The sequence below is a fragment of the Cololabis saira genome, chromosome 16 (genome assembly GCF_033807715.1).
Source record: "Cololabis saira isolate AMF1-May2022 chromosome 16, fColSai1.1, whole genome shotgun sequence".
NCBI lineage: Eukaryota > Metazoa > Chordata > Actinopteri > Beloniformes > Belonidae > Cololabis > Cololabis saira.
Genome location: NC_084602.1, coordinates 23,270,387 through 23,414,565, shown reverse-complemented (window position 1 = coordinate 23,414,565; position 144,179 = coordinate 23,270,387). Strand labels below are relative to the sequence as shown.

The 144,179-nt window shown below is 43.0% G+C and overlaps 2 protein-coding genes across 6 annotated transcripts; both read left to right on the top strand.

The window, feature by feature from the left end:
- The first annotated feature begins 42,428 nt into the window (after window positions 1–42,428).
- aspg (asparaginase homolog (S. cerevisiae)) lies at window positions 42,429–58,665 on the top strand. Of its 2 annotated transcripts, XM_061743852.1 has the most exons (17): window positions 42,429–42,867; window positions 45,083–45,209; window positions 48,208–48,319; window positions 48,501–48,626; window positions 48,706–48,789; window positions 49,646–49,772; window positions 49,868–49,980; window positions 51,858–52,043; window positions 52,129–52,242; window positions 52,386–52,502; window positions 52,776–52,871; window positions 53,973–54,136; window positions 56,160–56,246; window positions 56,710–56,809; window positions 56,890–56,955; window positions 57,061–57,105; window positions 57,624–58,665. In XM_061743852.1, exons 1-17 carry the CDS (start codon window positions 42,630–42,632, stop codon window positions 57,666–57,668), a joined length of 1,947 nt encoding a protein of 648 aa, XP_061599836.1. In that variant the 5' UTR covers window positions 42,429–42,629; the 3' UTR covers window positions 57,669–58,665. The 2 variants fall into 2 exon arrangements, with proteins under 2 accessions (XP_061599836.1, XP_061599837.1); XM_061743853.1 differs by lacking the exon at window positions 57,061–57,105 and having other exon boundaries at window positions 42,430–42,867.
- Window positions 58,666–66,184: 7,519 nt separating this feature from the next.
- Window positions 66,185–138,368, top strand: kif26ab (kinesin family member 26Ab). Of its 4 annotated transcripts, none has more exons than XM_061742820.1 (16): window positions 66,185–66,406; window positions 66,644–66,862; window positions 90,950–91,420; window positions 100,801–101,009; window positions 122,375–122,558; window positions 125,205–125,417; window positions 127,305–127,398; window positions 127,954–128,216; window positions 129,024–129,195; window positions 129,947–130,106; window positions 130,447–130,609; window positions 131,499–134,751; window positions 134,830–135,023; window positions 135,851–135,871; window positions 136,067–136,217; window positions 136,322–138,368. In XM_061742820.1, exons 1-16 carry the CDS (start codon window positions 66,344–66,346, stop codon window positions 136,498–136,500), a joined length of 6,009 nt encoding a protein of 2,002 aa, XP_061598804.1. In that variant the 5' UTR covers window positions 66,185–66,343; the 3' UTR covers window positions 136,501–138,368. The 4 variants fall into 4 exon arrangements, with proteins under 4 accessions (XP_061598804.1, XP_061598803.1, XP_061598805.1 ...); XM_061742819.1 differs by having other exon boundaries at window positions 129,024–129,207; XM_061742821.1 differs by lacking the exons at window positions 66,185–66,406; window positions 66,644–66,862; window positions 90,950–91,420; window positions 100,801–101,009 and adding an exon at window positions 106,561–106,655 and having other exon boundaries at window positions 129,024–129,207.
- The last annotated feature ends 5,811 nt before the right edge of the window (window positions 138,369–144,179 follow it).

The window sequence follows — 144,179 nt, the reverse complement described above, 5'->3', positions numbered from 1 at the left end:
GTGGGTAAAGATTTCGGGGTTGTGTTTTCTATGTTTGTTGGAGTGTGATTGTCGCCTGTGCCTCTCGTGTCCAAGACAAATTTCTCCTAAGGGAGACAATAAAGATTTATCTCATCTTATCTTAATACATAATGGCTGTTTGATCCATCCTAACAGTTAAAAGAGGGCTAAATATTAAAGGGCCCATGTTTAATTAAAAATATGTTACAATTACAGTGCTGTTAAAAGAGCATACATAGATTTAATGTGTTAAAGATATAAATAGTGAGTTTAAATATATTATATTATTTCATTTGCATGTTGAAGTGAATGTTTTGATTTGGTGTACATGATTTGCAGCTAATTGACACTGGAATATCTTGTGTGATGTGATGTAATTCTATTCATTTTTGCAATGAATAGACTACTACTCCGCTATAATCACTGCCAATAAAGGAAACTCCAAGTCACTCTTCTCCCTACTCAACAATATGACCCAACCCCAGGACTCTCTCCCCTCCCACCTCCACACAACCTCCTTCTGCAACTCCATCATGTCATTTTTCAATGAAAAAATCAAGATCATCCACGAGCACCTCGGATCAATCTCCCACCCCAGCCCTTCAGCCAACTTTCATCCGTCCACACACCCATTCTCCTCCTTCCATCTCCCCACTCTCTCAGAAATCACAGAACTCATACAGAAATCCAAGCCATCCACCTGCCAACTGGACCCCCTGCCCACACATCTTGTTAAAGCCTGCTCCCCCTCTTTGGTTCCCTTCATCTCTGCCATCATCCACTCCTCTCTCACCACTGGAACTGTCCCCGCATCCTTTAAAACTGCTGCCATTACTCCAATCCTTAAAAAACCTGGTGCCGACACCTCCAACTTCAACAACTTCCGTCCAATATCCAACCTACCTTTCATCTCCAAAATTCTCGAAAAAACAGTTGCTTCCCAACTCCATTCTCACCTGTCCCATAACAACCTGTATGAACAGTTCCAGTCCGGTTTCCGCCCACTTCACAGCACCGAAACAGCACTCATCAAAATCACCAACGACCTTCTCATGGCAGCTGATTCTGGACTCCTCACCATCTTCATCCTCCTTGACCTGAGTGCGGCCTTCGACACCATCCGTCACACCACCCTCCTCAACAGGTTATCCTCCATCGGCATCACCCACACTCCACTGGACTGGTTTACATCGTACCTCTCTGGCCGCACTCAGTTCATCCAACTCAAGTCCCTGAAATCCACCCCCTCCTCCGTTACTTCTGGTGTGCCCCAGGGCTCTGTCCTGGGGCCCCTACTCTTCATCATCTACCTCCTTCCCCTCGGCAATATCTTCCGTAAATTCAACGTCCACTTCCGTTGCTATGCTGATGACACCCAGCTCTACCTCACCACCAAACCCTCATCCTCTCTCCCGCCCACCTCCCTTACTGACTGCATTTCTGAAATAAAAACCTGGTTCACCCAAAACTTCCTTAAATTAAACAGCAATAAAACAGAGGTTCTCCTCATTGGCACCAAATCCACCTTATCAAAAACCGACAGTTTTTCTCTCACTATAGACAACTCCACTGTTTCACCCTCCCCCCAAGCTAAGAGCCTGGGTGTCATCCTGGACAGCACACTATCTTTTCAATCTCACATCAATAACATTACCCGGTCTGCCTATTTCCATCTACGTAACATCAATCGCCTCCGCCCCTCCCTTACCCCCCACACTGCCGCCATCCTTGTTCACAGCCTCGTCACTTCCCGCTTGGACTACTGCAACTCTCTCCTCTTCGGCCTCCCTCACAAATCCCTCCATAAACTCCAACTGGTCCAGAATTCAGCTGCCCGCATCATAACCCGGACCCCCTCCATCCATCACATCACTCCTGTCCTCCAACAGCTCCACTGGCTCCCGGTTCAGTTCCGTATCCAGTTCAAGGTCCTCCTGTTTGCATTCAAGGCCATCCACAACCTCGCCCCCCCATATCTGTCTGATCTCCTCCACGTCCACACTCCCTCCCGAGCTCTAAGATCCTCTTCCTCCCTACAACTGTCTGCCCCCTCCGCCCGTCTCACCACCATGGGGAGCAGAGCATTCAGCCGCTCTGCTCCTCGTCTCTGGAACTCTCTACCACCCCAACTCAGGAACCTTGACTCATTCATTGACTTCAAATTACAACTAAAAACTAATCTGTTCAAGACTGCCTATCCCATCTAACAATTCATCTCTTTTAATGTTCTTACCTCTGCTCTTTTTAATGCTTTGATGTTTGTTTTTAAATGTATTTTGCTATTATTTTAACATGTTGTGTAAGGCGACCTTGAGTGCCCAGAAAGGCGCCTTAGAAATAAAATGTATTATTATTATTATTAATGTTGACATTGTGCAATAGTTTCAGTCGGGCTATGCAATAATATGTAGGTTCTCTTGCGTTGGTCATTTGTGCAATAATGTGGACATCTGTGCAATAAGTTCAGTCGGGCTCTGTGCAATGTTTTTTTTTTTTTTTCTACTCAGGGGTATTGTGTAGTGGGTTTTCTGGGAACTGGGAGTGGGAACTGATGTGGGTTAACTATAGTGTGGTTTGATTGTATGTGTGGGTAAAGATTTCGGGGTTGTGTTTTCTATGTTTGTTGGAGTGTGATTGTCGCCTGTGCCTCTCGTGTCCAAGACAAATTTCTCCTAAGGGAGACAATAAAGATTTATCTCATCTTATCTTAATATATAATGGCTGTTTGATCCATCCTAACAGTTAAAAGAGGGCTAAATATTAAAGGGCCCATGTTTAATTAAAAATATGTTACAATTACAGTGCTGTTAAAAGAGCATACATAGATTAAATGTGTTAAAGATATAAATAGTGAGTTTAAATATATTATATTATTTCATTTGCATGTTGAAGTGAATGTTGTGATTTGGTGTACATGATTTGCAGCTAATTGACACTGGAATATCTTGTGTGATGTGATGTAATTCTATTCATTTTTGCAATGAATAGACAGTGTGTATCTTTCATGATTGATATACTAAGAGAGGAAATGTTAATGATAGTGATGATTTAAGGAGATCGATAGAGAGAAAATTATATTATAACATGCATTCTTCGCTGTTTGCATAGTCGATCGGGATCTGAACTTAATGTTCAGTGGCGAGCCAGTTTAAATGGAAGATTGACTGTGGAGGAACCAGCAACGCGGTGTGGCCAGCCGCAGGATCCATCTGCAGAGCACAGCATCGTCCATTCCCTTTTCATTAACAGACAGATAAGACTAACACTCAAAATCTACCTGGGTAGTTCGAACACAGACATTAAAGAACACACACTCATACACAAGAAGACCTTTGCTTCTTTCCTTAAAGGAGCAGTACACATTGGACATTGAACTCTTTATTTTGAAGAAACCTCCATTTTATTTTATTTATTTTTATGGGCCCATTTATTGTGCATTTGCGCACACTAGGAAGCCGGCTTAGGTAGGCAGGGTTTGTAAACTCATGTTTATTATTTTGTAACAATACGTTTGAATTCAAACCATTCCGTTGTGTGTGTGTGTGTGGTATTTCTGCTGACACAGGTTTTCAGGCTCTACAGTCGTTCCTAGACCTTACTGATACTGGTTTAATAAACATCATCTATATACTTACCTTCGGTAACCGTTACATGTTGTTAAAGGGGAAACAAACTTGAACTCTGTACCATGCCCTTACAGTATGTTTGGGCAGCTGTTGCTGTCCAGGGTTGCTGCCCTGCTTCACCCACATGTAATTCAAATATAATGTGCAGTTAATCCACCTGTGGAGATGCTGTTGATCCGTTCATTTGAATCCAGTCTGTTGATGCAGGAAACCATTATTCAGTTTCGATGAGAGTTCATCCTCTGTCAGAAACTGTGAATCACTGTTGCTCAATCAAGGTTCTCAGAAAGGCTTGTTTCAGATTTTTCCTTCTAAAATTGATTAACATATCGCTGATGGAGCAATTGCGTAATTTAACTTTAAACGCCAACTTAGTTTCAGATTTAACAAAAGTTCTTTAATTGTTAGATTTTTTTTTATTCAGCCTTGCTAAATGTCTGATTTTGGGGCTGCCATTTTTTCTTCCAGTTGCCAGCTTTCATTTTGACCCAGATTCACTAATACTGATTATAAATGGAGGTAAAAATTATAGATGAGCATTATATGATGTAAATCTAAAGCTTGTGCATGTAAAAACTGGTGAATTTACACACTTATCAGATATTTAGTTCAGCGGAGACAGGCACAGAGCAGGAGAACCCCCTAACAAGGAGCCACCCAGATAAGCCCAACAGCAAGGAGTCCCAAACCCAGGCTAAACAACGGACACCCATTCACACAGACACCAACATGCACTCACTGACAAAGACATGGACAAACATTCTCTCACCACTCCCATCTCCCCCTGTAGGCCCTGCACAACCTAGCAGCCTAAGACATGTCTAAGATGTTATTAAAAACTGAGGAGCAATTCAATTCAATTTTTCAATTCAATTTTATTTATATAGTGTCTAATCCAACAAAAGTTGTCCCAGACGCTTTCCAGAGACCCAGAACATGACCCCTGAGCAATTATTACATAAACAATGGCAGGTAAAAACTCCACTAGTGGGAGAAAATCCTTAAGCCAAACAGTGGCAAGGAAAAACATCTAACACATAACCCTGGTTATGTGTTAGCAGTGAACCACATTACAAGTGTGTGAAGCAATTTTGAGTGTGTAAAAGTATTTTGAGTGAGTGAAAATTTTTCAAGTGTGTAAATTCTTTGTCTGTGTATACATTTCTGATTGTTAAAAATGGAGTTCATTATGAGCTCAGGTATCAAAGTCCCCAATGCAGTAATTATCAGTGGTTTACATGAATCACCAGAAGATAAGGACATCATAGACTTCCTTAAGAAGTATGGCTCCATGAGACTTGTCCCAGTCATTGACGTTAAGTCAGAGTTTTATAGAAACCTGATTATTGAGTACCAAGATGGTACTGCTCTTGAAGCCTTATCCCCTCTTCTTCCCTACACACATGAACTTAAAGACAATCCAGATGTAAAATACTACGTTCAAGCTCTGACAGTGTGTACACAAACAAAGTTGGCTGTAGTGTTACCAAAACTTACCTTGATGAAATAAAGAAGCTAGCCAAACTGAGTGGAAGAGACTTCGAAGAGGTTCTGAAAGACATGATGTCAGAGATCAGTGAGACAATAGAGACTGATGGCAGTGGTGATAATGAGTCTGGAGCCAAACAGCTCGATGCATTCCCGGACACATCTGAACCCCCTCAACCCCAGCTGCTCCCAGGTTCTCCTCGGGTAAGGTTAATTCAGAGTGGTGCTGAGCCATGTCCACCAGCTGATGTGAAGAGAAGTATGTCCAGTGTGGATAGTGTTCTGAATCCACCTGAAATTCAAAAGGTCATTTTTGAGCACATTGTAAGGAGAGATGAATTAAACACACATTCGCACTTTCCCATTAAGCTCCGGTCATTCTCTGGTAAGATCCCCAGACCCAACAGTGAGACAGATTACGACACATGGCTTTCACATGTTGAACTTCTCAGGAAAGACCCCACCATGTCTAATCTTCAGAAGTCACGGAAAATCTTTGAAAGTTTGCTCTCTCCTGCAGCAGATTGTCAAGAGACTGAGCCCTGAAGCTACTCCTGAAACCTACCTTCAACTGCTGGACGCAGCCTTTGGAACCGTGGAGGACGGTGAAGAGCTTTTCGCCCAGTTCATAAATACTCTTCAGGATCCTGGTGAAAAGGCCTCTACTTATCTCTGTCGTCTTCAAGCTGCCCTGAACCTTGCTGTTAGAAGAGGAGCTGCTGCTGGAGAAGCGGACAGGCACATTCTCAAGCAGTTTTGCCACGGGTGTTGGGACAACACTTTGCTCTCTGATCTCAACCTGGAGGAAAAGAAAAGTCGCCAGTGACTGATCCGGAAAAGGTTGCAGCGCTGAAGACCTGGCCAGTTCCTCAGCATTTAAGGGAGTTGAAAGCCTTCCTCGGATTCTATGAATATTACAGGAAGTTCATTAAAGGCTATTCTATCATAATGAAGCCCCTGAACGACTTAACATTGGGCTACCCACCTCCTGGGAAGCACTCCAAGTCGAAGGAGAAGAGTGGCCAGTACTACTGTCATAACCTGGCCCATAGGCCATGACAAAAATGGACAACAACACAGTGCAAATAAAAATATGCTATTTATTTTAAAGGAAAAATACGGCAACGCAAAATAAACCAACTTGTGAGGTGTTGAGGTCAGCATCGGTAGTGTCAGTGTGTGTGAATGTGGAAAATGTGTGGTGCGTGTTGTTAAGAAAAATAGAATCAAAACCAAACAAATGAATGGGGCTGGCAGGGAAGAGCGAGCCACACTGAAGGCAGGGAGGTTTTATAGCCTGGAACACTGGGCCCAGGTGCTCCAAATCAGCCCAATCAGCTCATCTCACACCAGACTCCTCAATGACAAAACAGAGAGAAAGTCAGGCATGCCCACAATTAGACAGGGTCGTCACACTACCACCCCCCCCATAAAGTCGGGGTCCCAAAGGGATCACCGGCACTCCAACACCTGTTCCTAAAATACAAAATATAAACAATTTAAATTTTTCAATATAAAGAATTTAAATTACTCAAAAGATCAAAATGAAAAAAAAAAAAGTACACTTAACTTCCCCCTGCACCCCCAACCTGCTACTCCCCCCACCCATCATCAGCAACCTCGGTACCTGAGGAAGCAATTTAAGACAATAGGCAGAGCAATAACAAGTCTAGCATGCAGTATGAAGCAGTATACACTAGCTCAAGAATTCAGCTGACGTCAAGATCATAGGCCTGCAAACACAGGCACCACCTCATTAGCCTTTTATCCGGGCATCTTAGGGATTGTAAGAAGGTCAGCCTATTCCTATAGCAGGAATAGGCTGCAGTGGAGCAAGTTTGATACTCTGGTTTGGTTTTCCCATTACCTGACACGCATGACAGGTTTTTATGTAACCAGCGACATCCGTTTTAACGCGCGGCCAAAAAAAATGCGTCAAGATGTTCAGATAAGTCTTTCTCTCACCAAAGTGTCCACTCTCATCATGGGCCATTTTTAAAACCAAGGGACGAAATTTTGCCGGCACAACCAACTGGTAAAAAGCATCACCCACAGCGTCATCACCCAGATCGACCCATCTTCTGAACAACAGTCCATTTTGCAAGAAGCAGCCACTTGCCTCACTACTTATCACAGAAACAGACGAAGTACGATCACAAATTTCTTTTAAGGATGAATCACCCTGCTGCTCCTGCAGCAGTTCGCTGTGTAACACAGACAGTGGAAAATTAGACAGAGGGGGAACCGCCAAATCCACGTCACCACACGTCCCGTCAGGTAACACCTCTTGCTCAGATTTAGCCACGGCGCGTGTGACAACACAAGCAGAAGAGACCTCATGTGAAGAAACTTCACTGGAGCCATCAGGAACAGGGTCAATCGGACAAAGTGTAACTAGTGGTGATGGGGGAGTGTCAGCCCAAACACGGCTACCAGCCGAGCCATTTCCCAATATAACATGCACCCCTTCAATGGGCAGCCCCGGCCGCAGCCCTACAGCCACCTCACCCTGCACCAGCTCACAGTCAAGGATAATTTTGTGCAAGGGAATAGGCAGAATGGTTAAACCCATCCCCCGACTGAGGATGCGGTCACCGGTGTCAGTTTCTCCTGAAAAAGGCAACACAGAGTCCACTATGTACGAGTCATAAGCACCTGTATCCCTCAAGATTTTTACGGGAACTTTTGCCTCGCTTCCAACTAGTGACACAAAACCATCTCTTATAAAAGGATGATAGGTAGCTAGAACCTCAGGTTCACAACTAAAGAGAAGCGCATCAGAGACACCGCCTGTAGCAACAGGTGCAGCAGCCGCAGCTGGTTTAATGTTAGGCTTCACCCCCTCTTTCCTAGTCTGTAACACAGGACACTCAACTTTCCAATGGCCTGTCTTGTGGCAATAGTTACAGCTTGTACCCTTATTGACATTACCGCGTGGTTTAGGGTCAAACTTAAAGGAGCCAGCTTTCCCTGGCCGTATCTGGTCAGATGAAACAGCGCCAAACTGATTTCCTCTCCACGTGTTATCACGCACAGCCGTGCACTCTCTAAAACTCCCCTTGTGGAGCAGCATATAATCGTCTGCTGACACAGCAGCGTCCGCAGCAGTGGTGACCTTTTTTTCATGAATGTATGTTGCCATTTGGCCAGGGAGCACATTTTTGAACTGCTCTAAAATAACCAAATCACACAAGTCATCAAAAGTGGTTACCTCAAGTGCAGTTATCCAGCGTTTAAAATGACTAGCCAAGTCCCTAGCAAATTCAATATACGTCTGGCCATTTCTCCTCTCCCACGACCTGAATCGCTGACTTTATGCCTCTGGCACAAGCAGAGCCGCCTTAACCTAATGTTAGGCCCTGGGGCTAAGAGGGTTTGTAGGCCCCCCAGCCCCTCGACTTACATAGTCTTATTATAAAAAAAAAAATCATATTTTGATTAACGTATCACTGAGCCCACTTTAGTATAAACACAAAATACACTTTTTATAACAACCACACACAGCAAACCAAGATGTGTGAAAGTTTACATATAATATAATTAACACACAGTAAAGCTGTATGGGATCACTTCCACTTTTTATCAGAACTGTAAAATACAGACTGCTGCTGAATTGACAGCTGGACTGGACACAGAAATAATGTTGAACTAAACCTGCATAGTAAGGTCTGTGATGCAAATAAAGTTCCATGTTCAGGTTTAACCATAGACTGTAAAGAAAGATATAACATATATATAACAACATATATATTAACATATAACAGCCCCCACCCCCCTCTCTGGCCTCGGCGGGCCTTGTGAACCAATCAATTGCACCTGCACAGACACACACATGCACACTCCATTCAGCACCATGGACAGCAACATGGCTTAATGCCAGCCAGGTACCAAAAGATGAAACATCATGGAAGATTTTGAGTATAATGACAAACATCTAAGCAAATACGGTATGCATTTCACTGCACAACCACAACAATTTAAAACCTGCACCAACTAGCAATTAATACAGCACTTTCCTACCTTTTTAGAAGTGCTTTCGCCTGGTCTTTGAAGAAAAGGCAGTGTGAGATGACTGATTCAAGTCTATTTTTCACCAAGCCCAGTTTGGAGAAGTTACTGAGTTTGCGTTTGAAATGAGAAAAATCTTCTCTGCTGCTTATATTGGCGTTCCGATGCCGATATGTCAGCATCTTTATTTTGACAGGACTCCGGCCCCATTGTCACCCAGTAGGCGCGCACATTCACGTAAACGCTGTTTCCCCAGCGGCCCGGGTCGCTGTTATAAGGGTCATCATCTGACTCGGGCCCCGCCTGGTCTGCAGCCTGGTCCTCTCTCTGGGGTTCGTGTGACCCGGGACCCCCCTCCTCTTCATCCTCCCCTCCACTGCGGGCGGGAGACCGCTCCTCTCCCGCTACATCCATCGGTGCCGCCGGCGCCTTCTCCGCTTCCTCCGGACGGTGGGTGGGTTGAGTTTCCCCCGGTTGGTCCATCACCAGCAGCAAGTTTAAAAAATCCTGTTAGCTTCGGAATGCTTTTAAGCAACTCTTTTTCACGAATCTCTTTTTCTACAGTCTTTTTTATTTTCTGGGCTCTGCTTTCACACTTCTTCCCTGAAATTTTGCAACTGTCAATCAATCATAGCGGGACGCACCCCAACACACTCTGATTGGTCACCCATGGCCTAAGGCCCACCCACAGGCTGCGGGGCCCACGTGGGTCAATCGTAATTTTGATCAATCAGCAGCCCGTAACGTGTGTATAGAGTGATTGACAGGAAACCTGACAAGTTACATAACAATATGACTTTTTCATCTCATCATGACCCAAAAATGATAGGCCCCTGAAGTTGGCGGGCCCCTGGGCTTCAGCCAAGGTAAGCCCGTGCATTAAGGCGGCCTTGGGCACAAGCTCATAAATCCTGAGCACAGCAGACGTTATCTTCTGATAGCTAGCGCTTTCTTCAGAGCTCAAAGTAGAATATGCTTCCTGTGCCTTTCCTGTTAGAACACACTGGAGCATTAACGCACAGTCCGCATCAGACCAGCTCCTCGCCTTGGCAACACGTTCAAACAACGTAAAAAAAACATCTGGGTCCCTCTCACTGAATTGTGGCACCAATCGCAGATTACTAATATCAAAAGGACGCACTTGTCTGCCCTGATCTTCAGACCCCTCACTATCTTTACCCAGAGACAGACGCTGTACCTCCAGATCTAATTTGATCTTTTCTGTTTGTTGGCGGATCACCTCCACCTCAATCTGCTTTTTCACCTCCAACGCATGTTTACACTCATCAAATTGCAGTTGCAGCAAAAGAAGCTCTTTTTGTTGTTCAAAAGTTAGCCCGTGCGTCTGGATAGGCATAGTAGTGGAAACTGGAGGAAATGCCCCAGGATCAAAAGTCATCCTATCTCAACTAACTTCGCCTTCACAGCTGCTTTAATATTCTCCTTGAGATATTTATCCCCAACAACAACCACTGAATCATGCTCAGCAATCTTAAGCAACTGCTCCTTTGTGCATTTTTCTAAGGCGTCCTGAGACGGAGCAGCAAAAAACGCCTCAATTTCAGCCACTTCAACGCTGAATTCACACAACTACGACCAGTCCACCAAACAACTTTATACGTAACAGGTGCAGCAAGCCAGTAAAATTATCTGTGCGCGCCGAGCAATTACATCCCCAGCTGGGTTTGGAGCTTCCCCGCTATTTTTTCAAAAACAAAGGGAAAAGGTTAACCCAAAAGTAATGAAACAAAAGGATATGGAGATCCCGGCCAAAAAGAACAAAAGAGGGGTAAGCACAGGGCCAGCCACGCAATGGGCCGTCGGACCACGCACTTTCCCCACTAAATAAGAAAACCCAGGTAAACCTATAACCAAACAAAACCGATAACAGGACTACCGGCAATCTCCAACTCAAACTAAAATAAGAAAACTTCCCATGTTATGAGGATGCACACGAGAAACAACACCTGCCGTCTGGGCACCTGTTACGAACATAACTAAGACTGGCCCTAGGACTAGAACTCTCCTCTACCGAGCCCAAAGTAACAAAACAAACTAAACTTATGCAAACCAATACAATGCACAACACCTCGGCACAAATCTTCCAACTTATCACACTCAGACAGCCAAAATGCACTGTGTCCTTTGCCTCAACACATGCTCAATACGAGCAAACAAATGTTTTCTTTCAAACCAAACAAAGTAACAACCCGACAGCAGTGTGCCAGCAGCGAACCCAAAGCAACTTTAAGCACCAGATCACAAACCTGAACTGCAGGCCCCAAAACAAGGCAAACATGTAACTAGTCAACAGATGTTCAAAAGCTACCAAAATACAACTAAACTTTAACAGTTCCAACTAAATTACGCAGCATAACCAGGAACAAAACCGACGAGCCCCCATTTTGTCATAACCTGGCCCATATGCCATGACAAAAATGGACAACAACACAGTGCAAATAAAAATATGCTATTTATTTTAAAGGAAAAATACGGCAACGCAAAATAAACCAACTTGTGAGATGTGGAGGTCAGCATCAGTAGTGTCAGTGTGTGTGAATGTGGAAAATGTGTGGTGCGTGTTGTTAAGAAAAATAGAATCAAAACCAAACAAATGAATGGGGCTGGCAGGGAAGAGTGAGCCACACTGAAAGCAGGGAGGTTTTATAGCCTGGAACACTGGGCCCAGGTGCTCCAAATCAGCCCAATCAGCTCATCTCACACCAGACTCCTCAAAGACAAAACAGAGAGAAAGTCAGGCATGCCCACAATTAGACAGGGTCGTCACACTACCACCCCAAAGAGCCTTTTCTGAGCCGTTGGACCCCCGCCTGCCAACATGCATTTCAGGTGATCATAGACAAGTTGACAACGTCTCCAGTCCTGGCGTTTGCAAATCCTGCATTGCCTTACCTCCTCCACACGGATGCAAGTTCCACCGGCCTCGGAGCGGCCTTATATCAGGAGCAGGAGGGCCAGCTGCGTGTCATCGCCTACGCAAGCAGAGGGTTATCCCGTAGTGAGTCCCGCTATCCAGCTCACAAGCTCGAGTTTTTAGCACTGAAATGGTCTGTAACAGAGAAGTTCAGTGATTACCTGTATGGCAACCAGTTCACAGTAGTCACCGACAGCAATCCTCTAACCTACATACTTACCTCAGCCAAACTCGATGCAACCAGCTACCGTTGGTTAGCGGCCCTCTCTACCTTCTCCTTTAAGCTCCAGTACCGCCCTGGGAAACAGAATGGAGATGCACTATCACGACGTCCCCACGGCAACCTGCGTGACGACCCCGCATCTCAGAAAGAGTGGGATAGGATCCGCCAGTTCACACAACGCCATTTGTCGGATCCAGGTAACCTTGAGGCTGTGGACCAGGGGGTCGTTAGCGCCATCTGTGAGAGGCAACTTATCTATTGTGCCAATGATGGAGTGAGCAGTGATGGAAGTATCTCCCTCGTCGAAAGCCTTGCCATCTCTGGAGATGCTGTACCTGACAGCTTTGAGCAGGAAGATGAGTTTGGAGGGCTTCCCATCATCCCACACCTATCAGAGTCGGATCTCAGAGACAAACAGCGAGCTGACCGGTGCATCAAACATGTCGTTTCCCAGATCGAGCATGGCGAGAAACCACCGCCCACTGTGAGGACTGAGCTCCCAGACCTACCTCTGCTGTTGAGAGAATTGAACAGGCTTGAACTGAGGAACGGCATTCTCTACAGAACACGTCAAGAAGAAGGCAACACACAGTACCAGCTAGTCTTACCTGAGGAACTTCGTGAGACAGTCTTAACAAGCCTGCATGACAACATATGGGAAGAGACCGCACGTTGGACTTGGTCAGAGCCAGATTCTACTGGCCGAGGATGGCCTCTGATATTGAGAAGAAAGTCAAGACATGTCACAGGTGTGTGCGCCGGAAAACCTTACCTGAAAGGGCCGCACCTTTAGTAAACATCATGACAACGAGACGGCTTGCAATGGTCTGCATGGACTTCTTGTCCATTGAACCGGACAGAAGTAACACGAAGGACATTCTTGTGATCACAGACCACTTCACAAAATACGCAGTGGCCAGCCCAACACCAAACCAAAAGGCTCGAACGGTTGCAAAGTGCTTATGGGACAATTTCATCGTCCACTATGGTATTACAGAGAAACTGCACAGCGACCAAGGTCCTGATTTTGAGGTTAATCAAAGATCTGTGTGAAGTTGCAGGCATACAGAAAATTCGAACAACCCCATACCACCCAAGGGGCAACCCGGTGGAACGCTTTAATCGCACTCTGTTAGACATGCTTGGCATTCTGGAAGACCAGGATAAGTCACACTGGAAGGACTTCGTGAAGCCTTTGGTCCACGCGTACAATTGTACCAGAAGTGAAGTGACACACCATATGAGCTAATGTTTGGACGCCAGCCACATCTCCCAGTCGACCTTGCATTCGGCTTACCTGTCAAGGAAAGGCAACAGAGGTCACACTCCCAGTACATAAAGCACCTCAAATCCCACCTGGAGGAGAGCTAAAAAATTGCTACAAGGGGTGCTGCTAAAGTAGCTGAAAAGAATAAGACAAGGTTCGACAAGCGTGTGACTCCTTCTGCTCTGGACATTGGCGACAGAGTACTTGTCCGGAACGTACGTATTCGTGGAAAGCACAAGCTGGCTGATAAATGGGAGTCCATTGTCCATGCGGTAGTGAGGAAAGCTGGAGACCTCCCCGTCTATACAGTCAAACCAGAAACCGGAGTGGGCCCCTGGCGCACACTGCATCGAGACCTCTTGCTCCCCTGTGGGTTCCTCCCTGTAACAACAGAAGAGTTGGCACAACCCAAACCACTTGAGCACCGCCGGACACGCCAGAACACTCGCAGTGACACAAGAGCAGTTGACCAGTCCTCAGATGAAGACGATACCTTTCCTGTTACCTGGTCCCGAAAAGAATCAGTTCCAGAAGTAACCAGATATACCTCGCAAGATGTTCCAAGACACCATGGTCCAGGCCATTTTAAAAAGAATCTGTCTACAAACCTCAACAAGACGACTGATGATGTTCCAGCTAGCGCAAGTAGCCTACCTGATATTACTCCAGTCAATCAACAGACACTGAACCTGAACTTACCTGAGAATTAACTTGTGGAAAACAACGACCTACCCGAAAGTGAACCTGTGGAAGAGAAAGACCTACCTGAAAGTGAACCTGTGGAAAAAACAAACTTACCTGACAACGATGACCCTGTAAAAGACTTGTCGGATGAGGACTACCCTGAACAACTTCCAGTCCTCTCTGACATGCCAGAATGTGATGAGACACATATCCTTGAAAACGAAAGAGAAGAGGTGATTAAGGAGACGGAGGAACAAGCAGACACTGATGACGTGATAAGAAGGCCGGAGAGGAATCGTCAGCCACCTAGGCGACTCGAATATGTCGAACTGGGAAACCCCTTAGTCACCGTGGTCAAATCACTCTTCTAAGGATTGACTACTGTCTGGAACGACATCATAAGTGAGAGTGAAGTCCCAGCTCGTCCTCCTGTCCTTTCCCCTCGGGTGATAACCATCTGAACCTTGCCATGCACAGGGACGTGCATGAGTTTGGAGGGGAGAGTGTAACCCACCTGGGTTTCAGAACTTAATGTTGTGGAACGGTGCAGTTCCATGGCCGACCAGAGGGTGGCGCATCCGCTATGAGTTAACCGCGCAGCCTGTGTTCACTCTCTTTTCGGCAGAAGTCAATGCCAAGAGCACACAGCTTACCAACTGAGAACTCCCGGTAACAAATAAACACTCCTCACACCAGAAATTCACCATAATTCGCCTGGTACAGACTGTTAACAAGTTATTCGTTCGCCAGGGTGTTACATTGTGTGAGGATTCAGCTGGAATGGAGAGCCTATGTTAGCAGGCCTTAGCTCCGATAAGAAATGCTAATGCTAATCCGCCATCTTGGCTATCAGGACTCCTTGTGACTGTGTTACTCTTGATCCATGAATAAAAACCAATTGGAGCTGTGATACTGTCGCCGAAAGTACGAGAGACTACACTACAGATACAGATAATTTTAGCTGTGATGAATGAGTGTAAAAAGATCGCTAATTACGTTAGCACCGAGCTAATCCCGCTAGTCGCGAGCTAATAGCATTAGCCGCGAGCTAATTGTGCACTGTCATGCTAAGGTTTACAGATGCAGCTGTGATACTGTAGCAGAGCAGTAACAGTGTTTTACACCATTAAAGGTGTCTTGTATTTAATTGTTTGAGGTTAAAGTTATGTTACTGAAGGAGTATTGATTGATTACCTGTATTGTTAAGGTAATTTAATGGTTTAAATATGCTTAAGTGAATACATAACGGTTGTTTGATCCATCCTAGGGTTGCCACCTTTCAGAAATAGAAATACGGGACACCCTGATTTCAGCAGCGCAGGAGCCAAAAAAAAAGCCCCAAAACTTCTAAACTGCATAAAAATGTGTTATTTTATATGAAAAAACAAAATGCTTTGATTCAAAGTTTAAAGTGCTTTAATAGCATTGAACTTTCATGACTGTAGAGACAGACAACCATACAACTGAAATATCCTCCTATGCTATGTATGTCCACATCAGCCAAGATGTATAATATATATATATATATATATATTATATAGTATATAGCCTACAGGTGAAGAATATGGTGTAAAAGTTAACTTATTTCAATAATTCAACTAGAATATGGTGTAAAGGTTAATTTATTTCAATAATTCAACTAGAATATGGTGTAAAAGTTAACTTATTTCAATAATTCAACTAGAATATGGTGTAGAGGTTATTTTATTTCAATAATTCAACTAGAATATGGTCTAAAAGTTAACTTATTTCAATAATTCAACTAGAATATGGTGTAAAAGTTAATTTATTTCAATAATTCAACTAGAATATGGTGTAAAAGTTAACTTATTTCAATAATTCAACTAGAATATTGTGTAAAGGTGAATTTATTTCAATAATTCTACTAGAATATGGTGTAAAAGTTAATTTATTTCAATATGTCAACTAGAATATGGTGTAAAAGTTAATTTATTTCAATAATTCAACTAGAATATGGTGTAAAAGTTAATTTATTTCAATAATTCAACTAGAATATGGTGTAAAAGTTAACGTATTTCAATAATTCAACTAGAATATGGTGTAAAGGTTAATAAAAGTTAATTTATTTCAATAATTCAACTAGAATATGGTGTAAAAGTGAATTTATTTCAATAATTCAACTAGAATATGGTGTAAAAGTTAATTTATTTCAATAATTCAACTAGAATATGGTGTAAAAGTTAATTTATTTCAATAATTCAACTAGAATATGGTTCAATAATTCAACTTAAAAGGTGAAACTAATATATTACCTAGTCTTATTACATGCAAAGCAAGATATGTTAAACCTTTATTTGTTATAATTTTGATGATGGAATTGTCTATTGATTTCATAAAATATTCTCTAATTTATTTTTTATTTGGGGTTTTTATAAACTGTGAGCCATAATCACCAAAATGATAACAAATAAAGGCTTGAAATATTTCACTTTGAATATAGTGGGGAAATAATATATTTGTTTCACCTTTAGTTAAATTTACTACGAATGACGTTTTGCAATATATTCAAATTTTCCGACCTTCACCTGTATATTATGACATCAATAAATAAGAGCATAATATATGTCCGTATTGCAGGGCCGGTTCTAGAAAATGATGACTAGGGCTGCATCTCAGATCAGAGGGGGTGGACATGCCTGGCACGTTATTCAACACTAAATTATGCATTTTCCCATAATTTCAAGCGGAATGATACTAGCAAAACAAGAATATTTAAAGTGTATTTCAAATGCTTTCTTGCAGCAATATTGCTGCCGAACAAAGAAAATGCTACATTTAGTCTGGGCTACCTCACCCATCAGACAATCTAGCAGATAAAACATAGAAATTCAAACTAATTTTATCTATACAGCTCAAAACCATCACTAAACATGACAGTCATTTCAAGTGGAATGATACCAGTCAAACAATAATATTTAAAGTGTCTTTCAAGTGCATTTTCGCTGCAGAACAAAGAAAATGCTACATTTAGTCTGGGCTACCTCACCCATCAGACAATCTAGCAACAGAAAATAGAACATAGCAACAAAAATAAATATAACCATAAATATACAGGACTGTGTCAGAAAATTAAAATATTGTGATAATGTCCTTTATTTTCTGTAATGCAAAAATGTCATACATTTTGGATTCATTAAAAATCAACTGAAATATTGCAAGCCTTTTATTATTTTAATATTGCTGATCATGGTTTACAGCTTAAGAAAATTCAAATATCCTATCTCAAAAAATTAGAATATTCTGGGAATCTTAATCTTAAACTGTAAGCCATAATCAGCAATATTAAAATAATAAAAGGCTTGCAATATCACAGTTGATTTGTAATGAATCCAGAATGTATGACATTTTTTTTTTTTTTTTAATTGGAATACAGAAAAATAAAGGACTTTATCACCATATTCTAATTTTCTGAGACAGTCCTGTAAACTTGCTTGCGTGGTTGTGCTTGAACCACTTCCGAATATCCATCGTTACTTTGTGTTAACGGAGCAGCAGAGAGCAGCGTCTTGCTGGTGCAGGAAACTGCTGGAAGCAGATGAGTGATGGACACTGGCTGATTTATGGTTCCGCGTTGCACCAACGCAGAGCTTACGGCGTGCACTACACCGTAGCCTACGCCGTCGATTTAACGCGGACCATAAATCAGGCTTGACGCGCGGACATTTGTCAGTTTTCTTTTCATCTTTTCAACTGAGCATGCAAACACATAACTGAGGGTGCAATGCATGCTTATGCACCCTTGTAGAACCGGGCCTGCCGGAACGCAACTTTTAATTCCCAATTCCCAAGCCCTACCTGGAGGTGAAGCCTGAGTCCTCCCCGCTGTCTGGCACACACATATAAAGATCTGGGCATAGACGCAGCAGGTCCTGTTGTCCCGCCACAAAGATTTTGCTGGCCTTAATGTTTTCTGTGTTTTATTTTGTTCATAATTGATACATTTAGTGTTGATGTGTGCGTGACAGACGTGTGTATGGGGCGTTAATGAAAATACGGGACAAATCGCGTCCCGTATTCAGGGACGGACTGGGACTAAAAAAACCCCTGGACTTTGACTAGGCCCGGCCCAAAGCAATCGGCGCGTGGAAACTCAACAACAATAACGCCTGGCATGAGTGTCACAATAATTAATTGTGGCTCATGATACTATACCATCCAAGATAGAAATTAGGGTCTCACTGCAGTCCCTCTGGTTGAACCAATACAAAACAGGTAACTGAAATACACAACACTGTATGAGTTATGATAAATCACAATGTAAAGAGGTTGTAAATATACAGTTTAACTTGAATACTCACAGTCACATAGAATGAAGGTTGAATGTTAACCTAAAAAAACAAACCAGCAATGCCATTTTTCTCAATGTTCGGGGATAAGGAGTTTCTTCAACAGGTCACTTTTTCCTGCAACTCTGTCATTGTCAAGGGACATGAGGATGTCTTTCTCTGTGGTCATAAGCATGGTGTTCTTGTGACTGTGTGCTCCCCCTCACAAAAGAAAAACAGAGAAACATATTTTCTAATGAACAAATTTAATTGTCTGAAAGATGGTTCAAATGTTATTTCATTGCCCGAAAAATATGTTATTTTGTTACTTGGAAAATTTTAAATATGTTTTGTTGGTGAGAAAATATGTTTCTCTATTTTTCTTATTTTTGTGAGGGGGACTATAGGCTATATTGTTTTTTGGCACTACCTTGTTCTCTATAGCTGATATAACATGAATTACTCCTATGTGGGATCAATAAAGTTCTTATTTTTGCCATCTGAGAAAATAATAATAATATATTATATTTGGTGCCTAACTGTTTCCAACAATCTTTTTCATGTGGGAAGTCAGGATGACATTCCCTTTATCCAAATGCACTTTTGCTCTTATTCTACCAAAGTCTATGTTGTGCACCTTTCCAAAAAGACACATGTTTACAGCACCAATAATTTCTGTATTAATTCAGATTTTTGATCGATTTCTTTTTATGTTTTGAAGATAATTTTAAAAATAAAACCGGGTTAAACTTTAGCCAAAACGAGGCGTAGTTTAATAGAAAAACACAGAAAAACTCCCACAGGGAACTCAGAACTTCTTCACAAACAACTTAAAAATCACAGAGAGCAGAAAAAAACACCAGCAAACTAAAAAACAAAGCAACAAAGCTCAGAGTTAACAAAACGAACCAGCAATGAACAACTCGCTGCCCTGTTCTTTAACTTCTCCTGATGAGCTGACGGGCTGCAGGTGGTTTAAGGATGATTTATGGTTCCGCGTTAAATCGACGCAGAGACTACGGCGTAGGTTACGGGGAGAATGCGCGCCGTACGTTGCGCGTCGCCGCGTAACCTATGGCGTAGGCTCTGCGTCGATTTAACGCGGACCATAAATCAGGCTTCACAGCGCGACTCACTGTCCGCCGCGCAGCTCCTCGCCACGCCGACTCCGCGCTCATATATTTAATAAATGTATAAAGCCCATTTATTTATAAAGCCCTGCCTGGCCGAGCCCTAACACTATGGCCGGCCGCCGGTGTTGTGCCAAAAAGTGATTGCCTGCCAGAATCTGATTTCTGGCCGCGGGAGCGCGCCAAGCAGCCCGTTGGGCGATAGCGCTAAAACGTCAGATTTTCAGATTATCAAGAATGAGATCAAGTCATATTCAGGCAGAAACAACTTTTCATTAACTGTATTTGGCCTTCAATCAATTTTTGGCAGGTGAAAATGCCTATTTTGTGTTGTAATGGTCCTTTAAAAGAGTTAAAAACAATCATGTGAGCTCTAGTGTTTATATTATGAAGCTCAAGAATGAGATCAAATCATATTTAGGTAGAAACAACCTTTCATCATTGTATTTGGCCTTCAATCAATTTTTGGCAGGTAAAAAGACCCATTTTCAGGGGAGAAATAAGATTCTGGCAGGCAATCACTTTTTGGCACGATACCGGCCGTTCTGTGATTCTCCAGATCACACAGATGGCCAGTCCGCCCCTGCCCGTATTAGTTCAATACGGGACGCAACATTTTCTTCACAAATAAAGGACAATTCCGTATCTTACGGGACGGGTGGCAACCCTAATCCATCCTAACAGTTAAAAGAGGGCTGAATATTAAAAGGCCCATGTTTAATTAAAAATATGTTACAATTACAGTGCTGTTAAAAGAGCATACATAGATTTAATGTGTTAAAGATATAAATAGTGAGTTTAAATATATTATATTGACTGTGGAGGAACCAGCAACGCGGTGTGGCCAGCCGCAGGATCCATCTGCAGAGCACAGCATCGTCGATTCCCTTTTCATTAACAGACAGATAAGACACTCAAAATCTACCCGGGTAGTTCGAACACAGACATTAAAGAACACACACTCATACACAAGAAGACCTTTGCTTCTTTCCTTAAAGCAGCACAACGTAACTTTCAGCTTTTCTGAGTTTGGCGGCATCTTTTGGACAAAAGCTGTAGTGCTTTACCAGAAAGAACACTACGTTTCCCATGAGCACCAGCGCGTACTGCCGGAAAACACCTGTCCCGTCGCGTGCATTTGTTTTGAGAGAAGACGGGACACTTTTCTGTTTCACCAAGTGAACAGACGGAACGCAAAAAAAAAGATGTTAAACTGCTGGAAAGGAACTGGAATTTATCGGGATACCTTAAACAAGGAAGCCAGGGAGCGGTATATGGAGAAAATAATGATTATTAACGGTCTGGATCCATATGAAATCCCTACTGAAGAATGGAGCTCCTCGTCGGAGCTGCACTCTTTAGAAAGGATTTACTGCCGCAGTTCTGCAGAACCACCGTCTCCGGCTACCTTGTTTAGGAGTGTTTGGCAGCTGCTTTGGTAAATGTTTGACTCGCCATGTGTTTCAATAAAATAATACATTTTGCTTTTTTTTTTACTGCTATATTATGTTGAAGAGGCTCCGAGGCGTGAGCAATATTTTTGTTTTCCTCGTGAGATTATTTTTTTCCTCTGCAGCTACAAATAAGAGTTAATATTTTTTCCTCAACAAACTAGTTTTATCTGAAGATTGGGGTTAATTGCACCGCAGAGAGCTGGCCAGCAACTGCGTTTAGCTGGAGAAGTGGGGAATAAAACCCGTGTTCTATTTCGTCCCTACTGACCGCCAGGCGGTGCTGTAAGCACTGGATATCTCCCCTCGCGCATGCGCATGTCGAGTACAATACCAACAATGTCACGTCACCCGTGACCCCTGCATGACCCCGGGAAGGGGTATATCTTCCGGGGTCAAGCATGGGATCGGCTCCTCATTCTTCTCGCATCGCGCTGAAGTACAGGACGGAAATAGAAGGCTGGTTGAAAGCTTCTTCCTTTCCTCCCTAAAACCGCCGGCCTCTGTGCAGCTTCGTGCCGTAAGGTAGGAGTAACGATCTCTGTCGTCCTCCGAGAGGCTGTGGCCACGCGGTATTTATTGGTGTTCGTTGCGGCGGCGGCGGCGTCTCCCCGCCCCGCCCCCCTGGGCCAGCTGGCAGAAGGTAAGCTGTTGGCTGCGCCCGACACCTGAATATTCTGTGCAGTTATTTTTTCTGCAAAAAAAAAAAAAAAAAGACAGAAAGGGATTATTTTTTTTTTTTTCTAAAAAAAAAAAAACAACACCTTTTTTTTGTCCTTCTTACAGCCGTGGTGAAGGCCACGCCCCTCTCCCACCGGCACACTTGTGGTGACGGCAGCGTTTCGCTCCCTCTCCCACTTTATTAAAGTGACAACATTATTTTTTTTTTCCTTGCAGATTATTTTTTCTTTAAAAAAAATAATATAAGAAAGGAAAAGAACAGCGCCTTTTTGCCTGTTTTGCGGCCGTGGTGACGGCAGCGTTTCCGCTCCCTCTCCCACCGGCTCGTTCAGGGTGACGGCAGCATTTGCTCCCTCTCCCACTTACTGATGTGATATTGTTATTTTTCCTTGCAGTTATTTTTTATTTTTTTCTTGAAAAAAAAAAAGGAAAAGAAACAAGAGAGGATTGTTCTCTTCTTTTTGAGTAAAGACGCCTTTTTTGCCTTTTCTCATAGCCGTGTTGACGGTAGCGTGGCTGCTCCCCTCTCCCACCTGCATATCGGTGGTGACGGCAGCGTGCTCGCTGTGGTGACGGCAGCGTTTCCGCTCCCCTCTCCCACTGACACACCCGTATTGACGGTAGCGTGGCTGCTCCCCTCTCCCACCTGCATATCGGTGGTGACGGCAGCGTGCTCGCTGTGGTGACGGCAGCGTTTCCGCTCCCCTCTCCCACTGACACATCCGTGCTGACGGTAGCGTGGCCCTCCCCTCTCCCGCCTTCATATTGGTGGTGACGGCAGCGTGCTCGCTGTGGTGACGGCAGCGTTTCCGCTCCCCTCTCCCACCGACACCTACGTGGTGACTGCAGCGCGTCCGCTCCCCTCTCCCACCGGCACATCCGTGGTGACGGCAGCGTGACCGCTCCCACCGACACATTCGTGTGGACGGCAGCGTGTCCGCTCCTCTCTCCTGCCAGCACATCCGTGGTGACGGCAGCGTGTCCGCTCCCTCTCCCACCGGTCCCTGTGATGGAGCGTTCATGCCCAGGGTGCATGGCCTCCCTGGATCCTGCGGTTGACCAGGACCTCTGCGTGTCATGCCTGGGCCCTGAGCAGCCGGGGCCGTCGGCCAGCCTCCCCTCATCCCAGCCGGGGTCTTCGCTGAAGCGATCGGCAAAGAGAGTGGTGGGGGCCCCCAAACGACGGCGGATGACGAGCCAGCTCTCCTCGAAGGTAGATCGCTTGGCTGCCGACATGGAGCAGATGAAGGCGCTCCTCCTCAATCTGCAACCTGGTACTGGCCAGGTGGAACCTGCCGTGCCAGAGTTTGCTCTGGGGTCGCCACCGCCGCTGCCAGAGGACGCAATCTCCATTGCAGCCTCGGCGAGCCACTTCAACGTGTCATCAGGGGACCCGGCCTCACAGCGCTCGGGGTTCTCCTCGCACTCATCTGCCCAGAGCTCTCGGGAGGGGACGGTTTGTTCCTCCGTGCAGAGCATTATCCGCACTGCCCTGGCACACTTGCAGCTGGATGCACCGCGTGCGGAGGTGGCCTCTAGCGCCTTCCACAGGCGCAATCCTTCTCCGGTGGAATTCACCATTCCGCCTTCGTCGGATTTTTTGAGGGAGCTGCACTCATGCTGGAGAGATGTCACAGCCCTCTCCAGGCTAACAGCTGATGACCGTGCTCTGACGGCGATGGAGGACGCTGCAGTGGCTGGTCTCCACCACATGCCCCCCATTGAGCCCTCCATTGCAGCACTGATAGTGGCTCCTGATGAGGCTCTGAAGCCAGATCCCAAGTGCCCCTCTACCCAGTGTAGGGTTACTGATGGGCATATTTGTAGGGCTTATGAAACAGCGGCGCGCATCGGCCGGCTGGGGAACACCCTTTCTCATCTGCTACTGGCCCTCTCCACCTCCCTGCAGGATGCACAGGTGGATGATTCCACACGGGACTTGTGTGATGTGTCCCTACAGGCTTTTGCCTCCCAGACGAGGGAACTGGGGCGGCTGATGTCCACCCTGGTGCACACGCGCCGTCATGTCTGGCTGGCGCAGTCACCCCTGACAGAGACTGCTCGTAGGGTTCTTCGTCAGGCACCGGCAGAACCGGGGGAGCTGTTTGGGGCAACTGCCCTGGAAGCTCTGAACCGCACCGCCCTGGCCGATGAGACCAGGCAGCGACTGGTGCACCTTCACAGGAGGGCGCCCGCTTCCAGTACACCGAGGGGCCCTTCGTCCGCCCCTGGACGTCGCCCCCAGCCTCCTGCCCGCAGGAGCCAGCGCAGCTCCCAACGGCCCGTTGGACAGCCTGCCGGGGGGTTTCGCCCCCCTGTGCGCGGACCGCCCCAGCAGCGTCGGGGTGTTGGCCTCGACCATCGCCCCCCTGGCACGTCCAGAGGCCGGGGGAGACGGCGCTAGGGCCACGGGGCCGGTCGTCGGCTGCTTTTCCCGGCAGCAGCTCAGTCACTGGGCTGCCTGCTCGTCGGACCCCTGGGTAATTTCCACCTTAACCCACGGGTACGTACTGCAGTTCCGACACCGGCCCCCCTTCCTCCGGCCGGGTCAAGATGACCGTCATCAGAGACCCGGCGAACATTCTGGCTCTGACTCAGGAGTTGTCCGTCCTGCTGGCCAAGGGCGCCATTGTGCCGGTAGACCCCCTGCTGCAGCCCCAGGGGTTCTACTCAACCTACTTTCTCGTCAGCAAGAAAGACGGCGGCCTTCGTCCCATCTTGGACCTGAGAGGCCTCAACGGGTACATGAAGGCCCTGCCCTTCCGGATGCTGACCACAGCAGATGTTCTGCGTGCGGTCGGTCAGGGGGAGTGGTTTACGACGGTAGATCTACAGGACGCTTACTTTCACGTGCCGATTGCGGCACAGCACCAGCAGTTCCTGAGGTTCGCCTATCAGGACCGCCATTACCAGTTCAGGGTGCTCCCGTTCGGGCTCTCCCTGTCCCCAAGAGTTTTCACCAGGTGCGTGGCGGCAGCCCTCGCTCCCCTGCAGGCACAGGGTATGAAGGTTCTGCCGTACCTGGACGACTGGCTGATATGCGCGCCGTCCCGAGAACAAGTGGTGGCAGACACGGCCCTCCTTTTGTCGCATGTGGCCAAACTAGGGCTCACAGTGAACAGAGGGAAGAGCTGTCTGGCTCCCTCCCAGCGAGTCGCCTACTTAGGATTGGTACTCGACTCGGTGACCATGAGGGCCTGTCTCTCACCGCGGCGTGTGAGCGACATCCTGCGGCTCCTCCCCCGATTCAGGAGGGGCAGACGGCTGCCTTACCTCCAGTTCCTGCAGCTTTTGGGCAGATTAACAGCCGCCTCGGCTGTTGTGCCTTTGGGCCTGCTGAGGCTATGCCCCCTGCAGATGTGGCTGAACAGCCTTCGCCTGGATGCCGAAAGGCACAGGCACAGGCTAGTCAGGGTGTCGCGGGTGTGTGTCCATGCCCTGGCACCCTGGAAAGACGGGGCATTCCTGCTGGGGGGTGTGCCCTTGGGCACTATCACCTCCTTCCGGGAGACTGTCACCGCAGATGCCTCCCTCTCGGGGTGGGGTGCTGTTTGGCGCGGCAGGCCTGCCCAAGGGCAGTGGTCTGCGCGGGACCGCACACGCCACATCAATGTGCTGGAGCTCCGTGCTGTACACCGAGCACTCGAGTACTTTTTACCTCACCTATGGGGGAGGCACGTACTGGTTCGGTCGGACAATGTGTCCACTGTCTCCCAGATCAATCACCAGGGGGGCACCGGGTCTGCACGGCTGCTGCGGGTGTCTCGGGGCCTTCTGACGTGGGCCGCTCCTCGCCTCCTCAGCCTGCGGGCGATATACCTGCCAGGGGTCAGGAATCAGGTGGCAGACTTCCTGTCCCGACACAAGCCTCCCCCAGGAGAGTGGCGGCTTCATCCGGAGGTAGTGGGGATGATTTGGGTCCTCTTCGGCAGAGCGGTGGTGGACCTCTTCGCCTCGGGCGTCTCGGCTCACTGCCCCCTCTGGTTCTCCTGGACAGAGGAGACCAGTCCTCTGGGTCAGGATGCCCTAGGGCACAAGTGGCCCGACGGGCTCCTGTACGCGTTCCCCCCACTACCTTTAATCCTGCCGACGTTGCAGAGGGTCCTCCAGAGAGGTCACAGGCTCCTCTTGGTGGCCCCCTTCTGGCCGGGGAGACCGTGGTTCCCACTACTCCGGAGGCTCTGCTGCGGCACGCCATGGCGCCTACCCGACCGGAGGGACCTTCTGTCCCAGCTGGGGGGTCGGATTTGGCATCCCGACCCCCGTCGCCTTCAACTCTGGGTCTGGCCTCTGCAGGGCCCGACCCGTTAGTGTCAAGCTGTACTGAGCCCGTCAGGGCTACCATCTTGAACGCTCGTGCGCCCTCCACCCGCCTCCAGTATGAGTGCAAGTGGAGGAGATTCTCTGCCTGGTGTGCGGACAGGGCAGAGGACCCTATGCTTTGCCCTGTGGCCACGATCCTGGAGTTCCTTCAGTCCCTCCTGGATGATGGCCGTGCTCAGTCCACCTTACGGGTGTACGTGGCGGCCATTTCATCACGACATGCCCTGGTCGAGAATGCCACCGTGGGGTGCCACCGGCTGGTTTCTCTCTTTCTTAGGGGGGCTCTGAGGCTGCGCCCCCCGAGGACCCCAAGGGCCCCGGTGTGGGACCTGTCTATGGTACTAGGTGCCCTCTCTTCTCCACCTTTTGAGCCCTTGGCCCAGGTGGACCTGAAGTGTCTTTCTATGAAGACGGCTTTTCTCCTCGCTATGACGTCAGCAAAGCGAGTCAGTGAGTTACATGCCCTGTCAGTCAGCGGGTACTGCCTGAGGTGGAACCCGGATGGCTCAGGGGTTACGTTGTGGCCGAACGTGGCGTTCCTGCCCAAGGTCCTGCCACGCGATCATGCTAATCGGCCTATCCAGCTTGCCCGGTTCGACCCCGAGCCTGCGGAGGGTGGGCCAAGCCCTTTGTGCCCCGTACGGGCCCTTACTGCTTATGTTGCTGCCACCGCGCCTGTGCGACGGTCGGAGCAGCTTTTTATCTGTCATGGTGGCCCTAACAGGGGGCGCGCTATTTCTAGACAGCGCCTGTCCCACTGGGTGGTGGACACCATCGAGCACGCCTACAGGGCCAGTGGCCGCCCCTTACCAGTGGGGGTGAGGTGCCACTCGACCAGAAGCGTCGCAGCTTCTTGGGCTGCCCTGAAGGGGGTGCCTCTGGAGGACATCTGCGCAGCAGCTTCGTGGACGTCGCCGGACACGTTCTCCAGGTTTTACCGGATCAATGTCGCCACTCCCCAACCATTGGGCGTGGTTCTACTCCCGGGTCCTTCTGCCCCTGATCAGTGAGGTATGTGACCGGGATTCTATGTGACATTGTTGGTATTCGTCATCCAGTGCTTACAGCACCGCCTGGCGGTCAGTAGGGACGAAATAGAACGAAAGTTACGCCTGTAACTACGGTTCTATGAGTCCCGGATGACCGCCAGGCCTGCCGGTCACTCCGAATCCTCGTGCTCTCGCGAGAAGATTCTAGGAGCCGATCCCATGCTTGACCCCGGAAGATATACCCCTTCCGGGGGTCATGCAGGGGTCACGGGTGACGTGACATTGTTGGTATTGTACTCGACATGCGCATGCGCGAGGGGAGATATCCAGTGCTTACAGCACCGCCTGGCGGTCATCCGGGACTCATAGAACCGTAGTTACAGGCGTAACTTTCGTTTTGATCCGACCCGTCTGTGTGAGTGTTTGTGGTTTAAGGCTGTTTATGGTTCTGCGTTAAATCGACGCAGAGCCTACGGCGTAAGGTACGCAGCGACACGCACCGTACGTTGCGCGTCGCCACGTACCCTACGCCGTAGGTCTGCGTCGATTTAACGCAGAACCATAATTCAGGCTTCACTGTGTGGAAGGTTTGGTCGTTACAGCCGCGATCCAAGCGAGCCGACGACTCTTTCACTCTTTTACTCTGTTATATCAGATATCAGATACTTGGCCTGCGTGGTTCTGCCTCCGAGCAGGAAACCGGTGAAAAGTTAAACCATTAACGATCTTTTCCCCACGTCTGTTGTGTGGAGCTGCTGCAGCCATAACGCAGAAACGGGTTACCAGCTTCTGCGGAGCTGCGCTCCACGCCCCGCCCATTTTCGTCTGGAAGGAGGGGGAAGTGACGTATGCCGTAAAGCAGTCAAAGCCGTAAAGATTTGTAGTTTTTTAGTGTGGCAGGGTTCCTACCATGCTCCTCAAAGTTACATAGTGACAGTGAAGGCGATACAGACCCCCCCAGAACATGACAGAGGTGTCATTAAACCTGTTGGAAGTTGATCTACCATCACAATGACTCTGGAAATATGATATTAAGGTGGAAAAGTTACGTAGTGTCGCTTTAAAGGAGCAGTACGCATTGGACATTGAACTCTTTATTTTGAAGAAACCTCCATTTTATTTTATTTATTTTTATGGGCCCATTTATTGTGCATTTGTGCACACTAGGAAGCCGGCTTAGGTAGACAGGGTTTGTAAACTCATGTTTATTATTTTCTAACAATACATTTGAATTCAAACCATTCCGGTGTGTGGTATTTCTGCTGACACAGGTTTTCAGGCTCTACAGTCGTTCCTAGACCTTACTGATACTGGTTCAATAAACATCATCTATATACTTACCTTCAGTAACCGTTACATGTTGTTAAAGGGGAAACAAACTTGAACTCTGTACCATGCCCTTACAGTAGGTTTGGGCAGCTGTTGCTGTCCAGGGTTGCTGCCCTGCTTCACCCACATGTAATTCAAATATAATGTGCAGTTAACCCACCTGTGGAGATCCGTTCATTTGAATCCAGTCTGTTGATGCAGGAAAACATTATTCAGTTTCGATGAGTTCATCCTCTGTCAGAAACTGAATCACTGTTGCTCAATCAAGGTTCTCAGAAAGGTTTGTTTCAGATTTTTCCTTCTAAAATTGATTAACATATCGCTGACTGAGCAATTGCGTAATTTAACTTTAAACGACAACTTAGTTTCAGATTTAACAAAAGTTCTTTAATTGTTAGATTTTTTTTTATTCAGCCTTGCTAAATGTCGGATTTTGGGGCTGCCATTTTTTCTTCCAGTTGCCAGCTTTCATTTTGACCCAGATTCACTAATACTGATTATAAATGGAGGTAAAAATTATAGATGAGCATTATATGATGTAAATCTAAAGCTTGCTCCATGTAAAAGCTGTGAATTTACACGCTTATCAGATATTTAGTTCAGCGGAGACAGGCACAGAGCACGGGAACCCCCCAACAAGGAGCCACACATACCCCTTTTACACCAAGCTGGTTCCAGGGCTGGTTCTGGGCTAGAGCCAGACTTAGCACCAGTTCTTTGGTTTTACACAGCCTAAGCACCGGCTCCTGGCTCTCAAAACTGGTGCTACGCCAGCCCTCTTTGGTTGCTGGGCCAGGCGTAAGAACCGCTTTACGTCGGGGGCTGGGGGCGGTGTTACTGAACAACCAAAGCAGAATAAACACGGAAGAGCGCCGTTTTTAAACAACGTAGCGTTGAAGACGGCGGTTAAGTTAGCAGACTCTTTTATTATTACATCCATTTATTTAATAATGGATGTAAAACAGAAGCAGCAGTGGTCTACGGTACAATCCACCAACAGTAACGTCAGCGGGCTCCGTGCCCGCCGATGCAGCGGCAGCCTCGCGTCCGAGGCCGCAGGGAAGCGTTACAGCCCTGGGACGCTTGGATGCGAGGCTGCCGCTGCTGTCCCCCGGGGCTGCCGGGGCTGCCGGCTCTCAAGTCAAATTTCTTACAGGCGTTATTTGGATAAACTGAGCCCAGGTTGGGGATCTTAAAGGGTTAGTTTACCTGAAAAAAATATTTAAACTTAATAAAGTGCCATATTAACAGCGCTACAGCAGGAATTAAAACAGCTTTTAACTGTCGGCTTCCTCATATGGTGTGACCATCGACGCAGAGCCTACGGCGTAGGTTACGCGGCGATGGGCGCCGTACGCGACAAACATTCTCTCACCACTCCCATCTCCCCCTGTAGGCCCTGCACAACCTAGCAGCCTAAGACATGTCTAAGATGTTATTAAAAACTGAGGAGCAATTCAATTCAATTTTTCAATTCAATTTTATTTATATAGTGTCTAATACAACAAAAGTTGTCCCAGACGCTTTCCAGAGACCCAGAACATGACCCCTGAGCAATTATTACATAAACAATGGCAGGTAAAAACTCCACTAGTGGGAGAAAAGCCTTAAGCCAAACAGTGGCAAGGAAAAACTCCCCTTTCCTAGACCTTACTGATACTGGTTCAATAAACATCATCTATATACTTACCTTCGGTAACCATTACACATGGCGAGCCAGCCAGGAGCCTGGTTATGTGTTAGCAGTGAACCACATTACAAGTGTGTGAAGCAATTTTGAGTGTGTAAAAGTATTTTGAGTGAGTGAAAAATTTTCAAGTGTGTAAATTCTTTGTCTGTGTATACATTTCTGATTGTTAAAAATGGAGTTCATTATGAGCTCAGGTATCAAAGTCCCCAAAGCAGTAATTATCAGTGGTTTACATGAATCACCAGAAGATGAGGAGATCATAGACTTCCTTAAGAAGTATGGCTCCATGAGACTTGTCCCAGTCATTGACGTTAAGTCAGAGTTTTATAGAAACCTGATTATTGAGTACCAAGATGGTGCTGCTCTTGAAGCCTTATCCCCTCTTCTTCCCTACACACATGAACTTAAAGACAATCCAGATGTAAAATACTACGTTCAAGCTCTGGCAGTGTGTACACAAACAAAGTTGGCTGTAGTGTTACCAAAACTTACCTTGATGAAATAAAGAAGCTAGCCAAACTGAGTGGAAGAGACTTCGAAGAGGTTCTGAAAGACATGATGTCAGAGATCAGTGAGACAATAGAGACTGATGGCAGTGGTGATAATGAGTCTGGAGCCAAACAGCTCGATGCATTCCCGGACACATCTGAACCCCCTCAACCCCAGCTGCTCCCAGGTTCTCCTCGGGTAAGGTTAATTCAGAGTGGTGCTGAGCCATGTCCACCAGCTGATGTGAAGAGAAGTCTGTCCAGTGTGGATAGTGACCTGAATCCACCTGAAATTCAAAAGGTCATTTTTGAGCACATTGTAAGGAGAGATGAATTAAACACACATTCGCACTTTCCCATTAAGCTCCGGTCATTCTCTGGTAAGATCCCCAGACCCAACAGTGAGACAGATTACGACACATGGCTTTCACATGTTGAACTTCTCAGGAAAGACCCCACCATGTCTAATCTTCAGAAGTCACGGAAAATCTTTGAAAGTTTGCTCTCTCCTGCAGCAGATATTGGCCCGGTTTCCCAGATCAGTTAAGTAGCTCTTAACAGCAAAAGACTTCTTTCAAACATTCTTAAGGAGCCTGTGAAAGAAAAACGCGTTTCCCAGAGTCGCTCTTAGCTTAAGAATCTCTTTCATTTAGAAGGAAAAGAAAGATGCTGCTGACCCAGTCTTTACAATCATCTTAGTGAACAAAGACTCACGGATCCAGGCGCGTCAGGCAAATCAATATCACACCAAGCAATGAGATATTAAAACAATGCACCCCACACAAATTTTGATCTATTTTGTAAGATAAGATAAGATAATCTTTATTGTCTCCCTTGAGAGAAATTTGTCTTGGACAAAACTAGAGACTCCAGGCGCCACATACATAACAAAACATAAAATCACAATAAACAAATAACACATCGTCACATCCCCCCACTCTTTGCATGCCCCCCCGCAATGTCCTGAAAACACCTCTACACAAAAAAAAACCCCTTGCTACAGCAACATTATTGCACTTCCCTCTATACATACAGCAGCACACGTTATTGCACATTCCACCCTTCCCACACACACACACACACACACACACACACACACACACACACACACACACACACACACACACACACACACACACACACACACACACACACACACACACACACACACACACAGCTCATTCCTGTTATTGAGTAACTTAATTGATAATGGAATAAATGAGAATTTATATCTACTGAGCTTACAGCTTGGCAACCTATACCTTCTGCCTGATTGCCAACTTAGTTTCAGATTTAACAAAAGTTCTTTAATTGTTATTGTTCTTGTTATTGTTATGTGAATCACTGTTGCTCAATCAAGGTTCTCAGAAAGGTTTGTTTCAGATTTTTCCTTCTAAAATTGATTAACATATCGCTGACTGAGCAATTGCGTAATTTAACTTTAAACGACAACTTAGTTTCAGATTTAACAAAAGTTTTTTAATTGTTAGATTTTTTTTTATTCAGCCTTGCTAAATGTCTGATTTTGGGGCTGCCATTTTTTCTTCCAGTTGCCAGCTTTCATTTTGACCCAGATTCACTAATACTGATCATAAATGGAGGTAAAAGTTATAGATGAGCATTATATGATGTAAATGTAAAGCTTGTGTTCCATGTAAAAGCTGGTGAATTTACACGCTTATCAGATATTTAGTTCAGCATAAGGAGGACATCTAAAGACATCTCAGCATAGGTAATAATTGACAAAATACGCCTCATACTTTACTATCAGCTTATATTATAAGTGGCATTTATGCCTAATATAAACATATTTTTAATTTAACTTTTGTTCAAGCGGGATTTTAGATTTATGAGAGATTTAGAATTGATTTTGTAGACAGGCAGCAACTTATCAGACAAAAGCTGCACATGAAAACATTTATATTATGCATAAAGCATAAAGCAATGCTGAATAACTACATCAAATAGGAATGACTTAATGAATTTTCAGAATCAAACACATGAGCTCAAACATGAACCATAATCTCAAATCTCAGGATAATAACTTGTCATGACCGGGAAAATTATTAAAATTGGTGGAAAAATAGTTAAATGTGACATTTGAAGCTACACATGTCTAAGTCTCCAAAAGTTTGCTGTCCGATGCTGAAAATGGGGAACAGTACATGAAACATTTTATCTTACTTTATTTTTTTTCATAAATGATGTAGGGTTAGGGTTTTGGTAACAATGACACATGTGTGTGTGTGTGTGTGTGTGTGTGTGTGTGTGTGTGTGTGTGTGTGTGTGTGTGTGTGTGTGTGTGTGTGTGTGTGTGTGCTTTTCTGCAGGTAATAACAACATTTATAAATATGGTGATTCATTCTCTGCAGGACAAAACAGACAGTCCGACTCTGGTTCAGATTTAAAGTTTGTCATGAATCTTATTCGGACATGATATCCAATGAATCATTGCAAAAATCTGTGCATGTAACATAATTAGATTAGATTAGAGTTATTATACACTATGGTGACTTTATTATCTTGTTGATAGCTCAAAGTTCTGTACAATATGAGCCCTATTTACTCATGCACATGTTCACAGTCATGCAACATTCTCTTATTTCATAAAAATCTATAGATTAAGATATTAGATTTTTTACATATTGAGACTAGGCGGTCCTGTTTCTTTCATACCCAGAATCACAATGTTTCAACATATGGACAGCAAAACCATAAATCAAATCAGTAGCTTCTGTTTAGCCCAAATGTATGATTATGCCGCTCTGATCCAAGCATTTGCAATCAAGTGGCTGTATTTTCACCTTGTCTCCATTGTTAACAAAGCCAGAAGAAAAAAAGGGGCCATAAGAAAGTCATTCGTGATTCGAACCAGTGCATATTTTATTATTGCTGAGTTGGAGAAAAAAAGAACAAGCATCATTTCATCACTGAAACCTGATGACTGCTTACGGTAAGTAAAGTGACCTTACACTGAAACTATTCCTCGAACCAGTCTTAGTCTTCCTCTTTAACTTAATAGTTAAAGAGGAAGCAATTTTACTTTTAACTTTGTTAGTTTCGTAGTTTTAAAGCTGCTTAATTCCTCGAACTCTTTTTTTTTCAGCCGTATATATTACAGCTGTCACTTACAGTAACAGTGATTGCAAATAGAAGCAAAAGGTTCTGATTCATTCAATCCTACTAACCACCTCGGAATATAACTCTTTACCACCACTTAAATCTGAATGCAAATCATATATGCAGTTTATACAGACAAGAGTGGCGTCTGGTGGTCTTTTGCTCCTGTATCCCATCTGCTTCAAGGTTCGACATGTTATGCGCTCTTGTGCAAACCATGGTTTTAACGATTTTGAGTTACTGTTGCCTCTTGATCATGTCGAATCCGTCCGCTTATTCTCCTCGGACCTCTGACATCTACAAGCCATTTTCATCCGGACACCAGCCGTTTACTATTTCCTCTTTTTCGGACCATAGTCTGTAAACCCCAGAGATGGTTTGCAAGAAGCCCAGAAAATCAGCTATTTCTGAAATATTTATGCCCATCTGGCACCAATAACCATGCAGCTTCCAAAACCCCCCCTTTTTTCCCCCCATTCTAATGCTGGATTTGAATTTCGGCAAGTCATCAGCTCCTAGGACTAATGTTGTGACTGGTATTCATAACTATTCTTTGATTTAACCATCCAGATGCTAGATTCAAAAGAGAGTTAAAATTGATCGTGTAAACAGGCAGGAAGTCATCAGAAATAGCTACACGTGAAAACAGTTACACTATACATTACACATAAAGCAGAACAGCTTAGCGATACACGTTGGGCATGTAGGCATATAGCATGTCGCAATGTTATGGACAGGTTGCCTGCAATAGTACAGGTGCTTGAAGAGATTGCGTCTGAGAACCATCCACAAAGAGCTGTTGAAGCAAGAGGGATATTGGCTCAGATTGATCTTAATTTTGCTCGCTCTCTTGTTCTGTTCAGAAAGGTCCTGAGTGACTCCAAATTTTTATCAGACATGCTCCAGTCTAAAACAGTAGACTATGCTAAGGCTGTCGAGCTTATTGAAGCACTTAAAGAGACACTAGCCCAGTATCGTAGCCAAACCTCTTTTGAGGAAATGTGGAGTGAAACACTTGATTTATGCCAACGAAGTAACATTGATACAACTCAGTGAAAACCAAAGAGGCCAAGACAGACAACAAAGGTGCTTCAGGATACTGTCATCAACTCCACCTTGGGACAGCATGTAGTTTCAGATAGCACATGCACTTTTTGTTGTTTCTGTGTATTATCCAGTTCTGGATAACATGATTGGAGAAATAGGAAGAAGATTTTCTAACACAAATTGTAACATTATGCAGGGTGTCCAGGCTCTAAATCCGTCCAGTCCAACTTTTTTGAGAGAAGAGGCTGTTCTGTTATTGGCTGAGGCTTATGATTCAAATATTGAGGATCTCAAACATGAGTTACACCAGAAAAAGAGAGTACTAGACAGAAAAAAGGGGGAAAAGTAGAGTCCTACAACTCTAATGGAGTTAACTCAGTTTTTCGACCCATACCAGGATGTTTTTTATGAGTTGTTCAGGTTAATAGCGGTTGTTTGACCTGTGAGCAGTGCATCTTGTGAACGAAATTTCTCATCTCTGAGGCTCATAAAGACTTATTTGCGGTCCACTATGACAGAAAAGAGACTATCGAGTTTGGCTGTACTCAGCATTGAATCAAAATGCACAAAAGCATTAGATCTAGATACATTTGTAAAGCGTTTTGCTGAGCAACATGGAAATCGCCACATTCAGCGGTTATAGGCATGACAACTTCATATGCTCACTGGTATCATATAGATTCATTTGAACACTATGGGCAGCTCTGAGATGTTTTATATGAATATATATCAGCTGTTAACGTCTGGTGACAGTGTTATTTCTCCTCTTAACGGTGAACACTGACTGTTTTGAGTATGTTGCTGTATGTCAAATCTATGTATATCTGTTGTATGTTTTAATTGCCTTTTGCTGATTGCCTTTATTTCTAGCATGCATTGCATAAATTGATGGCTAATCTATGCAATGTATACTGTTCTGTTGTAATCAAATTGTTTTTATTTTTTGAACTGCCTTAAACAATAAAAGCGATGTCCAGTACCTTGTTTGAGTGCCATGACCCATTTATTTCCATTGGGTATCTATGCTGACCTTAGTACTGCTCAGTCCATAGATCTTCATGGGTAAGTTTTTCTTTGGATAGTTTCTTCTTGTACAAATGCTGCCTGCAATGCTGCCACTCTTACACACATCTGCCACTCATCACCTGTGTCCTTCTTCCTTTAATGCCTTGTGATGTGATGTGATAATGCCCCACCTACAGCAGTGTTACCATACTTCTATCTCCTATTAATAGGAGCTAGAAGTATGGTATCATCTCAATTAAGTGAGATCACATTGTATGATCACTTATTCCTAATATGAACTGTTTCACATGAAATTTGTTATCTCAAATACAAGACATTGATTGCATGAGATTAAGTTTGTCTGTATGAGTTTGTAAATAGCAGCCCGTGCCCTTATGTAGTGTACATACAGGACTGTCTCAGAAAATTATAATATTGTGATAAAGTTCTTTATTTTCTGTAATGCAATTAAAAAAACAAAAATGTCATACATTCTGGATTCATTACAAATCAAATGAATATTGCAAGCCTTTTATTATTTTAATATTGCTGATTATGGCTTACATTTTAAGATTAAGATTCCCAGAATATTCCATTTTTTTTTAGATAGGATATTTGAGTTTTCTTAAGCTGTAAACCATGATCAGCAATCCAGAATGTATGACATTTTTGTTTTTGTAATTACATTACAGAAAATCACAATATTCTAATTTTCTGAGACAGTCCTGTATATCTACATGTGGGATTCATATTCTAAGTTATGTATAAAGTCCTGCAAGCAGAAATACTTGAGTGTAAATTATATTGTCTACTATTTCTCATCAAACTGCGATAACTGCCTCAGTATATATACGTCTGCCCTATGTTGCCACCGCACAATATTCCTGCCCCCCTCTCGCCACCCCATAAATATTTTTCTAGATCCGCCCCTGACTGAGACCGAGATGATATCAGGTCTCAATCTTGACTGGGTGATGTGTGAGATTAAGTTTAAGTGTGTGTGATTAAGTTGCAGTAGTAATGCTATTCATAACACTACACTGTCCATTGGCCAAAATGACACTATAGACCTAATACCCCAATAATAATAATAATAATAACAATAATAATAATAATAATAATAATAATAATAATAATAATAATAATAATAATAATAATAATAATAATAAATAAGGCTAAGGACAGGAAGGACCTGCAGCGTGTGGTGAGGACGGAAGATCATTGGGACCACACTGCCCCTCCTCAGAGACATCTACACTGGTCGACTTCTAAAGAAGGCCAGAAACATCAGCACTAACCCCACACACTCCGGATGTGCCCTGTTCTCCCCACTCCCCTCTGGAAAAAGATATCGGACACTCAAATCCGGAACCACAAGTCTGAGTAACACCTTTTTCCATCAGGCTGTCCAAGCCATCAACTCCCCCCTAACCTTTTTTTAACCGTGCAATACTTCTCCCGGACTCAATATTCCAGGTGCAATATTCCACTACATGTGTATACTATCATCTGTAAATAGAATCTCAGGTCTTCACTATTCAAATGCACCTTAACCTCTTTTATATTTTTTATATTTCTTATTGTTTGCACTATTGTTCTTATTTGTCTTACACTGGAGAGGTGATGCTGCTTCCAATCTCACTGTACCCAGGTACACTGACAATAAAATATTCTATTCTCTATTCTATTCTAACCCAGCCCACCTGACATGGACTGACACCAATCCCCCATCCCTCCCACACACACTCATACACACAACCAAGTGCAATAATGCCCCAGAAAGTATTTATCTCTCGCCCTGCACTACATGTACAGTTAATTTTATATTTTATATTACAATTTTGTATAAGTGATTTTATTTATTATTCTTGTTGTTTCTGTGTGTGTTGATTCTTGCTGTGCGTTATGCTGTCATGTGGAGCTGCTAAACAGATTTTCACAGCGATGTTGGAAACAATGTTTACAGTGACAATAAAGGATTCTATTCTATTCTAAATTTTATTTGTAAAGCACTTTTCATAAAATAATCTCAAAGTGCTACAGATACAAAATAAACAAAAAGGAATACAATCAAGACACATAAAAAACAGAAGTAAAAGCATAAAAGCACAGAGACAATAAAAACATCTATAAAAGACAAGGGAAAGACTTCCTGAACAGAAAAGTCTTCAGCCCCTTTTTAAAAGTGTCCACAGACTATTATATATATATATATATCTTTATTTAACCTTCATTTAAGCCCTCATTTACAATGACGTTGAGCAATACAAAAGTAAAAACAAAAAAACAAAGACAAAAATAGAACAACAAAAGAGCAGTCAATTAAACAAATAGGAAGTTACAATTAATAAATAATGTAACAATAAAATCAATTAAAACAGATACAAGTAGTGTTTAAAAGATTTAAGATCAGGGATTTAAAATGACCAAAAGACACTAGTGAATTAATTTTTGGGGGGTTTTGTAATGAGTTCCAGGTGGAAGGTGCAGAAAAGCTAAACACAGGTCTTACCAAGCTCAGTAAAGACTCGGGGGACTTGTAGTCTAAGCCAGTCAGTGGAACGAGTGTCGCGTAAACTAGCAGGCCAAGCAAGGAGGGAGGAAACATAAGTCGGCAGCAAGCCAATAATAGCCTTATAGATAAATAAATACAAGTGAAAATCTCGCCTCTCAGAGAGGGAGGACCATCCAACCTTACTGTACTGTTATATAAGTCACCAGTAATAAACCTACGGTAAGTTCAGAGTGATAAACAGAATCAAGGGGCTTTAGCGTTGTAGCCGAGGCATGTCTGTACAGTATGTCACCATAATCTTTTTTTTTTTTTTTTTTTTTTCCCTTGTCTGCACACATATTAATGATTGATACCATGACGGTAGAAACCAAAAGCATACACACGTGCATTATTACTATATTTAATATATATACATATATATACGCATACATATGCAAATATACAAACCCAGTGATTTTTAAAAAAAAAATGTTTTGGGGGGGGGGGGGGGGGGGGGGGGGGGTGGGGGTGACGACATCCACTGCCAATCCAGGAAACAGGAACACATGGAAACACGCACTGGAAATCTGCAACAAAAAACCACAAACAAAAAAAAAAAAACGAAACCGGCTCGGAGCCAACCAAAACAACAACAGCAATCGACCTAAATCTTGAGATCTGATCGCAGTCTGAGCTAAGCTACCGCTACCGCTACCTAACCCCAAAAACTAGAGAGCCAGCATGCAGGTGAACAAGCCAGTGTGTATGTCTATGTGTGTGTGTGTGTGTGTATGTATATGATCATGCGTGTGTGTGTGTGTGTGTGTGTGTGTGTATATGCATGTGACTAAGTGGCTATATGTGTGTGTGTGTGTGTGTGTGTGTGTGTGTGTGTGTGTGTGTGTGTGTGTGTGTGTGTGTGTGTGTGTGTGTGTGTGTGTGTGTGTAATAAACCAAACAAAGCTCTACCTGAAGTGTATCTATAGTGGGGGAGGGGGGGGAGCAACCCCGCCACCCGTGAGACCAGAGGCCGACACGGAAGAGCCCGGAACCCAGGCCACCGGCGACCCCACAGAGGGGAGAAGCAGGAGGGAGGCAACCCACCGCCTGCGAGCCCCCCCCCCCCCCCGGCAGCGGCCGAGGGGGTCCGCAGGCGGGGCCCCCACGGCGCGGGAAGAAGCAGCCAGGGATCCCGCGGCAGCGGACCGCGACCCAGGCAATCCCAGGCCACCCGGTCCGGGCCGGACACGCGGCCAGGAGGCCCTCACCCTTCAGGCCAACGACCCCCACCCGGCAGGGGGCCAGCCTGCCCGGAGAGACAGAGCCAGAGAGGCAGGCGCACCCGCCCCCCCACGAAAAGTGGCCCTCCAAGACCACAGGGGCGCCCCGCTGCAGAGGCAGCGGGGGGGACCGGAGACGGGCCCGGAGAGAGTGAACCCCCCAACAAGGCGACACACGTGCAGGCCCGACAACGGAGGGCCCCAGACCCAGGCATCCCATTCATTCATCCATTCACCTATCCGATATCTATACTAATAATAATATGATATACTATACATAATAATAATACTAATAATAATAATAATAATAATAACCATCTTTGTATAATATAATATTGATAAATTATTAAGTTTTGATGTCCTGCCATGGAGGCTCAAATCCTCCATGGCAGGACCCTTCCATACCGCATTCTCACCGACACAGACACACAATCACAATCACGCAATTATGTCACCATAATCTAAAACTGATAAAAAAGTTGCCTCAATAAGGGTTTTTCTGCAATGCAAGGGGAAGCAAGATATATTCCTGTAGAAAAAGCCAATCTTTTGCCTCAGTTTACTTGCCAGATTTGAAATATGATATTTAAAAGATACATTTTCATCAATATAAATACCAAGGTATTTATAATCAATAACTCTTTCAATAAAACTGCCATTTTTAGTAGTAATGGTGCAATTACTCAAATCTTATGAGTGCAACTTCAAGATCAGAAAAAGACTCTTTTTGACTTTACCAATGCCAGTGGGGAGCGATCATTTTCAAAATTTGGACTTGTAAAGAATAAACTGAGATCCACAATGGGCCAAAACAGACTCAATCTCCTGTCTTTGATGAGCATTGAGAGTGATATTCTTAGAAAACTGGATTTTACCAGCCTCATCAAAGACCTCCCACACACACACACACACACACACACACACACACACACACACACACACACACACACACACACACACACACACACACACACACACACACACACACACAGAGCTTGCAGATTTACTTTAAATGGCTTTCCGTAGTATTTTTGTTACAACTAAAGGCTGTTATAGTAAATGAGTGCTACTGCCATGTGCACTGTTACACGTGGCACAAAATTATTTTTTTATGGGAGAACGTGATGCATAAGGGGGACCCCAGAGAAAAAATAGCTTAGGGGCCCATGACTACCTTAATCCTCCTCTGGTCGTGGCGCTATGAGTCTCATTTCTTAAAGGATGCTCCTTAAGGGATTTGTATGTAGTGATGTAGAGCTCATTCTCATTTAAGTTTTGGTCTTGACTTGTCAGCTGTGACTGGTATGGGGTTCAGGGCTGAATTTTTCAGGCAGGAAGATTTTAAGTTTATTTTTTGATGGGATGAACATGAATACCTCATACTACTGTTTGTGCAGAATCTCTCTCTCTCTCTCTCTCTCTCTCTCTCTCTCTCTCTCTCTCTCTCTCTCTCTCTCTCTCTCTCTCTCTCTCTCTCTCTCTCTCTCTCTCTCTCTCTGTCTCTCGCTGTCTCTCGCTGTCTCTCGCTGTCTCTCGCTGTCTCTCGCTGTCCTCGCTGTCTCTAGTGAAAATGTTGAAACTTAGTTGTTGTTTTTCCAACCTGGGCCCGGTTTTGAATACAATAAAATTTGAGAAAGAACATGCTCCTTGAGTGACTTTGTCTTTGACAGTAATGGGTTAATGATTGTGTTGTATCTTGGGCCACTTGTAGAACTAATCAGTGTTTAAATTCAGCTTTCAATTCATATAGTGGCCGCTGGCTGTTTTTTTTCAAAAGTTACTTTATACTTTTATACTTTAAGTAGTTTTTGGAGCAGATACTTTTTACTTTTACTTGAGTAAAGAGGTCAAGTTGATACTTCAACTTTTACCAGAGTATTTTTAAACTGCAGTATCTATACTTCTACTTAAGTAACAACTGTGTGTACTTTTGACACCACTGTATGTTTCACCGTGGAATGTGGGAAACGTCCTCTCGATTTCTTGTATGTCTTGATATATCAAGAATCGACAATAAAGCTACTTTGTCTTTGACTTTAATAAACTTAATAAACCAATATAAGGAATGTCCCAGCATACTTCAGGTAACGCCTTGCGTACAGCAATTTTGTGTGAAAAATAGTGTGTGAATATATAATTACACACTGTTCTCTTCAAAGTATTAAGCTCTGCAGTAATTAAACCAGGAATATTCAATTGGCGGCCCGCGGGCCACATGCGGCCCGCCATGACCTTTTATGTGGCCCCTGGTCATATTTTAAAAAAAAGGGGGTGTTTGTTGAAAAAAAAAAAAAATGTTTTATAATATTTTTATAACTGGCTACTATGGACTAAAATGGTTGTGCTCAATGCTTAATATAATATTCAAATAAGGAAATCTTGGTGGAAAGTGGTGTTTTGTCATTATGGCGTGTTTCATTAAAAGTAGGTCAATATCAATTTCATTAAGTTTGCACAATGCATGGTTTCAAAATGAACTTCAAAATTCAAAAGCATTCAAAATAATATTTCTTTATCTGAATATTATATTTAACATTCACAATTACTAAATCTGGAGACAATTAATACATAATTCATATGTAAACTAGATATATTCAAATGTATAATACAAATGTATTATATTTACATAAGTATTCGTCTTTGAGTGCAAAATACATTTTGAAAATACCCACATTTTCAAATTGTGCGGCTCCTCTCCATACAGTCCTTTTGCAGATGTGGCCCCCGGCCGAATCTAGTTGAATACCCCTGAATTAAACCACTCAGGAGGACGGCAGCTCGGTGATCTGTGGCCTCAGCAGCAGCTACTGTACTCCAGGCCCCGCCCACATGACTGACGTCAGAGAGGACACTGCCCATCAGAATGTCAAGGGCAAACATGTTCACTTAAAATGGGCAAAACAACACGAATTAAAAAATAATTGTCCCGCCCATGACATGATCACGATGTAAGCAGTTTTTTCTGTATATAAAGCCAGATGTGCGGCAGGTGCCGAAACCACAGCACTTGGAAGACCACCGTGTTTTCATCATCACTTCCAACAAGTGGCTTTAAATAGGCAGCGGCGGGGGACTCCAAGACAGCATGGCGGACACCGACAGTAATAAGAGTTCGGCATCCCTTTCTCGGGCTCTGTCAAACCCTAATTTGGGTTCAAAAGAAACGCAAGTACCCCCAAACTCTCAGCTGCACTCCACCCGAAGGAGAACGCTGTCGAGATGCGCCTCGGAGAACCGCGAGGCGGCTGCAGCCTGCGCCGCAGAGTCGCGGGTCCTGGTCATCAACACCGGAGGAACCATCGGGATGACACTTCAAGATGGAGGTAACTACACCAAACTAAACTCATTTAATCCTGAATTTGATTACTGCAGGGATGCACAGAAATAAATTGCGTTTAGGAGTTGAGTTGCTTGTTTGCTGCATGCCTCTTAAACACGAGACGTGAATTTAACCCTGCGTGACATCACTGAAGCCTGGATTATGGTACTGCGTTAAATCGACGCAGAGCTTACGCCGTAGGTTACGCGTCGCCGCGCGCCGTACGGTGCGCCCCCGCGTACCCTACGCCATAGGCTCTGCGTTGGTGTAACGCGGAACCATAAATCAGCCTTGACACGTGGATCCGGAAATAAACGGTTCTCTGTTGCACACAGATGAATCCAGGACAGCTGTTAGTTTATGTTGACCTACACTTGATAAAACTGCTTTAGCGTTCTCTATCAAATTAAAAAACTACTTTAGTAATGCACAAAACCAGCACAGTATGATTTAATAAGACAATCAAAAGTAATTTCCTTAAAAGTAATTACCTGTAAATGAAATAGCCTTTTAAAATCAAAATACTTTTGTATTGTTAGTTTACTATACTTCAAACTGTACCTCTCATAATCCACATCATCTTTCAATAAGTAACTACATGTTTGCATGCGGAGTATTGTGCAACGCCATGAGCATAGTGATCCAAAATAACATTCAAAGGTCCTGGTTGAAGGAGGTCTCTTCAACCGCACTTAACCATTTCTGTGTTTCACATCTTCTATTAAAAGACCTTCTGTTTCATATTGTTTAAACTTACTGGTAAAGTGGGTCAATCAGCCATCGGTACAGGAATAAATGTTTGTAATGTTGCAAAATAAAGTTATGATTCATGGACATGTGTCCCTTTTAGAACAATTAAAAAAGAAAACTTGGATTATGGAAATGTATATGGGAAAAATCAGTTTGAATTCAATTACTTTATACCTCTACTCCACTTAATTTCAGAAGCAAATATTGAACTTTAGTTACTTTGAGGTTAATATTTCCCCGATATTAGTTATTAACAGGGCTAAACATTAAATTAAAATAAAACACAGTGGGTGTGTGGGGTCGTATTCCACTTTGGTCCAACCTGACAGTCATTCCCATCAAGGTACTGAGTGGCCTTGGAACAGACACTGAACGCCACTTTGCCTCCACTGCTCCAGACATTGGAAGGGCTGGTCCCAAGCCCGAGTAATCTGATCATTTTAAATCATTTCTGGAGTCATCACAGTTAGTTTGAAATGTTTGTGTGTGTGTTAACAGCTCCACCACAGACAGATTTTTCCTCTCAGTTAATTCACATACCTTTATTTCAGTAAACCAAATAATCCAACATCCATCCATCCATTTTCTATACTCGCTGTATCCTTTGCAGGGTCACAGGGGTCTGCTGGAGTCTATCCCAGCTCATTACAAGCGAGAGGCAGGGGTTCACCTGGACAGGTTGCCAGTCTATTGCAGGGCCACATATACACAAACAACCAGACATACTCACACTCACCTACGGGCAATTTAAAATCATCAATTAACCTACTACGCATGTGCTAACCACCAAGCCACCGTGCTGCATGAACCAACATCTCACCGAAAAATATTCAAACTGAAAACAGAATTGCGTACGAGGATTTTGTTTTTGTCTTAGATTATAATGCTAATGTATTTATTTTAAAGAAAACCTTTAGAAATATAGATGTTAATTTGGTGTTTATAGCCAAAATACTTGTCCTGCATTTGTTGTTTTAACAGTGTATAGGATCATTAGCCAGAAAAGACCCCATTTAATTAGACATTAAGAGACAGAAAAATAATTAGAACATAAAATGTAATTAAGAACTTTAATTACTATAATTAAAGGCTTATTCTTCCTCTTCAAAGTCTTTGAATATTTCTTTACGAGTCTCCTCTTACGCTTTCTTATTAGAGGTTTCATGATGTCTTCATAATTTATGATGATCATATATCATATATTTAAGTTAATTAAAAGTATGGGCATGCCAGCTCTCTTATTTTAAATTAATAGGCGTGTTCAGCCTGGTGTGCAGTGTTTATAAGAATACTGGTCTGAAGTGATTTTCAGGATTGGTAACATTGTAGTTCCTCACATTTACCTCTAGGGTTCAGTATGAGACTGATGAAGCTGTGTTGTTGAGACTATAGTAAATGCCTTTCAATGATGATCAGTAACCCAGCAATGGTTATACTATGACACTGTACTCTGCTGTTGTTATCCACAGTGCTCAACACAGAACCCAATCGTCTTGTGCGGAGCCTGCGCAAGCTGCCCATCTGCCACGATGAGGTCTATGCCCAGCAGACTGGCCTGTATGACTACTATGACGCCAACGACACTCTGGTCCTGCCGTAAGTGCGCCCGGCTCAGTCAGTTTCACTTTTATTTTAAACCTTCCTGTGCTCTTGTCCTATAAAATATAAACGTAAGGTCTCATTTTTCACTGTATGTGTAGTACATATAGTGGCCTTTATAAGTCATAAAGTCGCATTTGCGAGCAGAAAAAACAATATTAAGCAGTGTCCCTATCTATCACAAGGAAATAAAAAGCATTTGAATTAGAACAGTAACGTTTTACTAATCTGGGAACAACAAGATCATCAAGTAGGCATCATATAAGCATTGTTGGTAGTGTATACATTTTTAATGTTCATCACTTATTTTGAACTTAATTTATCTTTATTTATTTCCTTTCAGCCCTATCCAAATTAAATTTTCCATGGCGTCACTATAAAATATGCTCACAAGCAAGTTACATCATTCTTGTGGAGAAATCCATCACATTCAGTTGCAGTATTAAGTAACCAAAGAGCAATAAAACGCCATTGAACAGAGAGATCCAACGCTTCATTAGAGACAACACACACACACACACACACACACACACACACACACACACACACACACACAGGACATCTTCACACACGTGACAGTTTCTGTTTTGGGATGGAGACCAATAAGGGGAGTGCCCATCTTATGATCTGCTTTCATTATCACATTGCTTCAACTTTCCTGTTATGTTATCTGAAATTAAAGTCCAGGTGAACGGTTGCGTGGGAGCGATCACGCTTAAAAAAAAAAAAGTAACTAATAACCTCTTGTGTCTGTATGGCCATTTTCTCTTCTTTGGCTGCTTAATTTTCCGAGTGAGGAGCATGTGATGTATTAGTCTGTGAGGATAACGTGACTCGATCACAAGAAGGTTTAACATCTGACATTAAAGTGATGGATGGGACGCTGTGTGTGACAAATAACGACACGAGTGAAAACAGCAAATCAAGCAGACTTATTGTTTCAGTTCGAATTAAATCTAGCGTAATTACATTTTCTCCCCCGCAAAAATGCAACTTTAACAGGAAATCAGTGGCTCCTTGTGCCCTGCTATCACACACGTGCTGTAAAACTGGTTGCATGGTATGTGTCCTCACTGTTCTTATGTGCACGATGTCCTTGACGACAAACGTTTGGGTGTGCTCGTCCGATAGAAAAGATAGAAAACACAACAAATATTTCCCATAGTTTTTTTATTTTCAGTTCTTAATTAGCTGACGTTTGATAATCAATCGGGCTGCTTTTAAAGTGTGAAAGACAAACACTCAGACCCAGGAATAAGCTTCTGTTCAGTATGTTTGATTTTACTCTGTCGTGTTGTTTCCTGCGTGTGTGGTGGAGCAACGAGAGAAGGCCATGTTCCTAGCTGATGAACTGCTCCTCGCTGTTGTAACTCATACTGAAACTAGGCACGCTCCTTTCTCGCAGACCGTAACAGACTGCTGAGTAGCAGAGCGGGGTGGCATGGAAAGTAAAACTAAACCATCCAGTTATAGGTTCTAGAAAGCACTTTGTGAAGAGTTGAACTTCATTTTATATTACCGTATTATCTACTCTACAAATCATAAAACAGTAATTTTGTGTCTTTTTTTGGTGTTCTGCAGGTTATATTTGCTAATCACTGACTTAATACATTGTTAATCGTATGCACACACTCATATGCAATTTTAAAAGGGCATATTGTTGATGATATGACATTACACAGCATATGTCTAATACTTATTTCTGAAGAAAGATTAAGTTTATTGATTTATTGAAAAGGTTTACTCGCATTATGATGTGGCAATGCCACAAGGCAGTTTGCTCCCTACCCCCAATCTTGTCCACACAAACCATAATACAACAAAAGCATAGATATATGCATAATAAATATATATATGTGAGCAATTATTAGTCTTTCTTGGACTATGAGGCATCTTACGGAGAGTATGCTAATGTGTAGCTTTGTTGCAGTGCAGGGCCCACAGCCAGATAGATGAATAATTGGTGATTTGAATAGTGTTTTCTCGAAGCACTCTGGCTTTAAGATTATCAGCAACATATGTTTTAGAGCTCTGTGTGGACTCGGGGCTAATTAGAGGGGTGTCTGTAGGACCCCTGGTCGGATTGGGTTGGGGCTCGCCTGCTCTTCCCCCTGCTGTTCCATTCAGCTTCTATCTCCGTGTTACCAGGATGCCCCATGGTAATGTGTGGGGGTGTCTGACTGTGTTTCTTTAACTGAGAGATTAGAAAGAAGTGGAACCAGTCGCGCTGGCTTCCATGTAGTATCGCAGGTGGGGCTGTGGGGTGCCTGTGTTTAACTCCACTTAAAGACAACATGATATGTATATTTACCACTGTTGAATTTTCAGTTTAAAAAGGTCAAACAGGATTTTTGCTTTAAGTTAAAATGAGTTGCTACAATTCACGGGACGTATCAAATAAGCCACTTTAGTGTCTGATGGCTTTGCCTGTAATTTACAGAACATAGTAGTGGAGTCGCTCAGACCAGTCGCACTTTACTGTGGTAAACAATTGGTCTTATTTTAAATTCTTGATCACCGTGTCCGCATGACAAAACCTCCCGCTTTTCCACTGGCAGAATTCTTTGTGAGTGTGTGTGAAACAGGTTCTGGCAGCCTGGGGCTGAGACAGCCGGCCTGCTAAATAGACTCTTGTCTCACTTCATAAAGTCAACATTAAACTCACTACCCCTCTTTGATCAGAACTTGATCCAACCCGTTTTAAATGAGCTTAATGGACAGAATAATTTGTTTAACTGTGTGTGCTTTATGTTCTTTGGAGTGACTGCACTTGGAAAGAGTGAATCTTTGGAGTTTCATGAGTTTCATCATCGGTTATCTTCTTTTTGGGGTATTTGATTGAGGGAGCACACTGACTGGAACACGGGCATAAAGAAATGTATAGTTTGTTAATATTTTGTCCCAATTTTGATAATTTGTCCTTGCTGATGTAACAGGGTAATTTCCCATATATAGGCTGAATAAAAGTCTTATCTTTCAATGTTTTCTCTTTCAGACTGAGTAAGTTAAAGAAAAGGATCATTTACACGATCCTGGAGTACGAAACTTTGCTGGACTCCTCCAATATGACCACAGAGGAGTGGGCCAAAATTGGAAAGAACATTGAGGTACTTGTGGATTCATTTCAGTTTGTTTTTGCTTTTCTAAAGCAAGACCTTAATTAATCACACAAAAGTCATATAGCCCCTAAAATGCAGAACATAATGCAGGGGGGAAAAATTATATGGCATGAATGTTACCATACACAACAATCCCCATCATGCTCTCTGTTTTCTTGTCTCACTCCAGGAAAACTATGAAAGCTACGATGGGTTTGTGGTCCTTCACGGCACAGACACGATGGCATACACGTGCTCTGCCTTGTCCTTCATGTGTGAGAATTTGGGGAAGCCAGTCATTCTCACCGGTTCCCAGGTAAGACCATTTGGCTTCTTAACCACCAAATTCGTGAAATGTGCCTGCAGAATTTTAATAACTTGCTTGGTGCGTTCAGGTGCCCATCTACGAGTTGAGGAATGACGGCAGAGACAACCTGCTGGGCGCATTGATAATTGCTGGCCAGTTTGTCATCCCTGAGGTGAGGAAAAGGAGATGTGGAAAGGAGTCATTTGGTGGCTGCTTTGTTCATCAGCCCTAAGTCGGCATCCATGAAAGTTTTCTTTATATTACTACAGTTTTAGAGGATGGAGATCTAAACAAAGTAAAATATTTAATAGAATTAAAAAAAAAACAACAAACATATTCGGTATATCAGTTCATGTTTTTAGAAGATGCTGTCTTTTTCAAAGAGCAAACGATAGCACGTAAAAAGTAACAAATGGTCACTTTTGTGTCGTGTTTCCAGAATGTTTTCTAATGCCTGCGAGTTGTTTCGCAACTCTGAACAAAAGTTACAGAACAAGAAGAACAATGTACTCTTCCTGTTCTGTATGTGCTGCTAAAAGAGCGGTTAAAACAGCTTCTGCGTGGCAGCTGAAGCTCGTTCCGTCTCAGATTAGTCATTTTGGCCATTTAAACACAAAGTTAATGTGCATTTGCAATGCCAAAAGCGTTACTATTCAGTAGTTGAAGGGTGCATTTTGAACATATTGACAGTTCTTAATACGACCACTGAGTAGATGTTTGAGTCTTTTTATATAATAAAAATTCAGGATTATTTTTTTTTTGAACTACAACACTTATTTAGCGAATAAAGTGATACGAATAAAACTGACTCAACCGTCTATGAAGGTAGATTCAACTAGAAGACTATATCTCTCTTATATTTGGGATTTCAATATCACACACAGACGTCACATGGTAATAAGTGAACAAAAAAGCATGTGAAGGAAAAAGCTTGGAACAAACTAACTTGCTGTGATACTTTTGAAACCAGTTTGGATACATTGAGATTATCTTATAATCATTTTCTGCATCTTTGTCTTTTTTTCTAGGTGTGCTTGTACTTCTACAACAAACTCTACCGAGCGAACCGCGTCACAAAGGTGGACACTGGGAGTTTCAATGCATTCTCCTCTCCTAACCTGGCTCCCCTGGCCACTGCTGAAGTGGACATTTCAAGTGAGCCACAGATAAAACACTCACCTGCATGCTGCAAACAAATCCAGACATGCATGTCATATTCTTTACCCTGTCTTCCTCATCTTTCCTTTTAGTTAACTGGGACACCGTTTGGAGGGAACGCACCATTGCGAAGTTTCAAGTCAGCACTGAGCTGAACCGCAACGTTGGTCTGCTCAGACTGTTTCCGGGAATCACGTCTGCTTCTGTGAGTCTCCCTCAGAAGTGACGTTTGTGTAGCCTGCAGCTGTCACTGCTCGGCTGCTGCCTTGAAAAGGCTTTCCTTGGAGTAGTTTCTGATCAACAAGCTTTCAGTACCCAACAGTGATTTTTTTTTTTATTTAATTTTTTTTATTTTTTTTATTTATTTTTTATTTAATTTGCACAACATGAATGTATACATAAACATGACATGATAATTCATTTCCAGAGGAAAGATAACAGGTAGTGGTTGTGCACGTGAGGACAGAAACCCTAGGGGGGCTTATGCAAGGACCTCGCCGTTTACAGGACATTACATGACTTGTTTATTATTAGAAAGTAAAACTAGAACAGAAACAAAAACAAAATAAACAGCAAAAGAAGACAAACAAGAAAAAAACAATCAACAAGCAGTGAATAAAAATAACTGCAGAATGTTAAAATACTAATACAATAAAAGTGAATACTAAAACGGAGAGAACGAGACAAAAGATTTGGCAAAGCAACACAGGTAAGGCATAATCATCATATAAATGGTATATCTCTTTCCTTTAGTTTCTTACTTGGGTAATTAATTTATTAATTACACTTCTTTTGTAGGTGGACAGAGAGGATGAGTTGGTCATTAGATGGGAATGGGCATTCCATAGGGAGACACCTTTTGTATTTTAAGGAGAACTGACCCCTGGTGGTACTATATAGTGGGACATGCAGCTGGTTGGATTGTCTAGTCTGGTATGAATGAAAACTAGAGTTAGACTGGAAGTATTGCTGGAAATGTTCAGGTAGTTCAGAATTGTGGTATTTTGTTTTATAGATGAAAATACAAGTTTGAAGGATGTTTATATTGAGAATGGTTAGTATATTGAGGGTTAGTACAGTGATGCCACTTAAGTAAATAAAACTGATAGATGTCCATCACCAAATGCTCACTTTCCATGATAGTCCTTTCCAGTCGTTATACGGTAAAGATGAACCGGACTTTAACCTCAGTCCGCAGTGCAAGAACGGGGTGTTTCCCACTTAAACAGATCAGCTTTTTCATTTTCCGAGTACCAATATATAAAAGTAGTTTAAACAGCACCCAGCATGCTCCAGTCTTTTAAAGAGTTGGGCTGTTGTTTTTGTTGAGCTGCAACAAAATAAAGTAAAGTTTGATTTAATTACCCATCTTCTGTGGCTTTTTCCCATTCATGTAAACTGCCATTTAAAACTCAGGCCAGAGAAAGATGAGATGACGTTATGGGCCATGTCCAATCACCCTGTAAAAATGGGGAATTGGCACAGGAACTGTACCATTTAGCTGCACCTCCCCCCGCCGAGGCTGCTGGGAGAGTTATTTTACGGTCTCAATCTGCTCTCGCTGCCCAGCTCCGCCATGAAGGCTTTCTTACAGCATTTACGAGGCACTGTTTTCACTTAGACACCAGGCTCTTGCCTTTCCGCCATCTTCGATATTCAACGTTTGATTGGAAACCTTCATCAGAGCTTTCTTGTCAAAGTGGTCATTACATCAAAAAGTACCGATTGATTTCATCACTTTTAATGTCAGCATCTTCTCAGTGTAACCGACTCTTTCTGCCTCTCCATTCGAATCGCTCTCCTTTCTGCCGTTTAACTCATCTGCTGTTCTGGTCAGATGCAATGGCTAATGATGTGGTACAGGGCCTCCCAGTGCCAGCCATCCAACCAGTGACAGAGATACTGGTTGCAGAGATGACACCAGATGGGCCTTTAGGAGAGTGATCGGTCTCGTGCATTGGAGTGAAATGCACTGCAGGAAAAATAACATGGAATACTAATTTTTCAATTTGATTCAGCACACTTTAGGCAGCCATAAATCTGGGGTGTTTATAATCTGAAAAAGCTCACATCTGTGTCCAGGTGAAGGCTTTCCTGCAGGCGCCCATGCAGGGTGTTGTCCTGGAGACATACGGAAGTGGAAATGCCCCCAGCAACCGTCCTGACCTGCTGGCTGAGCTGAAGGCGGCCACCGATGCTGGCGTCATCATTATCAACTGCACACAGTGTCTGAGAGGTGCCGTGTCGGCATCCTATGCTACCGGCAAGGTAGGCATATCATTTGGTGGTCAATCATGACCTTTCATCACACAGCATGTTCATTGCAGTTCAACTTAGAAAGATTTTTTTGCAGGTTTTGATGGATGCAGGCCTCATACCTGGAGGCGATATGACTCCAGAGGCCAGCCTGTCAAAGCTGTCCTACGTATTGGCCAAGAAAGAGCTCGATCTGGGTGCAAGGAAAGCGGTCAGTGCCTTCATTCATTCTTGAGATCAATTTCAAGACTTTCTTTTTTTTGTTGATGGAGCTGAGATTTTGAAATCCGGACAGCCTTGTGAGAAATCATGCAATAGTTAGAGTGCAAATGTTTTCTTTGTCTCCCTGCTCAGATGATGGCTCAGAACCTGCGAGGTGAAATGACCTCGCTGGAAGGAAGCAAGCTGTGTCTGGCTGACAGCCATTTCATCCAGATCATCGCCAAGTCGCTGAGCGTCAGCTGCAAGGAGGTGAGGACAGCCGCAGCTCCACGCAGGCTTCACCTCTGTACAGCTCACTTTCACTCAATTCTCCCTTGTAAAACTTGTAACATTCGTACTTAAGAGTCTCTCAGATGAGCATCAACTCTTTTACAGGCTTGACCTGGGTGATTTATTAAGAAAAACAAATGGTTGAAGAATAGAGTTAAAGTTATGTGCTGTTTAAGTGTTAAAACACTGTACAAAGGTGTTATTTTTATATTCAAACATATTTCATGTGAGCTAATTTTTTGGTGTCCACAGGAACTGGAAGCCATCCGTAACGCTTTGACTCCTCCTCTGGCATGTTCTGCTGCCAAGATTGGTGACATCGGGGCGTTAGAAGCCCTAAAAGACATGGTGAGTAACCCCTGTGCATCTGTAAAGCTGATCGTGTCCATACATTCAATAACCCAGTAACACACAGTCTCCTGATTGGATGGTAGTTGGGAGAGTTTGTACGCCAGCATGGAAGTATTTGACCTGTCTCATCATGTTTGGTTGTAGGGTCAGTACTCTCAAATTTATTGCGCAAAACCTTCAGGGTCATTCTTTCTGCGTTGCGGCGTTATAGCAGGTACAAAAACAAACCCCAATGACAGGCAGGGCAGCCCAAAGAAGGCCCAGCTGTCACATCGAAATATTTTTATGTGCCTTGGCTTGTGTGAAGCCGGTGCTTAGATTAATCACCCGCTTCCGAAGACAAATGGGGATCTCCTTATCTTTTAATATCTACCAAAAGTCCAATATTCACCTTCCTATCAGGGCTGGAAATCATTTTCTTTATTACCCCATGTACCGCAGTGGCAAGTAGATTTCAAAATCACTCAATTCCTTTAACCAGCTGCTTTTACTGGCATCATGTAACTTAAAAATGATGCAAAAAATACTTTAAATAATTTAATTGGTTTTTCTAAATGAGATTGTTTTAGTTTTTTTCTTTTAAAGCTGAAAAAACAGTCTAATATAAACTACCTTCAAGGCAAACATTTAAAATTGTCCTGAAAGGTTAAATATAATATAAATTCTTAAAATAGTATTTTGTGCTGCTCGTGCACGTGGTAAACTGGTGTAAGATTAGAATAAGGAAGACAAAAGCATCCTTCCATCCCTAATGACCGTCACTGAATAAAAATCAAATTTTTTTTTGCAGCTTCTTTTTTTCAACACGATGGGACAGCAAGACAAATGTCCATCTCCTCCGTTTGTGCAGGCTGTTAACTGCCTTCATGGCAGTCGTTTCCTCGGGCGTTGCCTTTTCCTCAATGTTTTTCTTTGTGTGCATGTGGTACTTGGATGACTCGCTGTCTTTAATTCTTTCCCTTTTTTTTTGGTCCCAATAATAGAGCTGTTCACTATATTATGATACTGGTGATGCAGAATATAGTTTTTAAAGCATTCGTAATCATGGTATTTTCATTAGATTTGACAACCTCTAGTGATCGCTTTTGATTGTCACAGGGTAGCAACTTGTGTCTGGGAGACTACGATGGACGTACACCTCTACATGTTGCTGCTTGTGAGGGACACATGGAAGTCGTGCAGTACCTGCTCAGTCACGGAGCCTCGGTCCATGCTAAAGATCGCTACGAAGACACTCCCCTATCCAACGCTGTGCGCTTCAGGTAAAAGAAAAAATGTGGGCCGGTGTGTTTGTTTGTGTCTGGACCATTAAAATAATGTCTTTGTTTATGAAGTATCAGACATTTTAAATCCCCATGTTGGCTATTTAGCAACAGTTCTTATTCCTCAAGGACTTCCGAGTGTATACTGAAAATAATTTAATAGCTGCTATAGAGCAGATTTCATTAAATGAGCTGCTGCAAGGCAGGAAATCTGGCTCTGCTTAAATGACGAGGAGGGCGCAGCGGCTGTTGCAGAGGAGCTGAAACCAAGGGAACAACTCGCACTGGAGTTTAGAGGACAGCCAATAATTATAAACGAATTAGGTTAATTGTCATCTGACAGTTTAGATGATGTTTATTTTTTACCAAAACTTTGTCATTCACTGACATTGCTCTAAATGTACGACTGGAAATACTCACACTTAATGTTTCTGTGCTGGTGCTGTATCGGGCCTCGGGGGGGAAACCGAATGTGACACAGCTCTACCAAAAGGCCGTTGTCTCACTTTAACGGTTGACACTGCAAGTGTGGACTTGTTTCTTTTGTAATGACAGAAGGATGCACTGGGGTAAGTCCACCTGCCGTTACGGAGCGCTTCTTACAGTATGTGGCAGAGCCTGGCTGGCTCCGCCCTTTCTTCATTCATTCAGCGAAGTGACACTTGGTAGCCTCTCAGAACAGGCGAACTGGTGATTCTTGAGTTGAAGGTTTGACGCAGCTTATCACCAACATTTCAAGCTATGCTCCAGCCTGTTGCCCATATATGGAAAGGGAACGAGGATAAAGAAAACAGATATGGGGAGTGTCATCAGAACCAGTCCTACCAGTCAGCTCCCAGTTTCACAGATTTCAGATACTTGCTCCTTAGTCTTTAGGAAGTCTTCTGTGTCTTTACCGTACTTTCTCAACTGTAGATCGACATGCATCGCAAAAAAATTAAGCATCTTATGTAAAATCTCCTTTGCAAATTGCTCTATTATCAAAATACCAAAATATATTATATACCCATCAATCAATTGTGTTGCTCAGTTTTTTTCCTTCCTTTTAAACTTGTTATATCCTGTCACGCTGATTGTCACTGGGGCTCATTGCGAGGGCTGAAACTTGTCTTAACTTGTTCAACGACATGTAGTTCCTTACTAAATCTGTCACTGAATATAAGATTTAAAAAATAACAACAAACCTGAATCAAAGGGAGTCCGTCACTGCGTAGTACCTCTTAAGTGCTAAGCATTTGCATCGCAACTTACGGTTGTTGTTTTATTTCAAAGTTCACATGCCAAGTCTTTTCTTTCATGAACAATTCCAAGCGGCTTTCATAATGCCGTAAAAACATGCACACCTCATACGTTCTTCAGACCAAACATGCAGATGTTCTAAGAGCTTTGAAAAGTGGTGACTGAACTGAACTCAAGTCCAAAAACTAATTCTGAATTTCTCATAAGAGTCAATGTGTGTAGGTGTGATTGTTAGTCTGGGTTTGTAATGGCCTGGTGACGTGTACCCCACCTACTGCCTGATGTCAGCTGGACAGGTTGAAGCTGGTGTAAAAAGAAATGAATGAGTGCATGGATAATTGTGGGTGCTACATGTAACAGTCATGTGGTGGGGAAAGAGAAGTTAACAGAGGTTTGGAGATTATTTTTATTCTCGGGCATCGGTCGATTCAGTTCTCTTTACACTAGCCAAGTTAAGAACTTCCTGCCTTATTGTCTCCTCTTAAATAAAGTTGCATGAGCATATTCAAACACTTCCCATTGATCAGTTACAGATAAAGCTTCTTCAACTTCTATGCTTTCAATTTTTCTGAGACATGAACTATAAACAGTTTTCATTTTCTTCAGTGTTCGATGAGCTTCACCTTTGTTGTCGCCCCAGATTATTTGTCTGTTGCCTCCTCGCTGAACAGTGACACGCAATCATTGTTAATATTTTAGTTGATTTGAACTGAGTTACACAATGATTCTATGTTAAATATACGTGATTTTTCACACTCTTTTATTGCACGTCCTCTGAATTTAGGCGTAAGGAAGTTGTGAAGCTGCTGAGAAAGACGGGAGCCCACTTCTCCAGAGACCACCTGGAGGAAGCAGGAACTGAACTGTGCAGGTAAGAAAGTAAAAAAGGAAATGTGTGTTCAAACAACTATACAAGACACGCAGCCAAATGTCTCATCTGCTTAGCCCTCCTTGTTGACCCATCCTACATAGCTGACACAGGAACAACCAGTTGCCCCGCTGTTACACAAACTGTAGGAATGCTCCCCGGCAGCATAGCTTTGAACCCTAACTGCATCGCCTGTGCCGACAGGTATAAGACACAGTGACTGCCCCCTCGCTTATCAACACGAGACTCACAACAGGTTCGGCCAAAAAGGCTCCATTTTAGAGTTTCAGGAGCACACCTTTTTGTAAAGTAAGCTGAATTGTACCGTAGATCAGTAAATCAGGAGGCCCAGTGCTGCTGTGGTTTGTTCTGCTGATGTGCTGGCTCAGACTCTGATAAATCACTTTACACAAGGTTTTTCTTGACTGGTTGAGCTGAAATAAACGTGTTTCTTTGTGTGCGTCAGCCTGGCAGCCATCGGCGACCTGGAGGGCCTGGATATCTGGGTTCTTGCTGGAGCAGATCCAAATACACCGGGCTATGATGGAAGGACGGCCATCCAAGTGGTGGGTGGCTGGCAGACACCTCGGGCCTTAACAACTGTTCAGTTCACAAAATAAAATCTCTCATTTGTCATCCGTCACAGGTCCAAGCGATTGGAAAAACCGATGTGGTGAAGTTTTTAGCGCAGCTCATAAGCAAGAAATCCAGGGTAATGTCCATTTATCTTTTACATCTGTAGATTCCTCCTTCAAACCCCAACAATTAGAAGTGCCATTCTAATGACCCCTTAAACAATTATCTTGTTCAATTTCAGAGTGTCTCTGGTGAATTTAGTGGGTATGATGAATATGATGATGAGGTAAACGAACTATAGATAATTATGTTTGATTCCTCGTTTCCACTTCTCCTATCCTTAGCATGGGATCCCGCCTAGCATGCGTCCTTTCATCCCCGCCGTCAGTTTGTGGGTTCATCAGTGGTTGTTCATCATCCATCCCTTCCTTCTGTCATTTCATAAGCTTATCCTGTTAGCGTATTCCACTTTGGGAAATTATGACAGGCAAGATTTGGAGACTAATATCGTATAAAAGAAAGGAATCAGCAGTTTAATGGCTAATTAAATGCATTTTCTTCGAGGAAGCTGTTGCAGTAGAATGTGTCTCCGAGCTCTTTTCCTATAAAACATGATTGGCTAAAATCTGATCATGTTTTGAATGGTTGCTTTCGGATGCCTGTGGACTCTGAACAAAACAAGTCGGCTCACTGAGCTGGTGTGTGTGTGTGTGTGCGTGTGCGTGTGTGCGCCTGTGAGTGTTGAAACAAGTGTGACCTTTCTCTGCTCTACATTAATCCATTCTCCATTTGTTGCTATGGCAGACCGGCGGAGTGATCGAATTCACGGCCACCCAGACAGGACACTGAGCTGATGGCACCTCAGCCGGCAGGGGTCCATGTCCGTCCATTTCCTACCAAGCCGTCCTCCCAAACACCTTCCAGCCTTGTTTTTTATTTTACCTTCTTTTTTAAGAAAATATCCACATGGATTTTAATGCTATAACTGCTTAAGTCTTTTCAAATCATTTCAAATGTATTAACATCTCAAGGAGTAACCACTTTTTTTGAATATACACTGTTTATGGATGTGATTTGGTCGTTGTCTTCTGTACCTTTGAGGAAACATCTTACTGGTCTGAAAATCTTCATCAAATGTTCATTTTTTTGTATCAACAACAGAAACCTCAACCACGGAAGTGTTGATAAACTTCCGTCTTTTTTTTAAATTGAATACTGTGACATGACTTCATTAAGCAGAATTTTCTTTTTCCAAAGTAATATATTCCTGATATATAGGATTACAGGGTATATTCACAGATTTTATTTGTATGACTACTTTTGTACTGAGAAACTGGGAAGCGTATTAACTTGTGAAATTATGGTTGTGTTTTATCATCTTGGATGTTATCCAACTGCAACCCTTGTCCACCTCAGTCAAGGAACACATCAGTCCCTGAAGCTGAGTTTTTCACTTCCTGCTGCTCAACAGGTATCACCAAAACCTGAAGTTACCTTCAAGACTCATCCAGCCTGTTTCTTGTGCTGATTGTCGAGCTGGAAGCGTCACATATCTCACACTTTGACTCAGAAAGGGGAAGTCCAGACTCTTGTGTGATACAGATTGTGTAACAAGTAAATTGTATTAAACACATCTACTCTTAGTATTAATCAGCTTTTATGAATCTGTATTTTATAGTCAATGCGTAATTGCATCATGTATACCTCCATTTTCAATGCTGCTGCTGCTATTATTTTCACAACCCTCCCCCTCCCCAAAACATTTAAGAAAAGGCGAGAGCGTGACGATAAGTGGTTCAGTTATGTGTTTCTTCTGTGGAAAAAGCAAGAGAAATAAATCTATTGATTCACAAAAAAGTGTCTCCTGTGTTTGTTAATGTGATAACACATGAAACTATGTGCACTGACAAAAGATGGCAAAAGATGTTTTTTTTTCTTTGTGGTATGAATTAGCGCATTTGCACTCAAATGTTCCAGGTCCATGTCTTATGATGGACTGGTGACGCGTCCAGGAAGTAACCTGCTTCTGGCCCAATTATATGTCCAAGAGACCCCTGTGACTGAATACGTTATTAAGAAAATGAAAGAATAGAGTCATAGTTGTGTGTGTGTGTATGTATATATATACAGTACTTGAATTGTAAAAAAAAATCAGGGGGATGGTGGATTTTATCATATGGGGACAGATAATTTGTGCTGATTACAAATAATATAATATATTACAAATAATAGCACTGACCAAAACACCTGCAGAAATACTGCAGGAATGACACAGCAGCAGTTAAATGCAGCCTTCTGTAAGCTTTAAATATCCACTGGGCTTACATCAACTACATCGAAACACAAAAATAAAAAACAGTTTTCTGAACTTATCAATATGACTCTGTCCTTCACAGGATAAGTAAAATGGATCACTGCAAAAACTCAAAATCTTAACAAGAATATTTGTCTTATTTCTAGTTAAAATGTCTCATTTTAGTAAAAAAATCTCATTACACTTAAAACAAGACTCATCACTGGAAAAAAACAACAATTTTCACCTGTTTCAAGTAGATTTTCACTTGAAATAAGTAGAAAAATCTGCCAGTGGAACAAGATTTTTTTGCTTGTAATAAGAAGATCTGGCAGATTTTTCTACTTATTTTAAGTGAAAATGTACTTTAAACAGTACTTGAAACAACAATAAGTTATTTTTCTGGTGTTATTTTTCTGGTGATGACTCTAAATGTTGAAATAGCAGTAATACCACATTCATTGATGAGTTTTTATTTCAGGGGGGGATGCCATCTCCCCTCATCCCCCCTCAACTCGAGTACTGTATATATATATATATATATATATATATATATATATATATATATATATATATATATATATATATATATATATATAATTGAATAATAGTCATGTTTTCTGCAAATGAGTTAAGTTTCCTGAAGTTCTCTCTAGTTGTGATCTGAATACTAAATCAATCACTGTGAGACTGCAATAAACCATCAAATGCAGGTATAATGATTGTTGAACAGAATCCAGCCTCAGCATTTACTGACCATGAGTGAATTATATATATATATATTATATATATATAATTGAATAATAGTCATGTTTTCTGCAAGTGAGTTAAGTTTCCTGAAGTTCTCTCTAGTTGTGAACTGAATACTAAATCAATCACTGTGAGACTGCAATAAACCATCAAATGCAGGTATAATGATTGTTGAACAGAATCCAGCCTCAGCATTTACTGACCATGAGTGAAATCACATTTTAATCAAACTTCTAAGGCACGAATGGCATACAATTCTATGCATTAATTTGACTTCAGTCTGCATTTACTGGTATTTGCAATCTTTGTCTTGAGGGTGGCTGCCCCGTCCTGCTCCTTGCATGATGGAACCCAGCTCATCCGGTTGGACTAGCATGGGTTCATTCTTGCCTGAATGAGAGGCTTGTGTGAACCTAGCCCTAAAACGGTATATAAGGCACTGCTACCTCTGTAGGTACTCAGTCTGGGCTGGAATGACATCAAGAAACACCACTGAGTGGAAGGAAGATACTCTCTCCAGGTAATCCTTCAGAAGCTCTTGCCGGAAAACTGTTTTTGTCTTAATTATTATTATATCTCTAAATAGCTAATATATTGTTTTGTGTGGATTTGTTCTGGTGAAAGCTCTGCGACTGAAATTTGCTGCAGTATTGCGTTTACTTGTGCTGTAACTGAAAGATTTTCTCAGAATCTAACTCCAAGTGCTGTTTTTCTTTTACTAGTGAGATCAACGGTTGCAGACGTTAAAGAGGACAGACCTCCCAGTGAAGACATATGTAGTCATACTGATTAAGTGGTTCTCAACAGTTCAACAGTTCTTTGAGAAAATTGTGAAATGTTTAGGACCACTTGACCAGTCAGACAAATGCTGCCAAATTGGGAAAGCTCTTCATCTGCCGACTGCTGGCTCCTACGGATGGCAAACATCTCAGAAGGTCTGACTTTGGACAATCTTGGAACATGATTGTGATTTATTCACGCTGTCCTGCCTCCTTGGTGTCTCCTTCTGTCATTGTGCCCCCTTGTGTTACAAACACACCTGCAGTCTAGGAACTGTGGGTGGCTGTAAAATCATCAGGGTTCAATAACTTCCTTCTGCTGGTGCAAATGCAAAATTGTAACAGCTCTGTTGCTGCAGTAGCACTCGCATTTTCACTGCTTTACTGTTACGACTGTTCAGAGGTACTGATTAAAGCAAGTCCATGAAGAACCATTTGTCTCTGATGAGTGTTTGGGGGATCATAGACTTTGAGTCTATGGGGATGATCGCTGTCCAAAGTACTGAAAATTGCTGCTGTGATATTGTAAAAATGCAATTTCACTCACATATGGTGTAATTTTCTTTATAATCTGCTAAAATCAGGGAAACAGCATAACTGAGGTTTTTTTTTAACAAGCAGAGAATGAAAGGAGGGTAATCTTTTTCTGCTTTTAAATGGTTTTGAGACATTGAAATGCCACTTATCAGTGCGAAAATCTGAAACTGATCCATCAAAGCATTCCCATCCGGCTAGCTTTCAAATACCTTAATCAAATTCTACACACATTAACTTAAATTCAAAAGTTTATTGAGAAGTTTTATGGGAAAACCAAAAGTTGACATGCACAATCTGACACAAGTAAATCCAAAAGCTTTCTTAGGAGCAAAAGGCTACTTTATATTGCATAAATCATTCATGAACACACAGTGCAGCATTTATTCCCCCCTCTCCTTTTCAGACAGCCCCCTTCTCCTTATTCCTTTGATCTCCTGCATGCGCCAAGAACTATCAATATTTGTTAAACGTTTCTCACAAAGCCTGACCGTGCACCGGGAGGAGCTGCAGAGGTCTCTCAGGCGTAGGGTAAGGGATAAGAGGTGGGAGAGGCATTAATGAGATGCCCAGAGCGATTTAGCTGTACGTGCGCAAGGGCAGCAGATGTAGCAGCACACGCAGTCCCAAGGGATCCCGTCCTTGGAATTTCATCAGGGGCCAGAGGGGAGACCCATCCCAGACCTCCTGCAGAGGGAGAGCCGGGTGACTGGTGTGCTAAATCATCTTTACTGTGGATTGCAATTATCACTCTGCTGACAACCTCCTCTAAACGTGTGCATCGTGTTAATTGGAATAAGGGTTGCATGCATGATCCTTTTTTGTACGTATTAATTTATTCATTCTTAAAATATTCATTGTTTACCTCCTTCTGGTTAGCTGCAGAAACAACATTGTTACACAATCTTGATCATCTGAGACATGGTGAAGAATAAAACTTTGTTTTTCAGCCCCAGTGACCTAACAAAATGAAGTTTACATGAATCTCACAATTTTAGACTCGAGTTGCACCCCACCCCACTGGGCTGACTGAATAAAATAAAGATTTGAGGGGAAATCTCACCTTGGAATAAAATTCCATTCTGTACTTGGAAACCAAATTTACTACATTCCAAGTGAAAAATGTCATCTGATGCACTCCCTTAAATGAGGATTCCGACTCAGAAAGTAAGAAAGTTGAATCCCAGGTCGTCCTTTACTAGCCTATATAGCAGCATGGTCACTTTGTAGGGGAGTTGTATGTATAGGGGGACTATGAAGTGAACTCATCAGCAGAATGGACTTTCACCCATGTTTCATTGTTGTCAGGCCTGTTCATGGCTGTCACAAATGAAACATAATGAATCACTAGTGGCAAATGTAGTGGATATCGCCTGTACACTACTTTTCATGCTGCATTGGGGGATACATTAACTCCAATATAAAGGGAATAACAGTTCCCACTATTCAGACAGCACTGCAAAATGGCAGCCACACTATGTAGTGTACTGTGTAGGGAGTAGGAGGTAATTTTGGACACAGCCAGCGAAATGTCACTTACCCTAGAATCCAACATCAAGGTAAACATTTAATTTTACTGTTTAAAACAATTGTTGCATTTTATTCACATCATCTCAGAGATAGGCTACATAAGAAACACTTTTTTCTTTTTCATCAGTGGATGTGTTGGCTTGTTGTTTGTGTATGCTAACTGCCACCAAGGCTAGACCATTGTGATTTAGTGTTGCTAACAATGGCAACAGGTTAGTCTTAATTTTGAAGATTCATTTTCAAACTTTGCAACTGGAACAGGCCAACTCAGTTGAAATGTCCTTCCCAACTCTGTTTTATTTTAGGTAAATGGACTGTACCATAACATCAACATATCTCAACTTCCCAGTTCTGTGATATTCAACAGATTGTGCAAAAGTTTTGTTCTTATATCATGGTTTTACTGAAATGCCTTTTTATGTACCTGGCTCTTTAAGATAAAAACAGAAAATACAAGAAAACCATGCTTTCATGAGGGAGGTAATAAATACTAACTTTTGCATGTCACTTTCTGAACATTGTGTGGTTTAATCTTTTGAACATATCTTGAGATTGACTAATGTGGTTTTTTTTCTTTGTCTATACTGCTGGCCAGTAATTAGCAAAATGATTAATCTCACAACTCCCATTGACACTATCACTGTGTTAAATGTTTGAATCTTAATAAAGATGATGAATATGGATGGTGATTTTAACATTGACAAAGAAATAAGACTAGGCGTGCTTATATTTTTGAACACTAAATTAGACAATGTGTATTTTAGAGGTCTTGTCTTTCTGTCCACGTGGAGTGGCTGCATGTGGATGACATCATCACTACAGCTTTTTCCCCCTGTGGTTTTCAGCTTCAGTAGAAATAAGCTCAAATCCATAACATCGGGTGGAAGAACTAAGGGGTTCCCGTTTAAGACGGAATCCCCTGCTCATTCAGGGTTTTGAACCAAATGGAAACCAATTGGCCCCTCTCTCAATCTATAAAACAACCCCTGCCCTCTTGCAGGCTGTTCACTGAATATTGATTGGCAATCATGGGATCTTACTGAATTTTAGACATCAGGTGCAATATTTATAACAGTGGCGGTTGCTATATGATCAAGTTACAGAGAGAGGTTTATAAAGATTTAATGCAAAACCAAACTTATTTGATTTAATTTTGAAGCCAACAAGTAATTCAAATTAGTCAAATGTGATTAGTTCACATTGTGTTTATAAAAGCTCATCCCTAAAGGTGATGGTGATTCTTTTTTGAATAAGCAAGAAAGAGCCTCGCAGCCTTCATGTTATTTTACTGCATTAAACAATGGCTATAGGTTGCTGCAGGAAGATTAGGTAATATAAGACCAAGAAACAATTATGACGAAGTCGTTTATGTGTGCCACACAGACACATAGAAGTATATGCTAAGTGATACAGAAATACAGTGATTCCGTTGTTAGGGGTTACAGCCAGGATTACCGGTGTGTTTAACATCTTCATGCAGGGGATGACAACGATGCTCCAGCAAATCGGGTGAGAGAGCAGGTCATCACTGCCTGGCAAGGGAGCTTAGGAGAGAGAGGACGCACAGTGAGAGGGGGAGAGTGGGGAGAACAAGGAGAGATACTGGAGATCAGTGCGCAGCAGATGCACAAGGTGCTCCAGACGCGCTCTCAGACCTGCAGCGACGCACCGACATCAGGCGTGCCTGCTGCCTGAGGATGGATTAAAAAGTATTTCACTGGATATATAACATGTTTGCATGCCAGCTGGATTGCACTTCTCTCTTTCTTCGCAGGTGCACTGGAAATCTGAGAGGTCATTTTACGCACGCGTGCGAGAACTCACTGTGCATAACCGAATGTCCGGATTAAAAACCATTGTGGATCTTTTTAGGGGGTACAAGAGTTATGAATTTGATGGATCGAGAAATCAAATAGCTTTCCCAAGGAGTGGAATATTTTGTAGGCAATACCCACAGCCGGCATGGCTTTACAAAAGTCACCGGGGTCTTCCGAAGCTGAGAAGCCCAACCCCAGCGTCATAGACCTGGGGACAATCTTCGTTGACTCCGACATCATATTTGGCTTTACGAGTCACTTGCTGAGGAGAAAAACAAAGGTAAGAAGGACATAAATGGCTGTTATATGTGGATGGTTAAATACATGGCTACAATTTGTTGGGACACCGAAAGAAATCAGACGAATGATGTTGGAGCGCTCTTGTCCGGGATTCAGGTCCTTGAATAGCAGCGCGCACTATACCCGCTATGCCTCATATTAGTCTAAAACTTCTCCCTCCTATCATTTCTCTCATTTAACCCTTCACATTTTTCAACAAAGAAAGTGCTTAACTCTTATTCACTTAAACGATTTAGTAACATATTTGTGAAAATAGCTTGACTGAATCTGGAAAAATAACGTTAGAAACCAGAAAGTTAAATTCACTGCCAATATTTTCTTTGAACGTGGACCACACTGAAAACGCAACAGTGAATCTGTTTTATAATGTCCCACCAGCCTTTAAAGTCCACCCATAACATTTTAAAGCTAATAATAGAAAGGCTGTTTTACTTTGTAATGGATTAATTTCAGTGTTTAAGCTTGTCATGTTGACTTTAATTAGGACATGTACAAAATTAGGAATAAAGGCAAAAAAGAGTCCCTTAACATATCCTTTTAAGGACAAAAAAGGAAGAAGTGCGTCAGATGTTGGGGGCAGAAGCGCATGTGACCACTGTGGCTTACATCACCCACATGAAATATTCAAAGTTTACCAATTAAATATTAAACCTTTAGTGCGCCCGCACCCGTTCAGTGTGGGAGATGCTGCTCCGTGGTTTGGCCAGAGGATGGCGCTAGAGTCCCACCGACCCGCCGCTCTGCCTGCTGAGAGCGAGGCAACAGTTGCTGCTGTGCATCCAAACGGGTCACACCTGAAAAAAATCTTCAAGTCAAAATGGAAATGACATGGAGTCTGCTCTGCTCTGTTCAGCACTGGCTAGAATCAGTGAACAGGTGCAATATTAAAGACTAACTAACTGATTATGCAAAAATTCAAATCATCTAGAAAAAGGATGTTTTTTTTCCAATAGAAACACCTGTTTTCTTTTCAATGGAAAATAATATTATCATTTTCCAACTCAGATCAAATTTATTCCCACAGACATTTCAGTTAAGGCTGCAGCATAAAAGTGATGATACTATGAGAAAATATATGCAATGCAGCATAAAAGTGATGATACTATGAGAAAATATATGCAATGAACAGAAACATGAGAGTAAATTATACCACAGCTGGTGACCATAAACAATTCAGGGGGTCTTTGGTTTAAAAACCCCTCCAAACCCTCATGAAAGCCCCCACCCTGCGAAGGAAACTTTCTTTAGCCCTGCCTTTTCAGGAGTAATACCGCCTCTTTGCGCACCAGTAAGCACTCTCCTGGGCCAAAAACTCCTGCGCAACTTGGAAACTTGCACACTCCCTCACCCTGTCAAGCTGCTTTTGCTGTGCGGCTCCAGGTCCAATGCGACGTGCCAGAGCACCAGGAACCTGCAGCCAAGTCTTCAGCGTGGCCTATGGCTCAGCCGCGCGTCTTTCGGTGCAAGCCTTTGAGTTTCACGGAGACGTTCTCCTGAAGGTGTAGCCTTAATTTTTGAAGAATGAGCTTGTTTGGGGACAGTTCAGCTTCTGATGGAGAGGACGCTCACAACCGTGCGTTTACTGTAAGTGTGTCACACTGGTGTATACAAAAAAGTTAACTTCTTGTATGGCGTTCATTTTACGCGCAACCTCCATCTCTGCTGTGCGCACTTGGACAGGTGTTCTATATCCAAACTTATGTTCAAGGTATACAAGTGATCCGTTTCACAATCTCACTTTTGCGCAGTGTACTGTAGGTTGGAGCTGCCCGTTCTCATGCAACTAAAAAACGTAACCAAACCCTTTCTCTTGCGCCGAAGGTGGAAGGATGTCAGGGGGGAGAGTCTCCGGTAACCCCGAGGAAAAGACTTCAATTCATGGAGGAAGCGCGATGCAGCAGCCGACCTCCTCCTGAGGGCGCTGGATCGGTTTCCATCCCCGAGTCAGAGGAGAAAGGAGGTTTTTGCCAGCAATGCCAAAAGAAGGTCTCAGAGCTGAAGAAGCAGGCCCTGGCCCTGACTGACCAAAACTCATTGAAGGTTGGTGTTTTTTTTCCTCTATTTTAATACACTCTTCCATGTTGCATTATTTAACTGACAAAAAGTGAGAATAATGCCACTCTTAAGTTCTCCTGCTTTCCTTTCTTCTTCAAATTGCACTGATATGCTTTTACATTTTACTTTACTCTCATAATTGGACACTGAAATCATATCCACTTGCTATTGTCTAACTGCACCAAGAACGCACTCATGATTTGCATGTAAAGTTATTTACTGCTGTACTTGACTTCAAAATGCTGGCCTTGGATGTGAATCTGGAAGCTTTTGAGATGTTGAAAGTGGCCCATTGTTTGGCTAAACAATGCTTATCTTTTTATTTTGCTGTTGGGTGTGGGGTTGAGGGGGGCGTGGGGGGTTACCCGGGGCTGCAGCGAGTGAGCTGCAGGTTGGAGACTGAGGAGGAAGTGAAGTCCCAGTCGACCTTTGCTGTGCATTGAAAGTGTTCCTGTACGGCTGCTCCCACAATTCCCACCGCTGTTAAATATAGCCCCCCCTCACCCACCCCAGACCACTGTTGTTGTGACGGGCTGGACTTGCCCTCTGGTCCCTTTTCTTTTGTTGTCTCGTTTTTAGAGGGAAAGTCTTGAAATCAGATTGGATTACAGCACTTCCAGGTCCCCCCCCCCCCCCCCCCCCCCCCCCCCTTATCCAAGGCACCTGCTGCTCATACAGGAACAGGTATACAGTACAAAAGACAAGGGGGCATTTCTTTAGCACCTGGGCTCTGTGTGTGTGGTCCGATCTTCGTAGGGGGTTCAGATTTATATTCAGGATATCAGGTAAGTCCACCCTGTAAATGCCATTATCTTAGTATGGAAACTGACCTCCTCTGTATAGTGCAGGGCCCTCCAGCAGCCCTTTGTGGCCCACCAGGTGCGCTCTGTGGTAGAAAGAGCTGACAACCTGCCCTTTACCCCCTATTTTGCACTTGTTGATGGCTAAATTGGGCCCTAATTCCAGGGTGGTAAACATTGATGGCAGAGTACTGTCATTGTTGGGTGGTTACGGTAGGGGTTTCTCCGGCCGAACAATAATAAACCCATTGTCTTTGTGAGTTTGAGCTGCTCACCTGTTGGGTCTCATAGGATGGATGCAGTTATGGATGATTGCTTTTAAATTACTTCCTCTATATAGGGACGCAAGGTCAGTGGGGCTGTTCAGGTAGCCTGCTGGAGTGTCTGGATGCCGCTACCTGCCCTAGCCAGGTCACTGTTAAGTCTGAGGTTGTGAGGGGGAAAAAACAAGAGCGGAGACTATTAACCTGAGGTCACATTTCCCCTCCTTCCCTATCTGCATACAGTCCAGTTTTTGTAAAGAGGAAGTTGGCGTAGTCCCCAGACAAGCCCCCCCCGCCCCTCTCCCTGTATGTAGACTCATTGTTTGAATACAGTAGTAGTAGAGAGCTGATGTAAATTCAAGGAAAAGTGTTTTGGTACACAGAATGTGCTTTCAAACACGAGTCTGACTGGAGTGAGGGTTGATTTTCTAAACACTGTGGAGTCGACAAGACAGCCTTTATGCTTTCCTGTTTGGGTTTTGCTGCCATTATGTCCCATGAGAAAGTTGGGGCCTTTAAAAGGCCTCTGCCCTCCTGCCCGTGGCACAGTGCAGCTCTGAGTTTTGACATGTAAAACGGACAAAGACAACAATGCAGAAATGGTTTGTGCACAAACTAGAAGTAAAGTTAAATTTGCACTATTTTCATTTACAGCTTTATGAAAACATCAAACTGCAAAAACTACATTAGCTAGTTTAACTTGACACCAGATTATTGTGTTAACTCAAATTAACCAACAGAAACCAATTGGCCCCTTTTTATACTCATATTGTAATGACTTTAAATGATATATTTTATAGGGCGCTACTAAACAATTCAACTCCAAATTAACTGCTGTAATTATGTCCTTGAGCTATCTCCTCTACATTTTGGTTGGCTGCAGGTAAAGAAACAAAATCTCTAGTAAGAAGATATGTAGAAAGTGGAAACACAACCCTCCCAGAGCTGATTTAATCAGGGGAATTCTCCGACATAATTTGCATGATCAAAACTCGCAATAATAAATGACTTCAAGAGTAAATGGCAGACAGTCTGGGTTCAATAATTGCAGACTGCGCTCATTGTGGCTGGACACAGCGGCTATATGAGGTATGATTAAAAGAGAGATTATTGCTTGAATCTCCACTTCAAAGAAGCCATTTGGCTTCTTACTGTAATCAGAAAATATGTCAACAATCACTGCGAACAGACGGCAACTGGACTGGATCCAACCTCACCCCATGAATTCTCAGTGTTTTGCAATAGTCTCTGACATGAAAGGACGCTCAATATTGCGTTAAGAGAATCAGTGACAGCGCCTGGTGATTAGGTCTTTAAAAATAACTGTGATTCTGAGTTGTTTTGACCTGTAAGCAGTTGGATAGACTTGGGGTGGGGGTGGGGGGTCCTCATTGTTGTAAGCAAAGTCACATAGTCCCTGTTAATCTGCCATCCCTGTGTTTGTGTGTGTGGATGTGTGTGTTGACTGTTCATTGTGTTCATACAAACGTGAATATGAGGGAAAATAGACTAAATTATATCAAGGTAAAGTGATAATATGATACTAATATAAATTATAAATGCTCAAGCAGTCACTTGTTGAGCCGTTTTCACTTGTTTCCCGTCCATTTTGCTTTGAGCTGTTTCTTCACATTTACTTTACAGACATTAGATTGATATTGATCCTAATTTAACTGCTGACAAGTTAGATGAATGTGCACGCCCAAAACCCGTCCGTTAAGATTCATTGTGAGCACTTGGCAGTGGCTCAAAGACTTTAGTGCATATGTCTGCACTGCTGAAATGAAACTTGGGAGCTCAGAATGGACTTAATTCATTGCACTGAAGTTTGTCACACAGAAGAAAGTGCAGATCAGAGATAAGGCAGCGCAACACTCCCCTCATAAATATTGACGCCTATGAATACAAAAGCAGCCCTGGACCTTGTGAGCTCTTATTAGTGTGCTGACTGATTAACAGATTTTATCCTGCAGGCCTGTAAGGGGTTGATGATTCCTATTACTTTTGAGATGTTGGAGGTCAAGGTCAGCTGCAACCAGACCCCCCCACCCCCCTTATCATTTTTGTTACGTGGCAACAGAGGCACTGACCTTTAATTGGGCCACAACAGACCCCGATCTGGAGCGGGGAATCAAGAATGGTAGAGTGCACAAACCTTAAGCTAGTCATGGCGGCCATGCTTTCACTGCTTGTATATGCACAATGTGTCCAAGCCTATTATGGATGGTCTGCATGAGTGTGACAATGAATGTGCATGCCCAAATTAATTTATTCACTGAGGGCTTTTGCCAGTTTTTTCCATGTAGAATTTCATGAAGTATTGGAACAGTAATTTGCACAGATTACTTATTAGGATTCATGCTGGATTTGCTTCTGCTTTGTTCCTCGTTTGGCTGTGGGTGAAATCAGAGTGCAGACTTGTTGCTGTGTCCACGTGAGTCTCTTAATCACGTTTGGGTCCCGGAAAATGGGGAAGAAAGAAAAAATCATCGAGGAAAAGTATCTGTTTACAAGTAGTGTATAGGAAAAATGGCTTAAGCGTTTCACACGTGAGCTTTGGATATGGGTAACTTCATCTTTCCTTAGTGACCTCTGACCTTTCTGTCAGTTTTCCCGAGCATGTCTGGTCCGTTCGGCCCGGGTCAGGTTCTAACCTGGGCCGGAGCAGGTGTAAGCTGCCAAGTACACCGCAGGAGGGCAAATGACAGGACGGAGTGACTGGCGGGTGGAGGGAATGCGAGAACTCGCAACTTACCCTTCCGGTTGTGAAACGTGAGCTGAAGCAGAGTTAAAACAGAGCATGACCATATTATTATATTCACCTCTCTGCACCTAAGCCCCCGGGGCTCTCTCTGTCATCTGTGCGTGCGCCTGTGTGCTCAGCAGTGCGTTTCACTGCGGAGAGCCTCCAAGGAGATGAGAAACGAGACAGGAGGAGAGAGGAGACTCGTGGCTGAGCCGCGCTCTCACCTCATCCCTGCATGCAGTCGGAATTCTGCTTTATGGCATGTGGCTGTATTAAACTGTAGAGCAATAATCTGGTGTCAAGTGGTGCAGAGACCACAGACATCAGTCATGTTGCTACTGTGCTGTATTGAATGAACGAGCTTCAGCCGCTTGCATTTGTTCCCTTCTACTTTACCCCGGTCCCCAGAGATTCATTTCCATTTAAAGAAACTGACAATTATTAGCAACTATTGTTGGTACGGACTCAAATGTGGGCTCTTTTTGTCAGAATTTAAGAAAAAAAAAGTATATTTTTGTATGCTGGTTAATTATCGTATCGGTGCTTAGAGTTAACATTTCCAAATGATACCAATCTGTTCTATGGTGTAAGAGAAAGAATGCACCCACTCTTTGGTTCGAGTGCAGGAAATGAATCCCTCATCTGCAATATTTTTCAGCCTGTACTTCATCTTCTTCTGTAACTTGAGCTTCTCTGCTGAACTGCTGAAGCCCTTTCACATTCGGATGGAGGAACAACCATGTCAGTTGTAAAGGAGAGCAAAGAGTTTCTTGATGGCTTCCTGCTTTCAGATTTTCACAGCTGGTCCTGCTTTCACTGAATTTCCCTGGTCACGGACCTCATTCTCTAACCTCCAGGCGACTTTGGAGTGAAGGCCAAAAATCTTCACCCTGCCTGCTACAGTTTCACCCAACGCCTATAATTCTGCGGGCCGAAAAAAGTGAATCAACCCCCACTTGTTACCGGCCAGTCCACTACTTATCGTAATAGCAGGGGTAAATTGCAGAGTCACTGCGGGCAATGGTCTCAGGGTTTACTGTTTCAAGGGGCTGATGGGTGTGAATGGAAAGAAAGCGGCAGAAAGGCTGATGCTCATCACCTTTCATCAGGAGGACAGCCCAGGAATCTGTTGGAGGAGGTAGGGGAATTCTCCAGCTGGAATATCTGCCATTCCCTCTGTACTCCACGCTGCTCGGAGGAGCAGCAAACAAGATGAAACAAGAGCTGACAGAGGCTCCTCAGCAAATGCCCTGCAACACATAAACACACCTACACACATACACTTGCATGCACACACACATACTAACACAGAATGCGTCCTCTTTTGGCCATCTGGCCCTTTCAGCTGCAGCTGCATGGCACTGTAATGTTCACAGAGAGCGGCCCAGATGTTCCCACAGTTACCTGTCAAGGTGAGCAAAGCTATTTAGATCCCTTTAAACCTTTGGATTTACTTTGACACACTTGGTTACTTGCAAAGGAGTTATCAAATCCATTAGGAAGGAAAACCAGTCTATTCTTAATTAATTCCCTATGGATTTATATTAAATGGCAGCTATTTGGCGAAATTCAGTCTTCAAGCAACGGGAAAGCAATGCCTTACTTAACGCTATGCTGCTTCATGCTTTGGTACAGCATCTACGAATAGAATCAAAATGTTCAACGTTTTCTTGTTTTTCTTGAACACTGCTTCTTTTTTTAAAATATATTAGTCATATATTAACTATTTATTAATATTTAATAGGGGACGGATGTTTATTTTTGCTTTCTTTACCAGGATGTGGCTCAACCAGTAGTTCTGGTTTTGATTATAAATGATCATCTTTACGTAAACGCTTTCAATTAAAGTTCTTTGAAAAGCTGAGATTCGGACAACACCTAGATTCTTTCGCCGTTTCTCATTTGCAGGGTGGTTGAGGAACGATTTATCACGGATAATAGCACTTGTCTGAATGGGTTCGCTGCTGTTTAGAGAGGGATCATGTGCTACAAAGAGGCAGACTGAAATAAAACAATGGATCTGCAATGTAAGCTGTCAGGGCAATGTGTTACAGCACGACACCGATCTATGGAGCATGAGAACCGAGCAACAAATGCTGAAATGTCACTTAACAATGAACACAAACACAGCAAGAAGTGTAGCCACCGAGAATGAATTAGTTTGACTTGTTACTTCAGGGTGGGCCTCACATGTGTATTTATGTGACGGTGAATACACGGGTGTTTGTTTCATGCGCTCTCGTACCTCGGAGCGCCGAGCACCATACGTCATGCTGAAATGAGACGTGCAGAATCCAGACAGACTGCAGTCCATTATTGAGTCTGATTCAGAGTATTGGAAGGACATAGTTGTTGAGATAAATTTCCAGCATGCTACACAGACACTGAGCAGCACTGAGTTGGAGGTAATCTCCTACTGGCTCCATAAAACACACTCAATTGACAGCATGCCTTGTGGTAGCAGACAAATCGCCTGGCTTATAGCGCTGTGCTGAAAGAGAATGCCAGCGCTGTGTATCCTTGCCAAGATGGATATGCAGACGGCAAACTCCTGGCTGCTTGGGCGTGGCTCCCTTGTTCACAGCAAACAGCGGATCTGTTGAGAGCGGTGCCTCACTTGGACTTGACGTTGCCATGTTTGCTTTACTTCTTTGGCCGATGCTAATAGTATTTACTTCTCACCTATTGGTTAAGAAGATTTGTCTTGGGCCTTTTTGGCAATACTTACCATCACAAATGCCCTTAATATTAGAGCAGGATGTTAATGAAACTGTTCTCTGCAGGCTAAATTGTGCATGCCGGCCCCCTTTTCTTAAATGATAGTCACATATGCATTATTCATTTCTAATAATAAGAGCTGCCTTATCTCAGGTTTTGTAGACTTTACTTGGTTTATATACTATATATATATATATATATATATATATATATATATATATATATATATATATATATATATATATATATATATATCAGTCTCTGGAATTTGAAGAGCTTGTCAGATGTATAGAAGTAGCCAAAGACAACTGTCTTGTCAGCAACTACAAGAAAAATGTAAACAGTTGTTTGGACAACTGGATGCAGTTTAATAAATTATTCTTTTTGTTCCCAGAGGAGCCTCTCTGTGAGCAAGTGGCTGCGGTTTGCAGCTGCTGCGTAAGTGCGCCGGCGAGCTTTCATGTCATATTTCTCCATTTGTCCGGGTGGCATTATCCATGGCTCCGTCTCTGTGATCCTGTTTGTGTTCATGGATGGATTGTGTCGTGACCGTTAAACTGGTTGCGTTATCTCACTGGACTTCTCAGTGAAGGTTCGGTCCATTCTTATAAGTATATAGTTTTCCATAAATCCCGACACGGTGTGAAAATGCCCGTCAAAGTTCACGCTGCTCATGTTCATTTCATGCTTGAGCGTCCGGCATCATGAGCAAGGATGAGTGTGTGTATTGATGATGTGCGATTGTGCATGTAAGTACAAAAGAGGAAAAAAAAGAAAAAGAACCACATTTTCAGAGCTCCCATCCTTTCTGCTTTGCTATAGAAGTCATTCATCTTTCTGATCTTAACCGCTACCAATTTATGATTGCATTATTACAGTCACAGTTTTATCCTCATTCCCACACGTGCATCTGGAGCTAGTCTGGTTAATGGAGAAGGTGATCGAGAAGGTGACTGGGTAGCGTCATTATTCTTTGCTGTGCTTAGCTTCAGGGTGAACATGGTCTCAGTCGCTGGTTTCTGTAGCTTCTAGAGCACCACAGTTTGGTGCTCAAATTAGGACCAAATATCATTTATTAAACTTTATCCTCAAAATCATCAGAAAAATCTCTTCAAAAAGCTTCATATTTGCTGCAAATAAAAATGTATTCTCTCTTTTGAAGGGAGAGTAGTGTGTTACCTTGAGCAGTTTTCTTTCATTATTAAATGTCTTGACATGGCAATTTGTCTGCTGACATTTCGAAGGAAATATTATTGGCCTGCTTTCAAGAAAATGGAAGAACATTTGCTTTTATGTCCATTTTGAAAAAACAAAGCTGAATTTCTCAACAGGATGGAACACTGAATAGGTCAACTGCAGCTTTATGGATTTTCATAATCGATTTGCACCCGAAAAAAGTCAATAGAGAAACAGTAGGTGTGTAATTTCGCTGTGACTGGCACCTGCAGTCTTTTTATGCAGATTGCAGTTTTTTTGGAAATGGAGTATCCTGTAAATACAATGTGTTCTCTTTGTTCAGCTTAGATCAACATGATGTTATGGATCTTTAGCTCCTTGAAGCTTGATACATTGTTTTGGGTACGGTCTGTGTTTGAACAGATTGGAGCTCTGCAGAGGCACCGAGTTTCTATTCAGAAAATCTTTAGAGTCGGTTGTGCCGTCGCATCCCACCCTAACTCTGCACATTACAACAGCCCAAATACCCACTCTCCTACTTCAGGTGTCACTAGTATTCAGAACATAGCCATATTCTGATAATTAGATTTATATTCAGACAAAGAGCTTTACTGCCTTGGAAAAGCTGATGCTTGCGGAGTAAACCCTCCCCTGCCTCTCTCCGTTATGGACCGACTCCCATTAATAGATCTGTCCTTTATGCTTCCCTCTTGTTACCGCTGCTCTATTTTATGATGTCACTCTTTGCTGAAGAGCCCAGGGCTGGTTTATCTCCTCCGTGTGCACTGAGCACTTAAAGTTAAACCTCTCTGTTTACGAGTCCCAAACTGCCTCTTCATCCCCTGCCTTTGCCGTGCAGTTTGGTGTCGCCTGGAAAAGATGAGCCAACCTGCTTGCTTTTGGAGCTTGCAGTACAAACGTCCAGCTAAGTTCACAACTCCCATGCTGGGTGTGAGAATGAACCGGCAAAACACTGTTCGGAAAGTATGAATGTGTATGTACATAGTCTCAGTTATACATTTTATGTGATGTTGCTAACAGCTATGCTCTTTGACTGCCGTGGCTTTATTAGGTCCAGATATATAGCCTTACTATTTTGCCTGTGTTTGGAGTTGGTTTCATTAAGTATTTTTTCTTTAAAATCGTCATCATCATTCACTATGTGCGATTAAGATGCTCTCATACTATTTTCCACATGCTGTTTGGCAACGCTCCTCCTTGGTGCTTCTCTCAGACTCATTTAAATCAATGCGATAGATTGTTGCTGTTGTTTACTGTTCTAAGTTTATGTGTCAAACATAAACCTCCACAGGAAAAAGATGGAAGCTTTCCCAGATTACACTGTGATTGTGTCTTTGGTCGGTTGCCTTAAGCTTGATGGTTCGGAGCGGAACTGGACGGCCGCTAGACAAGCAAGTAGAAGATGTCATGATAGCCAAAGACCACACATTTCTTCATTATTGTAAGATTCCGTCTGATCTCATCTCTGTTTGTTCTGATCAAGTTTCCCTATTTCCTCCAAAGAGAGGCCCAGGGTCCTGTAAGACTGTTGGACTTGCATGAAGCTCATATCTGAGGTATATTTGGAGATTTTTGATTAGTTTTATGTAACGCTAAAGCTCCCACCTCTTAAGATCGTTCGTTGTGAATCTTGAGGTGTGTCATGATCCTGGTGTAGAAGCCATCCTCTGTCCATCTGCTTGTTTACAAGGTGATGCTTGCTTTCAGAACAATCTTCTCTGTCAGTGAACTGTTTCCTGTAGTGCTGGCTGCAAGCCAAGCCAAAACCATGATCCGTTCACCTCCAAGCCTAACAGTTGCTGAGGACTTTGATTTAGTTTTCTAGTTATCATGTGAACAGCTCTCATGTGAAGAACTCAACGTCATTTCCACGATTCCTGTTTCTTTCTATTTTGTAGTGCAATTACAAACATTTACGAACTGACAAAACAACTCCCTGAAAATACTTATTAAAATCTTCAGCCTTGTCCACCTAATGAGCTTAGTGGACTTGTTTTTGTAGCTGCTGATTGATGGAACGAGCTCTGAGCAGTCAAACTATTTGTTAAGGTCTAAAATTTGCATTCATTATCCTATTTCCTGACAATATACAGTTCACCAAACATTTATGTTGCCTTTTTTATGATATAATGATAAGACACAAAAATAATACATCAGTCTTCTTATAATTGCTGAAAAATGCTTCTTTCTTCAAAGTTATGCCTTTTGACACTTAATGTTTCTTCAGTTTGACATTTTAGCAACATGCCAGTTCCCAGGATGTCTTAGGCCACGTTTACACGTAGCCGGGTATTTACAAAAACTGATATTTTCCCCTCTACGTTTTCAAAAATATCCTCGTTTACATGGACCCGCATGACAACGCTGTTAACGTCATGCCAGCCAATCAGAATCCTGGAAAAAACATCAACAAATGACACGTGTAACTTCCAGGCTGATTTATGGTTCCGCGTTACACCAACGCAGAGCCTACGGCGTAGGGTACGCGGCGACGCACACCGTACGGCGCGCATCGTCGCGTACCCTACGCCGTAGGCTCTGCCTCGATTTAACGCGGAACCATAATTCAGGCTTTACTTCCAAGACGGAACGAGAGTCTGAGAGAATTTAAAACAGGTAAAATAAAAGAAAATATTGACGGTGGCGAAACAAATTGTAAACACAGGTCGCACTCATGACGCTGCTGGTGACGTTTCTGTCGCATAATGTGACGTAAATCTCTGTTTTCCTCCGTTTTCTCTGTTTAGACGCAAACGTGAAAACAGAGTTTTTGAAAATCTCCACTTTGGCCGGAGTTTTCAGAAATGATCGTTTTTGGTGACTTTGAGCTCCGTTTTCGTGTAAACGAACGGCCAAAACGCATGAAAACGCCTCCGTTTTTGCCCCGTGTAAATGGGGCCTTAGTCATCCAAAGCAATGCTGTGAGTTGATGTTTAGAAAAATCCTCAGCATCTGATTAACATCTTACGTCAGCCTTTTTCCATAAAGTTTACTTGGCTATATACTGTAGCCTACTATATATGTTTCAAAGTTTCTTACTATTCTGATTTCCTTTCTCTCGTGCTGGTTCTGATTTCTCTCTGTGTGTCCACATAGGCCTACAGGTAAATGAATTCCCACAGATATGTGTCCCGCATTTCTGTCTGTCTCTTCACCCCGGTCACACGGTCATTACCACATCCATGTAGCCGGACCTTCCCCACTCCTCCCCTTTCTGTCCATCCACTGACCCCTTGTCCCGGCCTCGTCCCAAGCTGTGCGTTTATGTCTCTTTGTGAGATTGAGGGGGCTGTTTTGGCTCCAGTGTCCGCAGGAGGGGTGAAAGCAGGGCACACTTGAACTCCCCATAGAGGGAGTCGGGTCAGGGCACAGTTAAGCTGCATTTCACCTGATACACTGATGTGTGTGTTTGTTTCTCTCACACTCTGACACACACATGTAGTAAACTTATACATACTGTAAGTTTTCAGCAGATGACAATTCCCATGCAACATTATTGCAGTCCAGAAGTGATTCCTGTTTAAGTTGTTAAGTTATAGGGGGGTGCTATAAAAGCCCTACAGTTGGGTATTGGGGACTCGAGGCTCCTGGAGCAGCTGAACAATGCTTAATTAGCTCATAAACAAAGGCTAGTGGGGGATCAGAAGAGGCAATCAAAGTGTCCTGTTCCTTTGAGATTCTCTCACCATCAACAAAGCCTCCTCTAATGGCCCCGTCACTCCACTTGTTGTGTCTCACTGCGCTGTGTTTCCTGAAACATAAAAGGCAAACATTCCAAAAAAGAGCCTCGGACAAGAGCCACTACCCCCCCTGTGTTTCCCCCGTCTCCCCCTCCCTGTTATTGACATTACTCCTCCGCTCACCTCAGCAGTGTATGTTTGGTTCCCCGTGACGACCACTGCAGCTTTCATCTTTCCTTTTTTTTTTAGTCTTTTGTCCATGACTTTGGTGGTCTGTTTTACTGCATTTTCTTTGTGTGGCGCTGTGCTGGCATGCTGCTGGGACCCTTTGAGGAAGTGCGCGGAAAGGCCGTGCCAGACTTTTGAAGGGCGGCCCCAGTTTGCACAGGAAGTAAGGTGTGCAAGTGTTGTGCGCAAGGTGTGTTTGTGTGCAGCACCGTGCGTCACAGTGGCTTGATGTCCATGTTTTTATTATACAGCCTAGTGTGAGGCCCTGTAAAGAAAACAGACATCCACTGCCACACGAGGACGGCATTGGCCGCAGGTCGGAGTTAATCTCTTCTTGTTTGTGCAACTACGTTATCGTCTCCTGTTTCCTGTCAAAACAGGAAAGGACAGGGGCGAAAATGGAGGCGTAGGAAAGTGCTGCCTTGATGTGTGTTGGCTGGAGGTCCAGCGCTGCCTGACGTTGACACTCCCAGCTGGGAAAAACAGACCCAGTCTGGGTGTAACCCATGGTGGGATGCTTCATGGTGTTATTTTTATCACTTTCCCAAAGCAAAGCAAGGGATGCTTTTCCCAGCTGTTGACACAAGTCTGGGTCATTTTTGTCTCATAAACAGGCCGGCAGATCTGGGAGACATCCCATCTGGCCATGTCCCGTTGGCTGCCAGCCTCACATGGCTGAGGTCTCTGTTTAGGAAGGGAAATCCTTTTTGACGTTTTGGTAATCATGAAAGCGAGACAGTCCTTTTCTTTGGATGATCCCCAGACCTCAATCACAATACCTTTTCCGTCAGGCTGGAGTTGTCAAATGATTTTACCCATCCATCACACGTGTTTGCTAATTCTTTACAACAGGATGGTGCACTCGCATACATGCACCACATGCAAGTGAACTGCTCATTTATGGTAACTGGGGGAACATTCCTGGCTGTAGTGTCAGCTGAAACTGTGGTTCAGATGGGGATGACTGTCGACGGCAGTGCAGGTAAAAGCTTCAGCATCTGGCCAAATGAGAGACCACAGATTTGCTGCACAAACATCTGATTCAGAAGTTGGCTAATTATTGACCAGTGAGACATGATAACCACCTCCGGCCCTGCTTTACTTGGGGAGACGTTGCGTAAAAACTGAGTTGCTCTTGTGGAATTCCAAGAGTCTGAAGGCAGAGCTAAGTTTAGTCCTTTATGGGATCCCTAAAAACGAGAGAGCATTTCCCACAAGAATGCTATCGTGTCAATGGTCAGACTGCACCGAGCCGGCTTTTCTGTCGTCGTTCTCCCAGCAAATTGTGTGCACGGAATCCAACTTTTATTCTGGACACAAAGAGACGAACGCACTGAGGCGTGCGTGATTTACTGAGTGAGAGGCCGAACGTGAGACCGTACAGGTAATCATCAGCCGTGGCTCCATTAGAAGCAGCTTCTGGATCAGCGGCAGTGGCCTTCTCCTTCCTCTGTGACCCAGATTAAGATGTGGCATGTGCTCGCTTACTGAGTGAGGAGGTCAGAGTTCATTTGTCTTTCCTGACAAAGCTTTGGGTGGTGTTCCAGTTCTTTGGCATAAGGCCACACCAGCTCTGACCTCCATGAATGGGGCAATTAGTTACCCTTTGACCTCTCAGTCCCACATTCAAATCTCTGGCATGGTCGGGGGCATGCTTCTGCATTTCCACACCCACTTTACATATGTTTCTGTGTGTGAACCTAAAAAAGGCCCAAATTGAACACATGATTCAGTCGAATGATCTAATTGCTCTGTGTGTTTCACAAAGTTAATCGGAGAAAGAAATTGGAGCCACACATAAAAAATACATGCATCTGGTAAATCTTAATTTTCTTTCTTCTGTAAATATATAGAAGGCCAGTTAGCCTCCATCTTTCTGCTGCAGACCTTCATCTCCTCCCTCTATGAATCACCACCTTAAACTCTGCACTTCTCACGGTCCTACATGCAGTTAAAGTACGTGACTCAGGGCTTTCGGAAACAGACTTACATGAACACCACTGTATCTTTGAGCCAAAGATATGAATCGTGTTGTATATTCAAGTTGCCTTTTCTTATTTTGTTTTGTTTGATCTCTTCCGTCCCCTAGTTCTCTCTGGACATGATGGACAGTGTTTTTCCCATTTTTCCATTAAGATATAATCCTCCCCTCGTTCTGAGATCTGCTGTTGTCGCATTTTATGTAAGCAGTAACAAAGTCACCAAAGAATAGACGAGAACTCTGAGTTCAACTGAACTGAGCCAGAAACTGAAAGGTTAATTTTGCAATTTGCAGCGACAGCAACAATGTGCTTACCTGCCCATGTTTTGCGCCTGGCATGGAAATAGAAACAATCATTGTAACTTGCTTCCTGTTTTGTAATTAGTTTCACAGAGAAAAAGGCTGGGTTGGCAGTATCATAAACCTGAAACTGTCTCACGAGATGGTGATTTGTTGAACCACTTAGTCATGTAAAAGCTTGTTCAGACAGGTGTATTACTTTCAAATTAGTGTTCTGCTTTGTGCATCTCCTGGGATGTGTTGGAGCTATATTTCTATTATTATTATTTATCAGTATGTCCAAGACTGTAACAGGGATTTACTTACCACTTGAAGATTTAACAAGCGTACCAAGAAAATAATCTAAAACCCATGTTTTTATTACAAATAAATAATTATGAAATGGGATAAAGCAACATAAATATGCAGAAAAGTGCTTTTTCAGCTCATTTGAATATTTAGTGAAATTGTTGGAATAGCTACGTACTAAATGCCGCAAGGCTACTTGCAGGATGCTATTGTTCTGACGAGACAAAGTGACAAAAATGTGCATGTGGAAAAATTTTGATAAGCTTAGCATTTTCAAGGAAAGTGAATGAAAACCCAGCAGACTCAATAAGTGGATTAGTGTGTGCTATTCTGCAAAAAGATAGTTCAGCCTACTTCTTTATCTCACCGAGATTCATCTGAATGCGTCTAGACATCTTAATTAGCAAGAACCCCCCGTATAAGAAAAAAAACCTAACTGGTTAGCTCTTATCGTGCACTGTTTTTATTCGCACCAGCCTTCAGTGTTGAGTTCCTATAAACAGACAACAGTTTTCCCATGAATACACCCTTCCTGCCTGAAAGCCCTGGGCTGATGTTTTCTATTTCCACTATTAGAATTATTTGTGCTCTTTGAGACGTTATTGGCATTGTAATGACATCTTTCATGATAAATTAGTATTCTCCCTCTCCGCTTTACCTACATTAGGATCTTGCATCAGATTGATTCTGCCTCACAACTCTGTTTCTGCATTGTTCTGCTGACACGCAGCAGCATTGTGAGACACAATGATTGTCATTCTGGGAGTTGTAGCTCTGCAGAGCAAGAGTGAATGGGACAGGGATGCTCACCTCGGCTGAGGATTTAGCACATTAATGCTATTAAGGAGCCAAAATACACGTCTAACCTTTATTTTTTTCTGTAGTCCCCCCACCTTTGTGTTGTTAACCAGTTAGCCTGTTGCTCCCATATCTGCATGGGCACACGGACCAATATGTGAAAATTGAGACATCCACCAAATAAAAAAACTGCCATGCTCAACAATAACCACTTACCGCGCCTCATTATGAGCCGTCTCCCCACACACCGACTCTACAGAGTCAGTCTGACTCCATGTAAAGAGGAAGAGTGGGAGGGAAACTGAAAATCTGACACTCAGCAGCAGAATATGCGAATATTTAGCTATACACTGGCAGCGTGCCAGTGTAATTACCAAACTGCCCCTTCCAGTGAGAAGTGGGCAGAACAATATTTGTAGGATACTCAACGTATCAACTTGTTGTCACCTGCACGCCGCTGTATTTCCATGCATTGCATTTTAGTGCAACATGAATGATGATGCATCGCGATAGGAACATGCAGTTCCATGTATTCTTTAAATGTAGTAAAAGAAACACATAATGTTGATGTAAAGATTACTGATCCTAGTCATGTTATTTTGTATCTAGTGGATGTACGTCATTTCTTCTGTTTGAGCACGAGTAACACTCTTTGCAAGTCTGGCAGCTCGTGTGCTGTCAAACTGCAGGGACCTGGAGCGATCTGATTTGCAGTCAAAATGTTCTGTAGCTCAAACTGCGGTGGCTGCAGTTCAGAGGCAAAGCAGATGGTCGTCATCGCTGCGATAGCCTGAAAAGTGCTTTGACATACAATAGAAGTATTGGTGTGGAACTGTTTTACCAGGGGCATGTGCTGTGTGGTGAGTGTTTTAGAGTGGGTACTTGGATAAAAATAAATCTTTCAACAAGCTCTAGTGGATAGTAGGGAGTGGTGGTTATAGTTTCAATCTATAGAGCCCAGTTAAAAAAAACATAATCAGACCTTAAATAGTCATTTTGTGGTTTTAAATCCAGTTGTTTATAGTGTGCATCTGGTCTTCTTTTCATAAGCCCTGTGCTCTATATGTGTGCCAGATGATTTTAACCCCCCTTTCCCCTCCCTTAACAACCCACAGCCCTTATCTTGCTCCCCTCGGTCCTTGCTTTCACCTGCAGTTTACAGCAACACCTGGCCCCAGCTTCTCCAGCTTGCCTGTTGAATTTTTCATTATGTCCCCGTTTTGGTTTGTTTCCATAGGTGGACCTCATTGGGAGGCGTTGGAGAATAACTGTCTTGAGAGCATCTCTGGGCCAAAAATGGTCCATTTTTAATTACAAGTGCGTGATTGTTGGTGCAAGTATACATAAACACATTTCACTCTGGTGTCTCTGGTGAGGAAAGCATAGCGAGAAGCCCTCCTGCTGCCAGATTTGCTTCGCTGCAAAAAAAAAAAAGAGAATTGGAAAACATTTTGTACCGTATTTGCAGTTTGAGCATCATTTCTTTCCACAAATGAGGCAATTTTGGCTCTTTTTCTGTGTTGGAAACCCAGTGTTTTGTCCCTTGAATCAACCTTACATTGAACTAAAGTGCCATTCGCCGCCAGATGTCTAATGAAGACTTCTAGTTGGCATGTGTTAAAGACTCCCTCTCCACCTGTGAGTCGTGGCTGTCCAGCGCTCCGACTCCAGCCAAAGCCGATGAAAGGAAGCTTGACGGGTCCTGGTTTGAGACAGTGGAGGCTGCCCCGTGTCCATAGAGGCATGGGGCGGAGGGAGAACTAGAGAAAGGTTTTAGAAAAAGGGGGTGAGGGTGGGGGATGAAGTCTGTCCAAACAGTCTGAAAGGCGCTTGTTTTCTTTGTGTGTGTGAGTGAGCAGGAAAAGGTAATTAACTGGCCAAGTGGCGAAAGGCTGGAGTGATGGATGACTGTGGTGTAAAGAGACAACCACGAAAGGACAACAAACATACCCTTGTGGACATTTTTCATCCATTTATCTTTCTTAGGCAAATACCAATTAAGGAAGTCTTTTATGTAATTACACTTAATTCAAAATCATCAGTGACAGGAAGTACAAGTATTCCCTGGATAATGTGCACATGGAGCTGGGCAACATCTTTATATGAGGTGATGAAGGGTTGCAGAGCGGTTTGGAAAAGACTCAAGAGTGATCACACGTGACTGTATCTATGTTTAACCTGAGGGTCAGCAAGATCTGAGCGTGGCCTTTTTATTTTTAAGGGACATCTTAGGGCTGGGCGATATGGACCAAAAGTCATATCTCGATATTTTCTAGCTGAATGGCGATACTCGATATATATCGATATTTTTTCTGTGCCATAATTGGGGTTTCCCCCAAAGCATTATAGCATAGCATCTCTGTTAGCATCTCTGTTAGCTTCATTTTTTTCTGAGGCAAACCCTTAAAAAAACAGTCAGTTTTAATACATAGCCTCGTGCCAAATGTCACACAGGTACCTTTATTAACAGAGGTCTGCACAATATCAAAATGTATAAAACTAATGAAATAAAAATAAACTGCCTGCATAGAATAAAAATGCTTCTTGAATAAAATAAAACAAATATCCCTTTCCTGCATAACAATTAAATTCAAATACACTGTGCAATTAATACAATGTAGACAGTAACAGGCAGACTTTTACACTGAGGTTGACAGTTGTGCAAATAACAAAACATTTGTGCAAATCTCATTCAAGTCAATTTGTCACAAAATAAGCTATATCAAAATCATTAAAAAAAAAAAAATGTTTTTATTTTTTTTTAAATCGATATAAACGATATTGTCTCGTACCATATCGCGTTTGAAAATATATCGATATATATTAAAATCACGATATATCGCCCTGCCCTAGGACATCTATGTGAAGTTGTATCACAGAGGGTGTGAGCCCCCCCCCCCAAAAAAACAAAAAAAACAAACAATATAACATGTCGCCCTGAGACCGTATCAAGACATTGCAGAAAAAGGTCACGGTTGTATTTTGCAGAGTGTGCTTATTCAGATGGCAGAGTGGGTGCACCCTGCGGCACCGTGATGTTGTGGACAGGTGGTGCTATCGTGTGTTTAAAGTGTCACCCAGTGTAAAGCCTATTTGCATTTTCCGTCAGCAGTTCATTGACAGTTTAAATGCAGGAAAAGACGAAATCACACCGGGGAGACAGACTGTCGTCAGTCTTAAAGCTTCTCTTGAACAGATGCTCGCGGTGATTTGGATGTTCGTTTGAGGAAAGACTGAAGCCAAAAGTCTGCTGCACTTTTCCAAACAAGTTAAACTGTTTAACCTAAAAAAAAATTGCAAATAGGCTGTTTACACTGAATGTTAGCACTTTGCTTCCACTATAATAGCAACATTAGAACTGCTGTATTTTATCTATCTCACGAGAACGTACTAGTAAAAAGAATTTTTGATAAATTGGATGAAAAGATGATGTGTTTTGATGGAGATCACAATGAATTTTCAGCATATTATAATTGGAACAAGGTTACAATGGTTAATATTTCTTTATCTGGGGCTTTTCTTATAATTTGTTGCCGCAGTTTAGTTCAAAATATGTAAAATTGAAGGAGATTTAGGGACAAAGGGGACCACATTCTCTGTAAATCAAGAACAGAACAAATCCTGTGACGATGTCCCTCACAAAAGCTGGGGCTCAAATAATGGGATAAGACTGTGAATGTGGCTTTATTTAGACAAAAGCCAAATTCACGTGATGGATGCTGCAGATGGAGTAGATATTTTTCATCATTATTTGATGGAATCCTATTGTGCTATAATAAAATCCCCAAACTGTGCCGGATATGAACTAGCCAGCTTTTGCACTCACGTCTACAGCACTTGAAAGAATTTATAACTGCACAGCCGTGTGCTTTTTGTCAGAGGCAGTATTATCAGGTAATGACAGTGTTCTCGTGCTTCCTGAGATGCTGTTGCGCTTGTTTGGGGAAAGTCTTATTACTGGTTTGTTTAATCTTGCCAAGTCAGCAGACAGGGCAAACATCTGTTTGATGTGATTTGTTGAACCATCCCATTTTGTGTACCACCGAAGGCGTTCCCACAATTATATAGCATGCTAGTGTGACATCCTGAGTCATTGTCTTCTCTGCCTCAGAGCAAGCGGTGGTTAAATTTAATGGGCTGTATCCCAGATCTGCTGTGGCACAAAAGGCTCTACCTGATATCTAATCAGCGCCACGGGCCCTTCCAGCTCTCGGCTAATTCAGGGAATCTGAGCAGAGTCGGCCTGTTTGGGGAGCAGGTCAGAGAAGTGGCAGCAGTGGGAGAGAGATTTGAGAAGGAGCAGGGGACTGAGAGGGATTACACCTCTGGATCAGATGCTTTTATCCTGGAAATGTAATCTGCCTTAATGCCCCATACTCACCCAGGGCAAGGCCAGCAGCTGTGTTCGTTTTTCTCCGACTCGGCTGTCAGACTGATCCAGGCTACCTGTGGGAAAGTCGGCCCACTGCAAGCTCTTGTCCTCATCCTGGGACCTGTGAAGGGGCTCCTGCGGTTTATTGGGGGCCAATCTCTTGGAGACTTATGGTGCTGTGCAGTTCGGGTCAACACTGTCTCAGGACGAGTAAACACTGATAGCCTTGCCACATTCAGCGGAGGAAGGGAAAACTAAGAGGTGAAAGGGTATTAGGATCTGCAGCTGCTGTGTGGTCTTCATTTTACAAGAAATGAAGTCAGTGGGAAGTACTTAGGAATTGTGATGTGCAAACAGGACTGATGCTGGTGAGAAGGCAGATATAAAGCAGCATGTTGCAGCACTGAATCATTTTGAGGAATGTTTCCATGCAGCTAAAACAATAAAATGGGATATTGAAAGTGGAAGGAAGGAAGCAAAGACTGAGTGCAATAAAATCTTAAAGTGTGGTATTAATTTAAGATACATCTACTGGGAATTTAGGCAAATTTACTCTGAACTAAACTGATGTGACTGTTTTTAGAAAAATTATAATAAAGAACAGACTGAACTTACAAGCTGTAGGCCTCAGAATATCTGATTTTATCCCCTTTTTCCTCATCATAGATGGATGTTGATATTCTTTCACCTTATTCCTTTTTCTACCTCTGCTGCCGAGGGTCGTGGGGAGCTTTTATGCTTGGGAAATATCTGCTGGGCTCAACTGGAATAGAAAATATGGTTTCCCGGAGTATTTTACTCTCAATGGAGTGTGCCTAAAAGTGTCTCAGTGAGCGAGGCTCCTCATGCATTTCCAATCGCTGTGACCTTCCCTTGATTTAACTTGGCTTGCTTAATGTTTGGCCTGCGACTCACTTCAGAGGTACATCAAACAGTCAAGGTGGAAACAGTTGGATGGCAGTTTTGCTTTGCCTGGTTAGAGAAGGTGCTCTGACGAGACAAGGTAAATGAGGTGTGATTTCAGGAAAAAAAAACCTGCGTGACTCCTACCGGCTCTGTTTGCTCAGTAAGGAGACACAGGAGAGAAATCATGCACATCTTTCTTTCCGTCCCCTCATCCATAAGTGGTTACGGCTAGGCTTGTTTCCATCAGCCTCTGGGCACGGGCTGTCTGTGATGACACTCTCCATCAAGCGGGGAGAGACAGTCGTCTTGGTGGCTCATCTCTCCTGCTGCTGATGCCCCGCATTTTCATCACCGTTAGTATGAGGGACAAAGACAAACTTCAGTCTCTAAGGGCTGTGAAGGGTTCATTCCACAGGCAAGGCTTTCTCTCTCCCTTGTGCGCTCAGCAAACCTCCTTTCCATAATAAGGCCGCAGCATCCGACTGCATTTGTCCCCAGAGTTTAATAAAGATCAGCTCTGACAGGCAGTAAACTAACACAACCACCCATAAGCCTCCAGGCAAAGGGCCACAACCCAGGCCTACCTCCTCCCACTGCTCTTATGCTGCAGTCTAGCATTCTTCATGGCTCGACCTTGGGGTTGAAAAAACCAAAACCAGCTCCCACTTGAACAATGGCCGAGGAGCCTTGTCGTAGCTCCACGCCTCTTGGGGGAGAATGCTTTGAACATTTCGATTGTGCTGATGCTGTGTGTTACGTACTTCTCTGAAATGGTGCAACTCGTCACACCCGCTTGCACCTGTCGGTAATATATCAAATGAATAATTAAAAAAAAGCAATATAGCTTCGGGGATGGGTGCACTCACGCATGTTTTACTGTATGCTTATGCATAAGTTCTCGCGCAGGTAGCTTGAATGTGACGGCACAAACATATGAGTTTGGTGTTTAAGCCTGTAATGCAATGATGATTCCTCAGCCCGCTTCATGGTTCCCGCTTCAGATATTTTTCCAACAAAACCCGCATTTGCTGACTGTTACGTGATATATGTACTGCATGGTGTCCTTTCACTCTTCTCTTCCGTGCCCTTCAATTTGATCCATCATTCTCTTCGACATCATCATCCCCATCATCCGTGCCATCATCCTCATATGCCTCGCGGCCCTGACCCTTCATTCACTCCGCTGACGTATAAAACTTACAGACAGTTTTACAGGAATAGCCCACTCTCTAACCTCCAGAAGCCAAACTGAATAGCAGATGGGTTCAGCTTTGTGTGTCATTTTATTAGCTCCCCTAAATCAACGTCTAACAATGCACGGAGTGGGAGAGGGGCATTGATTTCTTTCATGTAGCGATGCCTTGAGTAGGTAAGATGTGGAGGGAAGGTAAAGGATGGAGGGCTCGAATTGACTGATTATGGCTTCCTATCATCTTCCGGGATAGGAAGGATGTACATGAAGACCATGCTGTAAAAATAGCAGCCATTGATGTTTTTTTCAAGTTCTTTCTCACATTTCGCTCCAATTCGTCATAGATGATCTTGTCGTCTTTCACAGGAAGTGGCTTGTTTCATGCATGCATAAAAGTAAAGCATGTTCACAGATCCAGGATTATTTTATAAAGCTCTATTATGATAGTATCGTGTTTGTGCTATAAGCATCTTACATGTAAATCCCTCAGACATGTAGCTCTCTTGTATTTGTATTCACTTGATACTACTTGATCGTTCAGCCAAACAGTTCTTATTTACAGTGGGATGAATGGGATTTTCTCATACGCTGTACATCTCTTTGTTATTTTTGCATCCTGTTCTTGGCCAAAATGGAGAATCACGAACCAGAAGCACTCTGTTCGTGTTAGGCAGCACCATCAAAGCCCCACTTATGATTGTCCTTCAAGTGAAGTGATGACATAGAGTACTGAAAGTAACAGAAAATGCATCGCTGGTACATGACCATTATTTCCCATAAAGCTGCAGGAATGTTGTGCGATCACTTTGTTATCGCTTTGGGTGTTTGCACAGAAATGTAATCTAAAAGTCTGTGTATTGAGCCGCTTTCACGGGGAGTTGATTTAAAGTCCCTCGGCCTGCCTCTTTGGCCTCAGCACCTGTCGGGTTAGTTATATCAAGCAGCACTGCATTACAGGAGCTGATTGTTGTTTTTCCCACTGATTCACTCCTCCTGATCACCTCGGAGGTTCTGCGGAGCAAAGGTCTCATAAACATTTATGTGTGGGCTGTGAGCTCCTGTCTTAGGCCACGACTCCACTGGGCAGAAGGCTGTAGTTCCCCTTTATGCCTCTTAAGAGACCATCTTGTCAGTGTTTGTGTGTGTGCATACATGCGTGAAGAAGTGTTTGTTCCTCTAAATAAAATGAAAAGTTATACTCCTCCCCCACTTGAATTGAATAGTGTGATCATTGCTCTGCATGTCCCTGGCTTCCTGGAGGACTTTGTTATTTTCACATTTGGTTGTTTATCATATGTTTTCGCACTGGGATACTTCTCATATGCAAATTATATAGCTGTAGGCGCTAGAGTCCCCTCAGTAGTCATTTTCTTTTGTCACTGCTTCAGAGCAGAGATGGACACCCTGGAGTGCCTTCGGAGATAAATTAAAAGGACAAAACTCCACTGGACACCATCTCTGAAATGAACCATCTTCTTTCAGAGGAGTAAACAAAACTTTACTTTTTTTGTTTGTTTTGAAGGTCAGGATCTTCCATTAATCCCACCCAGGTTTTTTCCTCGCATGTTCCTTTGCTTGGTCTCCAATCCCCAGCAGACAGTACTCGAGTTGTAAAAAAAAAATCAGGGGGGATGGTGGATTTTATCATATGGGGACAGATAATTTGTGCTGATTACAAATAATATAATATATTACAAATAATAGCACTGACCAAAACACCTGCAGGAATGACATAGCAGCAGTTAATTGCAGCATTCTGTAAGCTTTAAATATCCACTGGGCTTACATCAAATACATCAAAACACAACAATAAAAAACAGTTTTCTGAACTTATCAATATGATTCTGTCCTTCACAGGATAAGTAAAATGGATCACTGCAAAAACTCAAAATAAGAATATTTGTCCTATTTCTAGTTAAAATGTCTAATTTTAGTAAAAAATCTTATTACACTTAAAACAAGACTCAATCACTGGAAAAAAATAACAATTTTCACCAGTTTCAAGATTTTCACTTGAAATAAGTAGAAAAATCTGCCAGGGGAACAATATTTTTTTTGCTTGTAATGAGAAGATAAATCTTGTCCCACTGGCAGATTTTTCTACTTATTTCAAGTGAAAATTTACTTAAAACAGGTGAAAGTTGTCAAATAAGTTATTTTTATAGTGTTATTTTTCGGGTGATGACTCTAAATGTTGAAATAGCAGTAAAACCACATTCATTGATGAAATGACATAAGGGATGGAAAGGGGGGATGGCAGTTTTACAGGGGGGGATGATTTTTACTGTTTTTATTTCAGGGGGGATGCCATCCCCCCTCATCCCCCCTCAACTCGAGTACTGCCAGCAGACATGAAATGAGCGCATGCCTTGTGAAACTTATTAGCAGTCTTAAGTTGCAAGCACCATATTAGACTTAACAAACAACCCTCCTGAAAAAGAGGAAGTGGTTAAAGCAGAGAGTGATGGTCCCAGAGGGCACTGAAAGACCACACTGATCGCAGACCGCTGACACAGGAAATCCTGGAAAAGGGCAGATTTGAATTGAGTTTCCCATAAACATGTTGAATTATTGTTTTTTTTTTTGTGTTTTTTCGCCTCTAGGATCCTGGATATGCAAACTTCCTGTTCAAGCAGCTTCAGAAACCTGAAGACCATGAACCCAGCTGTTGCCAGGTGTGTTCCACGCCTTACCACCGACTGAGACAGGAGGCCTTGCAGACGCTCAGCGCTCCCCCCCTCACCTTCAGCTCAGACACGGCGGCCGTGCCCAGATCGTTTTTGCCGCAGCCTTCCAGGATCACCCTGTCGTCCTCCACTGCTACCGCCACCAAACCGTTGACAAAAAGCCAGCCTCACACCGGCTCTCTCCTGCCTTTGGGGGAGCGACACAAGGTACCGGGATGGTCCCAGACCCCCTCTGCTTCTTCAGGGCCCAAGACCCGTGTCCAGGTGACCGTAGCGGGAGGACAGCTCACTGGATCACTGAACACCGTCACCATACAAGCACAGCAGTACCTGGAGGGCGTGTGGAGCACCTCCAGAGTCAACAACTTTCTCCCTCAGCCCAAGCCTGTACGTGCCCATTTTCATTTTTATTTTGTACATAAAGCAGATAAATGAAATCTAGGAAGCAAGTCTGCAGATGTTTACATTGTCTAAGAGAAAATGCTTAAATGACAGCCTTGAACTACATATCTATCTGAGATTATACAGGACTGTCTCAGAAAATTAGAATATTGTGATAAAGTCCTTTATTTTCTGTAATGCAATTAAAAAAAAAACAAAAATGTCATACATTCTGGATTCATTACAAATCAACTGAAATATTGCAAGCCTTTTATTATTTTGATATAGCTGATTATGGCTTACAGTTTAAGATTAAGATTCCCAGAATATTCTAATATTTTGAGATAGGATATTTGAGTTTTCTTAAGCTGTAAGCCATGATCAGCAATATTAAAATAATAAAAGGCTTGCAATATTTCAGTTGATTTGTAATGAATCCAGAATGTATGACATTTTTGTTTTTGTAATTGCATTACAGAAAATCACAATATTTAAATTTTCTGAGACAGTCCTGTATATCTTACTTTAGAGCTCTTAAAGTTGACCTGTGCCCCCAAAGCACTTTAAATTGTTAAAGCTTATACTTTAAAGGTGAGCTCACAAATCCACTCTTCAGTCTTCATTGTTTCCTTTTCTCTATCATCAAAAACAACTTTTTCATTGGCTTATCAACATGATATCTTAGCAACCATCACATCAAGTTAATACAAGAGTTCGACTTCCTGTAGGGGAGATTAGGCCCTAAAGAGAGTGTGTGAGTCAGAGTTCGCAGCATTGCTGACCTCTCATTCTTCAGTAGTCAAGGAGCCCAACTGATCTAAGGTCAGATGTCACCTCAGCACTAATCTGCTGACCTCCTCTTCAAGGGATTTTCAAATGACCACCTCATCGTCTCGCGGTAACTCCTCCGTCATGCTGGCTCATTCATTAGTCTGTATTTGATGTGATGTGAAAATGTATTTTCCTTGCTGTCATGCATGACTTTCTTTGTGTGATCATAATTTTTACGTTAAAAGAACTGCATTTTGATCATTTCAGAGTGTCTGGGTACTTTTAAGGAAGTATCTGATTTTACTGATGAGTCTCTTCCTGCAATGATGAGGACATCTGACTAGCAAACCTCTGTGACATTTTACAGCTGCCAGAAAAGCGTACAGACGAAACAACATGTCTTAATAACTACCAATGTCTTTGCATTTAACTTTTTTTTTTGTCAGATTTGAAAGCTGTAAATTGCATTTCTGTTTTAGCTTTACTGCTGTCTGCTATACGTCTTTGAAAAGTTATTTCCCCTTTCAGCTTGGAGAATTGTAGACAGATTTTTCACTCCCCTCTAACGTCAACAAGTGCCTGTAGAGATGGTTTATGGGAACCCATCAAAAGCTTTTAACTGTATGTGCGCAATCTAGTTCAAATCAAACAGCCTGACACGAAAGGGAGAGGCTGACTCGTGTTCTCCAGCTATGTGTCTAAAAGCAATTAGTGGCTCTTGGAGCTGGGATGAGTTGTTCAAAGCGAGCTGCTGAGACTGGGGCCATCCTCGCATAGAAAGAAATGTGCCTTCAGGACATCAAGTCACAAACAGAGTAGAAGCAGTGTTATTTTCTCAAGCCAGTTTCTTTCATTAAAACTAGACCGTCCCTCAGAATGACAAAAACCCACGCTCTCGAGAAGTCACAGGATGCCGGAAGGCACAATCATTTATTTTTTATTCTTTGATTTTTGTCTGGTGAGAGTATGCACTGTTGCTCAGACAGAGATGCGAAGATAGGCTGTTTGTTTACATCTTAAAAAGAAATTCTGCATGGTAGTACCCCAGGCCCGCCTACACATACCCAATTATAGCGCACCATGACTTGCCAATTCAAGACAAGATCTTCTGAACATGTGGAATATGTTCACTGTTCCTGTACAATTGTAACAATCTTGTTCAAGCTTAAGTGACTAGTTGACACTGGTGCATACTGGGTAAAGAAGAGCGCCTCACTGGTTTGAACTGTTGCCAAATAGCAAGAACATTCCTTTGCAGCTCTTTTGTGCTCTTCTGTTCTTTTTTTTCTGTGCATGCGTGAGTTTTTCTTTGACAATTTGATCCTACAATCCAGAGTTAGCTTAATTAATGATTTTTAAGCCACATTTCAATTAAGGGTTATCGAATCGTTCAGATTGGTACGCCATGCTTTAGGTCTGCACGATGCTGGAAAAATTGAGAATCATGATTTTTGTGCTTAGAACTGAGATCCCGATTCTTTGCCATGGTTTCTTTTTACAAATTGAAACATTTATTGTAATGTAAAATATCATTATATATATGTATCCTTTATTTAACCAGGTGAAAAAACTCATTGAGATTAAAACCTCTTTTTCAAGAGTGACCTGGCCAAAATGGCAGCATAAAAACAATACAACAATACATACATACGAATTATGTCACAATTCCAGATATAACCCTTTATCCTGACTACAGGCCGAGCAGTACCATTGAATAATTATCACAGGGATGTCTATTTAACTCTTTATATGACGGACCTTAATTGCATTCTTTACTATTTCTTATTATTTATATATATATAATGTTTTTATTGTATATATATATATATATATATATATATATATATATATATATATATATATATATATATATATATATATATATATATATATATATATATATATATATATATAGATTCATAATTATTCAATAGCGCGGTCCCTGAACCACACAGAAACAGGCCAGTACGTGTCATCAAGATGACTTGGACTGGGAGCGGCTGTTGCGTAGGCAAAAGGCTGCAGTGAGACCATTTTGGTGCAGAGGAGTGGCCCGTGGCAGCACCGGCTGCTCGCTGAGAAATGAGTGGAACACAAAACATGCTTTCACATTAGCGTCTCCAATTACACCTGAATAAAGCAGCTAAATTTGTCACTAGAGAGTTCTAAAACTCACTAAATATCGCATCGAAGTCACAAAGTTGGCAACACTGCCGCAGTGCAAGCAGACTTCCGCCACCAGTGAATCACATGAGGTAAAGGCATCTTGTCAAAGGTTGAGGAAGAAGGAAACAATGTAGCTCCTAGGTACGTTGACAAGCATTTGAGAAAGTCTGAGGAAACCTAGAGGAAACTAAGAGCATTTCTTTGTGATGCAGCAAATGAAATACAATGCAGAAGAATCGTTGTCAGTTGGAAATGAGATGCGTGGGATTTTTTGAATGATGTATTAAACAGGCCTACTCTGCATTTTTGTCCATTGATTGGTTGACAAAGGATCATAATTTACATGTAACATGGTGAAAAAGGCAAGATGCAGCAAGAAACAAGCATAATGTATAATAATGTAATGCATGTATAATTTCTTGGAGACGATGATGAATTTATAGATGATTTTATTAGGTGTTGGTGGTTAGCTGGTGGTTCACTGTGGTGCGGTTATCTTTGCGTTCACATCGTGTAGTTCTGAGTGATGTAATTATTATATAGATGGGAAACATGTTGAGCTGGTATGACTAACTGACATAACTAAAGCCGTCTGACCTGCACATCCGGCAGTTTTTCTGAACCAGGTCTAGACTTACTGTTCCAAACCATACCGCAGTTGAAAGGTGTTATTCCTTGTAATTGTGCAGGGAGTGATGTACAGCCACCTGCCCAGGGTGTACACTGGCATGATTATATTTGAGATAAGCTTAGTCACACTCCAGAGTATGTTTTTGCTATGCTGGTTCACAGCATTAAACTGAGAAAATTCCCAATAATAAGGTTCAAAAATCGCAAAATTACTGGGCATCTGAAAACATTGCACTTTTATATTTACCTTTTAAACTGGTAACATGCATATTTTCAGATTTTCAGATATTTTCAAAGATGGTCACTTTGAATTGGGAGTACAAGTGCCTTTCCATGTGGCTTTTTTTAGACCTGCCATAAATGTCTTACATGGGTTCTCCAATCACAATCGCTCCATACATGCACGGTGTTCAGGAAAGGACTGTTCCCTGAAAATCAGCTTGTGTTGTTTTCCCTGTGGAGGAATTCTGGGGAACTTTCATTGTGCTCCTGTTCTGCCTTGAGAGGTAGTTACAGAAACAAACTAAGGTGAGCCAGCAAGCACTCAGTAACCAAGTGCTGAGAATGACATTGCGTTGCAAATCTAGCATGGAATTCTAGCTTGCTGTCTGAATTCACAGGCGGGCTCACGATTATGGATCATTTAGTTGGATCTTTAGGTGGATTTCCATTACACTTTTTCACAAAATAAAAGTAACAATTCTAAAATTGTGACAAGGTCCCACTGTGGGTGGCCTGTGTTTTGCTAATGAGCATTTTTCTAATAAAATGTTGTCCTGGGAGACTTGTTTTTATGAGCGTAACTTTCCTAGAATTTCACCCTCAGATCTTGACTTTCAAGAGGACGGATGGAAACATCTTTAGTTTTGGGCAAATTATTACAGCTGCTGGGAAAATAGTCAACAGCAGACGAAGGCAGTGGATGATCATTCTCTGTATGCTCCTCTGTCCTCCTCCTCACTTAGCGCACCATCTTGCTTTCTTTCTGGTCATATGACCTGGTCGAATGACTGATTACGTCTCATCCAGTGACTCCAGAGATGTGCAAATGTTAAAAAAAGTGTTTCCATTTCCACACTTTTGCGCTGGACTGGACTATCAACACGTCTGAAAAACCAACCCATGAAAGTGTAAAAACGTTTTTCTGACATTTCACAGTTTTTTTCAAATACTAGCTATTTCCATTAGAGATTTTTCTTTGTGATATTTAGCTTCTGCACAGTTCGAGTGGTAATGAAAATGTGTCTTATGAAAGCATAAGGGCGTCATATTGGTGACTTAATGGAACAGAGGTATTATGGGACCTCAGTCTAAAGAGAAATCTTTTGGTGACAGCTCTAAATAAAGATGTGAGAGCACCTTGTAAATGTCGAGGAAGGGATTGCTGAGCTCCCTTGCAGGCATTGGTCTCAGCCATATATGGCCACATTCTTTATGCGCTGTGAACACACATGTCCAGAGCCACAATGAAGGACTGTGCTCATCTGATGTGTCTCCCACCAGAGAAAAGCGAGAATGCATTTGGCTGCCATGCACCAGTTTGCGTTTCTGCAGCTATTGTCAGCCCCTTCGTTAATTGTAATTGCAGGATCAGATTTTACTTTGAGATAATCGAGCATCCTGTGTAGGATTTTGGCATTCGTTCTTTCCAAATGGAAACAATAAAGAGACGTTTTAATGCCAGATGTGAACTGTCATATGAAGAGCTGTCTACTTGTCCTCTGATTAAACATGACATATGTTCATGCCAGACAGTACAGATTTAGAACATGATGCAGAAGCAAAGTTGACATGCTGCAACTTCACAATTGCCCAAAAATGCCTGGCTGTTTCAAGCAAGGGCTTTGAGCAGTTAAAGTAATTTAGGAAACCACTTTACAAGCAACACTACACCCCTATTCAAAACCAGAAAATGATTGGGCCAAATCTGCAATTCCTCCTTTGCCTCGATTACATCCACAAGCGTATGCTCACTAATCTACAAATACCAAGTGTACTTGACTTATGAGGGTTTCCGTTAGTGGCCTCCCTGTTTCCTGCATCCACGGCCTGCTCCACTATGACTGATTCGAAGCTCGGCAGATGAGTTTTGGCTGCCATTGCCTTGGTGCAGCTGGGCTACGTGGCAAAGTGCCACAAACAAGAGAAAACAACAATACAGGAAGGAAAGGGAAATTCCTACTTTTGTCAATTTAGGAAGCAATTTAATAATTTTCGGTATTTAGTGAAAAATACGAACATTCTCTGTCCAAAGAACTAAACACGATGGAGTTTTGTTTTTGTACTTTTATTTCAGATTAGGCTATTCCACTGCATGTGGGTGACTTTTCAATAAAACATTCTGATACTGATTCTAGAAGTCCAGGATTGTTAGCGATCAATTCTCGCCTCATGTGATTTTAGTTGGTTACAGAGACCAACCCAGCACGACAGCCAGATTAACACAAGACCTATTTCACCTCAGCAGTAATCGTCTGCTGACTGTTGGGATCAAAGGTCACGGGGGGATTCCTGGCAGAGCGGAGGGAAGACGGTCTGCTCATCGAATGCTGCCCTGCTCTGCTCACTTCAGACTTCAAAGGAAGCACTCTACCAATCCTGTTCACTCTTTTATTTCTTCACTTTTTTCCATTTCATTCAAACGTTTCCCAGTCCGTCTCATTCTCTCCTCCTTTTCTGCCTTTTCTCTCCAGTGGAAATCCGGGGGCAAATAGATCAGGGGCGGCTGGGGGTCAGAGAGTGGAAGGCCAGCTCATTACTGACTTTTTGTGCAAACGGCCGAGCACACATGGCTCCACTGACACCGCCTAATTACGTGACCGGGGGATAGATTGTGCTTTTCAGCCAGAGTCGGGGCCAGTCCAGGTCCAAGGCTGCAGAGAGCAGCTTGGCTGTGGAGCTTAAGTCCCCAGATTTTATACCAAGGGGATTATACTTTGATTGGCACTCTGATTAGCTTCAATGTGTGTGTGTGAGTGTATACACCTACGTGCGTGTTGAGTCTACACTTTATCCATTTGGAGCCCACAACTCAGCTCCACCTGTGACCAGCTGTCCGCCTTTGCTCCTTAAACTCACTGCCGCTTGATTTTAAAACAGCCACTCCATTGACTTAATCAGCAGCAGATGCGGAGAGCTACACACACCAGCTTCCTGTACGGCTGTGTGTGAAGTGCTCTAATCTTTCATGCCAGTATGTAATGAGCCTACTACCCGGGCATACGCTGAGTTCCTAACCTGTCACCAACACCAGCATGGTGTGAGGCTTTCTGCCCCGGCAGCTGCGTGACGATCTGTATTTGGCTCATTTCAGTTTGCAGCCATTTTTTCCCATTGCATACTTCTGAAGCCATAACATTGCACGCAGTGTCTTGATATCTGACTTAGCCTCCTTCATAATGTCTCAAGAGAGCAAAACCAAACCATTTGAAACAAGCCTGTGATTCGTAGCTCTAATCAGCTCAAAAGGAGGAAATGGGGAAAAAGGGATTCATGCAGGCTACGCAGCACAAGGCAACTGCTCAGTGAAGCTCTTCCTGGAAAAGATATTGCCGCTTCAATATAGTAACACATTGTACTTCACATGAAGCTAACAGTGGTAACACAGAGCAAGAGCCAGACTGTTCATGTGAATGTGAGAATGTAAGTTTATCCTGACAATCTGATGTATAGCATTCACTTGTCAGGGGTTGGCATATAAATAGTGCAGCTGTCAGTCTGTGCTGACAAATGGCAGGTAGTGGAAGGCCACATGCTTTATAAAAAAAACTTATAGAGGGTGTTATTTTAGTTGCCAAACATGAATCTAGTGCAAACAGAGAGGTGGTAAATATGCAGAAGGCCTGATCTATGTTTATAAGACCTAACCTGCCAAATGGCAAGGCTGTTGCCCCTTACATAATGTTCATGCTTCAGTGAGATGAGCGTACTCAGGACAACGATTCCCTTTACTTATTTCATTTCTGAAACTGAAAATCCAGTCCCTGATTGATAATTGTCCTGCAGGAAGAACGGCTCCAGTGGGGATTAACCTTTTGTGTGGATGGTGACTCCAGCTGAGGTCGCAGTCCCAGATTAGGCTCTTGACTGGCATAATTAGCCCTCAACACTTCGTGCGTTGTTATTTTGTTCTTGTTTGTGGGACCAGTCGACCACCAACGACGTCGCTGCTTTAGCTGAACCCTCTGTTCTTCTTTAAGATGTTGTTATTTGCTTTAATCCCACATAGAAACAATACCTAGAGGAATGATCTGTATCGATACATGAACCTCCTCCTGAATCAGAAAAAGGTTTATTGCCAAGTTTGTTAAACACAAGGAATTTGTTGTGGTGATTGGTGCAAAACAATACAAGAGCAAATATATAATGAACAGAGAGAAAATGTACAACATGAGGTTTTTATAGTGTCAGATATGAGGATGTGTCAGACAGAGAAAATAGGAGCTCTAACATAGTTATATAAAGTATATAGTTAAATAATAAAACAATATAATTAATTTTAATTAGTTCTGCAGACAAAATACAATAATGTAAAACTCACTTTAATAATCTAATAACTTCACAGTTTTCAGCAATAAAATATGAATCATTATAAAAAGGCTCTATTGCATGAAAGTTTTTCTCAAGAAATAAAAAAACAACAAAGTCTTATAAAAATGTGATGTTCAAAAAAATATAACTTCAAGAACCATGAGGCAATTACAAGATCATGACATACCAATTTGAACACAAAGTCATAAACCTGTTAATGTTTTTCAACACTTGGCACTAAGAAAAAGCCTGAATAATGATGCGGTTTCCCGCCTATTGTGGAGAGAGCTCCTTGTGTAACATGAGTTTTTCAGCCCGCATCGTGGCCTGCACAACAAATAATGCTTTTTGGCCAAACAAGAAGTTTGCAGTCAGTCCTGTCATGACATCTCAGGCTACCGTCGCAGTCTCAAAGCTGTTACATGAAGGCTGGTGAAGATTAAATGTGTGATAAATGATCATGATAAACAAAAAAAAGTTAGAATATTGAGACAACCACTATAAAAATGGTAAAAGATTTAGTGTCAACTGGAGCAGAAGTGAGAGAAACATCAGGAACCTTTCAAAAGTCTTGGTATAAATTGTTTGACTCCTCAAACATAACTGTGTGGGTGGTGTAAATGCTTATAGATGCCTTGCTTCAGGGAATATAAAAGAAATATGTAGATATTCAGGTGCTATACCAAGTATAGCCGTGTATCTTTAGAGCGTTGGCATGAGTTACCAGAGCCCAGGGGCTTTAACAGATGCAGCTCCGCAGTTTATTCCTTGTCAGTAACCAAGCTTCCACAGGAGGGTGTGCCCATGCATGTACAGTAAGCACTATTCAGATCCCTCCCTAACATTTAAACTCTGCAAAAAATCCCACAGGTCAGTGTGGCTGTTTTTTATTCCATTTGGAAGTCATTCTCAGAGTGTCTGACTCAACCCGCATGAGTGCCAAATTACCCATGGAGGTATAGATGTAATAAGGGCCGGTGTGAGGTAAATCGCTTGTGATTTAATCACTAATTAAATGTGGGTTATCACTTAATTACAGTTTGCTACAACCAGAGCAACCTGATGAGAGTTGCCAGAATTAGTGAATGGTGTAGCATCCTTGCTGATCTGCGGGGAGCTCTCTGATGTGGATGCTGCTGACTGCCACTAACCGGTCCTGGCTGCAGCAGCTGCCCCGTCCATCTGTGGTGGAGGAACGCAGAGCGTGTAGCAAATGAAGTGGAAAGTAGGTGAGCGGGAAATGTAAAAGCAGTGGTTGTGGTCTTATCTGTGTATCCATGTGTCCACAGGCCCATGGCGTGATGGAGGATGCAGACAGGGATGTCGCAACCTTGGAGGCCCCTGTCGCCACCATGACCAGCACAGCTACGTGCAGCAGCAGCTCCCTGTCGCCCTGCCGGCCGAGGGCCTCCAGTCAAACGGGACTCCCAGCGCCCGTCACCGGCGCATCCCCCTCCTCCTCTCCTTCCTCTTCGGCAGTGCCCTCCTTCTTCATTAGGTAAGCACAGTTTCTGTGACGTTTAATCCCAGGATGGCTGAGTCTGTCAAAATGCCGAGAGATTAGACGGAGCTTTTGCGGTGTGAAAAATGTTTTTGCATCTGCACACGCTCAGTCTTAAGTATGTGTTGGTTTGCCCGTGGAGAGCTGGAGAGCTGCACAGACTCGCCTTCAGGTGCCTGCTGAAGGTTATGGTTCATGGTGCTGACCTCCATGTGGGGTGCCTATTCAGAGGAGATGTTGTTCTTGCTATGCTTGAATTATAGCATGCCTTGGGATACACATCACGGAGCTAAATGAACCATTCGTTACAGGCACCAATGCCCTTGAATAGATAATGGAATTACATAATTTGATAAGAAGAGGGAGCGTCTCACACGAAGGGGGCTTAGGTTAAAGCTCAGTATTGTACTGAAGTATTTCATGTTTAGGTATGTTTTCATAGTTTTTTTTCACTGTTTGACCTAAGACAACCATTCAAAGCTTCACCTACAAACCAGATCCTCCTGCAGCTGTAAGTCAGGAATTTTTATTTTACAATTTGATGTTTTTGCACACTGTTATTGCCCTGGAGTATAGTTCAGCAACTCTAAGCAGGTGAATTGTGCTGTTTCTTCATGGCATGATTCTTTTTTTTCCAAAAAATGCTATATGTTGTCACAAATGTTGGTAAAAGCCAAGCTTGTTCTGAACGATGTGAAGGGCTGCTGAAGCTCTGCACCACAGGAGGTAGAAGAAAGCAGCAAGTAGACTTGTGGAGTGTGACAGACAGCCCAAAGGGGGGTGAATGCTGAGTTTAGCTTTCCTTCAAGTATCATGAATCGACATTGTTTCACCAGTTTTTATGAAGTCGGAGTGCATAACTGTGAAGGCCTTATGTTGATAAAGGCTGCGATTCAGATCCTCCACTAAATATACAACTTCCTTTTCATTTCCTGTCACAAGAACAGCAGTTAGGTGCAGCCTCCTCTTGAACAGGTTTCATTTTTGGCACTTATTCACCATTTTACATGTTTTCTTTGGACGTCAGTTCAAAAAGAGAAGCACTAGTAGCAAACCATCCCAATGGGGCCAAGACCCAGGAAAAAAAGAGTAGGGTTATTTTTCTTCCCTTGTAGCAGGTCGTTGCAGTGCAGATGGGATGTAGAAATGGTTTCATCGTTGAATTGGCACCGAGTCTGCCAAGTGTGCTGTTTGACTTGGCCCTCATAAATACAGTTACGATGGGTCAGCCTGAAACTGCATTGCAATCTACAATTACAACTAAGGGGGGTGGAGATTTGCATTGCACTTGATTTACCACACAACCTCTTCCTGACCTTTTGCAGCTGTTCTTTGGACATCACTATATTGTTGTTTTTCACGTCGTCCATGTCATTGTTGATGGAAATATGAAGCCGAAACAGTCAAAATTAGCTGAACGATCCAATCTTTTTTTTTTTTTGCTATGCTTGCACATAATTGTGAAAAGGAGAATAGTATTAACTTAAAGTTCATCGCATCTTTGAAGCCATTGAAAACCCATATCTAATTAGTGTTCTTTTTTCCCCCTCCAAAGATTCAATTAGTGGGCTGCATGTGTAAATCTTGATTGTCTAGGATGTGGGAGCAGAATAACCAAACAGGAGTTGGTTTTTTTTTTGTTTTTTTTTTACCCCAGTGGAGTGGCGAAGGCTCCTCAGATACTTGTCTGACATTCACTAACACCGCTCCACTCAGAAATGTAATTTTAATTAGAACTCAATTAGCCCGAGTATCGCTGCCTTAACTGGTCTGCTGCGGAGAGGAAAGAAGAGTGCTGATGAAGAAAAAATAGGTTTCCATTTGAAAAGCAAGTCAACCATACAACTTGTTGAAAACACAATTTTATTTGTTTCATTTTAGACGCCTACTGAGTTAAAACGTTATCTCAGTTAAAATGTCAGCTTGATAAGGAAGGATCCAAAAGCTGCAGCTTTGACAACTGCTGTGAACAAATCACTGAGTTGTTACCTCAGATAAATTGTTTTTGCCTCTGAATTACTTAATTGTACCTTGAAATAACTAAATCCTTTTAAAACTAGATTTTGATTATTTAAATTATTTAAAACAATAAAAAAAGATTGGATTTGACTAATTTACTCTGAGGGAGAAAAATAACTGAACTACAGATTCCTAAACTATAATCATGCATTTATTTCCAGAGAAATCAAACTAAACATGAGTTTCTTTGATACGAATACAGCAAATACTCTCCAGGCTCAGCTGAAAAATGTGAAATTCAAAGCACATTTATTTAATTTTACTGTAAACTCCAGCACAAGGAAAGCTTGTGTTATGATCCTACTGTTTGTTGAAAATGGAAAATGTCTTTGATTGTGAGTGCATCTTTTGGGAAAATGCTGCTCCTAAATAACCCTTCTGTCCCATTTCCTGTTTCTGGTAATTGTAGGAAGTATAGCCTGAAACAAAGCGACCTCGGGGGTCACTTATGACCAGTTGGCAATTAGACTGACTATACAGTCGCTGGGAGATGGGACGAGTCAGGGGTCAAGCTCTTACTGGATGGAATGTGTGTCTGCATATCATTATGTGTGCAGGACTACATCAGTGTGTTACTGGTCGTGGGGGGTAGTGAATTTAGAACCATGTGCTCATCTGACTTGCACGTTAAGCCCTGATTGCCTTGTGACAGGGCATATGATTAGTGTATTGACACAAAGCTGTGTAATGAAAGCAGTTGGGGCACGCAGCAGGGGCTCGGCGGCGTGGCCGACTGCTGCCCCGCAGATCCTTCCACCCATCTTTCTCTTCCATTAACACCTGCTGATTGAGACGCTGTGTTTGTACATACCGGACCCTCCAGGTTTTCTTTTTGTGCCCGTTGCTAGGGATGGGCGGTATGGACTAAAAAATGTATCACGATTATTTCTGGCATTTATCCCGATAACGATAAAAATGACGATAAAAAAAATACCAATTCAACTCCATCTTTTTAACTATGAATCTATCTCGCTCTCAGATCCGCCATGTTTGTCATCAATGGGAATTTATCTTTCTCTCTCTCTCTCTCTCTCTCTCTCTCTCTCTCTCTCTCTCTCTCTCTCTCTCTCTCTCTCTCTCTTTCTTTCTTTCTTTCTTTCTTTCTTTCTTTCCTTCTTTTTTCCCTTCCTTCCTCCTTTCCTTGTTTTCTCCCTTCCTTCTCCCCCTTCCTTCCTTCCTTCCTTCCTTCCTTCCTTCCTTCCTTCCTTCCTTCCTTCCTTCCTTCCTTCCTTCCTTCCTTCCTTCCTTCCTTCCTTCCTTCCTTCCTTCCTTCCTTCCTTCCTTCCTTCCTTCCTTCTTTTTTCCCCTTCGTTTCTTCTTCCCTTCCTCTTTTCTCCCTTCCTTCCTTCTTTCCTTGTTTTCTTCCTTCCTTCCTTCCTTCCTTCCTTCCTTCCTTCCTTCCTTCCTTTCTTCCTTCTTTTTTCCCCTTCCTTCCTTCTTTCCTCCTGCTCTCTCCTTCCTTCTCCCCTTCCTCTTTTCTCCCTTCCTTCCTTCTTTCCTTGTTTTCTTCCTTCCTTCTTTTTTCCCCTTCCTTCCTTCTTCCCTTCCTTCCTTCTTCTTCCTCTTCCTTCCTTCCTTCCTTCCTTCCTTCCTTCCTTCCTTCCTTCCTTCCTTCCTTCCTTCCTTCCTTCCTTCCTTCCTTCCTTCCTTCCTTCCTTCCTTCCTTCCTTCCTTCCTTCCTTCCTTCCTTCCTTCCTTCCTTCCTTCCTTCCTTCCTTTCTTCCTTCTTTTTTCCCCTTCCTTCCTTCTTTCCTCCTGCTCTCTCCTTCCTTCTCCCCTTCCTCTTTTCTCCCTTCCTTCCTTCTTTCCTTGTTTTCTTCCTTCCTTCTTTTTTTCCCCTTCCTTCCTTCTTCCCTTCCTCTTTTCTCCCTTCCTTCCTTCCTTCCTTCCTTCCTTCCTTCCTTCCTTCCTTCCTTCCTTCCTTCCTTCCTTCCTTCCTTCCTTCCTTCCTTCCTTCCTTCCTTCCTTCTTTTTTCCCCTTCCTTCCTTCTTTCCTTCCTTTCTTCCTTCTTTTTTCCCCTTCCTTCCTTCTTTCCTTCCTTTCTTCCTTCTTTTTTCCCCTTCCTTCCTTCTTTCCTCCTGCTCTCTCCTTCCTTCTTCCCTTCCTCTTTTCTTCCTTCCTTCCTTCCTTCCTTCCTTCCTTCCTTCCTTCCGTCCTTCCTTCCTTCCTTCCTTCCTTCCTCCCTTCCTTCCTTCCTTCCTTCCTTCCTTCCTTCCTTCCTTCCTTCCTTCCTTCCTTCCTTCCTTCCTTCCTTCCTTCCAAAAATCGGCTTTACACAAAAACATCATCAATGGGAATTTATCGTTTTTACCGCAACATGACAAATTCTTATCGTGAGGAATTTTTTGACGGTTTATCGTGAACGGTAAAATATCGCCCATTCCTACCCGTTGCTGAGAGGGGCCCACTGCTCAGTTTGCAGCCTGTTTGGATCAGCAGGCTCAGTTCTGCGCAGCAGCATGAGACAGTTTTCATGGTTTACTGTTGCTCCCTTGTTTATGTGTGTTTGGAGAGGGGCAACTCCATTTGTCACTTTGCTTCTTCTCAACTGATCATGCCCTGGAGATGGGTGATTTACTCGCTCTGAAGATGCAGAAAGGTAATGAATAGAAGAGACCACGGAGACAAAGGTGGCACACAGAGGCGAGGAGGGCTGCTGCAGAGGCAGGGTGGACAGCTGTTTGCTGGAATTCGACCCTGGAGGTGTGTCAAGGAGGAAGTGTTTTTATGGTCATTCATAGCTGCCTTGCAGCTGCTGGCCAGGTGAGTGTTTGTGTGGTAATGACTGTGATTGTGCAGGAATCCTCCCATAATTGTGGCAGCGGGGCCATTTAGCCTTGGTTCTCCTGCAGACACAAGACCCTGCCTTTGTGTCAGCAACACTCACTCTGCCCTCCATCCCCCAGGCTGCATTGAGTAACCATAGAAACAAGTCATTAGCTTGTGGGAGTAAAATGTGACTGATTTCTTTTTTTTTTTTCCAAAGTGGAGATTGAAAATCAGGAAGTTGGAATAGCCCTCTCTGCTCTACTGAACTATAATTTAGTCGGGAGGAGGGACGAGCATCTCTTCAATAATGACTCACGCATGTTGCAAAGTGGAAGAACTGCAGGTTTACAAGTACTTGAGTACCATGTGTTGGATACGTTGCTGAAGGCTATTGTCCCTTCATCTGTGTATGTGTGATTGTTAATGAGGGCCGTTGAGTTCATCCTGTTTGTTTATAAAGGAGGCCCTCATGTAAGCGTGTAGCCTGAGGAAGTCCACTTGTTCTCTCCTCTAACAGTAGGGGTGATCCACACAGAGAGAGGCTCAAGGCAGACAAAGCAGGACAGTGCTGTGTTTGGTTGGCTCTTCTGTGATTGACAGCAGGGATCTGAGTCAGGCATAAACAGGCAGGATAGATTACGAAGAGCAGAGGGGTCTACTCAGAGCAGTTGATCTGGCCCATATAGCAGGGGGATAAAGAAACAGAGTAGAGCAGTGGCTGCTGAGGATGAATGTGCTCAGAAATGTTGTCATTCGGAAGCTGAGCTTGGACCGATGCTCTTCCCGGAGTACGTCCTGAGCGGGAGGTCTGAGCCTGTGGAAAAGAATACTGGAATTACTACCATGGGAGTCAAGTAAGTTATGTGGTACACAGTCATCCCTGAGCTCACTTGGATGTATGATGCTCTTCTTGTGTGTGGGTTTGATTCTGCTTTGGGAGCTGTTTTTCCCCCCTCTCTTTCCTCTTTCTACCGATTTATCTTTCTTTGTGTGGCACTCTCCCTTTTCCGCTCTGTGGAATGTGCAGTTTTGTGTGGTTGGAGTTGGACTGTCTGCTCCCTCGAGGTGAGGGGCTAATGGTTGTGTTGTCAGACCACAGCGAGATGGATTCCTCCGCCGAGCAAGAGTGTGAGCAGACTGTATAGCATGTATAACATACTGCAGAAATCCAGGCTTCATTTTCAGTAAACAGCCACAGTGGGGCCGAAATGTTAATGCTGCCTCTACCTCTAGAGACTGACAAATGAGAATTGATTCATATCAATCTGTTGAATCTGAGCAACACATGCCCAGGGCAGCGAATAGCTCATCAGAAGTATTGAGTGGGTGGTAGCTGGGATGGTTGAGCTGCTCTGTGGTATTTGTCTTTGTTTACTGGTGGATAAAAGACCAGCTGGTATTTCCCTGCCATAATCAGGCTGATGGGAGTAATGGCTGCCTCTGTGCAGCGGCTGACAGCAGTGGCAGCAGCTGAGGCCGTGAAAAGGCTGGGCCATGCAGATAAACGCAGGTGTGAATCCATCCAAGGCTTGTCGGGCGCCGTCAAGGCTGAGGTGTTGATGGAGGTCCAGCTTGGCCTCGCTGCCTCGGGGATCTGCACCGTGTAGATACATCTCACAACCCTCATGCAACGAGTAATCCACCCGCGAACGGCAGAAGGATGCTTCAGTCTGACTCATAATCCTACATCACTCTCAGGTTGCAGAACACACTGCTTTTAGATAGAGAGATACGGATTCAGTCTGTACAGTTTTGAACATGGACATGGAGAGGACCATGTTGGACCTGAGGGAATCTCACATGTACTGTACGCAGCACTTTGAATATTTCATGAGAAATTCTGATTTTGATTCTGTGATAGATCATGTGAGGAGCAGCACATAATTGTAACAGAGATACCAAACAGGTTTCAGGGTAACATGTGAAAAAGGCACTGAATGAAAAATACTGTATTCATGATGATGGATGGCAGTTAAGCGTTATTTGTCCCTGACAACTCGATTTTCACCCGAATGTCAGTTGCCAGTTGAAGGTTTCTTTTCCATTTGTGTTTTTCACAAATGGGGGATGTCTGGTTATCTGTTGAGAGGTAGAAAAAAAAAGAAAAGGAGGCTTTCTAATGTCCTGTGAATATTGCAAATGAGGTTTCATTTCAGGAAAACCATGATGTTTCCCCAACTTTTGCTCGGTGAATTTGATTCCCAACTGGTTTTTAAACAGTTCAACATCCTTATGCAATTAGATGATGTCATTTAGCAACTTTTACCAACAAATTAGGCTGCATATAGCAACTTCCCATCTGGATTAGATGATATCTGTTCCTCTGATCTGATAACGTGGTGCAAAGATGATGGACCGCCCCTGCAACAGCAGGATGATGGGCCTTTGTTATGACGGTCAGCGCAGAATCACTTGTGCCCGTCGTTGTGAATGGCAAACAGCTCCAGAGGTAAGAAGAAAATAAGTGCAAAGGGGTTTGTTGCAACCTTCCAGAAGGGGATAACCTGATATCTATTCCCTTTGCTACCCCCAATAAATCCCTGAGTCAGGAAGTCTGTCTGCCCCACTCACAGAGCCTGCAGGGGGGCAGTGCAGGGGGTTGCAGGGGAGGGGTATATGGCTAACAAAGAAGTGAGAAGTGCTGACTCAAGCCTGTGCACTCAGCCTCGGTCCACGTGTGCTGAGCCCCGCGGGGAGCAGGGACAGTGCTGCCATCCACTCATAACAGATTCCTTTCACGCATACAGAAATGACTAAAAGTGGAGCATAAGAATCCTGCCATGCAGGCTTGTCACTTAATTCAGGGGGGCTATTGTCATTCAGGACCCAGATCAGTAACAATAAAAAAGGAAAGAATTGCGTGCAATTAGTTGTATGTCGGCAAGAGAGACCTTGCCTTCAGCATCAAGCCATCCTTCTCTGTTGGCTGCCTACGTTGGAAGTGGATAACGGCTTACATAGCTACCCACAGAGCTCCCTGATCGGCACATTAGTGATTTGGTTATCATACTTGGCTATGAAATTTCCCTTAACCCCCAGCCTGGTGAACGGATATTATGTATCATGTCTGTGGGGGCTGAGGGATGCCATCTAAACCTCTTTAATGCCCCTCACTGAAAGGTGTCATGCAAATGGAGTCCATTATCTACCTCATTAGAATAGTAGTCACTTTCACATTCTGAGTGTGAAGGTGGGATAAGAAGGACCGAATTGCAGTAGCTGGTGGCAGGGAATTTGTGCTGTGGAATTTTATGACCATATTGTATGCAGTTCAAGGAAAGAGCCTTGTGAGCTCTCAGGAGCTACTGTACCTTTATGTGTCACAACTAGGGATGGGCGGTATGGACTAAAAATGTATCACGATAATTTCTGGCATTTATCCCGATAACGATAAAAATGACGATAAAAAGAATACAAATTCAACTCCACCTTTTTAACTATAAATCTATCTCGCTCTCAGATCCGCCATGTTTGTTACACAAAAACCTCATCAACGGGAATTTATACTTACTTCTTTCTTTCTTTCTTTCTTTCTTTCTTTCTTTCTTTCTTTCTTTCTTTCTTTCTTTCTTTCTTTCTTTCTTTCTTTCTTTCTTTCTTTCTTTCTTTCTTTCTTTCTTTCTTTCTTTCTTTCTTTCTTTCTTTCAGGCTCATTTCCTTCCTTCCTTCCTTTTTCCCTTCCTTCCTTCTTTCCTCCTGCTCTCTCCTTCCTTCTTCCCTTCCTCTTTTCTCCCTTCTTTCCTCCTTTCCTTGTTTTCTTCCTTCCTTCCTTCTTTTTTCCCTTCCTTCCTTCTTTCCTCCTGCTCTCTCCTTCCTTCCTCCTTTCGTCTTTTCTCCCTTCCTTCCTCCTTTCCTTGTTTCCTTCCTTCCTTCCCTCTTTTCTTCCTTCCTTCCTTCCTTCCTTCCTTCCTTCCTTCCTTCCTTCCTTCCTTCCTTCCTTCCTTCCTTCCTTCCTTCCTTCCTTCCTTCCTTCCTTCCTTCCTTCCTTCCTTCCTTCCTTCCTTCCTGCGTGGATTTAACACAGATCCATAAATCAGCTTTACACAAAAACGTCATCAACGGGAATTTATCGTTTTTACCGCAAGATGACAAATTCTTATCATGAGGAATTTTTTGGACGGTTTATCATGAACGGTAAAATATCGCCCATTCCTAGTCACAACCCAGGGAAACAAAGACGGCTCCGGTCGGTGCTTCTCTGGCATAGCTGCTCCTCATTGCTCCGCCACTCCACGGCTTTCCACTTTACATTAATAACTGATGTGTCCCTAACTGCGAGTACACCAAGGTTATTTCCCCCCCAGTGCAAAAAGTGCAGATTACCGGTGACGATCAGTGATTGTCAGGACAGGTGGCTTAGCTTTTGACTCATCATCCTTTTTTAATCTCCATCTATTGGTGGCCTGGCTGGAGATGGGTTGAAAGGGTTCAGACAGGCAACTGCAGGAAGTTAAAAACAACAAATGATCAGACTAATGAGGCCACTGAAACACACAGTGCCCTGCTGACACAGATTATTATCAGCAAATATAGAAAGTTAACCTTAAGAGTCACTGTGAACTGATGTAATTAGGACATAATGAGCCACAGACATGTGGGAAACATCTAATGCATACTGCGTATAAAGTTTTTGCCAGGATGTATGGTTCTTCTTCTTCGAGAGTACTTCCAAGCAGTGAGTGGGATATTGTGCCCTGCCTCTTTGTGTCCTTAATAAAAATAAAACTGCTGTGGCTGATTTCTTGAACAGAGAGGATTACAGCCTGTAATCGTGTCGCGTCCCAGCGTAAGACAGCCAGCTGCGGCGTGCTTACAAAATCCCTTTAGCCCCTTACGCTCCATGTAGCCCAGCGAGCGTGTGTTTCTGTGCTGGTCTTCATGAGTGCGTGATCCAGGATGAACTGCTTTATTTGAACACGGACTCTGTAAACACATTTCACATGCACCGACATCAAGATCTCATGATGCGTCAATTGATCCGCCATGACCAAAATAGTTTTTTTCTGCCTTTTATCAAAACACACATCCTTCCCACATCTGCAATCACATCACATCTTCCTGCCAGTACAGCTCATTTCACCTGACTTGGATCCCTGCTAGTTTTTATTGGGTTGCCTGTTGACTAAAATATAGATGAAAGATTAAGAAACACATGTTAGAACCCCCCCCCCCCCCCCCTCTCCAAACTCCCGTCTTCTGTCTCTCCCGACAGCCCGCTGATTAATCACCCCCAAATGTTCTTAGCTGCCTGCGGGCCTGTTTGTTGTGATAGCCTCTGTGTGAAGAAGTGCAAATAAATAATCGCTAGGTGTCTTACACTGGCAGCAAGTGATTAATGAAGCAGAGAAGTGGAGCAGAAGTATGCTGACTTTCTTCCCTCCACCTACCGCTCTCACGCTCATCACGGCCTTAACATGTGGTATTTATCAATATTTGATTGAGGAATTGTCTCTTGATAACAATAGTGCTCGTTGGTCTTTTTTTTCTGTAACGTATCCTACCTCCAGTGCGTGCTGAACCGAGACAGAAAATGTCACTACGTCTGTGATGACTTGATGTGGGTGCCAAGAGCAGAGCCGCCTGAGGTTGCCAAGGGAAGACGTGGGTGGGATGGTGGGTGAATCTGAGTTCAACATGTGTATCGAGGATGTGAAGTCAATCCAGCTTCTCTGCGGCCTTGGAAAGGAGCGCGCAGCGGAATACCTGCAGCAGCGTCTGAGGAGCAAAGTGAAAAATCACTGGAAAAGATGAAAGCCGCTGTTAATCTTTGTCAGCAGTGCCAGAGGTGGGGAGACGGCCGACTTAGCCGAGGAAAGGGAAGGAAAAAAAAAACTTGTCTTCATTATTATCTGTCAACCATCAGCTGAAAAGTAAATTTATAACCAAGACTTTTACTTTTGCTGTCTGAACCAGTTTTGATGGAACAGCTGAGTAATTTTCTCTACTCTGCAGTTTTCTGGAAGACTCTTGTAAACAAGTAAGAGTCAATTACAAAAGATTCTCCTTCGATGACCTTTTGACTCTTATTGCAGGTATCTTCAATTCTTTGCTCCCGGGGCCCTAAATTGGCCCACTTATCTCATTGACTGACAAATAGTCCTGCAGAGCCAAATCCCTATGCTTTGTTCGGCTCTTCATGGCCTAATGTTCAAGCTACTTAAGGCCACATTAGCAAGATGTGATCCCGAATGCTGGAAGGAACAATAAAGTGAATTGTAAATGGAATTATACCCACAAATTTCCTTCCTGTGCTTGTCTTAAGCTCTGCATAAGCCCACATCTTGGCGAGAAAGCTTTATGGCCTTTCAGTGTGGGAATGGGGAGAATAAGTGGTGTGTGTGACTGGGCTGATCCGTGCAGGGTGTCTGGAGATGCAATGCAAGGCAGGGAATTAAATAAGCAAAAAAAAATGCTTTAGTTTATGTGCGCTTCTAATCCATCATGAAAGAGTCTGATCTCATGTGTGAAGTCACAGAAGATTCAGTTAACATTGCCGCCCTGACATTTTACATGAAAATCGGAGTAAAAAGCACAAGCATTTCTGTTTGCACCTCAGAGCCGCTACAAGCCACTGCTTACATTTGTATTTACACTGATTTTCTGGAGCACCAAAGCAGACTTTCTTGAATATTGATGATTTTTTTTTTTTCCTCTCACTTTTTGTCACCAACTGTTTCATTTATTCTTGGCCGACTGGGAATTCCCATCCTTGGGAATAAACCAATTCCAAGCTGGTTGTGGCACAGTCCCAGTAATCTTTCTTTTTTTTTTTTTTTTCGCTGTTTCTTTCTCAGGCAGAAAATGATTTACCTCCTCACGGACAGTGCCTCGCTGGCACAGAGCCAGGCGTACTGATCGAAGAGGAGGTTTTGGCTGTACACCCTGCTGCTCGCTCTCACGCCGTCTCTTTTTGACTGTTTCCTCTGCATCCTTCTCTTAATGTCTATTCCACCCAATTTATTTTCTAATACCACCCTTACCTCTACAGTGCTTTCTTACCCACCACTTACAATCCCTTCCATCCCCCGTGTTTCAAATGATCCCCGTTATTCAAGATATTCTCCAGAGGATGCCTTAATCCCTTGTTTTCCACCTCAGTCCACAGACCGTTTGAAAGGGAGTCCTGAGGAGGCCGTGACAAAAACAGGTTAACAACCAGTGGGCAGAATTTAGGACTTCGTTTTCAATAATCTGCATTTATTTGGTCTTTTCCTCCTTCTAATCCACATTACCATTCAGATATGACAAGTCACGTGCAGAAGGCGACATCAATTGTCGTAGACAATCTTTCCTTGTATTCGCAGATGTCTCATGAATGTATTTGGTCCTACCTAATTGGCTGGGGACTGGTGCAGTGTAAGATGTGTGTGCGGCCTTGGGTTGTCAGCAGTCAACACACAAATAATGCACTGTTTGTGTCTGTGTGTCCAAGGTCAGACACTGCAGGAACAAAAGGCTTGTTGAACACCTTGTTGGAACAAAGAGCTTTTCTTTCAGAAGGGCCGGATCCAATGTATTTGGAACGTGTCAGGCATGATACTGCTCAGCTGAATGGGCGTCGCATTCATCGCCGTCTAGTTTTCCTGGGATTAGTTTATCTATTTCTGGGGATTTATTGGAAGTGTATAAATCCTATCCGCTAGGTTTTGGCCACATCCTGCAAGTGGTTTTGTTGTGTAAACAGACACAGTAGAGAGGAGAATCCACACTACCGTGGAAAGAGGAGGAAACGGGCCAGCGGTCAGTTGAAAGCTTCAGAGCGCTGGGTTGATAAGAGACAACAAACTGCCAGATAAGCCCATCAGTTCTCAGCTCCCATTTAATGTATCTTGGCCTTCTTAAAATAGTGTAAAAACCCATTATCCAATACGGTTGGAAAGATCTTGGTGTTGGTGGATGCTAATCTGTATGTGAATGATAAGATAACCACAGAGGGGGAATGTCTGCTCCTGCAACTCCAGGTGGGAGCCGCTTTGATGTCAAATTGCACAATTTCGCTTCATCTAACTTTTGTTGAGCCACATTCCAAGATTAATCTCTGTGTTGGCGGAGCCGTAGCCACAGGCAGTTGTTTTAAGTATTTTGGGATCAGGGAGAGGAAGTGAGAAAAACTAAATGAATGTTTATGCCAGCAGTCGCTTGATTGCAGGGAAGTCTTTAAAGAGAAGATTGGCTCATTATCAGAATACATTTCTGAGCCACACAAGTGGATAAGATCGACTTTGTCCTGCCTTTGACAGACCGTCCCTCTGTTATCTTCCGTAGAGTATAACTACTGTTGTACTGTGTAACCTAAATGTGTTTAACCCATGGAGGCCGAAGCCGATAACCCCATATCTTGAGTGTTCAAGCCTATTTTAGCTGACAGTCTGGGCTTTTATCGTTGTAACAATGCACGTATTTATACATGTGTGGCCAAACATCTGAGAGATTTTAACATCCTACAGCAAACGATCTTCTCTGACCCACTGAAATATAGCTATAATGTGGTGAGAAAGCATTTATTGTTTGGATGCATTCGTCTCATATTTAATGATCGGCACCCTGACCTCGCCTGTAAATCTTGCCTGGATGGGCCCCCGTGCTGCCGGGGCTGGTTGCGAGAGTATGACATCATCTCCTCTTGTCTGCGCACCCACGTGAATGTGTGTGTGTTCACAGGCTGATGTCATGGTTGCTTAATCATCATTAAAAATTGTCTGGGTCAGGCAGGCAGGGGGTGATCCGTTACCATGAGGCCGCCACGGAGATGAAGGCATCCTTTAATCCTACCCAAATTCGGTAAAGAGCTAAACAGCAACGCAGCGATGTCTGTTTGCACCGGAGAGTGTGTGCTGGCTTTAACTTAAATCTGTGTATTTCTTACAGCTGACAGATTTATGTTGTGCGCCGCTGTGTGCACACACACACACACACACACACACACACACACACACACACACACACACACACACACACACACACACACACCTGGGGCAAAGAGGTGTTTGATCGTGTCAAGGGCAGCCCATCAATAAGACAGTGTGCACAGATTTTAGCTCTGGGGAGGTTTCCTAATGATTATCTTTCCACTCAAAAACGTAGTACCTCACCCGACAGACCAAAGCACATCTAACACAGTCAATCACGACCACTTGCTGATATGGCATCTTGGGTTTGGTCCACAACGACGTGGGCTTCATACATGTATATCTGAACAAAAGAAATCTCACAAATATTGTTACCGCTGATTCCCGGATGTCTCAGGGAGCAAGTGCGTCACGGGTGAATCAGGACTCGATGAACCAGATGTCGTTTTAAGTGCTATTTACTTACGAATGACAAAGGTGAAGACTAAAGCGAGGAATTTTCCAGGAAGGCGAAAGCTCTGAGCCAGGGAATAGGAATTCTGGGCCCAGAAGCGTAGGCGGCGGCAGCAGATGAACAGTAGGAATGGGCGATATTTTACCGTTCAAGATAAACCGTCAAAAAAATTCCCCACGGTAAGAATTTGTCATCTCACGGTAAAAACGATAAATTGAGGAAATGAGCCTGAAAGAAAGAAAGAAAGAAAGAAAGAAAGAAAGAAAGAAAGAAAGAAAGAAAGAAAGAAAGAAATGAGCATGAAAGAAAGAAAGAAGAAAGAAATGAGCCTGAAAGAAAGAAAGAAAGAAATGAGCATGAAAGAAAGAAAGAAGAAAGAAATTAGCCTGAAAGAAAGAAAGAAAGAAATGAGCATGAAAGAAAGAAAGAAAGAAAGAAAAAAAGAAAGAAAGAAAGGAGCATGAAAGAAAGAAGAAAGAAATGAGCCTGAAAGAAAGAAAGAAAGAAGAAATGAGCCTGAAAGAAAGAAAGAAAGAAAGAAAGAAAGAAAGAAATGAGCCTGAAAGAAAGATAGAAAGAAAGAAAGAAAGAAATGAGCACGAAAGAAAGAAAGAAAGAAATGAGCATGAAAGAAAGAAAGAAGAAAGAAATGAGCCTGAAAGAAAGAAAGAAATGAGCATGAAAGAAAGAAAGAAGAAAGAAATGAGCCTGAAAGAAAGAAAGAAAGAAAGAAAAAAAGAAAGAAAGAAAGAAAGAAAGAAATGAGCCTGAAAGAAAGAAAGAAAGAAAGAAGAAATGAGCCTGAAAGAAAGAAAGAAAGAAAGAAAGAAAGAAAGAAAGAAAGAAAGAAAGAAAGAAAGAAAGAAAGAAAGAAAGAAAGAAAGAAAGAAAGAAAGAAAGAAAGAAAGAAAGAAAGAAAGAAAGAAAGAAAGAAAGAAAGAAAGAAAGAAAGAAAGAAAGAAAGAAAGAAAGAAAGAAATATTCCCGTTGATGACACTTTTTGTATTGGTATTTTTTTTATCGTTATTGGGATAAATGCCAGAAATTATCGTGATACATTTTTTTGTCCATACCGCCCATCCCTAATGACCAGTCAGGGAGTCTGGAATACAAGAAACAGGTTTAAGGCAAATTCAAAATGACAGGCATAAACAGACGGAAGACTAGAAGGAGACTGACTGGTTAGTGGTAACCAAGATCTGGCGGCAGTGAAAGGCAAGAGAGCAGTATAAGTGGCTGTGCTGATGAAATGCAGGTGTAGACTGTCGCCTCACACTTCTGGCCTGCATCTGTGATCAGAAGGAAGGGACGGAAGCACAAATAAAGAACAGAGAGAAAAACTCCAGCTCGAGAGAGAGGAGGAAGCAGGCATGCCAAAGTAAGCCCGAGCTTGTTGCGCTCTGGCCATTGTGGCGGGTGTATCTCCATTCATGAAGAGCTATGCAGGGCCACTAATCAGCAGCAGAGAACCCTCGTTGGTTGTTGGGTGAGGGGGGGGCAGTGTGGTATCAGACACATTGATCTGATCCCTGAATGAATGGCCAAAGCAGCCTTATCTTGTCTGCAGAGAGAGAGAGAGAGAAAAAAAAATGAGAGAATCACAGAAAGGAAATGTCACGAATAGTAAAATGTAGCCGGTAATTATCCACAGAAAAGGACCGACCTGAAGAGCTGTATAGGGCTGCTTGAAGAACAGAGACACATTTACACAAACAAACTGATGGGTGTGCCGGCTAATGATTCTCTGAGGCTGAGGAATTTCTCTTGCCAATTTGACAAAGCTTGAAAAAAAAAGAGGTGGGGGGGCCTGGAGTGATTATTGACAGCAGGCCAACATGAAGCTTTGAAAGCAGCAGGCAAACACAGCTCCTCCACTCTGTCTGTTCTACATTCATTGACCTCCTCTCCTCCTCCCTCAGTGTCACTCCCACCATAGGTGAGAACAAAATAGTCATCTTTCTTGAACAAAGACATCATCTTCTAAAAAGGTGCTTGATTTTACATCTATCTTGCTCTGGCTCATTTATATATATTGTACTCATTATCTGCCCCTAAGGCCTGTTCATAAGGAGACAGTGATGGAGCAGAAAGGCTATCAGGACAGTTCCAACTGTGTCTCTTTCCTCTTTCTGTGTCATTTTGATATATAACACATGAAAGCATGCTTAAAGTATCAGCAACACGAATGAGGCTAATTACTGGTTGCACTGTCAGAGTGACCAATGTCGACATTAGTATTGTCTTCTGCTGCCAATCACTTGTGGAGAAACATGTAGCAAACCTTTAAAATAAGACCACCTCGGGCAAGTTAATTTGGACACACTGCAGGAAAGCAAAGGGAAGCGTGCTGTGGCAAAGAAGACGGTAAAGGTTATGTGATATATCAAACTGCTTCATTACAAGAGAGTGCTCTTTAAATTTGTAGGTACTGCTGGTTTTATTTTTCTTGTTTTTTTTCCCCCTTCACATTTGATCCAGCGGAGTTCACACGAGGGGCACTATGTCAGAAAGAGAGAAGCATTGAGAGCTTTGTTATGAATGTACTTTCATCTGGCAAGTCTCACACCCACCCCTGTTTGCAGATGTGTTGCAGTAGGCACTCTGCAGCCGACGCGGCAGCATTTCAAACAACGCTGGCTAGTCAGGGGGCTAAAATGCCTTACTGGTAAATTGGCAGCCCAGGGAATACAGGATACTTTCACCCTGGTGCTCACCCACTCACATGCTTTTTGCCCTTGACCGATGACTGACTGCACTCCCTCTCACTCGCTGGCATACATCTGCCTTTTAAAGATGTCATCTGTTCATTGTCTGTCCCCTTCCTCCCTTTCCCTACCTCACACTCTTTTTGAAAAAAAAAAAAAAAAATCTCTCTCAGCTTGCCGGTTGACCCAGAGCATCACTCATTCAGACAATCTGTGTTTCTGCGCTTGAGAATATCCTCACTTATCGCGGTCTCAGATTTTGATTAATAATGTTTTCATTCTTCTGGATAATTACATCTTTCAACAATGATAAAAAAATATATATTATGCAGGAGTGTACACTCGCATCTCAAATACAGAGGCACACATGCACACTTGGGCTCACGCAAGCATGCACTGTAGGCATACTAACCAAATCTGTTTGAAGTGTGGGACCCTAAAAGAAGAGAGGGCTCCTGTAGCCATTAAGTATTCATGTGACGTGTTGTGGGGTGCATACGTGTGTGTGTTTGTGCATGGGGTTGTGTCAGACACTGTTTGTGTGTGTGTGTGTGTGTGTGTGGGTATAGAGAGAAAGAAAGTACTGGCAAATTGCGCCGCAAGCAGCCAGCAATCGAGCGCTGACACCTCGTCTGGCAGTCGGAGGGAAAAGGGGCTGGGCTGAGTGGAGAAAAAGGGAGAGGGAGGCAAGGGAGGAGGGAGTGTATGTATGTGTGTCTGTGTGTGTGTAGAGGAGAGGGAGAGAGAGCGAGAAAAAGAGAAAAAACGGCAGGACAGCTGCCAGAATTTCTCCGATAGCAGGAGGACCAAGAGGTGGAACAGAAGCAGGAATTCTCATTCTCATTCTCAGCCACCCAAGGACATTTTTGCAGCTGAACGAGGAGTACCGAACCCCTCCCACTCCAGTAGAGACTTTCGTAAAGACCATCGGGGTCTCCAGCCACTCGTATCCGAAACTGCACAGTGGATTAACTGGATGAGAGAGGACCATGCGTCCTGTGGTATGAGCTAAGAAGTGGATGCAAGAAGAGGAGTGGAAATCTGAGTTGGAGGGAGGGCTGTTTCCAAAACTGATGCCTAACTTTTGCTGAATGACGAGAGATGGAAGGAGTTAGACATACCTTTGGAGAGGGTGCTTCTTCTCATCCGGACCGCATCCATCTGGCTTCCTCTTGAGAAACTCTCTGGATTGCCCGCGCGCCCTCACTCAGCACCCATCCCGCTTTTCCTGCAGGGCACTCATCCCGTCTGTCCACCTCTCCCCAGCCCCACCTGAAGCTTGTTCCATTTAGTTACAATGACGCCCACACCACTTCCTCCTCCTTCTCTTCGTCCCCCAGCGCCCCCAGCTTCTTACAAACCTCTGTGAAATCAAGTGGAACCTCGATGATTACCATCAGAGCAAAAGGAACCCCTGTGCCCCGACTTGTGAGCAGCCCCCTCCGATGTCTTTTCTCAGCGACTGTGCCGGCGTATCAGATGTACAAATAATGGAGAACAGTGACAGCGCAGACATGGACCGCAAAGTTGAATTTAATCAGTTGGCTGTTTTTTGATTATGAGAATAAACTAGATAATGGATTGGAAAGAGCTGTAAGTATCATCGCTGCAGCATGTTCACACTGGTGCATGTTGAAACAAACCTATGCATTAGAGAACACGTACAATGTGTCGATATTTTGCTCAAACCGTAGTGATATTAGACATTTGTTTACATTTAGACATGCAGATTATGATGTGAGCAATTAGATCAAGTTGTGTAGGGGAACAGCTTCATTAACATACAGATTAAGAGTGAACAGGTGGACAAGCTGTTGTGGGCAAAAGAAATTCAAGCTTCTTCTCCGCTGTCTTCCAGTCACCCATTGACACGGTGGGTGAGGCAGAGAGAGGGAAGGACGGGAGGGAGGGAGGGACATGAAGGGAGTGAAAGAGACAAGCAAACGTGGAAAAAAATCTTTTCTTCCTCACCTTTCATTCAAGAGCGCACATGTGCACCGATGGTGATGATTATGCTGCATGAATTAAACGTCAAGGTTACCAGCTTAGCTTTGTGAGCACCCTGCACTGGTCAAAACTGTTACAAACCAGTTTAGAGTCTTTTTTTCCCCTCTGTGTGGTGTCTTGGGATGAAACGTGGTGCTTAATTTATGAATTTGCTGGAAGACACAACACAGAATGAGGTGAGACGGAGGGGATCGAGAGACAGAACGAGAATGAATGAATGTGCTGCGGATGCCTCGTAAAAATGCGCATACACACTTCACGAGCGCCGCATAAATGTAGCCGCTCACAGCCACGTGGACCCTAATGTAGTTTTTCCTTTCTCTTCCTCCCTCTCACATCCATCTATTCCATCTAATTTTTTCCAGTCACACGATCCGTCTTGCGTGCTATCACACATAGGCAGCTCCCTGGGGAGAGCCTTCTCCTGTAGCCCTCTTGGATGCAATAATTATTCCATCAGCCAGCAGTGTGTTCCATGATTGTGCTCTTGGGCTGCCGCTGCAGGGGGGCTTTACAGTAGAGAGAGAGCGGTAGCTGAGACAGGGGTTGGGTTGTCACTCCAGGGAGAGGGGAAGGGGAGTGTTTTTTTTTTTTTTTTTTTGGCAGCAGCCCACCCAGGCCTGTCCATAAGAGCCAAGAACAGGAATAATGAGCTTTGGCTTGCCTCTGAGGAAACTGCTACTTACTAGGAGACACATGGATCTGCTCTTCACTGCCTCTAAAATACCCCGCTATGCAGATTTATCATTATTTTACTCAAATCTTCTTAAATTCCCTGAGCCACTCGATCTGTCACGTTAACAACCACCTCTTTGTCCTCCCTGTAATTCTCTGAAATCTAACTGCTTGAATGAAGACCATTTGAGTGTATTTAAATTTCCTTGGGGTATTACTTTCCTCACTGACCTTGAATGTCTGGCTGAGGTGTGTTAGTTGATCCAAGGTGAAGCTTTATCCTGGAATTATTCCCAGACAGGCCAGTGGTATTGGTGCTGTCCTTTGAGTTGCACGAGAGAAATGGAAGTCCATGCTCCTGGTTCTGGCAAGAATCTACCAATGTCCAAAATATAGGGAATCAGGATGATAATAGACTTTAATTACAGTCTTATAGGTACCATCACAGTAGAAATGCCATGTGGCTATATCACTCAAGATGTTTACCACCTTGTAAAGTGTGAACAAACTCCCCAATATACAACACATGCTTTATTTTTCACTTAATGATGGGTGAACATGCCCTCACATAACTGCTTAGCTCTCTTAACAGCGGCGACACGTGTTTCCCAGATGGTAACGTTTCAACTACCTCACCTGTGACATGTCTGCCACAGATTTTTTTTTTTGTTTGATCAAGATAAGTGTATATTTTTTTACTGTGTCATCCTGCTTTGACAGCTTGCTTTTGATCCCTGCAAGTCACAAAACCTTAGCCGGCGATCATTGGTGTTTTTATCTGGTAGTTTCAACCAGCATTTCTGGCTGAAGTACATGAGTGAAGCTGTTATTAGTGTGAGTTGGGGGCAGTGGGAAAACTGCTAGTGGCAATCCATGGCTGAATGGATGGGAGTAGGGGTGGGTACTGGGAAGGACCTCACGATACGATACGCATCACGATACTTGATCCACGATACGATACACATTGCGACATCCCAATTATGCGATATCCCGATTATTATATTCTACATAGTTCACCGAAAAATTAAAAAATGCATTACACATCTTAAAATCCAAGTTGTATATATGTACATCAGATGATAGTGATGGATCTTAAAATCTGAGTTGCACGTTCATCAGATTATAGTGACAATTCATGGGACAAACTGAGTCAAAACAATGTTTTATTATAACTATACAAGCTAAAGTTACAACTTATTTGTATATGTTTTTCATATTATTTACATCATATGAAATTAACATTAAATTTAGTATGAGGTTGCTTTAATTATGTGGCAAATGATAATAAACACAAGAAAGATGGTACTAAAACCAAGGACAGGCACAGTGATCAGTCAGTATAGATATAAATCCATAAATAAATAAACCTCTGTCCATTATTTTTCATTTTTTAAGGACAGGCAATTGTGTTATATAAAAAATAAATTATAAAATGAAATAAAACGTGAAATAAAACCTGAGCTCAGTGCAGGGCCCTCCCAGGGTTGGTAGAGAGTGGCAATGCCCAGGACTGTCACTTAGGTAGGAGCACTGGGTGATATAATGGGAAAAAATCGGGGATAAAAAATATTTTAAAAAAAATAAATCGATATTCAAATTTTGAATATCGATATTGAATCGGCTGGAAAAGTATGGCGATATATTGCCATATCGATATTTTTGCCCACCCCTAGATGGGAGTGGTGGTATAGTGTAGCTTTCCTTCTAACTTTGTTGACTTTGGCAAACTAGAAGGAAACCGGTCACTTTTTATGTTATAGTGTTAGTGTAAGCTTTTGATGTGGTCCCTCCTTGAAACAGTGATTTGATTAAATATGAACTTTCCTTCCATGGTGGTTCTCTAAATAAAGCTTTACAATTATTTTTTTTTTAAACCCTTCTAGGGCAGCTCAGAAGCTGAACATCTCCTCCAAACGGAAGAAACACCAGCCCTCACTCCTCCACCCACAGGAGCCCTCGATCTACCCGACCAACTTCAGTGGCATCCTTCAGGTCTCGCCACCTCCCGCGCCACCATGCTTGCTCAGAGCAGTTTCCAAAGTGAAGGAGAACCCAGGGATGGGGAAGGTGAGAGCCCAGATACAAGGAAGCATGTTTAATATGTACAAAATGATACAAGTAGTGATTCCCTGCCTCCTTAAAGCAGAGATACACACAGAGCCCTGTTTGAAGCGCTGAAATACAGAATGGCGACAGGCTGGTCCACGGGCAGCATGCTGTCTGGTCCGGTCCATACAGATGTAGCCAGATAAGCCTCCTGGAATGTCATGAATTTACTTTGTGAGATCAGCATTCCTCTCTCCAAGCACTGAAAGACAGTGAAAGCTGTATTCTGCAAATCTGTGGTCACGTTCACAGCAGGATTTCTAATTCCATACTCGTTGCGGTGTGCGGTGATGAAAGTCAGCCTGGCAGCTGTAGGACAGTCATTAAACAAAGCTGTATAAACACGTCGCTCTTCCTTTGTGGTTTATTGGGTATTGTTTGTCTGAGCTGGCGTCCTGTATACATAAAGCAGAAGAAGCCCCCAAACAAGATTAGATTCCACCTGGAAGGGAAGTGCCTGGTTCTCTTGCCAGGTATCCAGACAGTTGAAAATGTGCCACTTATTGTAAATCTCCCATTGACACGCAGACTTCATAAAAAACTATGTTATTAACAAGCCTTCTCAAGTTGTCACCTGATAGATAGTGTACATCTGTGCTGCTGAAGGCACTCCAAAGGCTTTATTATATTTTTATGCTATTCTTCCAAGCCCATCAGTTGAGATTTACAGGTTTTCGTATTGCACAGCCAACACATCAGTGTCCTGTATGCATTCCTTTTATCTCTCTGAGATGAGACACAACCATGTTTTTTTTCACTAGCTTTCATGGTTTAAACTTTGCCTACATCTGTTTTACGTCAATACAACCTGATACTTGAATGAAAGTCTTGCTTCCATTAGGCATATGTAGGTCACTTATACTTCTCCACTTCTGACCTGGAGACATTTCTTCCAGGTATAGACAGTTGAGTGGATGGAGTAAAGCCGAGCCACTTTAATGGATTTTGAGAGGGCTCAAGGGACACGGAAACAGAGACTTTCAGTACCAATCCAATGTGTGAAAACTCTGTGGCCTCGTATCTGATCTCGGCCAACGTAAATAAAGCCGAGGCATTAGCTGCGTTGGTAGCCTCTGTCTGCTTGACAGACGGTCAACAGTCATAAATGGAGGCTCAGTTTAATGCCATGGCAAACGTAATTCACTCAACATATGCACATGCCAGTCAAAATAAGAGCCCCGTGTGCAGTATGGGAAGTTTGCACTTGGAATTCGGAATTTGAGATGAATTCAGTCACAGAAAGAAATGGATTTCCGGTCACATTGTTTGGCAGAGCTGTAGGCCAGATCTCTAGCAATATTTTTGTACACCCACCTTGGGAACAATAAGACTTTTGTGTATGGGTGAAGATGCTGGAGATTCCCAAGGCTAAGGCAAACAGTCTTCAGGCAAAAAGATAAGAGTTACCTGTATTATTAGTTTGATTTCAATGCCTCAGCGACAGCACAGCTGCTTTCTCAGAAAGATTCCAACGATGGCTCTAGATTGGAGTTCCCATCATCTATACTTCAGTATATAAAAACTGTGCATCTGATGTAATGCTAGGTGTAGTGCTAAACATTCTAGAAAAGGACAGGCTGAACATATCCCAAGAGCTGTTCTGTCTCCTTTCAGTCACAGATATCATCAGATTGTAAAGCAAAATAGACTGTCAGAATTTAAAAAGATGGTGATTGTAAACAGGGGTATCATGTAGCCTGGCTTGAACAAACACACCCCACACAAACCACACACAGTCTCCCTGTGCAGCAGGGTATAGCCAGGGAATTGTACAATGTCTTTGCTGTTGTTTGTAAGAGGTGAAACTATATACAGATGACAGGTTGACTTCATTCCTGCAACCGCAGTAATAATATCAAACACGAATGGTCTTGCCAGAGCAATTTACGTGTAATCCTTTGTCCTTTCTAATGCTCCATGCTGACATGATGAACTGTACTCTGACCTGTGGAATGTGTCAACACTATAAGCTCACTTTATAAATGTCAAGCCCCAAAATGCAGCTGGGTGAGTTTCAAGCTCCTTAATGTTTAGCTGGCATTTTCCATACAGAAGAGGGGAAGGAGAAGAAGAGAAGGCAGAGAGTGAGTAGGTGGGATAAGAGGGGGGCCGTATGTTTCTGCTCTCCCATGCTGGTGAGCCGCTACCGGTCCAGAAGAACAACTAGGAGTGGGATAATCCCCCCCAGCATGGTGCTCCACACACTTTTCCTAGATTTTTAGCAATGACTTTCAATACTCACCTTGCTGCCTTTTACTAACACCATTAAGCAGCGTGTTGACCCATCCAGTTTGCCAGTCAATGTTAGTCTAAGTGTTTCCATGGTAACCTGGGATGTAGGCTACCTCAGCTCTGAAAGAGTGGACGTGATGTTAATGCATAATGCTGAAGGACTCTTAGATTGTCACTTATATTCAGAATGCCTACCATGCGCTCCTTATCTTCACTCTAATCACAAGTGAATGATCATGAGCTTCACCTCTGTTACTTTCCATCTTAACCCCCAAAAAATCTCTGCTGAGTCCATTTGCCCCTTCTTCATGTGTTGTGCTTTCTCACTCTCTAATCCACTCAGTTCCCCCTTCTTTCTTTTTTTTATCTTACTAGGTGAAAGTGATGATGCGAATCTGTCCATCTCTGGAAGCTGCAGACTCTTCAGAGTCTCAGTCTTTCCTGAAAGTCGACAGCAGGAAGAAGCAGTTGACCCTCTACGACCCGGCGTCCAGCCCACACTCCAGTTCAGGCCACAGGAGATCCGCCACTGTGGCAGTCCCAAAGATATTTGCCTTCGATGCTGTTTTTACCCAAGATGCCTCACAAGTAAGAACCAGTGTATGTGTGTTTGTGTGTCTGTGGGTTTTTTGAGGTGTTGGTTGGGAATTCATCCACTCAAGGGCAAAGGAACGTCCTAATGCACGCAGGGTGTGACCAGGGGCTTAGAGAAAAATGCCTGTCTTGGGTCAAGGGGCATTCTTGCCGGAGTGGGCCTAACAGCTGGGTGTTTTAAGCCGTCTGAAGAATGATTTGAATCCCCTCCCCATATATCTTACCTCTCCTGTCATAGAACAGCTATATCTAACCACGAAACACCCACTGAGATTAAAGACAAAGATCAGCCACATGTTTACTATATTGCAACTTAGGAGAAGAAAACTACAGTCTTTTAATAGAAGTAACTATTATATATAATTAAGGGATAATGTCCTTAGAATCTGAGGTCAGTTATTTAATTTATTTCTATAAACTCCAAATAGCCACTTCATTCACACCACCTTCTTCAAGCAATTATTTTACTTAGTGAGCTGCTGATAGCTGAAGACTAAATGTTTTTGCAGCTGAGCCCAAGGCGTGCTGTTAGATTGTGCCGCTGGGATGGCACTGCTGGTGGCTGACAGTTACTGCAATCTGTCCTGCCGTTAGACATCTTGTTTGTTGTATGATGAATGTAAAGCATCTTCTGCTGCAGAAGGCCAGCCTCGAGGAGCCCAGGAGTTTGCAAAAGCAAATCCCACGTTCCACAGTTCAAAATCTCTCCTGAGTGACTGGAAGAAATAAAAACATAAAACCAATTATTCAGTTGATGTCGGGGCATCCATCCATCCATCCATCCATCCATCCATCCATCCATCCATCCATCCATCCATCCATCCATCCATCCATCATCCATCCATCATCCATCCCTCCATGCATCCATCAATCCATCCATCCATCCATCATCCATCCCTTCATGCATCCATCATCCATCCCTCCATGCATCCATCATCCATCCATCAATCCATCCATCCATCCATCATCCATCCATCCATAATCCATCCATCCATCCATCCATCCATCCATCCATCCATCCATCCATCCATCATCCATCCCTCCATGCATCCATCATCCATCCATCCATCCATAATCCATCCATCTATCCCTCATCCATCATCCATCATCCATCCATCAAACCATCCATCATCCATCCACTCATCCATCATCCATCCACCCATCCATCCATCCATGCATCCATCCATCCATCCACCATCCATCATCCATCCATCCAACCATCCATCCATCCACTCATCCATCCATCCATCCATCCAACCATCCATCCATCCAACCATCCATCATCCATCCACTCATCCATCCATCCATCCATCCATCCATCCAACCATCCATGCATCCATCCATCCATCCATCCATCCATCCACCATCCATCCATCCATCCATCCATCCAACCATCCATCATCCATCCACTCATCCATCCATCCATTCATCCATCCATCCATGTATCCATCCATCCATCCATCATCCATCCACCCATCCATCCATCCATGATCCATCCATCCATCTGTCCATCCATCCATCCAACCATCCATCATCCATCCACTCATCCATCCATCCATTCATCCATCCATCCATGTATCCATCCATCCATCCACCCATCCATCCATCCATCCACCATCCATCATCCATCCATCCAACCATCCATCCATCCACTCATCCATCCATCCATCCAACCATCCATCCATCCAACCATCCATAATCCATCCATCCATCCATCCATCCATCCATCCATCCATCCATCCATCCATCCATCCATCCATCCATCCATCCATCCATCCATCCAACCATCCATCCATCCATCATCCAGCTTAAGACTATTTCTCAGATATGTTTGAACTGTAAATTGACTGTGAGGGGGCTGTCTCTTTGTGTTTCTCACAGGCTGAGGTGTGCTCTGGGACAGTAGCGGAGGTCATCCAGTCTGTTGTGAACGGTGCAGATGGCTGCATCTTCTCCTTTGGTCAAGTCAAGCTTGGTAAGCTACACCACTGGCAGCAGATTAGACAAGTGCCTTTGTTAGCCAAAGATAAACTGTCATTGCTCTTTGTTAGCTACACTTGATGTCCACAATTGGCTTAGTGATGCACTGAGGTGAGTCAAGGAATGGGAGAAAGAATGGGCAGTGAGTTTTATGTTGGGGGGGTGGAGCGTCTAGGCTTCAGGGCTCCGCTTGTAATTAAAAACCTTAGTAACTGGTTGGGCTGGTGCTCTCAGGCTGAACAGCTTGCTTTTCTCATGCTGCTGTTAGCTATAACGCTCCATAGAGTGATTGATTGTGGAATAGGTCTTTAAATTAGCATTAAATATTAAGTTGTTATTATTATAACCTCTGATACTTCAGCATCAGATATGATTATTTTACTTTTCACTGGCACTTGCTGGGAGGGTTCCTTTCTATAGTGAAATTCCCCATCCAGGCAACTTGGTGAAAGAAGTGACTTTATCTTGAGGATATATTGAGGATAACTGTCTTCCAGGCATAAAGTTATGCTTCCATTTTCCTCCCTCTTTGCCTATCACACACCTCCAGGCAAGACATACACCATGATCGGTAAAGACAGCTCCACGCAGAGCCTAGGCATCGTGCCCTGTGCCATATCTTGGCTCTTCAAGCTCATCAACGAGCGTAAAGAGAAGACTGGCACGCGCTTCTCAGTCCGTGTGTCTGCCGTGGAAATCTTTGGAAAAGATGAAGAGCTGAAAGACCTGCTGTCAGAAGTGTCAACAGGCAGTCTGCAGGACGGCCAGTCCCCGGGAATCCATCTGCGAGAGGATCCCATCTGTGGTACTCAGGTGAGAAGCGTTCAGTCTCTCCACTTCTTTGTTCACTGATCCTTTCATTCTCTCTCTCTCTGTGGGTTCTGAAGTATTAGTCTGCGTATTGATCTTTTTCTGTCTATGATCTACCTCTTCTTCTTCCACAGATGTTTTAACTATCTTATGAGTGCATGTGAGAGTGTTTTTTTTTCATCTCCAAGGTCTTCTCAGTCCATCTTGTTCTCCTCTACCTGCACCTGAAATCTTTGTTTGATATTTCAACCAAATCCACTTGGGTTATTGATGGCTTTCTTCTGACTCTCTAATATTGACTCTCCTGTCAGCATCTATTACCCATGACGAAGATAGCCCTCTAAACAGCACAGAAGACATTACAGGGGAATTCTGGAGGACTGTAGGGTTGAAGACACATGCGTTGCTGACAGATTTTTTGGAGGGGATAACTGTGGACTCTGACTTCAAAGGATGTGAGGGTCTGGGAAGCTCCCTTTTCCTCTCAGCACCCACGCATGGGCTCCTTCATGATGCCTCCTTGTTCTCTTCCACCCCCTTCTTTCTTTCTGTATCCTCATCACAGCAAAGAAAGTGCCCCTGCCTCTACCATCACCTCTCCTAATCCTCCTCCCTTTGTGTGCATATTTGCTGTTTTAATTGCCCCAGAGACAAATTGTAATAGGGAAGAACTGTATGCTAGGGTCCAATTAACTGGCTACCCTCGCTTTCTTGTGCCTCAGTTTTCACATCAATGTTATTTCTCAAGCCGTGCGTGGTCTTTTCCCCTCACCCTAACCCCATTCTCCATCTTTTCCTCTCTTCCCACAGCTCCAGAATCAGAGTGAGCTTCGTGCCCCAACCGCCGAAAAAGCTGCCTTCTTTCTGGATGCGGCCATCAGTGCACGCAGCACCACCAAGCCAAATGTCGAGGAGGATGAGAGACGCAACTCACACATGCTGTTCACGCTGCATGTTTACCAGTACCGCATGGAAAAGAGCGGTAAAGGCGGAAGTTAGTATTATTGATTTTCTGGTATCCTGTTGCAGAGTTGTCAGCCTAAACTTGTTGCAAAATGAAACAGTACATTCAACTAGAAAATTTCAGGAAATTTTGAAATGGGCATGCCCTACTACGCATTCGTCCCCTCTCGCTGCTTTGGTTTGGGGCTGTACTGGTTGTGTTTAAGATTGTTTTGGTTGTGTCGGAGGTGGTTCTTGCCATGTTTGGGGTTATTAATAATGGACAATAAACCAAACCAAGGCCTGGATGCACGTTGCGGTTCTGGCCATATTTACGGATGATTTATTCATATTTCCCCCATAAAAATGCATATGTTTTGTTGCCATGGTAACAAGCCCCATAGGATAGAATGGGACATATATTACGTCCGAACAGTACCACAAAATCAGTAACTTGTTCACATGCACGCATATTACTTTGATCAAGAAGAGACTAAGTATTTCAACTTTGCCTTAAATCAATGTGAGAGGTCTGTGTTTCTGAATGTCAAAGAGTTCTTTTGTTTTTACTTGTCTAAACAAAGGAGACTCATTGATGGCTTACACATCGAGTGGAAGCTGAACATCCTGGCTGCATTATGAATCACCTCGGTGTAGAAATCTTAGTCATCAGTCAGTACAGACAGAGCTCTGCTACATTTCTCATTATAATAATGTGTCTCAGGAAGAAACCTAAGAGAGGGGGGTGTCTGTGCTGTACTCATCTGTTTCTCCTGCTGCCGTTTGCACAGTGTCTGGCGGACGGAGCAGGCTGCACCTTATCGACTTGGGGAGCTGTGAAAAGGTCCTGAGTAAAAGCAGAGATGGAGGAGGAGGGTTGTGTCTTTCCCTGAATGCACTGGGAAATGTCATAATGGCTTTAGCAAATGGAGCAAAGCATGTACCTTACAGGTAAGAAAATCACAGTTCCCATTTTTTTGGTCCAATTTACTCCTGAGAATTTGTATCACTAGGTCAATTGCTTCAAAGAAGTTACTCAGGCACGTTCAGCTTTGCAGGCCCTCTGAGTAACTATTTATTCAGTCTGTTTAGTTAGCCCCAGAGTCAGATAACAGCTTTCACAAGATCCTATTATGGTTCCTCAGCTATGAAAAGATCAATGACTTGTCATTTTGGAGTATTTTTCATCTTGGAGTGCTTGAAGCAGCTCCCCATGGAGTGTTGTCACTGAACTTTATCATCATTTTAAAATATAACTGTGAGCTAACAACACTGTTAATGCACCCTGTAGGGACAGCAAACTGACCATGTTGTTGAGAGAATCCCTGGGCAACATCAACTGCAGAACCACCATGATTGCCCATATCTCAGATATCCCTGCCAACTATGCCGACTCGCTCACCACCATCCAGCTGGCTTCCCGCATCCACCGCATGAGGAAGAAGAAATCTAAGGTACACTGATAAACCGTTTAGCACTGTGGTTTGAACATATGCAGCAATAAACCACTTAGTATTGTACTACTTTCCAGTGACAGCAAAAAAATTGGTATTTATACAGTTTTTTTTCTTCAAATTAGTGTTCTCATACCCATAAATCATAATTGGGTCTATTTAATGTTGTTCATTGTGCAAGGACATTTTTTTAAGTGTGAGCTAAGTTATTACAGCATATAAACAATAATGTGCAACTTTGACTGCATTTCATCATAACCTATGCCATGAATCTTTAAAATTTTAATCCTCCTGGGACTTTGCAGCTATTAAGCAAATGCATGCTGCTGCAAATGAAATATTATTAGTGCTGCTACTGTAGTGCTATAGAGAGCTGGTTTTTCTCAGCTTCTTAACACATAATCATGTAATCAATATATCTGTCCAAGTAAGTGTGTAATGCAGTGTCCTGGATTAGGGAAATATATGTTCCACATAATTAGGTGGGAATGCAGCATATATTTATTTGGTCCCAATCATGATTATAACACAGTTCACATACAGTGAGTTGTATTATCTGACATTCACTTCTGTGTTATTATTTAAGGGTGTATTTAAACTTAAAATATTATATTATATTTAAAAAAGCTACTGATACGGAATTGTAAAATTAATCTACCGGTACTATAAATTATTAGGGTTAAAGTGGTTTGCAAAATGGGAGGATGGTTAAATTAATATTTTAAGAGAAAATGTTTTATTTTAACCATTGCAAGGCACTAAGGCTCAGGTAAAAATGACCCAGACTGGAACAGGCATTAGGGGTGCCAGCAATCCAAATAGTGTAGATGTGTAAAATACTGTTTCAATGAGTAGAAAATGTATTCTGTGTTTGAATTATCCTTTGCAGTATGCATCAAGTTCATCTGGAGGGGAAAGTTCCTGTGAGGAAGGGAGGATCCGCCGGCCGCCCCACCTAAGGCCTTTTCATCCTCGGACAGTAGCCCTGGACCCTGACCTGCCCTCTCTGCTCAGTGACCCAGACTATTCCTCTAGTAGCGAACAGTCATGCGATACGGTTATATATGTGGGTCCTGGGGGAACGGCAATCTCAGACAAGGAGCTAAGTGACAATGAAGGCCCACCTGCTTTTGTTCCAATCATTCCCTCCCTGAACAAGAAGAGATCCACAAAAGAGGGCCCCCTGGACAGAGACCAGTTCTTTAAGTGCAACACATTTGCTGAGTTGCAGGAGAGGCTGGAGTGTATAGATGGCAGTGAAGAACCCACTACCTTTGTTGGAGAGAGCAAACGAAGCCAGGCTAGCCCCAAGGCTGATAAATCTAAGGAAAACCAAGCCTCTAATTCACCAAAGACTGTATCAAATAGTTCTAGCAACCAAGAGGACATCTCAACAAAACAATCTCCAAAATCTGTTCCCATACAACCATCCTACAGTCCCAACAGTAAATCTAAAGTGGACAATGCCAAGATGCAGTGTGTACCCGAAGAAACAGAGCCATCAGAAAATGTTCAAAATACATGCAGAACCAGGGCTGATGGCGAGAAGGCCTTGGTCTCAGATAGTCCAGTTAGTACAAACAAACTGGCAACTATCACGACACCTAACTCAGAACCGGTGGTAAGAGAGAAGGTCTTCTTCAACAAAAAAGCCTTACCAAATCCTGCGCCACCTCCTTCACAACAGAGGCAAAATGTAAACAACGAAGAAAGATCTAGCACAAGAATGCCACCAGTGGGAATGAGCCACCAAGCTATGAAAAGAAGAGATCCCTGCACTTCACCTTTTCTCAGAGGTCCAGTAGAGGTGTGCCAAGTACGCTCAACCTTGAGGGAAAGGTGTCTAGATCGGGACATCCTCAGAGCTACTGTCACCTTGCAGCAACCTGTGGAGCTGAATGGAGAAGATGAGCTGGTGTTCACTGTGGTGGAAGAGCTGTCTATTGGAAGTATTGCAAACAATCGGCCATCAAGCATTATTAGCTTTAACAGTGACTGCTCACTTCAGGCCCTGGCCTCTGGTTCCCGTCCTGTCAGCATCATCAGCAGCATAAATGATGAATTTGATGCTTATACATCAGCTGGGGGAGGATCACAGGTAAACATAGCTGTGGTCGCACCCCTTCAGGAAGGTGCGATGGAGTGTATAGATAGTAGGGGTTCATCTATCAGCTCTTGGTTGAGTGACGTTAGTGTCTGCACCTCAGAAAGTGAAGGAACTCATTCAACGGATGTTTTCCTTCCACAAGCCAAACACATGGGTCCAGAAGCAACATTTTACATTGATTCCCTTGACATGTTTCATTGTGTTTCATCTCCCAGAGATGCCAAGAACTCCTTAAATGACAGTGGATTTGGTTTTTCTGAACAAGACAGTGATAGTGCTGCCTCAAGCAAACTATCACTGACAAAGAGTCCCCCATCACCAGAATCAACAAAGAGCTCTCTCAGATTCACATCTAAATTAACTAAAGCTCAGTCACATAGCGCCTCTCCTCTTCCACAGGGGACTTCTATAGTCCACTCCAGTCTTCCCAGGAAGATTAAACCTACCTCATCCATCTCTCACAGTAGTAGCAGTAGCAGCAACAGTAGTAGAGATCCACCAAGGCAAGAGGTTAAGCAGGAGGATCCTTGGCAGTGCATCAACAACCACTCAGAACCTCAGTTCCCTGACTCCAGCAGCACCAGCAAATTTCTTAGAAACCCCCCTAGTGGTATTCCTTCCAACAAACCATTCAATAACAGCAACAGTGTACCTCGCCCACCCAAGGTGCAAGGGCCTACCTCATCCCAGAGGGTGGTCGATGGCTGCGAGAAGCCAGCCATGAAGAATCCACCCAGTAAAATGCCTCAATTGAAGCGAGGTGCCACCACTCTGGGGACAGTGCCCGTTATCCATTCCTCAGTAGAATACAAGGGAACCCAAGATATAATTGCATCCACCACAAGCCTTAAATTCTCCTCTCTTGGGAAAAACAACAAGGCTAACTCACAGAAGGCAAGTAATCTCCCTAAACCTGGCTGGACCTCACCACCTCCCCCTCCAGTAAGAAAGTCTAGCCTTGACCAGAAGACTAAGATCCTTCTGCCCCAAAGTGCCTTGAAGTCAGCATATTGGGAGGCAGGGAGGATCTCTGGGGGAAGGGCAGCTGTATCAGAGGACGAACTTGAGGTGCGACAACGATTAGACAGCACCGGTTACAAAACCTCCAGCCTCAACACAGCCAAACTTAGCTCCAGTCTGAAGGCCAAAGGGGCCAGAGGAGAGACTGGACTACACTATGGCAGTCAAATGTCCCTGGAAAGGTGTGACAGTCTGTCTTTATCAGGCTCTAGGGCTGCACTTAGTAGGGAGAACAGTGGGGCAAGCCTGACTAGCAAATCCAGCAAGTCCACTACAAGATTTGGCATTCCTAATTCTTCTAGCTCTCCCATTGCTACCTGTCCATCTACTACAAGTGGAGGAAATATTACTAAACCTGGTCAGTTAAAGGCTTCTGGTAATAGAACATTAGGAACAGTTAATGGTAGCAAGGCACGCTCACTGTCAGCCAACAGCTCAAAAGGCCTCAGCTCATCCACAAAATCTTTGGCCCCTTCAGTGGCCAGAAACACCAGTGCCAATCTTCCTCCATCAGGACGAACATCAGCCCCTAGGACTGCTGCTCCAGTCGCCAATAAGCCTGGAAGAGGGACTATCATGGGCACAAAGCAGGCCATTAGGGCTGCAAATAGCCGCGTGAGTGAACTGGCAACAGGAAACACATCAGGCAAGCATGGGAGAGGTTCAGGAGATTCAGACAGTGGAAATGACAGTGGTATAAATGTGAGTGATGACAAATCGCCCACAGCCATGCTGCCTTCTCCGTACAGTAAAATCACTGCACCCCGGCGGCCTCAACGTTACAGCAGTGGCCATGGCAGCGACAACAGCAGTGTGCTGAGTGGGGAACTGCCTCCAGCTATGGGCCGCACCGCTCTGTTTTACCACAGTGGAGGCAGCAGCGGATATGAAAGCATGATCAGAGATAGTGAAGCCACAGGCAGCGCATCTTCTGCACATGACTCCATGAGTGAGAGTGGCATGTCATCCTCAGGCAGAGCAAGGAGCTCCAAGTATCCCAAAAAGAGAACTAACGGTGGGAGGCCAAGCAAATTCAATATTTGAGTGTATAAATATAGAATAATACTATAAATACTATTTGCATACTTTGCAGGCTTTCAGAGAAGGCGACTGATCCCAGCACCATTGCCTGACACGTCATCTGTGGGGAAGAAGGTGGGCACAACAGGCCAGTGGGTGGACTTGCCTCCTATGTCTGGACCACTAAACGAGCCCTTTGAGATCAAAGTGTATGAGATAGACGATGTGGAACGCCTCCAAAGACGGCGTCAGGAGGAAACCACAGAGGTGAGCAGTCGGTCAAAATTTGCTCATTCAACAGGGTGGTTTATTTTGTTTTTGAAGATATCAAGTCTGACTTGAAGTCTTGTGTAACCCACTTGCTAAGCCAAAGCAACATTTTTGCAGGTAGAATTATAATCCCTCAAGATGCTCAAGATGTGCCACATGGACTTACAGTGCAGTGTGGCACACAGTTATTTCTAAAGAAAGAGACATGAGTGAGATGTCCCAGACATCTGACCTTCAGTCAGCATCGTGGCAAATCCTGGAGAGAGACCAGGCTCCCATAATAATTTGGCAGCAGACCTTGGGAAGGCTGCACGTTTATATGCCAATTACTTATGATATCTAACTCATTTGGAATTGAGAGATGACTTGGCTTACTGACTATGGTGGGGTCATGGAGTGAAAGATAATGGAAAGATAAGGTGGCGATTGTGTGACAAATGCAAAGACATCAAACAAAGTCCCAAATAATTGTATCATTAGCACTCAATATCGACTGCCTCTTGGCTTTTTATGACAAGCTCCTCTTCTGTGAATTATTAATTGCTCTGGCAACTGCAACGCTGCCACTGAAAGACTATTTAGATCAGCTTTCAATCAATCAGCTTTGGAGCAGCTTAACTACTGTCAGGAAAACACTTTCTGTTTTACTGTCTTGATAACTGTTTTATCTGTTACTGTTTTCCTCTCACTATTTGCAAAACTTCTCTCTTGAAGCTTAAACTGTATTTGTAGAGCATATGTGTACCCTGGCATTGATATTTTTAAGTTAAAACTGTATGCTGACTCATGCACACTTTTTTTTATATATTTCTTTTTTCCTGCAGCCATTCCAAGATGTTGACAAGGTGAGCTTTAAAAAAAAAAAACATATGATTCATATGTAATTTTGTTTGTTTGATTTTGGACTGAAAACTTTTAGTTGTTTCAACACTCAAAAAATAATGTGTAACTGTTAACTTAAAGCTAATTTAGTCAGTTGACCTGTTTAAACAACTTTATCATGCTTAGTATAATTTAAAAAATCCCCCCTTTTCTCTCAGGGCTTGCTGTATTTCAACAGTAAGCTGAAAATGTTGGAGAAAAGGCAACAGCAAGTGAAAGAACTGAGGGTGAAGCATCAAGTGTTGTTAGAAGAGCTGGAGGACACCAAGGCAAGACTGATGATGGATCCCAGGAAGTGGGTTGGAGAGTGTAAGTAACTGTTAACTTTTCATTCATTTTTCGTGCACTCATAGGCTTTAAAATATCTCTGGTGGAACACTGCATAACCAGATTTTTTTGATTTGTCTCAACAGTTGAGGTGGACCAGAATTTGGATAAAGAGTCTCCAGAGTACCTGGAGGCCTTGCTGCAAGCCACAGATGAGCTGGAGTTTTGTGTCAACCTGTGCAAATCTCACGTCATGATGGTGACCTGCTTTGACATCAGCATGACATCTGGTGCTTTGGAGGGACTGCGAGAAGTTGAAGTCTGAGGACAAAAGAAAGTAGATGAGGAGAAGGATGAGGAAGTGAAAAAAAAACAAAAGGAAGATGAAATGTAGCACAGTCTTTAGATATCGCTGGAATGAATAACAACAGACAGTTGAGATGTGAAAGGAGCTTTACAAGAAACCAGAGGAAATCTTGATCACATTGCTACAGTGCCTCATTGTCTAGAACATGGCAGAGAAATGAAGTGTGAGTACAAATGCTGTTGCCTCTATGCCAAGGCAGTGGCCATCAGTCAAGAGTCAATGAACAACACCCTGAAGTGCCTTTTTGTATTGCATTTTTTTGAGTCATTATTTTTCATATGGTGCAGGTATCTTAAGCATACCTAAGTAGACCCTGAACATATTGCGAGATAACTATTTTATATTGCATTGTATAGTGTATTTAAATGAACATGTTGTGTGTACAAATATCCTTCCATTTGGGAAAAAAAATTAAGAAAAAAGAAGAAGCAATGAGCTAATGTTATTGCGATCCCAAACTTTGCCTTTTCTCTTGTTTCGAACCTCAGTCAGCATTTTATCCATGTTCATTCAGCCTATTGCGCCTTATGTTAACTCTCTGGTTATGTAGTTTTCTAGATTTTCAAATGGGGACTTTTCTTCTTTCATCAAGGACTGCATTTGCTGTTGACACTCCTCTTCTGCCAGCTGGCTCAAGAAAGCTTGCAGGGTAGAGTGAATGTTTTTCCCTACTGTTGCCTTGATCAAAATGGGTCTCAGTGGATGCACTAAGGTGGAGCATCAGTGATGTTGAAGGACAGAGAGCGTATTCAAGCTTTGCTTGCGTGTGAAAATGAGAGACTAAGCCAAACATATCAATCAGATGGGTGCTGTGATGGACAGCGAGTGATGATTCTTGATTCAGCCATTCTCTCTGGTGCCTCAGTAAGTGGTCATGCAACCCTGAGAGACTTTCTCTTTCTCACCTGTAACAGAAGTCTGATGAGTGGTTACGCTGATAGCGGGGCTCACTAGGGAGCCCAATTTCTCTCTAAATAGGATTAGACTTGGGGCTTTCTGTTTACTGTAAGACAAAAGCGCAGAGATGAGACAGCATAAGTCTGCCAGAGTCTTATTCTTCAGTGCTTTTTTCTCTGTGCTGCCAAGCCCGGTTCTATGCATTCCAGTACAGTTTTAGTGCAACTTGTTTTACAAACCCAATAATGACTTAAGCTCCAGAACACAGATTGGCCATTTTGGTTCCCAGTTGAAATATCCTGTTTTTGAAACTGGTAAATAGATAACACTGATGTAGCAGTTCACACTCCATTTTCCCACGAGTTTCTTTCAAAAGGATGCATTAAATTGGCGTGAATAATCATGGAATTGTTCAGCCAAATCAGTCATGATATCAGCCCTCTGAAGCTGCCAGAATGTGTTTGTGAGCTAAATAGCTACAAAATAATTATCAGCGAAAAGACAAAAAAAGAAAAATTAAACCAACCAGACTGGCTGTGATGTATCTCGGTGTGTTTTATTTCTGTTTATGAAAAATATGATTTTCTTTTACTTTTTTTAAATTTTGTTACTATGTATTCTCTCAGGCCCTCTATGAAAATGCTGCATGACATTTTTAAAATCATATTTAGGGTTGATTTCTACTCCATTTTTACCATTCTAACATTTTTCTATAACGGTTCAGTTTTCTCGAATGTGGGGTTATACCCATGAATTAAACAATTATCATCAAACCAAGTCCCTTTTTCAAAAAACTAATGTAAGGTCACATTTCATACCAAAACCCATATTTTCTAATATTTTTTGTTTTTGTATAGGATTTTCAAAAACTTGTGTATAAATGTATGATATGGCAGCTTGTGTTTTCTTTTACAGTACCTGTGAATAAAATGTTCCTTCTTACTGACAATTCAAAGTTGAATATTTTTCTTGAGTTTACATATTCTGCATTTATAAGAGTGTTGTATTGAACGGGATGGGTAAAAATGAAACCTTGCAAGTTTAGGAGTCTATGACGAAAGTCACAGTCTTTATCTTTAACAGAAAAACACACTGGTGATGCCTGCTTGAAAAAAACTTTTTTTTTTTACATAAATATACGAAATAAAACATATTTATCTTTCTATCTAATTATGAAACATGCGGTAGGCTTTATGATACTAAAGCAACTTAGCATCCACCTAAAGAATGTCTCAATGTAAGCTATCAAAACAATAAGGAGTAGCCATAGCAACACTTTTATACACTAAGGGCCCGATTTACTAAAGGTTTGCGTGTGTTAAAACCTGTGCAAACTTGACAGCACCCGCAAACCAAAGTGCCAGCTGATCTACTAACAGCGTGCAAAGAGGATTGCGTCTCTGAAATGCGCTAAATTGCACACGCAATTCAGTTAGTACTTTTGCCCTGATGAATAATCAATATGGGGCGTATCCGCCAGAGAGCGCTAAATACTGGGAGGGGAAGATGCAAATTGCTCCATTTACCACGCGCAATGAGATTTACCAAGCCTGAAAGTAATTGCGCGTATTGTGATTGCGTCTGTATTTAATACGTTCGAAAGGAAGGTGCTAATCTGCTGCTCCCGTTATTGTGGCAAGGAGGCGACATCCAAAATCAAAGAATACGCAGAGAGATAGTCTTTATTCTGCTGCATGCTATTTTAAAAATGGTTGCACAAGTTTTATTAAAGTTCTTCGCCTTATATCTTGCCACCTTCTCTTATTGTGCCCCCCTCCACTCGCCCACAAGCAGGCCACGTGAAATCATCCTTCGTAAATTACATTTAATTAAAACCCGTGCTTATTAATCACAAAACATCATGACCAAATCCGCTCCGACCCGCTGTGTCAGGATCAGCGCAGACAGACTGCAGCTTCACCTGAATTATGGTTCTGCGTTAAATCGACGGCCATATGGTCCCGTCTGTCACACATTTACTGTCAGTGTTTGCTATATAATATATAATATTTGCAATATACTGTGGACATCTGAATAAAAACTTAACTCATAAATAGATTGAATCAAAGCGCTCTCCAGCTCTGTGTCTGATGTCTTTTTCTCCTCAGATCATGCCGAGCACCGCCGGGTCACGCAAACCCGACCAATTCAATATTAAAATCAAATTCAGTCCTGTGGCCCGTTTTTCTATTTCGTATTTTTGATCTGTGCCTAAAATTGAAATATGAAAAACCAGACGTTTTTCCGTTTTTTGTGTTACCAACTGCATTTATTCTATCGCAGGTTTTCTCCGATATTGCGTTTCTTTTGGTAATGTTTAAATTTCTTTGCTGTAGTTCATGAATGTGTTTATTTGCCTCTTCCACTAATATCTCTAACTCCAACTCGTCAAATTTCATTTTGCGCTTGTGACTTGTGACTGTGCTTTCCATCCACTCTCCATGGCGCAGATCTGCGCTCGCAAACCTTAAGACACGCAACACCTCATTTAAATAGATCTTAGTAAATCGGGCCCTAAGGGCCCGATTTACTAAGATCCTAAATAAAGAGTACTAAATTGCGTGTGCACTGAAAAAGTTTGCACGTACTGTTGTTGTGTGTTTTGCGGGTGATCAACTAAGATTGCGTGCGCAATTGATAACAGGTGCAACCCGCAGTATTTAAATGAGGTGTTGCGTGTCTTAAGGTTTGTGCCATGGAGAGTCTGAATGGAAAGCAGGATAGTCGCAAGCGCAAAATGAAATTTGACGAGTTGGAGTTAGAGATATTCGTGGAAGAGGCAAATAAACACATTCATGAACTACAGCAAAGAAATTTAAACATTACCAAAAGAAACGCAATATGGGAGAAAATCTGCGATAGAATAAATGCAGTTGGTAAGACAAAAAGAATGGCAGATGAGGTTAAAAGAAGGTGGCAAGATATAAGGCGAAGAACTAAAGAAAAAGTGGCCTTTAATAAAACTTGTGCAACCATTTTTAAAATAGCATGCAGCAGAATAAAGACTCTCTCTGCGTATTCTTTGATTTTGGCGATGTGGCCTCCTTGCCACAATAACAGCAGCCATCGGTGCGTAATGCTGGGCAGATTAGCACCTTCCTTTCGAACGTATTAAATACAGACGCAATCACAATCCCCGCAATAACTTTCAGGCTTGGTAAATCTCATTGCGTGTGGTAAATGAACTTATTTGCATTTTCCCCTCCCAGTATTTAGCGCTTTCTGGCGGGTACGCCCCATATTGATTATTCATCAGGGCAAAAGCACTAAATGAACAGCGTGTGCTATTTTGCTAATTTGAGAGGCGCAGTCCTCTTTGCACGCTGTTAGTAGATCAGCTTGCACATTGGTTTGCGGGTGATGTCAAGTTTGCACACGTTTTAACGCACGCAAACCTTTAGTAAATCAGGCCCTAAGAGACAAGAAGAATGCACTGGTGAGCCCAAGCACATGTGATCCTTTCTGTGAAGGGGAATCTCCTCACTGCATCCAAGTAGATAGAAGTTATTAGTTGTCTTCATTTTTAATTGATTGAAAAATTAGATATATTTTTTGTTGGGTAAAAAAAACATCTTACTTATATTTCAAGACACTCACTGTATAGATTTGGTGAGTAATAACCTACTTCCAACAGTAACATCTCCCAATTGGCATTGGTTTCCCTCCAGAATTCTGAAATGAAACCTACGCTCATGCGTAGGTGTGAGTGTGTGCAGATTATGTGATTCTGAGTTACCGTAGATGACCATTTAGTAGCCCGGGCGTTTAATATGCTAAATCCACTTGGACCCCAGGCGTTTATAAGAACCAGGCGGGTATTTGCACCAGGCTACAATTTATTTTTGCAATGAGCAGCACCAGACCATTACTTACAAAGAACATATGAGATCACCATAGTACCCCTGGAACTAAAATTGTACACACTGTACACAACACAACACCTCACGACGAGCTCCCGATCACGAATCGTGAGCTCACAAGACAATCAAGCGTGTTTGAAATCCTGGTCGCTCCTCGTGAAGGAATCACAGTTGAAGCAGCTGCGACCCGATTGGACTCATCCTTTCACAGAAGGCATGCACAATCTCTGATGTCACGTCAAAAACTATTATTTGTAGTTTAAGTTTTGCAAATTCACATTACAAATCATGTTTTAATAGCAAAAAAAAGAGCGCATTTCCACATATGGTGCGGGTCGCCGCGTCATCTACGCCGTAGGCTCTGCGTTGTTGTAACGCGGAACCATAAATCAGCCTTCAGTGTGTGCGCTGTCTGCTGAACTCTTTTTTCTCTTCTCATTTTGCTGGACGCCGGGTTCCTCCACCGAGACACAACTTTTGCGGTACGCGTTCTTTGTTGTCTAAAAATGATTAGCAGTGCACACACCCAATCAGAAACGGTACAGATATTTTGGGATTTTAATATATAAAAAAATAAAATTAAAAATAATAAAGAATCCCCTCGCCGCTTCACTCCGCTCACATGCTCTGATATACAAAGACAGTTTGTCTGTGTAACGGCGACACACGGAGCTGATCAGAGCAGTATGAACGATACTGTACACAATACAATGCAAATACAGCGTTATTACCAGGTTATTACCGGTAGTCGCCCGGGCGTTTAATTGAACCGGCGTTTATTATGCCAAATGGGCTCGGACCCCCGGCGGCTATTAGAGCACAGGCGCGTATTTGCGCGCGGGCGACTATTTGGTCATCTACGGTAGTTTTGTGAAGGACTGGTGAGCTGTGCAGCATGTATTCCATCCCTATGATAGATGAACTAATCAGGTTTAGTATCTTTGTTGGTGCGTCAGACCACTGTGGCCCTTTGTAGTTAATGATAGTCTGGAGTCCTGTGGATATCAACAAATTCTAAGTTTCTTCCCTGAGGATGTTTTGCCTGACCTTCAATGCATCTACTTCCAGCCACTTCTTGGTTGTTGGCCTTTCAGCCCTCAGATTTGTCTCCAACAACTGTCACGCATGCTCCACTGGGAGGGGATCAGGCAACTGACTTGGCTAATCAAGAAAATTATATTTCTTTTCTCAAAGAAATCTTGAGTTGCTCTCACAGTACGTTTAGAGCCATTATCCATCTGCGCTGTGAAGCACTGTCCTATCAGTTTTGGAGTTTTTGACCAAGAGCTATACATCTCAGACTAAACTGGTTATTTTTGTGAACAGTCATATCATCGGGAAACATAGATGAGCCCTTTTTGTTGGTAGATATAGATGCTGATGCTGTAACACTGCCTCCAACACATGTGACACATGGTGGGTTTTTTCTTTGGATCATGAGCTACTCCATACTTTTCTCTTCCCATCATTGTGATACAAGTTTATCTTAATTTCATCATTTCAAAGAATCTGATTCCAGAATATGGGCCGCTTTAAAAAAAAAATTTTTTTTTAGACTTGGCAAAGTCCAGTCTGGCTTCTGGTTTTCCTGTATTTGAATGTCACCAGTGGTTTCCACCTTGTTGTAAACCATTTGTATGTACATTCATGAAGGCATATATATATATATATATATATATATATATATATATATATATATATATATATATATATATATATATATATATATATATATATATATATATATATATATATATATATATATATATATATATATATATATAATATAAGAAATAATCTTGCTTAATTGTGTTGACTGTCACCATCTGTCACCGCTGGCTTGCCATTTGCTTACCTCTTTGGTTCAGTATGTTAACTGAAGGTGAAATCACAGACATGCTCACTGATTGAATGTATACTTTTTTCCTGCTAACTTGAATCAACAGATGCAAATTGCTGAAATAGTAAAAAGGTCAAAACTGACATCTAGGAAATGAGATGAGAGAAAGAAAACGTGCAGGCTTAGAGAGATTAATTACTCCCTGTATCAGAACATCCTGCTGCTCAGTATGACACTTGAAGCCCTGGGGCCTCATTTAAAATGGACTGCGTAGGATTCATACTAAAAGTGCACGTACGCTCAAAAGCCGAAAATGCCGGGCGCAAAAAAAAATCCGGATCTATAAAACCGCGTGCACGCAGACTTCCACGTAAGGTTCTCTTTATAAATCACAGTCCAGCTGGAAGGCTGCGCACGTGAATCCGCCTGGTGTCCCGCCCTCAACACGCCCACTTTCTACCGAAAATGGAATAATTTTGCATATGAATGAGCCTGCTGAGCATGCGCAGTGGCTTCCTGCAACCTGTTTGGCTTCAGAATGAATGAATGAACGTGTCGAGCCACCGTGCCACTGAATTTCACTGAGATCTGAGATCTAGATGTTGTTGATGAGGAGGAGGACAGGAAAACCACATTATTTTCTGGTCACAGTAAAAGTAGAAAAATAAATAGTAAATAAAGCGAGTGAGTGGCAGCACGCCGTTGCTGCGCGGAACGCCGTGAGTTCCCCGGTGCAACAGGGGGACACACGTCCCCCCGTCTTTTCAAAATCATGTTTATTTTCCCCTTACTTTTTACAGTTTAAAAACTAACGGTAGGCTCAGCCTTAAATTGCAAATTATCAAGACACTGTATGAAAGCGATACGAGAGCAGCCCCGCTTCACCCCCCCGCTCTCCCTCCTCCTCCCTCCCCTCAGAGCTGCTCAGGGCGGGTTTATGGTTCTGCGTTCCTTTAACGCAGAGCCTACGGCGTAGGTGCGCGTCGCCGCGTACCTTACGCCGTAGGCTCTGCGTCGTTTTAACGCGGGACCCTAATTTA

Coding starts and splice junctions, on each gene's coding strand:
- aspg (XM_061743852.1), top strand. CDS start 42,630: ATGGCGGACACCGACAGTAATAAGAGTTCGGCATCCCTTTCTCGGGCT. Junction 52,243..52,385: donor ATCTGGGTGCAAGGAAAGCG/GTCAGTGCCTTC, acceptor CTCCCTGCTCAG/ATGATGGCTCAGAACCTGCG. Junction 56,247..56,709: donor GCAGGAACTGAACTGTGCAG/GTAAGAAAGTAA, acceptor TGTGTGCGTCAG/CCTGGCAGCCATCGGCGACC.
- kif26ab (XM_061742819.1), top strand. CDS start 66,344: ATGAGCTTGTTTGGGGACAGTTCAGCTTCTGATGGAGAGGACGCTCAC. Junction 128,217..129,023: donor ATCCCATCTGTGGTACTCAG/GTGAGAAGCGTT, acceptor CTCTTCCCACAG/CTCCAGAATCAGAGTGAGCT. Junction 134,752..134,829: donor TCCCAAAAAGAGAACTAACG/GTGGGAGGCCAA, acceptor CATACTTTGCAG/GCTTTCAGAGAAGGCGACTG.